Here is a 123,416-nt window from a genome sequence, read left to right as displayed (position 1 = left end):
TATTAAATCCACCAAATATACACCTCTCCTAGCCATACCGATAGTCGACGTCCTGGTGGGTCATTGGTTGCCTTTGCTAGTGGATGGTTTGGGTTATATCTTGTTATGTCGGGTTGGGATATTCTCATTTTATGGGGGTAGTTTGATTTCGTCATGGTTCGTGGATAAAGTCTAGATTGTTCATCTTAGCATTATATTAAATGATTTCTCACTATTTCTTCATTATGTAAGAGAATACCAATTAGTCAGAGTAAAAGTAGCTCACAAAAAAAAATGAATAAAAAGAATAAAAGAATTGAAAAACAGAAAAAATGAAAAGAATGAGCTTGGGCTGTCAGTTGGTATTTCTCCTTTTTGTCAAATCATTTGGTGAAAGTTGGTTCGTCATTATAACCAACTTAGTGTGCTGAAGTTTAATATATATATATGGTTAGAGTGTTTGGAGTTGGCAAGTTTGTTTGAAGTCAACATTGGTTAGATATGGTTGATAAGTTGTTTGATTGTCATACACCACTATGGTGTCGGTTTTTGGATCGTTCTATTGAGGTTGTGGTCGGGAGAACTTCTTGGGATTTGGACCGTTGGCAACTAATGACATGGGATTGTTTGGACTAGACTATATGTGAAAAATTTGTTAAATGTTGTGTTAGTTCTTTGTTAACACTAATTGTTCACCCCAAATTTCCTATCCTGTTTAAATACCCTGTTTAGCCTAATTTTAAAACCCTTAAAGTCCTCTTTTGATAGATGTTATTGGGCGCTAGCGCCTTGGCGATGAAGGAACGAACCTAGTACAAGTCTATGGTTAAAATATTATGCATCACGACTTGGCCATTGAGTGATTATTCAAATATTCGACCCCAAAAGTAAGTTAGTTGGAGTAGGATAGGCGAGATATCACTTATTAGTTTCATTTGTGCTTAGTCGTGTTATTAAGGCTTGTATATCAGTCAATTATTGTTAAACATTCCGGTTTTCATTTAAGATTAAAACTGCCTAACCATTTATTCTCATTCTTGATTATGGTTGAGCTTCTTTTTGATTACTGAAATGTGGTTCCTTAATGTACCAAGGTTTGATCTGTTTTCAGCTTGGATTTGCTTGAGGACAAGCAAAGCTTAAGTGTGGGGGGATTTGATATGTCGTATTTTAGACCCATTTCCCACAATGAATATAGTTGTTTTAGCATGGTTTATAAGTCGTTTTTGTATACATTTGGTGCGTTTATGGTATTTGTTAGTGTTTCAGGCTACTGACAGGTATTTAAGCGTAAATCTGGATAGAAAACGACATTATTTAGGCGAAATAAGTGCTAACGGATGATTCATGGAGTGTTTGGATGAAGATAGCAGAAAGTCAAAGAAAGTCAAAGCTGAAAAATGGGGAGTTGCCCCGCAACTGGAAAACATAGGAGAATCATTGCCCCGCAACTTATGTAGTTGCCCCGCAACACCTTCAGCTTTAAATGATTGGACTTCAACAAGTCAACGTGAAGCTAGAACTAGTTGCCCTGCAACTAGGTCCGAATCTGGGCAAATTTTTTGGAAACATATAAATAGCTTGCTTAATCATTCCAAAACCCTATTCCATCTTTTCCAGCCGTTTTTGAGGATCAAAAAGGAGACTTTTCATCAGTTCTTCTACCTTTGAAGATCAAGATTACGATTGGATTTATTTTGTTCATTGTTTTCATTTATCATCATTCGGTAACGATGAATTCTCTCTATTTGATTTGTTATCTCATATTTAATATGAGTGGCTAATCGCCTTTTCATCCATCTTGATGGAGTAGGACATTATGTAGGGATTGCACAATATTTATTAATTCAAGTGATTTGATTTAACGTTTTGTCGTGATCTTAATCTATTAATTCTTTGTCATTCAATCATTGATTGCGGATAATTTGTATTCATTGCTTAGTGACGACTAGGATTTGGGTATAAGTTATTTTGATTGCTTGGTTAGAAGCAATTGGCTCTATGACGGGTACGGTAGAGGGTAATCAATATTTGATAAGAATTAACGGGTTGACGGTTGGGTACAATCGATAGGCAAAATTGTTATCTGAAATGATCAAAACCATTGTTAAACTAGGGAAATTATAAAAAGGCGTCTCGGGGTACCGGTCTTAATAATGAAACTAGTTTATACAAGAGAGTCGAATAAGTTGTTAACTTGACGGGTACGGGGTTGGCGATTAATTTGAGTCTCGGTCATTTAATCACTAAATTGAATTTGAACTTCATCAAACGTGCAATCTTAACATTTTGTCGAGCGAAATCAAGATGGGTGACTTTTAAATTATTGTTTTCAACAACAAACTTCTCTTTCGATTAATTCTTTGGGATTACTAACTTTTCAAACTAATTGCTCACAACGTGGCAACTCGGCCACAAAACCCCCATTTTTACTTGAATCATTTAACGTTTTACAATTGCTTATTTAAGTCCTTGCGAACAATCTCGGCTTACCAGTTTTAACTATACTGCATGCGATCAGGTACACTGCCTGTGAGTGTGTAGTAGTCAGTATTTTCGGTAAATCATGTTTATAAATTTAAAGCTAGATTTTGCACATCAATCAACACACGACGATGTATTTAAACGATACATGTCTTTTTAATATATTAAGTAAAAATCCATTTAAATAATAATAAGTTTAATAAATCCTATTGTTAACTAGGACGGTACTCACGTAATGCGGCAGTGGTCATGACGGAAACGGTGTGGTGGTGGGGGCGACTATTGTTGGTGAAGTCAGCGTCGAGTGGTGTAAAACTGTAGATTATTGATGTAAAATTAAATGATGTCAAAGATTAATAGAAATATTTTAAAAGATAAAGAATTGATATTGTAATTGAATTATTAATATTAAGGGGATAGTAAAGGTGAAAATATTTTAATGGGTGCTTCGTGAAGTATTAAACAACTTTTCAACACTTCAAAAAATAAGAGGTTGTTTTTTTATTAAATGGTCTAGATTAGACGTAAAAGTTTCGGGGTTATTCTTCACATGTAACTTGATTAAACTCGTACGATGTACGGATCAACCTATAGTTATTACAATAAAAGCAATAAAAGTAAGTTTTGAATAAAATTCAAAATGATTAATGAATAAGATTTAATGAATTTAGGTAGAATTACACATGATATACAAATATGGTACCCGCGCAATGCGACCATGTTGGTGACGGGTGTTGATGACATCGACAATTGGTGTCAATGCTGTAACTGAGTAAGTTGATGTAATGATGATAGTGATAATATTTTAGAAAATAAAAACTTAAAGTGTAATTTAACATAATATGAGTTTAAAGTGTAGATTAATTCATTAAAGGTAAAATTTGGTAATCTCTAATAACCTTTTCTATACGGGATGTTTATTAAAGGTAATTTAGTACTTTTGTATCTAACTATTTTCTAACACTTTTAAAAAATAAAAGGGTTATAATTATTATAAAGGATTACTAGCATTGTACCCGTGCAATGCGGCGGCGGCGACGACGACGGTGACGGTGGTTTAATGGTGTCGGTGACGGGTGGTGATCGATGACATCGACAATTGGTGTCGAGTGGTCTAACCGTGTAAGTTAATACAATGATGATAATGATATTTTAGAAGATAAGAGTTTAAAGTGTATATTAATTCATTAAGGGTAATTTTGGTAATATCTAATAACTCTTTCCTTAAGAGTTCTTTATTAAGACCAGTCTAGTAATTTCCCATCTAACTATTTTTTCTAACCCTTTCCTAAAATAAGGGGTGAATAATCATTATAAAGGAGTAGTAGATAAAAGTATAGATATAGATTTAGATATAGATAATATCTGTTATATAAATAAAGAAAATTTGTGATGACATAAGATTTTTCAAAATTCTATTATGTGATACTTCCACACATCATTTGAATTTAATAATGACATCATCATATTTTATTAATTTTAAAATTTAAAATACTTTTTCCTTTTCTATAAATTTTTATTGAATACTCACATTGTTATGTAAGATTTTTAATCACCTTAATTTTTCGTTATAATAAGCCAAAAACTATAATGTCTTTTCGGATAACGGTTTTACTTTTTGCTTTTACAACCGTATGTGTTTCGACGTGTGTCCACAAATGCACAACTATTGTTTATGCTTACTTTTGTTTTTTACATATTTTGTCACAACTTTTCAACTTATTTAACGTTATTATTATACATTCTAACATGACAACATATTTTAAAGCTACCCGGATATTATTCGGTTTATTACAAAGCGTTTATAAGTTAGCCCGGGTTGAAGCCGGGTTGAATAACTAGTAGAAGACTATATAAAAGTTTGCTTACCTTTACCGTTAAGACAGTGGATATCTATTTCCACCATGTGTAATAAAAATTTATAACCTATTGTACATTGAGAGATGTATTTCGGAGAAAAAAAATTATAATAAGAGCCCTATTAATAAAAAATGATGTTGACTATAACTATTTTGAATGACATTGATTATTTACTGTTAATAATTAACTTGGTATATTATTATTATTTATTTCAAACGACATTACATTTTATTTTTAGTTTTAAACTATATGTTGTGATAAAATCACTAATGTTAAAAAAATTCTTACTAATTCATCTTTACAAATGTAAAAGATGATAGTCAAATTTATGTGGATTCTCTTAGACTAAAGGGAGTGAGCGACTAAAGGGGCGAACCCACCCCTTTTTCGCCCAAAGTTGCCCCCAACACCGGCCCTGATGGGTGAACTTTGTTTTAGGCGAACTGTGAGATTCGCTCCTCCTCTTTTAATGAGCCCAAAATTCAAAACAAAACCCCCCTTCACCAATTAAAAAAAAAAAGAACTCACCACTCCCCCTGTCGCATGGCGCAAGTCGCTCATTCTCCAAAATTTATCTATTTTCATCTTTTTCGAAAGGTAACTCTTTTGACTCCACAAGTTACATGACATTAGTCGTCTTACTCTCTCTCCATCACCACTCCTATCAGTCTTAAGGTCAAAAAGTTTACTAATAAGAGATTCATATATACTGAGAGTGAGCTGAATAAGTTTTTTTTTTATTTATAAAAATAAAAGTCGGTGATAGTTTGTTAATATGTATGGCGGATTGGCGGTAATGCTTGTTTGGACAATTTACTAATCTACATAGTTGTACTTAAATATAAAAGAATCGTTAAAGCTTTGTTGTACAATATGCATATGCAGTTGTGAATAATATTAAGTTAGTTTTAGTAGATAACAAGTATTTCTACCCGGGTGTTGTCCCAGAAAAAAAACAAAACTCTCATAGCAAAAGTTAAAAAACATTAAGCCGAAAAACAAATTTGGCGTGACAAAAGTTAAGAAAATAAAAGTTGTAGTCAAAAGTAAAGAAAATAAAATTTTATTAACAAAATCTAGAACAAAAAAATGTGCATAAGCTAGTTAAGAAACTTAAACGTGAAAATAAACTTTGTCTGGCGAAATTTAAAAACCATAAGTTATGTGGCAAAGGATAAAAGGGGAAATGTAAAAAAAAAAAAGTTATGTGGCAAAAAGTAACTAAAGCAAAACTTTTAAACTTGAAAACAAATTGCGTTAAACATCCTTTTGTAACTACCGTTAGTTATCCAAGCAACACCTTACGGTCATTAAGGCTGTTAATTTGGTTGGTTGTGCAGTAGCAACTTGTACCTCATGCATAGTTTAAAAAGTAAAAGTTATGTGGTAAAAATAAGAAATAAAAAAACTCTTGATGAGAAAAGCTTAAAAAGTAAAAGTTATGTGGTTGAGCACCAATCTTTACATGCTGGAAGTCACAAGTTCGAGACATGAAAAAGACGTTTCTAGGAATTTCACAAATAAAGTCCTCAAGTGAAGCAGTTTTGAGTCTTGCAGAGGGGCATAGTTTTATCCCAATTAAATGTCGTGTCTTTGGGCAGTTTCATTGGGAGTTTCTCCTACTCCTACTAGGTATTAAGAGTGAAGGGACTCTCTACCGCGGACCTGATTAAAACAATATATATTAGATCTCTTGTTACGAACAAATGATCCATACTTAAAAAAAAATATGAGTAACATAGATACAAAAATTACAATTGTTATTTTATTCTTAGTTATTTGAGATATACAATATAGACTATGTATATATACTAGATGTAAAACCCGTGTGAAAACACGGGTATTACTTGGAAATGTAAGCTTAATGATTCGCTTAAACCAAAACATAAAAAATACATGTTGGCGGTAAGAAAATTATTAAAGAAGTCTTGTTAAGTCGTTAATCAAATATACATCATCTCATGCCATTAGCCATGAGATAAGTCTTGTTTAAATTTTACACCCCTGGCTAACGATAATATTATATTAATACTAATATGTTTGAATTAGTTCTCAGGTTTATATAATTATATGATATATCACAACCCATGATTAATGCTGTGAAAGTCATTACAGCAAAGCCAGTGTCGTTTGGACACCACCGTAGTAAACACCATGTTGGTTACAAAGTGACCCACTGCATATGGAAAACAGGATTTGCGTGTCAAAATTGTGATTTAATATAGAAAACCTTCATTTACAAACATTTTTGCCTTTCAAAACATAGGGAACATAAACTTTTTTCTACTGGTTATGCATACATGTTTAAGCAATTAGTTTTATTTTCTCTTCTTAGCTGGTGGTGGTTTTGCTTCATCGTCGTCGTCTTCGTCCTCTTTTTTTTCTTCCTCGTCCTCATCGTCATTGTCTTCCCTGTCGTTGTCATCAAGTCATCATTATCTTCCTCGTCATTACTTCCTTCATTGCCATTTGTTGCAGGATCCTCCGCGTCATCATCATCATTGTCATCATCTTCCTTTTCGTCACCTGAGAAATCTTCATTTTTGGCATCATATTCTGGCTCTTCTACCTCCTTCTCATCCTCGCCATCATCCTATGTGTCACTTCCATCTTTGACTTCAGGTCCAGCCATGCCCTTCTTGTGAAGCTTTGCAAATGGGAACCTGAAAAATTATGTGTGAAGATGTATCAAAGTTACGCACTGACTTAAAATTACCAACAATGTAGACTGTTACATATACGGTATAACGATAATGTCATAGGGAATAAAATAAATTCTACTATATCAAGATGTTTTTAGTTTCTCATTTAGACTTTTAGTTTCTTTACCTTTAAGCTTTCTTTTGCTAGGTGATACCCCCTAAAGATAATTAAAGAGTTTAACCCAAATTAAGTAACAACATAAACAACACAAGTAATAATTATAAATACAATTGTTATATATATATATATACACACACACATACATACGTTTCAAGATTCAAAAATAGAGGAACACAAAACTAAAGATTTACATACAACCCAACCCAACCCACCTGTGTTTTGTTCAGTTTTTAGCACATAACCACTTTGTAAACTTCCATGGTGGGATCATGAGACATTTCCTTCTAGCCGAAAATATTATGTCAAAATTCACATTAAGATCAAATGTAACATACTTAAAATCAAATAGCCACATATTGTTCAAAATTCAAATTAATCAATCAACTTCAAGTCTACACCACCCACATATCTCCCAATATTCGCAATAACAATGCCTTTCCCAAATGAATGTTTGCTAATGGATTCATCCTGCTATTTTGCAAATCAAACACTTATACTAAATGGATATAAAAGAGACTAATCAAATCAAACACTTAACTAAATGGATATAAAATGTCAACCCCCCTCAACCCATGATTCTAACCCACCAGATTGTATTAACTGTAAGTTCTATCTTCTAAATGATACATTTCATCATTTAGTTCAATCCACCAAATATATACTGTCAAAGCCATGTAGCATGTTGTTATATAAATGTAGATATAATACTTTCAACTATCTAAATGAGACCATGTAGCAAGTTGTTCCTTATTTCTATATACATAACCTTAAACTTTCTTTAAATCTAAACACATCATTATAGCCTACAAAAGGGACAACCATCATATTAAGCTATTCTACAATTCTACAAACCCAAGCAAAAAGAGAGAGAAACATAAGGTACCTTACCAAAAAAAAACATTTCTCATCTTAATTGACTTGTCAGAACCCAAGCCTATTTTGTCCCACTACCCAACCCACTCGAGTCTCGTATCTTGCCACTTCCACGGTTCTACTTTAAAAGAATAGTTTTAATTCATTAAACACTGCATTATAATCAAAGAATACCTTGGCTACTTAAAAATAACGCATAAATAGTTCATTTGGCAGATCTTTAGGGTAGATAAAGTTGTGTTTTCACCAAGATTCTTGTTCAAGAACAGCATGCCATAAGTAACCTACTCTGCCATACAATAGTTCATTTGGCAGATCTTTAGGAAGCTTCATCTGCAAAGGAAATAACAACCCAATTAAAAAGAACGCATTGATAGAATGAAAATAATGAAACATGAGAAACAAATAAAATACTTTTCTAAATTTTCTTAGAGAGTGATCACATAAACTATCATCATTGCTTTGTTTAGCCACAACAACAAGAGCAGGGACACCAGCCGCCTACATATGAATGTCACAAAGATGAAATGCATCCATACACTCAGTAGACATGTAGTTTAATTGAACAAAGGGAAACCTTTTAAGATTTCATTTATATTATCAACCTTCTTCTGCAATTTTGGACCCATTTACTTATAAATGGATCAGTTTGAGTCGTAATAAGACTAAACCAACACTGCCCGATTCAAATTTTGGACCCATTTACTATAATTGTAATATGGCTAAACCAACACTGCCGGATTCAAATTATTAACAAAAAACCGTTTAAACCTTAATCGTTTTGACAATTATTCCAGCCTGACATGCTCATCTTGCCACATCCAAATACATATCCTTAAAGCATAAAACGCGAGATGCACTAAATAATCTAAGCAAACATAAGGTACCTCTTTTCCATCATGTCCAAGTTCTTTAACTTCACGTGTTAGTGAATTAAGAATGGCACCGGATCATTAACAATTAGTTTAAATGCCTGCAAATAAGATGATATATTTAAATCATTCATTTTAATGTCCTGTTCATTTGAAATCACACCATTTTTATCATGTATTCGGAGTTAAAGCTTCTCACTTTGATTTGCAAACAAAAGCTTATGTTGTGGCATACCATTTAGATCAAACTTTAAATTATATTCTTCGGTTTCCATGACAAATTTAAACAAAAGTTTGATCTAAAATTAATATAACACAAAAAAAGAAAACAATCTGAGTTCCAAGAATCTGCACTTTAAACTAAAAAAAAAAAGAATTTGTTATCTCAAAATTTTATCAAATTCTGGGTTTTGCCTCTTTGATTGGCGATTTGGCGCGAAATTTTCAAACGCTAACCGTTTTTCCACCATTAAATCCTTCATTTCTTCATCAATTCCTCATCATTTTTCTTCGTTCTTCATGTTTTTTCAATCTATTTCACATTCCGCACAACCCTATCAGTTCAATTTTGCGAATTTTTGCAGTATCTAAAACCCTAGATTTTGGGGTTTTTTCGCAAAATGCCTAAAAAAAGAACTTCTCGTAGGAGTACGAGAACTCCAATTAATTTGGGTGACTGTGCTGAATAATAAGAATAATAGCCATAATAAACAATATAGTGAAGATAATAGTAATAAAAATGATGATGACGTCAGTATAATGAAGGAAAAGGCTGAATTGGAGGTTGGAAGTGGTAATAAAGATGATGGCAAAAAGGAATTAGATACTGACAAGGAAGAGGGAGAGGTTATGGTTGAGCTTGATAAGGAGAATGAGGCATTTCCTTCTGTAAGTCATTCTGGTAGCCCTATTACTGATGTTAATATAGATAGATTTCCCAATACTAGTATGGATAAAATTTCTTTTGCAAATTTTGTTAAGAATAAGAGTGGTGAGATTGAGAAAACTTTGTTCTATGTTCCTACTGAGAGGAATGAAAAAGGAGAAGAGGTGGTTATTTTTGAAGAAGAATTGGTTTTGGAAGGATGTGAAAAATGGAAACAAACTGCTTGTGGTTTTTTCTTGGGTTGTAGTATGCCTTTGAATGAAATGAGATATAACTTGAGAAGAATGTGGGGAAAATTTGGTTTGGGAGATATTCTGAAGGATAACAAAGACATTTGTTATTTCAAGTTCAAGAATAAGGAGGGAATGAATTTTGTTGTTGAGCAGAGCCCATGGATGGTGAATGGAAAGCCTTTAATAGTTCAGGAATGGAATCCTGAGGTGAGTATTGAGAAAACTGAACCTAATAGATTGCCTATTTGGGTGAAACTTAGCAATATTCCTTTGGAAGCTTGGAGTGTGAGAGGTATTAGTACCTTAGCTAGCAGACTTGGAAAACCTTTAATGATGGATAGGATGACTGCTTCTGTGTGTCATTCTGGGACTGGGAGGATAGGGTTTGCTAGTGTCTTAATTGAAATAGAAGCAGGAAAAGGTGTGTTGGATAATATTGAAGTGATTTATAAGGATGCTCTTAATAGCATTAGAAGAACTAAAACGGTTTCTGTTGAGTATGCCTGGAAGCCATTTGTGTGCAAACATTGCAATGTGTTTGGGCATAATGAGCAAAAATGTAGTAAAATAGTGATGGATAAGGAGGACAGTAAAACTCAAGAAAACAAGGAGGTTGGAAATGGAAATGAGAGAGTTGAAAGTGAATGGTTTAAGAGTAAGAAAGGTGGTCATAACAATAGGAATGTGTTGCAACAGTATGGAGGGAAAGTCAATGGAGGAAAAGCAAATGTTGTCTTTAGGAAAGTGCCAAAAATCAATGAATTTAGCAAGGCGGATAAGAATGCAAAGAGTATCAATACTGCTAATAAATTTGGTGTTTTGGGGAAGGAGCAAGAGGGAAACAGTGAAGAAGATGAATTGGATTTTTTTGATAAATCTAAAGTGGACTGGGATGTGAAGTGTGGAAAGGAACCTAATGAAGATGCTTTAAAGGTCTGGTCAATTCCTATGCAGCACTATTATAAAAAGAAATGGTAGGAAACAGTTCAAGGTAAACTTAAAGAGAATATAGGAAATGATATTGATGGTGATATTATTGAGGATGGAGATGAGGCTGCCAGTGATTTGGTAGCTGATGAGATGATAGGAGGTGATCCAAATATTCTTAATTAAGCATGGATTTCAGAATAATGACATGGAACATCAGAGGTATGAATACTGTATTAAAGCAGAATGAAGCTTTAAGAAATATTAAGGATGAAAAAATCCAGGTTTGTGCCTTAATTGAAACTCACCTTAAGGTGCATACTGTTAATAAGGTGTGTAATAGAATTTTTAAAAATTGGGAGTGGACATCAAATGTGCATCATAGTCCTAATAGCTGCAGAATTACTTTAGGGTGGAATGCTGATTTGGTCAAGGTAATGGTGTTAGATATGACTAACCAATGTTTGTTTTGTGCTATTGAAACCATTACCAAGGGTGATAGATTTTTTTGCAGTATTGTTTATGCTAGTAATAGCAGTTTTGAGAGGAGAAGTTTATGGAAAGAGTTGAAGAAACAAAGTCAATTTGTTGACATTCATTCTTGGGTGTTATTAGGAGATTTTAATGTCATTAAGGATGTGAATGAGCAGTCTATTGGGGGTTCCTGCAGAACTGCTGATATGCAGGAATTTGGGGATGTTATCAATAGCATTAAAGTTGATGATATTAACAGTAGTGGCTTTAATTTTACCTGGACAAAATCTTTGATGAATATTAGGTGTACTGTCCTTAAGAAGCTTGATAGAATCTTGGTGAATGATGCTTTTCTGGCCAATTTTAGTACTGCTCATGGGAATTTTCTACCATTTTCAACTTCTGATCATAGTCCTGCTATTCTAACTATTAAAGCTGGTTTTCCCAAGAAGAAAGCTGCATTTAGATTCTCCAATTTTGTCACTGAGAAAGAGAATTTTATGGAAACTATTAAGAATGAATGGGATGATACAATTCAGGGCTGTTATATGTATAGATTGGTGAAAAATTTAAAGAAGCTGAAGCAGCCTTTAAAGAGGTTGAGTTGGGAAAATGGCAACATTTTTGATCAAGTTAAGTATGCTAAAGAGGAGTTGGTGAGGAATCAAGTGGATATGAATAATAACCCTCATGATGAAAGTGTCAGAAAAAAGGCCAGTGAGTCCCTAGATGCATATATGAAAGCTGCAAATGATGAAATGTTGTTATTAAGACAAAAAATGAATATCCAATGGCTAAGAGAGGGGGACAAAAACACTGCATTCTTCCATAGTATGCTGAGATCTAGGAGAAACAAGAATAGAGTAGAAAGTATTAAAGATGAGGATGGAAATTATTTTGAAGGGGAAGAAGTGGCTAAGCAGTTTGTGAAGCACTTTAATGATTTTCTTAGGAAAGTTGACAAGGATGAGCCTGTGATGGATGGGTTATTCAATAAGAACATTAAAGAAGATGAAGCTGTGAATATGATCAGACCTGTGACTGAAGAGGAAATTAAGAAGACTATCTTTGAAATGGATGGTAATAAAGCCCTTGGCCCTGATGGTTATACAGCTGAATTCTTCAAGAAATCTTGGGACTTTATTGGGCCTAAAGTGTGTTTGGCAGTTCAAGAATTCTTCAAGACTGGTAAACTACTTGGAGAGATCAATGCTACAATTATTGCCCTTATTCCTAAGGTGGGAACCCCAAGCAAAGTGTCTGAATTCAGACCTATAGCCTGCTGCAATGTCATTTACAAATGCATTAGTAAAATCCTGACAAATAGGATTCAAAATGGTTTGGCTACGGTGGTGAATATCAATCAAAGTGCCTTTGTTCCTGGAAGGCATATTCAGGATAATATTTTGATTGCTCAAGAATTACTTAAGGGGTATAATAGACAGAACGGTCCTAAAAGGTGTGCTATGCAAATTGATATCCAAAAAGCTTATGCTATTGTGAGCTGGGATTTTTTGGAGAGCATTTTAACCAAATTTGGGTTTCATAGAGTTATGATTGGTTGGATTATGACTTGTGTTAGGTCTACTAAATTTTCTCTATGTTTAAATGGTGAATTACATGGGTATTTTAAGGGTGGCAAAGGTCTTAGACAAGGAGATCCCATCTCACCATATCTTTTTACATTGGTTATGGAAGTGTTCAGTCTCATTATGAGTAAGAACATTCAGGAGTCTTGTGATTTTGGCTTCCATTTTGGGTGTAAAGAACTCAAGCTTTCTCACATATGCTTTGTTGATGATCTGTTGGTCTTCTGTAAAGGTAATGTGGGTTCCATTAAAGTGGTTAAGAATACCTTAGAGGAGTTTGCCAAGGTGTCTGGTCTTTCTCCTAATTTGGGGAAAAGTGTTATTTTCTTTGGAAGCATTAAGGAAAGAGATAAACTGGAAATGTTGCAGATTCTACCTTTTAAATGTGGGAGATTACCTGTGAGGTACTTAGGGGTACCATTACTGGCAAAAAAGCTGGGGGTGGCAGATTGCAAGGTTCTTATTGATAAAGTCAAGGATAAAATTGGTTGTTGGAAGAACAAAATGCTTTCTTATGCTGGTAGGATTCAATTAATTGCTTCTGTGCTTTCCTCAATGCAAGTATATTGGGCATCTGTATATATGTTACCTAATAGTGTTATAAAGGAGCTTGAGAGGTTACTTAAAGGTTTTTTGTGGAATTCTAGAGGTTCTGCTGTTGGGAAAGCTAAGGTAGCTTGGAAAATTGTTTGTAGAACTAAGAAACAGGGAGGGTTAGGAATTAAGGATATGAAGAGATGGAATGAGGTTTTGCTGGTGAGACAGTTTTGGAAGATTTTAGATAATAACAATTCTTTATGGGCAAGATGGGTTAACACTGTCAAGTTAAAAGCAGTGAGTATTTGGGAGGTGGTTGAGGATAAGAGTGATAGTTGGGGTTGGAAAACTATGCTGAGAATTAGGGATATGGTAAAACAATATGTTTTATACAAAGTTAGTAATGGCAAATCTATCTCTATTTGGTATGACAATTGGTGTGATGCAGGACCATTGAGCAATTTTATTACTAGAAGAAACTTGTATGATGCTAGATTGGATGCTGGTGCTAGATTAGAATCCATGATTAATGAGGGGGAGTGGTTGTGGCCTGATGGTTGGGGTGACAAGTTTAGTATTTTGCAGAGAATAATTCCTCCTATATTACAAAATGATAAGGAAGATAAGGTTGTTTGGATTACTAGAAATAATCTGCAAGTGGAGTTTTCTACTAAGCAGGCTTGGCAGGACCTGAAATTGAACTGGCCAGATGTTGATTGGAAGGATGTGGTTTGGTTTAAGCAATTCAATCCTAAGCATGCTTTTGTGCTTTGGCTATGTGTTCAAGGAAAATTGCAGACTGGAGATAGAGTTGCTAAGTGGAGTAATACTAATGGGAAATGTGTATTTTGCTAAACTGAAAATGAAAGTCATGAGCACCTATTTTTTAAGTGCAAGTTCTCTGCAGGCATTTGGCATAGCTTAAGGAGATTCAGATGGAATATGAGTGATTATAGTGCCATGCAGGATATAATACAGGAGATTATCAAGCTAAAAGGGCAGAATAATATTGGAATTGTTGTCAACAAAATAATGCTTGTTGCTGCTGTATATTATATTTGGCAGGAAAGAAACTTTAGAATTTTTCAAGAGAAGGAAAAGAATGAGGAGAATGTGGCCAATATCATCAAGGATAGTATTAGAAACCAACTCCTGTCCATCAAAGTAAGGAAGACTAAAAATGTGGACAGAATTGGAGCACAGTGGAGGTTGAAATGGAGAAATTGCAGGCTTGTTGCAGACTAATCTTGGTGTTCTGCTGTCAATGTTTGAAATATGTGTGCGAATGGGAATAGTGAGCTGTGAAAGATGAAGCTACTTGGTCCCATTCTAGCATATTTTGAATTCGTATAGTATTGTTTTGTAAATTTGAGTCTGGTATACATGTGATTTAGTTAATAAGGTTGTTGCTGCTTAAGTACTGACTTACAGCATTTTGCATTGTTGTAGTATGAGTTTTTGGGCCTGTCCAAAACTCTTTTGTTATTATTGTACATAATTGATTAGTAATACAATTCACAGTCCTAATTAAAAAAAAAAAGAATTTAGCTATAATGATATACATAACATCGTCCAACTATCAACAAAAGTCTTAAGACTTAAACCTCGTTCTGTTTACTTCTATAAATCACAACATATTTCAGATTTAAGCAAACAAAACCCCCAAAAAAGGAACAAAAATCAAAACAGAAAAGGAGTTCAGTCTCACCTAATGGCAAAGTACGTCAATTTGGATGTCTTCTTTCTTGAAGGGAGAAAGCGGTCTGGTAGTACATAATCTAGGCTTCTACATAAATAAACAAATAAAAACATGAACTAATATAACACAGAATTTAAATGTAAAAAGATTAACAAAATACATACATAATTTAACCCCAGCAACGATTTGGGATTCAAATGATGAAAACTATACCTGTTAATAAAATTGGGATTATCATTTGTCAGTGTCATCTTCGTGTTCTTGTGGGGGAAAATCCCTAATATTTAGAGTGTTTCAAAACCACTACTTAGATTTTGTATATATATATATATAGATTAAGATGAACAACAATAGATTTTGTTTATATAAAAAGAATACCTTGAAAAGATCAGAAGCCTCTTTTTGTCTAGGTCGAAAGCAAAATCTTCATAGTGTTCTTCATCAATATTAAATTAAATTAATAAAGAGTTTGAAAGAAGCTTAATATCCAAAAACATATCCTTACATATAATTACCAGCAATTACCTGGATCTGAAACCTCGTTAGAAATAAGAAAAAAAAAAAAAACAACAGAAGATATACATAAAAATATACTAACCTTGAAGAACACTAAATCTATTTTTTTTTATTTCTTCATCAAGATTGAAATTGATATGTAGAAGTAGAAAAAAAAAGAAAGTGAAGAAGGCTTTGGATGAAACTTTGAAGGGAAGAGAAAATATTTGATGAATTAAAATTTTGAATTAATTTGTAAATCTATAAAAGAGAGAGACAGTAAGAGGAGATATGCAAAAAATTAAAAAACCCGCCCATTTTAAGTTTTCTCTATCCCGCTCATTTTCTTTTCTATCTTCTGCTATATTCTCTGCCTTCTGGACAGATATATAGTACATATAGTACACACATATATATAATATATAATATAATATATATCTATATATACATAGATTTATACACACATACGGTATATACATACATTAAACACCTAGTGACATAATCAACTATGTGTATAATCTCTTGAGATTAGCTTAAGCTTTTGACACATCAGATTTTGTGAGATCATCTCCTAAACTCCTTTAGTAGGAAAGGGAGATACATGTTTGTATTTGTAATTTGAAATAATTTTCAAATTCAATTTAAAAGTTGACAAGTTCACGATTGTTATGTATGAGTTTTGATATGCATAGTGTATAAGCATAGGGTTGGAAAGTTTGATTGAAAAATTGGTCAATTCAATAGAAAAATGGTCAAACAGATAGAAATAGGGTCAATTTATCATATGATATGCACTGTTAAATGAAATGATGAGACTACTAGGAGTAGCTCATTGTGGCATTCCCCCATTCCCTTGGGGTGGAGGAATGCCTCAAAGGGCATTCCCTATTTTTTTGTTATTATTTTTTTGATTTAAAACAAAATTATATAAAACATACTAAATTTTATTTAAAAAAAACATCACACTAAAAAACATTACATAAAAAATATATAAAACTAATCAGAGTCGTCATCGTCGGTGCTAACATAATCTCGAAGATCGGCGAAGGGATCGGCTGGAGGCTCGAAGTCATGTGGTGTGTTCGCCCAAATATGGTCAACCAAATCTGCCGTTAGCATGTTGTGGGTTTCTCGGTTTTTAACGGTACGCAGATTTTGGATCCGAACTTCCATTGGAGTTTGTTGACTCCAATATGCGGGATTTAGGCTCGGTTCTTGAGCGTTGTAGTCTTGGCACACGGCTTTCCCTTCGTCTTCCAGAATCATATTATGTCATATGATACAAGCATAACAAACATCCTGAATTGATTTTTTCTCCCAATATAGCGCCGGATGTTTTAGAACCTTCCATCGTTTTTTAAGCACACCGAAAGCCCGCTCAATACCCTTTCGTGCCGACTCTTGTTTTTTCTTAAAAAGTCTTCTTTTTTCATCAATCGAGTCGGAAAACGTCTTCACAAACGTAGCATATTCAGGATAGATGTCGTCGCCTAAATAGTAGCCCTTCTCATAATGGTTACCATATGCCGAAAACGGAACTGCAAATACAATTAAAACATACATAAATTGACTCAATAATAAATTAATATTTACAATTACACATTTTAATTAAACTTTTATAATTAAACTTTTACCACTAGGTGCCAAGCCATTAATAATCTCCTCAAGAATAGACGATGCTTCAAACACATTGATATCATTGTGCGAACCTTGCCGTCCAAAATAAGCATTCCAAATCCATAGATCGTTGGATGCTACAGCCTGCAATATCAATGACGGTCTACCCACATGACCGCCCGTGTAAGTAGCTCGCCAAGTCGCTGGACACAACTCCCATGGCCAATGCATACAATCAATACTACCAATCATACTGGGAAAACCAAGAAGTTGTTCATGGACATAGTACATACGATGCAGATCGGTCGGAGTTGGTCTCCGTAGGTATGTTGGCCCATAAATTTCCCGTATACCTTTGAATGATATATATAAAAGTATAAATACTCTGTAAATAATATATATATATATAATATAAATAATTATATATATACACTGTAAAAAATATTACCGATACAAAATTTTAGACACGCTTCCCTTGAAGTTCGCTCAGACATCTGCAAATACTAGTCAAGGAAATCACTATTCACGCCGTATGCCAATTGGCGAATTGCAGATGTACACTTCTGTACCCCGGCGAACCCTTTTCTCCCAGCCCGGTCATATCTTGTCTGAAAATATGGGTACCTAGCCTCCAAATCACCGACTATCCGCATAAATAAAGGTTTTGTCATACGAAACCTTTTTCTGAAAAGTCTCACGTTGTATCGCGGTTGATCATTGAAGTAGTCATGCATCAAACGCGCATGTGCTTCAATACGATTACGGTCAACTGGAACCCTTCGGTGAATGACTGTGTCAGGTTGGTCAGCAAGACGCCTTTGAACTACTTGGGCAGCTCGTTGTAGTATAGCCTGGAAACGATCTGCGTAATCGTCGTGACCGTTAGAAGATCCAAATGAAGATCCAGATGAATCATCGGAATCCATATGGTGATTTTATAAGAAAATATGTGTATGTATTTTTTTAAAGAAAATTTGAAGAAAGAATGAAGATAGATAGGTAGATGGTTGTGTAGTTATGTAAGAATATGTGTGTGTATATATATATAAGGTGAAATGTTATAAAAAAAATTAAAAAAAAATAAAATATTTTGTTTATTCCAAGGGAGAAACGGCTATATGCCCACTAGCAAACACCATTTCGGACGTGTTACAAAACCAAAGGGGCACGCTTTTTCAGTAAGTGGAACGCCCCCCGGGGCCGAGAAGAGACGTTCCGGGGGCGTTCCCGGGCGTTCCAAACGGTTTCCAAGAGAGGGAATGGGCTATTCTGGATAGTCTGAGATGCTAGCTACAAATTTGTAGCTAAACAGCCCCCTAGCTATATTACATCACTTCTTTTAAGACAGACTCTAGTTAAGATTATATATAGGGCGGCTGGTATTCCGACCAGATTTTTGGTAATTAAACCAGACTATTTGCAGCGATTATTGCTACAAATAGTGGTGTTTTTGTCCATATTCAACTATTTGCAGCGATTACTGACAGAAGACCGTTATTTTTTGTCAGATTTGCCATTACAAACAGGGGGCCCACACTATTTGCAGCGACAGCGACTATCGCTGCAAATAGTAAGTGTGGTCGAGATACCAAAAAAATTTGGTTGGGATAAGTTGGGCGATATATAGTCTTTTGTACTCGTAGTATTTTAATTTTATTTAATTCAATACACTTAAACCGATTCAGGTATGATCATAAAAACATTTGTTATATATGAACAAGAAGGTATCAACATAATTAAAACGTCCGTCGAACAATTTATTATCTTTTTGTCTTATATGAGGGGAGAAATAGTAGTACGATATACAAACATTGAAATTGAAACGCAACACTATCAAATCAAAAAGTACTAACTATATACTCGTACTAATGTATTAAGTGGCCGTGCAGTTAAGCGAACCATTTTAGTGTTTTTTTTTTTCTTTTTTCTTTCTTTATTTCAGTCTTGTAACATTTAAAAAATATATATATTTGGCAACATCATCTTGTATAGAGCAAAATCGCAAATCTTATGGAAATAATAGACATAACAAGCAAAGCAATAGTTGGTAGACCTTAATTCAACTTGCATTTCACGGTCAAAGTTTTTATCTCTAAGTAGTTGTCCAATGCTTTCGTACGGGTGCTCAGCCGCCATGGACGGACGAGTCCACACCATTGGGTGGGACTCATTCGGTAGACTCGTCTGTGCAGTTCGTTCCTAGAGGGATGAGTTGTTACGCTTGTTTCTTTTTTTATTTTTAATCTCAACGACTAACAGGGGAAGAAGAAAAAAAATCAAAGTTTCAAAACTTGGCAAAACAGGTCCCTGTAATGACCTTTTTGACCAAAAGGAGTTAAAAAAAATGACACTTTTAATCTTTTAGCGGCCATTTTTTCTAAAATCCTATATATACACTTCCATTCAATTAAAATTCATAATAGTCTTTCATATATTTATAAATTCTTCCCTTTCTTCTATACACAAACACATTTTAGATGACAAAGATGACTGTCCATGATGCAAAAATGGGCATGTAGAGTCACATGCTTGACGATGACAGACACAAGACTGAAGTTAGCATTGTGATTCAGAACATCACATCCAACAAGGCGGCTTACACAGTTGATATCAGACGACTTGAAGGTCGGATTCGCAACGTGTCGAAGATGAGTATCTTATTTATCTTCGACAAAAAATCGATTGGCTGAATCAAACCATTTTCCAACTTATCGGTACATTCATCGCAACGACGACGAAACTACAGTGGACTCAGATTATTTCGAGTGTTAGTATTATGTTTTTATTGTCTTTATGTAATGTTGTACTATGTGTTTTATTATTATTAAGTGTGTCTGTTAGTCTTTAATAATATTATAGTATGTATGTTTTAGTTGGTAAAATAAAGTGAAGTATGTGTTTTTAATGAACTTTGTTATAATTTTCTTTTGAAAGGCAGTAACGGATAAATGGCTAACATCCCCCACGCGGATGTACCCACGCCGGTTCGTCTCCTGGCAATGCCAATAACTCTTAATTAAAAATAGTTGTACTGGCCGGTATTTCCGGTAATACCAATAATACCATAAATTTTTCCACACTAGTATGATTAAAATACCAGTTTTTAAGACATTGGCTTAAAGCGGAATTCACCTTTCAAAACAAAAAAAGAATAAAAAGTAAAAAAATAATAATAACTAAGCATTAGGTACCATTTAAGTAATTAAGAAATATTAGGTATGAAACCAGCAATATCGTGCAAATGTTAGGTACCATTTAAGTAATTAAGAAATGCGATATTACATATTTACCCCTCACGTGCAAGTCACGTGGAGGGGTTTTTAACGGCTACGTGACAGTGTTAGCCTCCAGTATGGTCTGAGTGGAGATTCGCATACGTTGGGTATGATCAGCGTAATTTCGAAAGAAAAGGTATGAAACCAGTAATATGGCGCAAACGTTATGTACCATTTCAGTAATTAACTCTAGAATTAATTCAATTCAATTTCTACTTCCTTATAAAGTAAAAAGCTCATAATAATAATAATAAATGAGGTTTGTTAAATACAACCCTTAGGGCTGTGTTTAAGGTGTATAAATTGTTTGTACATTTACCATGAAAATCAGGGGACAGACTTTTAATATGGAAGGTACAAGTTTTTTTTATGCACGTTAAAATACAACCCTTAAGGCTGTATTTAGCATTTCCCATAATAAATTTGATATAGATGGTATCTGTAATGGAAAAATTATGTAAAGCAATTGTTTTTAATTAATAAATAAATTAGTAATGATACGGAGTAATAAATTTGATAATAATGATACTATATTCAGATATCAATTAAATACACAAAGTTTAATTATGTGAAGTAGAAAATTAATGTTGTATTTACTTAGGGGGAAGTGAGTACGGGGTTGTCCCCATCTAAGCTTAGATAAGGAATCCCTCACAATTTGGTTTTTTAAAACATAAATATCATGAGGGCCCCATTATTTGTTTAAAATATAAATATTATTAAAATATTTGTGTGTGAGGGGTTCCTCATTTAAGCTTAGATGGGGGACAACTCCATACTCACTTTTCCCATTTCCTTAATACTCGTAATAAACTTGGTAATGATACCAATATTTTGATCAAAGGTAATAATTAAAAGTTGAACACATCAAACGGTTTTTGTTTTTTGATAAAATAATTTAGTAATGTTAATTATTGTAGATTAAGATTATATATATATATATTTTTATAATGTATGGTTATTTTTGTTATCTATTAAAAGAGGTTTTTATTTGGGCTCGAGCCTGGAGGTATTAGTGTTCAAAATTACCCAAAATCACGTAGCCTTCCCTATTAAACTATTTTAACTGCTTTTTGTCTTCAATACTCTACTCTTTTATCTCAGCAAATCACCCCACACAAGCAGAGGATTATTTGGTGTTCTTCTCTTACGTACGGTATGTGAATAAACCTTGTTTTTTTTTTTTTATTACTTTTGTTGGTTGTTTTTTACAAATTTGGGCATATTTGTTGCTTAGATTTTGATATGTTATGGTATTTGATTATGACGATGAGGATGATAATCATGTAATTGTGGGGTTTTTTAGTTTGTATGTTAGGATTCTATAATGATTTATTTAAATTGTGCCTTGGTCTAAGAAGTAGCTAGTTGTTTCTTTAGTACAGTTTGTGTCGTCTAATGCTCTTATATATGTATATTTGATTTTTGATGGGCATTATTTAAGTTTGAAACATTACCGTGACAGCAACCCGATTTCAGGTTATCAGCATTATAAGTTCGACATATAAAGAAACCATTTTTAATACGATGGAAAGGAAGAATCAGGAGATTTGTTGTGGTTCATTACGCGATCGGTTGCCTGATCAAGTATCCAAGATGTATCCTTGTTTTGTTGCTCAGAATTTCGAAACCCAAAACCAGAGTTTCTACACTATACATGACCCGTTGTCTCATAATAGCTATGGGTGCCAAATCCCTGAGTTGGTCGGGAAACAAATTCGAGGCTGTTTCCATGGCTGGATGATTCTCTCTAACCATCCACACAACGTCATGTGGTCTCTTTGGAACCCATCCACTTCTAAGATCATTCGTCTCCCCCCCTTGACTTTGAAAGCTAGAGGAGGTTTAGATGATGATGGATTTGACTGTTGCTGTTTATCGTCCCCTGCTGACGATCCCAATTCAGTTCTCTTGTTAATGAAAACAGGAAAACCAAACATAGTGTTTTGTAGGCTAGACGGTAAAAGAAAGAAGTTAAGATGGACCAATATGATATACGCCAAAAAGCTCAAGAACCTAACTGGTGTTGATGGTTTCCTAAATTGTCTAACTTGTTGCAATGGAAAAGTGTATGCTTTTTATCGTGGCCCTGGTAAGCAAATACTCATACAAGTTGACATTGTTGTTAAGGCTAGAGAAGTTGTGATAAGTTTTTTGCCTATCTTGAAACTCCCATGGCCTCACATCGGGCGTGGTGTTTCCACCATGATTGCTTTCCTAAAAGGATCTTGCACAGAACTTTTCTGTATTTTGATGGCTTTTAAAGACAAAGAATGGAAAGCAATCAGTGCTATTTATTTGTTTAAACTGGATATGACTAGTATGATGTGGGAAGAATTGCAAGACCTCAAAGACGCTATGTTTGTAGTAGATCTTGTCGATATACTTTACTACCCTGCAGTTGCCTCAGAGGCGGGGGGTTGTATACATATCATTGGGGAAAGAGGCAGTATAGTACACTCTTACCATGTCAAAGATAAAACCGTCCTTGTATCTTCTTTGCCTTTTGTAGCACTAGCAAGCCACGTGTCAGTATGGGCAATGCTCGAATGCAGGTATATTGTATTGCTTTCGCTTATTTATTGCCTATTATATGCATGTATTATGTTAGCAGATCACAATGAATCCTTCAAACCATGTTTTGTGTAGGTTAAAAAGTGATTATAAACAACCGGAGGAGGAAAAGGACCACGAAATAATACTAAGATCAGTACTCAAGGACGGCAATGCTCAATTTAATGGCACGGTGAAGGAATCACACCTGCTTAATCTTCCACTTGATGTCTTGGAGACCATTATGGAGTTTTGTACGGGTTTCGAATACCTAAAGTTTCGTGCTACATGCAGATATTGCTATGTAGCAGCACCTCTAATACGATGGGGGAACAAAACAGCATCAAAGAGATTGCGTACACCTACATTATCTTCACCTTTGCTAATGGTGTTTGACAAGCATCAAGGCATCATCACTTTTACAGATCCAATATTCGGAGGCACTTATTTTCTGAAAACACCTCGAGAATTGATTCATGATTTCCAAATAGTGCATTCAAAGGACGGCTGGTTACTGATTCTTGAACTTAGTGGAACCTTGGTGTTCTTTAACCCCTTTACAGGTTATATTCACAAGCTCCCAAAGATTGGTTATCTAGAAAGCTATTGTTTCTCATCTCCACCTACTTCTCCGGATTGTATAGTTGTTGGTTTTACAACTATAATGCAATCGCCTATATACATTCACTATGTATCTCGAGCACCATCTTGGATTGGACTTCATCTAAAATTTGGAATGAAAGATCCCTTTTCCTTTAATTTCCCGACATTCCATGGCCCTGATCTTTTTGCTTTGTGTAACAACGGAGAACTTGATGTTTTTAAAGACATAGGTGATCATGAAAATTACTCATGGGAAGCTGTTGTAATTGAATACCCAACAAGTTGTTGCAATTCGTTGGGACATCGCTTCCTAGTGACACGTGATCAACATCGTTTTTTAGTCATCGTGGGCGAGAATGGAGCCTCCGTTGAGGTATACAAGTCGAACGATGATGAAGGAAAATGGGAGAAAATAGATAGTTTAGGAAAGCACACGATTTATATTGGCGATGCAACATGTTTGTGTATTGAAGCTAAAACTCCAAAGATGGAGAACAAGATCTTCTTCCCTCGATTACATTCAAAGAATGGGAATATATTGTTCTATTCACTCGACACACGCAGATATCACACATTTAATATCCAAGAAAATTCCGAGGATTTCTACCAAACGAAACAACCTCTCCTTCCTCACGCATGGATTGAACCAAGATGGTCTTAGTTAACTTCTATAATATGTTATATGTTATATGTTTTTAGTTTGTCTATCTAAAAATAAGAGTGTGATTAAAAATTGGTTAGTTGTGAAGACAATGATAAAGGTAGTACACTAATGTAAGATTCAATGAGTTAAAGAGTGGAAAGCTGAGCTTGTAGGTAATGAAAATTTCTAAGAAGTTGACGTGTACCATCGACATGATAAAATTCATATAGCATAGTATATTGGATCAAGGCATTAAGCTTGATAAAAGTATCATGTATGCAATCAAGGTGGAGTTCGACATCTTCCACGTATCCCTCAGCGGGACTAGGTCACCACACCGTCATTTTTGGGAAGCAAATACATACCAAACCACCAAAGTGAGGATCATTCAAACCAATCGACTTATCCATTTAACAGACTCAACATATTACACCTTTTTCCAACCTATAACTGTGGCAAATATGTATGCATCATATGAACAAAGCAAAATTGTGTTCTTCATAGATTATGATCAGGGTTCTTATTCTTTACATGTTATAAAACATGCAACATCTTGAAGTTCACTTGTAATATGTATATTTCTACTTTTTTCTTTTTTTTTTTCTTTTCTCTCTTTCGTTTTTTTATCAAGAACGGAGAGAACATGCAGCTGCTGGGTGCCCACGTGCATACTTGACCGTCCTAATCTGATTTCTTCAATATACTCAACAGAACCCCAGCACTAAGGGTAGTTGCCACACAGCCGAGGGAAACTTCAGTCGATACGTGGTACCCTACACAGAAATTAAGCGAGATTCAGGAATTCTCATCAGTTGCTAAATAGGAATGGAAAATGGGCAGGTTGGATAAGAGGTCCAAATGAGTTCGTGTTGGAATGGGTCATTTCATAGTACACAAACTTTGGTTATAATTAGACCCATTATCTAGATATGACTTTGGACGACTTTAAACCCATTTGACCCATTCGATTGTAGCTTATTTTCTTTGTTTCGCCTGACTGAGATAAATTTAAGCCAAATCGACCTGTTTGGAAGTAAAAAGGTCAATATCGCAACCTCTGGGTATTTTCTTTGAGTATACACAACCAAGTGAATCTGAAAGAAACGGTACTCACCGAAGAAATCCAGGATCATCTTGCTTCCAATAAAGCCGAGAACTATGCCAATGGAAGGCTGGTAGCAAAGGTTTGTAACAGGTTATTTAATGAACACAAATTCCATAGAATAGTGTGCAGAATTGAGTTGACAGATGGTTTTTAAAGAAATTATTAATTAAGCGTCAACAACTCAACATATTTAGAATAGCCTTTGACAAAGCAGCAGAATCTTGTCAACACATATATCAATAGTATATCAATAATTGGTAAGTTGGTAACTTGCACCTGAAAATTTACAGTAATACTATATATTTGTAATGTTGACAAAAGGAAAATATGTCAAACAAAAACATGGACACCCTTAAGAAGAAAATGGTGACATAAACCGATGAAATTAACTTATTGGTAATGTCTAGGGTGAATACTAACATGTAACATTTATCAAACAAAATTATCCAAATTATTCATACCATTGATAAGGTAAACAGGTCATTTAAACATGAAATCTTACCTGTAGATATTCCAACTCTGTCATACTTTCTGAAATCAGTGTATATAGAGACCTTAAACCTACATTACACACAACCTACATTATATATTTTTCATTATCAGTTAACAGAAAGTCAACACCATATTTACCTAAAATGGCAAAGAGGTTAGATGAGAAGACAATGAAGGGGTCTCTTGTAACACCAAATACTGCTGGTATAGAGTCAACCTAGAAAAGATGGGCAATCAACATGAGTGATTGGAAGTTGAAAATAATAAAATTATATTTGACTTTGAAGAGAGAAAAAATTAAACGTACTGCAAATGCAATATCACTTAGTTCAATGACTGCAACAGTCAGAAGCAAAGGTGTAGCCTGCTCAAAACGTTTGATGCCTGTTAGAAACCACGTAAACGAACAATTCAACATGACACTTTCGAGTCAGAGTATGAATCGACAGAAGAATCATAATTATTATAATAGTGATATGTTTTTGACCTGGAACACTTGTTAGTAGAGGTGACAAAACGGGAAGGGCAGGCAGTTCCGATAATGGGTCAAAATGAATTCAGGTCAAAAAGGGTCGGATTGGACCAGGCTGGGTCGACCAGTTAAGTTTGACCCGAAACACTGATTGGTCTACTTATTTAAGACTTCTTACAATAAATGTGTCACATTTGATTAGAAATACATACTATTATAATTATAAATAAAGAATTTTCAAATAAAGTAGATTATTGTTGTAACCTTCGAATATACACTTTGGGTGAAATTTACTTATAAAGTATATTAGTAAGTATATTAGTAAGTTGTAACATTTGGAAAATACAATTTGGGTGAAATTGACCCATTTGACCCATCCAACCCATGTCGGTATTACCTATTTAACTATTAAGAAACACATGTACCCATATCTATGACTTACTTTCCAAACTCCATCAACAACTGTAAAAAACCTATTGCCATCATATGCAGCTGCCAAAACATGAAAAAGGAACAAGTAAGATCAACACCAGAACCCTTCTCGTAACAAGTTAATGTGTAAAGTTAACCTTTTACCAATTTTTTAAAAAAAAGAACAAAAACAAAAAACAACTCATACAAGCATTAGAGAATAGATAATATTACATGTTACAGGAATGATCCTTTGGCATGTCTTCACAATAAAATTTTCTGATAGATCATCATCATCATCTTCAGATGCAAAAAACAACTACAGAAGAAGATATATACATATGTAATCATGGTCTAGATTGAAAAGAAATAAGAGTTCGCTAGTTCCTTTTTTCTTTTTAAGCCAAGAACTCATAAGTTTTATAATAAAAATCTCAGCATTGGCTGTGAAGATGCAGATTGCTAAATCAAGTAAATCTAATCGCTTTTTTACTGACTGATTTGTGATCTCAGGGATTATGTGATGATAATAACTTATTGGTAGAATCCTTAGTAAAGGTAACTTAGAAAGAAACGGTACCTTAAAAGACGAGTACAGAAGTATTGACGCCAGTAGCAAGTTCACTGCCTCGAACCTCTTAAATATTTACATGAAAAGTTTCAGAACATATTTAGCATATCATCCCACTGTTAGAGGTGGAAAAATGGGGAGTGAGGTACGTTGGGTAACAGGCTCTGGTGAAAATGGTAATTTTTGCACAAGGATGGAACACACAGTTAGAGTTTGGCCTGAAACATTTATTGTCAAAAATATAACATTTTTGAAATATCATTAGCACGTCAAATATTACAGTGTTGTTTTATTTTTAAAACAAACAATCTAAAGTTTGGGGGGTGAATACATTAAGTACATATTCGTCTTGCATGAATGCATTATTATACAGTTTTGGCAACTTTCAACCTTTAGAACAGTTTGAAATGTTTCCTTACATATTATCAGTTTATGTGACTCATGTGACCTGTTAGAGATAAAACATGGCCCACATCACTTTGCCGTTCAAAAAAAAAAAAAATGACCTACATCAGCTCTTTCATAAGCAGATAGGTTAAAACTGTCAAGTCTACCCTCTATTATAGAGAAACACAGTGTGAGTAATTGAAAGAATGACAACATATATTGCACAGAATACAATGATAACAAAAAGTCAAAAACACATTCATGTTAAATGATATATGAAAATTACGTTACAAGACTTTAGTCCTGGTCCTTCTGGAATCCTTTTACATTCCACCCTTGTCAAAAACATAAACAGATAGCATAATTTCCTTATGTAGCTTTGTTTAATATTACCTTTTACAACCCTTGTCCTTTTACATACACGATGCTATTAATTTGGGTCACTAAGACTATCTAGTATTGTAATTGTTGACGGGATTTACCATAATTATTGGACTATATGTAGAGTCAAACATTGAATATTCATGAGAAAAATATTTAATGTAAATAATGACCTGAAGGGTTGCAGTTCCAAGAAGTATCAATGATAAGCGGAACACTATTGCACCAGCAATACCGTATGAAAGTACCCGATTCTGTGATCACAACATGACAAAATGAGGCATATAGAATCTGAAACTTACATAAATATAGATAACTGCTTATATTATTTAAAACATGATTTAACTGGATTAGAAAGTTTTATACTGCACCTGATAAGCAGGTGGCACCTTGAAGTATTTGAATACCAAGATAAAGACAAAAAGATTATCCACAGACAAGCTTTGTTCAAGCAAGTACCTTTAGAAATTCCAATGACAAAAATATAATAAAAAAATGAGGATATGATGGTAGGATTATAAGCAAAATATGTAAACCCTCCGTCACATAAAAACTGCAACTTCCAGTCGGACGTCTGCCAGGTACCATAACAACAGTTCAAAGGGGCAAAATTTCAAAACTAGCTAAAAGGGTGAAAGGTCAAACAAGTCAAATGGTTAAAATTCAACTCAAAGTTTATTAATGTGTTTACAACCTCGAACCTCCTAAATTGCTTTATTCCTAAATTTGGATCACCAATTTATCAGTGTTTTTCTAAATTTAAGATGTTAACTGATTATACCTATGTATTCAATTTATTAAAGTTGCTCCTCAATCAAGAGGTTAAAAGGTGTAAGTCTGAACTTGTACAAAGATGTCGAGTGGGTGGTGTAGAATGTGAGTTTGACACTGATATATATACATATATTATCCAAGATGTTTTTAAGTTACATCCGCATAAACTGAAAAAACTGTTGACAGGTGAACAAACCCAACTCCAAATTGACCCGATCCAGATATTTGCCCACTTTGACTCATTACTCAACCCGTCCATTTTGCCTTATAAGGATGCCCCTTGACCCATTACTCACTACTGAAAGGTTTTCTATGCATTTGAATAATAATCAAACACTGAAACACTTTCGTCAAACAATAACCATGTCATGCCAAATTCATGTCATTGTTCATGGCCGTATATTATTTATCTAAAATGATTAAAAGACCTATGAACTCATACCCAGCAAAGAACTCTGATGCCTTGCCAATCCCCTCTTTTAATCCCACGCCAACTCCAAATGCCACAGCTGAGAACACCTAATACAATGAAGAGACTATATTAACCCTAGCAAAAGGGGTAACCAGAACTTAACGAATTTATACTTATCGCCAAGTTATACTTACACACAAGGCTACAGTTGTAACCGAGGTCTTGTAACTTTCAAGATCCTTGGTCTTCTCATCTAAATCATTATTGACACTGAGATGGCCTTTGGATTTAGCATTACCATATGAATTGGACGAGGATGTCTCCTTATCTGCCAGCAAGATCACATTGTTGAACAAATAGTGAGTACCATTGGTAAAAAGTATAATACAATAGAGTTATTTCTTCCATCCAAATACAAATGCAACATTAACCATAATGACAAAGTACTAATAGAGTAGGTTCTTGTCACCAACATTCCACCATTCTTGTTATTATTAAGGGCTAGTTTAATATTTGATTCTTAGTCGCAATGTTATAGCATACTTGTATAAAAATTGGTCGTTACCATTTTAGATTTTACAATATCAAGAGCAACAAAAGTGGTTAGATCTCAATAAACCCGTACCTGTCCATCCCACCCCTTTCTAACCCAATAGTTTTACCTTGGCCAAGCCCTTCACTTTATTTCATATGAAAAAACCTTGAAGAAACTATCAAAGATTTGTTCATCCCATACTTGACAGAAAACTTCTCTCGTTAGTGGTAACATTTGTTTTAACTGCGAATTTATATCAGGTAAGCATGTCTATTTTGATGGGGGTCCACTTGAGTTACCTTGGCTCTTCATAGGATCGTGGTATGATGTGAGATGACACTAAACTCCCACCTAACAATGTGGAAAAATGCTTATATACTTATAAATACCAGTACATCTGGCAATGATGACTTGTTTACTTATGCTGGTTAATCTGGGTTGTGTTTTACCTTAAATGGGTCCTTCCAACGTCTATCTGATGCAACCCTTCCTATTCAATGATTTGGATTATTATGATTGTGCCTTCGCACACATGCATAATAGATAGAATGTTGACTAAAAAGTATTTACAGGTCAACCCAAACTGGCCATTCCCAGCCAGTTGGGAGTCAGACCCATATCATCATATGAACCATTTCAGCTTTGAAAAAGTTTTGATCCACTATACAAACTGATCTAACCGCCATCCTGCCACCTCTATATACAAATTTGGCAAACATGTTGTTAACCTATGGAAGAATCTTAGTTGACTATACTTTCCATGCAGAATCTCTAGCCTCATTGTTATGGATGCTAGTAAGAATCTTATAGAATCAGAAATGTCAGGGTTGTAAGTGAACACAAGAGATAAACTTGGCAAATTAATCAATGGGACAAGCGATTATTCCTAATTCCTAAACTAAGACACCTCATACTTTTAGATTCCTAAAACCATCCTTAAAAATATAATTAACATGAAGGAATTAGTAGTAAATTAAATAAATAAAAAAAGAAAGAAAGTGACTGATTTTATTTAAGATTTTATAAGTCTAAAGTTTAAACTAAGTGACATGGCTACTTTTTGCTCGAATAATCGAACATTTTGATGTGCACATAGTCTTGTATATTGCATTCCTAATAATCAATTATAGTTTTTTAAGTAGAATTATCATTCAACTTAATAACAGCATAACATCAATATAGTCAATATTATGCAGTAATAAAAAGCATCTCTTATAGCCTCCGACGTGTAGCCTAGATGGTTCCAAAGATGGGATTCTAAGGGCGACTAGAAAGTATAACTCCAAATTCCAAACCACACAAGAAGAAACCAAACTCATCGGAACAAATTCATCGGTGAAGCTGGATCAGTTTGTTTAGGCATCATTGTCATCTAAGTTGGGCGTTAAACGTTTATGTTGGGTCTGGCCCGGCAAATATATCTTTTAAAATCTAACTGAAAGAACCAACAGATAAAATAACTGCAAGCATTTACCAATCTCTTCCTACCTCAAATCTACTAATTAACTTCTAACCGAAATCTACGATACCAAAAAACAAACAAAGAAACATAAAGATTGAAACTTTGACCTGAAGAAGCAAATTCTTGCTCTTCTTGTTCAACCCCTTTTGCACATACAACCTGTAACTTCCGGGCCCACCTATTCCTACTGCAAACACCTGCCAATCAAAAAAAAAAAACATTTTAGAAAAATTACACAAAAATCTTCTTATAAAATTCAAAAAATTAGCATGAAAACCTGAAAGATTGTTGGAATTAATGATTTGAAGATTGACCCATTTCGTAGAACAAGGATATTTAAGAAAACCCACATCAATTTGATGATGAATTGAGGGTTGCATTCCATTTTGTATTATTGAAGCTAATTTCATTGCTATCAACTTGGTAACAATTCAATATATACAGGGTTTTATTATATGTACATATGTATGTATATAGAAGTGCAGAAATGAATGTGAGATGCAGAGTGATTCTAGGTTCAGAGTGTGTGTGATTTTAGATTTTTAGTGGTGTGTGATTGTGTGAAAATTGATCCATCAAAGACTTGGAAAATGGTCACTTTGGTCCCCCTTATTTGTTAAGTTGTTTTTTGGTTACTTTTATCTAATTAAACACCTTAACTTTGAAATTTTGTTGTTTTGGACTAGAAATATGTTGCTCACAGAAGTAGAAGAAAAGTGATGTTTAAACCAGTCAGTTTAACCATAATCGGTACCCAAATGGTTTGCCGGTTTAATTAGAGTCCGATTTTTAGTTAAAGTGATTAAAATATGGGTAGCATATTTTATGAGGGTGTACTATATCATACAAAAATTCAAGGGTGATTTTTTTATGTATAAAGTACTACTGTATTTTTTAAGCATGTAATAAGATATTAATGACAATCATTAGGGTTGTAATTATCTTTTTTTCCTAAATACTCCGTATAGATAGACTTAAAATTCCGGTTTTATCGATATAATTATAGGAAAAAATTTAGGTGAAAAAAAATAATACCTAAGGTCATAAGCATATCCAAATTAGATGTTGCTGACAACATCTATGATATCCCCATATTTATAATTTTAATAAAAAAAATATGGGTTTTACAGTCCGGTCCGACCGGTTGAACTGTCAATCGACCATCGATACTTTTTGATGTCCGGACTGGTTTGGTTTACACTTATGCTACTAACCATCATTCATAGGCAGAATCCAGTTAAATGGATTGCACTATGCCCAAAAGCAAATTTATCATTTATATATAACGGGAGCCCAGCCCATGATACAATAGCCCTCTAATCAAAGCATATAGTTTAATTTTCTTTAGAGTTCTATCATTTCAATTCTTCCATTATTTTGTTCAAATTTGATACTAGCCATCACAAGTAGCAGACATCGGGAAGCTTCTTGGGTTGTTTCAAGACCTGTAAACTTGTTGGGCTGTTCTTCGAATTGTAAACTAACTGGGCATTCTTATTGATAATATTATTGTTACTATCTTCATCTAAAGATAAGTTAAATGGGCAAGTGATGAAATAAACATTTATTGAGATTTAGAGATGTGTTCCACTGAATGTAAACTGCTTGGAGCAAATGTTTTTCTCCAAAGTCATCATCATAAATGAAATGGTTGTATTTTTGTATCAAGGAAAAGTGTGTGCCTCAATCGTTTAAGGGATTAGAAATTTATAAAGCACCAACTCTTTTCTTGTTAGCTTCACATGTTGGTGACTTTCGAGACTAGTCGGAATTTGGTACCGATATCCTGTCTTGGTACGATACTGGTTTAATGAGATCGCGATCGTTATTTTTCTCATTTTCAGGATTGGTTTTCTCAATGTCAAGACTGATATGGTATCGTACCAGTCTCATGCCCATCCTTATCCGAAGTGTTCATGACCATTGAAAATTGCATATTGAAAGATAAATTTATATATTTATATACTATATTATAAAGCAGATTTCTTTTAGATATTCAACATTGAAATTTAAATTTTAATATTAATTTTAAGTTTCAACATTTATTTCCCCAAATTGTCCCTCCTATTTATTATATATTTATCTAAATAACTATAATACCCTTTTTCTCTCCTCAAATCTTAACCAATCATTTTTTTTCTCTTTCCTCCATAAGTCATTTTATTCTTCTAATTCATTCAAAATCTTTTATCATAAAAACCGCACATTGATAAATTATAAAAATTATATGGGTGTTCTTAAAATTGCATGTTCTTTCATTAAAGTGATCATTCGATATACTTTTGACGAATTTTTAAATCCGAGGGCGGAGCCCATACGGCTAAGGGCGGAGCCCGTCAAGTAGATCACCCCATCACCGCCACCGTCGCCGCCGCCATTACATCACCACCCCGCCATCACCTCCATCGCTGCCGCAACGTGCGTGTACCATTCTCATATTATTTAATTTAATTAATGAATTAAGGATAAGAATACTTATCTCCAAATCTAGCTAGCTACTATGAACATAGTGTCATAATCATAATGTTTTAATCATAAACATTCGTGCAGTGTAATTCAAAACCGCGGTAATTACTTTACAGAAAATGAAAACATCCCTTGATTAGTTGATTATACCGAAGATCTCATAGTCGCTGATCGAATTTAATAGATTACATATTCAAGTCAAATGTAACATATATAATTTTTTTAAATATAAATGGATTGAAATTGCCTATTTAAAAGGAAAGGCATTCAGAAACTTACATAAATTTGTCAACAAATTAAACTGAAATTAAATGGGGTCAAATTCCATACTAATTAAACACACTTATATATAGAGCACAATAACTCTTGGGTGTATGGTCTCTTCGGATTTACATAACCTTCAATTCAGTCATGTTTGATCAGCATACCGATGACTAAATACAGTAGTACGATCGAGTATTTGTTAGCTAGCTAGGTACGTCGTGTGGCTAGCCCTACGCCTCCTTTTATCGAGAAACTGGAATTTATGCTTCTCAAGTTAGAAGGGTCGTCGAGAAAAACGACTACAACTGTAATGTCGTCATGGAAATGTCTCCTAACACCTCTTTCGATTTTCTTCAAGTCCGAGTATCTCATTTCTCGTTTCCTTGCTGCTACATGAAGTGCCGCCTTCACTAGTCTCCTCGCAATTCCCTGTAAATAACGTACAAAGATTATAAACTAAAGCATTTCGTAGTACTCATTGACAATATATATGACAATTATTTAACGTAAAATCAATTAACGTACGATAGATTATAAACTTGTTTGTTAAGAGATAATTAATTATAAACTTACACTACGGGAGTTATTATGAACAATGTCAACGGCTTCTTGGTTGCTAAGATGTTCCCATAAACCATCCGATGCAAATATGAGAAACTCGTCCCTTGGGTTAACTTCATGTATGGAGATCGAAGGCTCGGGGCTAAGGATTTGCTTTGAAAATGGTTTTGGGAGCCTAAACTTTGGCAAAAGTGGTTCCCTATTGAACTCGGGATTCTTCAGGTAAGCATCACCTATCGTTTTGGAAACCTGAATAAATACTTATGAATAAATTACTATGAACCAAATCATTTAATTTTTCGTTAATTTCAAACAACAATAATAATTTGAATCACTCAATGTTCAAGAAGAAATAGGTACTTGAATAAGCCCTTTAACACGCCAGACGTTATGTTTCATACTGACGATCTTTGGGTCGTCAGGATGTAACAAACGAAGCTCATCTCGTATGGGCTCGTGGTTTACGTTGTGTTCTTCAGATAATTGAATTGCTGAGACTCCTCTACCATTTCTTTCTCCCCTCCCCAAAACAACACGTGAATCACCCGCGTTTGCAATGTAGATTAACCCGTTACAAATAACTCCTACCAAGCAACACGTGCCAACTGATGCAATTTGTGGGCACGTACTCCATTGATCTCTAACATGAGATATAAATTCCTCCTCGGTCGCCAAGAAAGACTTCCTTATTGCATCTGCTGACATTTCTTCATCTTTGGATGCAAACTCTTAACCAAGAAAACGAATATATAGAAGTCAATACCCCAACATATATAGAAATTAATTAAACATAATTTTTGGTGTATAAAATACATTTCGTTGTGCATGCATGACAATGTAAAAATGATAAGCATCAACACACGTTAGTTTGTAATTTGAACAAGAATTAAAATATTATACTCTTTAGATTGGAGAACAATCTTTCGTTCACAAAGCATGATGTTTCCGGTCCACCATGTCCATCGTAGACCCCAATAAACGTTCCATGAAGCCCTAACGAATTCAATGGCCCCGACTCAACTTGGCTTTGATCCTCCAACAAACTATTTGCTTGAACAACCGCCATTGAAAACTCTCCGCTTACATGAGACCCCAAATCTTTGTACCACAACGGCCCGTTCGTTTTCCCATTTTGTACCCCTCCGAGTCTCCAATAACAAGGCTTCACCATATCCAAATAACTATAACTTAACCACATGAATTTCACATACAACTCTCAAAACATGCACCAATCTACATACATTATACATATAACTATAATTCTAGATAAGACACACATCAAATTAATAGTACATTATTCATGAAGGAAAGCTAGGTCAAGAAACAAACCTAATTAAAGTCAACCTCAATTCTATTTTATGTTTATGTTTGTGTTTAGACCAACAACAAAGATTCTTGGATTTATATAATACCCCCACAAGATGTAATAGTCCTAGACACCATTAAATTTTGATGATATATAAGATATAAAATAAAGGGGCCAAATGAGTATGGGCCAAAATGGCTAAAAAACGAACCTAATGTTATTCAAAGGACAAGAAAACAATAATCTTTAATGGACTTAAGAGAATATGGAGATGTGTCCTTGAAGTACATACCGTGAACCTATTTTTTAGTTATATAAAGACCTATATCTATCATATCATGTCCATTTATTTTGTCTCCTTTCACTAACATTCTTAGCTGTAAAACTCATTTCAATGTGTTGGTTTTGTGACAGAGTTTGTTCTTGGATCAGATGAAGGAAACAATTGTTTGGATTTTTGTCAGAAGATCTTATTTGTAGATTGAGATTTTTAAGATGAGGTTTTTAAAGATATACTCCGTATATATTTATTTTTAATTATAAAAATTTGTAGAAATTGATGTCCTGCATTTAGAGTTTTAATTAGTTATCTTTCTGTATATATGAACTGAATTTGATGTAATTTCATGATTACATTGAGGTTAAGTTTTGTGGGTTAATTTGTATTTTGCATTTTCATTGACTTTGTTTTGGACAGTTATGCATGATTTTAGCCATTTTTGTTCATAATTTGTTTTGTATGTACAGTTTTGATTGGTCAAATATGCTTTATGATAAAATGGATAAACACTGAGTAACACGTGTTTATATCATTTGCATATGATATATTTAGTTTTTACGGACCTAAAACCGCCGCTCTACTTGGCATGGTATCATCCACAGACCACAATAATATTTTGATGCCAAGATCTACATATTAGTATAATTTTTAAATGTCTTGCTTACTTTAGAGTTTGAATATTAAATTATTACTTCTTCATCCTACTAAACTTATTCACTTTAAAATTTTTAAAGTTAAATTTTGACCATAAATATTTTTGTTAGTTATATAATATTTGATGAAATTTATATGAATTGATTGTATATTAGATGTGTGTTTCATTGGTATAATTTTTATCAAATATTAAATATATATAGTCAAAGTTCGTACGATTTAACTTTAAAAATTTAAAAGTGGACAAGTGGGACGGAGAGAGTACTAATTATCAATGAAGTCCATACAATATTTTAAAAGTTGACATGTCCAATTTAACTATTTAGGGCAATCAATCATATCTATAATATAATTAAAAGAGGGGGTTGGGGGTACACCACCCTTAATCCCCTCCTTAGTCCTAATACTCAATTCTAATTTCTCCTCAAATTATACGTGCCCTCTCCTATTATTTATATATTTTTTTAGTATTATATATTGTTTTTTTATCCTTTAATTACTTATTTAATTAATTAAAACTTCTCTCGCACACTTTAACCCTCACCTTAACTTCCGACTTATGTTTATTCTATAAACTCCAATTAATCATGCACAACGATTTAACTAGGTTTGTGTCTTCCTATATGTACATTATTAAATATTAGATTCCTATCTCATGTATGTCTAATAAGAAATTTAATTGAATTAAGGTTACACTATGTTTAGAATTTAATAGATAACAAGGCAACATAACGTGAGTTATGGTGCTTTCACTAGATATTTTTTTCCCGCATGTATGAACAATTTTGGAGTGGAACAACCCGAAGAAAATCAAACATCCGAGATGATCTTTGTTGATAAATTGATATGTATTTTTTTCCAAATTATATACTATACACTTTTTGTTTCTCTTTTTGTTGAGTTTAACTCTAAATCGTTTAGTCTAAAAGTGTTGGTTGTGTTTATAGGAAGTTTAGATATAACAAACTGCAAATTTTTTATTTAACCAAAGTTGGAAAAAAAGGGTAAACTGGAATCAATATTTATATGGGTTATTTTTCAAATGTTTCTTTTTTGGCTTTCGCATTGATTAAGTTATGATATTGATCATATTGATGGTTGCTCGAATCATAACGTTACTACTGTGTAAATGTTCAAATCGTCTAAGTTATGCATCTTTTTTTATTATTAAGCAACTGCTTTCTATGAATGTTTATTGTGTGTCAGAAATATGTGATAACTAAATTGTTTTATGTCAGAACATATCATTATTCATTACTTGATTTCCTTGAAGAGTTAGAGAAGTTGGCTGGCCATAAAGCTTTGTTTGATTACAAAGTAACAAAATTCTGGAACCTTGATAAAGGAAAAAATGAGTACACCGTGTCCAAACTATTGATGCCTTAATATCTCTGATACAAATGTTTATCTTTTTTAGAACATTTTACTTACTTTTATATAATATGGTGTGAAGAGTTTAAAATTTTAAATTTCTATTTGAAGTAAAATGTTAGTAAAGATGATCCAACGACTCCATTGCTTAAATCCGATGATTATGATAATCATTGTTTTACGTTATACATATTCTTGGTTATGTTTTATTTTTAGGTATTTTAATTTTATTTAGTATCTATTGAATATACTTGAATTCTAATTTTTTAACTTTGATTAATATATTTTGAGACTACCCGTCCATTGAATGGGCCTGAGCACTCGTGTATATATATATATATATATAATATATATATATATATATGGTGCATTATTGTTAGATATGATTCGGCGGCATATATAATATATATTCTTTCGTTAATTTTAAATCAATTCTTTATGTTTTTCATTTCTCCAAACCAAAGAGGAGGCATAATATAATCATGCAAAAACGAAGTTGATACAATGCGATGGAGAGCACTGTCCGGTTGATATAATCATAGATATAGATATATGTATATGTATCATGCATGTACGTTCAGCACTGTCCGGTTTGATATAGATGGAGAGCAGACAATTAGTTCTATCATCGACATATGATCATGAAACATCGATAACCTTTGGACCTACACAACCATGCATGCATATATATATATTTGCCCATAACGCATAACGCATAACTCCACAACTCCTTCATTCTTCTTCTTCTAATCCATAACGTACAGCTAGCTAGCCAATAAGTGCACACTAGCAACCAAATATGGACCATTATATTTTTTTTGGCAAAACGGGTTCCAAAAATGAATATACAAAACTTAATTCAAACTACAGATATATCTGACTTAGTTTAATTTACTAAAGATTATGAATTTTATATATGTCAATCATGCGTCTTAATTTGTCTAGCGATCACGATATATATATTTAATACATACAAATACTTTTGATCTATTCAGCCATGTTATCCAATTAGGACTAAATGGAATAATGGATGGTATGTACGCTTACATTTCTTAATTAACTATGTAATATTTTTGCAACAAAAACATATAAATCACGGTAAATATGCTTGCAAACATTTTAGTTATATATATATGAAAAAAGTTCATGCTCGCATCTAATTTGTTTATTCTAACACAATACTCACACAATGTGATGAAGGATGACGTTGTCGAGTGGTGTAGGTTGATTTAAATGTCATTAAGCTAAATTGAAAATGGTGATATTTTAAAAGATAAAGAGTTAGAGTGTAAATTTTTTTTTTTTCAAAACCATAAAAGAACTTTGAATATGTATAAAAATTTAGTGAACGTGTACAACCGTACAACATGATATGGGCTTTATATTGGGTGATTTGTGAACCGAGTGAGAGACCATCTTGTATGTTGGGTTCAGAATTAGTCTCCTTGTCTGCCAGATTTATGGCAAAAGATTTTAAAACATTATACTTTTTTACTACATTTAATAATTTAAGTTTTTTAATATAAATTAGTAAAAAAAAAAAAAAATGAAACGAATGAATCTTTTTTTATATAATAAGTTTTTTTTTTGTTTTTTTTTTCCGAAGAGCGAGTTAGTAGTTAGCATTCGAGACACCACATCATGTCTGGGATAAAACTCAGGACTCTCAAAACCCCCCATGATAATCAACTTCTACAAATGTTGGAACTGAGATTCGAACCCTGATGGTCTTTCCTAAAATCAAAGACTTTACCAATGGGTCACCAACTAATTGGCATATTCTTTATTTTTTTTAGAAAAATAATGCAATTTATCTCTCATTGTTTAACATTTTTGTTGCAATAAACACGCATGTTATTGACGAAAACTTGCACACCTAAAAAGTAAACATTAAAGAATCTTGATTTGTGTCCCTAAATCAACTGGGTAACGATATGCACTTAATCATTTTTAGTTAAATAACACCAATATATGCTTTATATATAGAGACAAATGCCCAAACGTGACTTGTAATGATTCATTTCAGGCTTCCGATCCAGTTTCATATGTTTGTCTCCGACCCTTCCACACACACCAATTTTACTCGTCTTGTACACCATGTACGATCTCAAACCACTTTCGGGAAGGAAACATACACTCGAACACACTCTACCTCGGTGTGCATTTAATTTGCTTCCCAAAAATAGCGGTGTGGTAACCCCGTCCCACCCTGAGGGCCACATGATAGATGCCGAACTCTTTTTTTTTTTTTGAACATAGATGCCGAACTCCTACCTTCGATTGCATACATGATACATTTATAATGTTACAGATCATCCAAATATCCAATAATATATTAGGAAGTTTATCATATTTATGCACACATTAACTTCTTAAAAAATTACCATTGCCTGTAAGCTCAACTTTTGCACTACTCATATAAACTTGTATATCTCGTATTGAATCTTACACTGGCACACTACTTTTATCAATTTTTCGCAACTAATTAACCAATTTATATCATATTTTTTTTTAAATGGCAAACTATTTTTTATATATATATATAATCTACACGAATGTTTAAGGAGTGCTTTTAAAAAATACCCTTTGACCTTTTTTTCTGGGCTGATCCACCATAGAACAGAGGGCAACCCAGGGCTCTTTTGTTTTGGCCCAAAAAGTATTTGAATTTTGAAGTTAACTAATTTATCTATATCTATACTATCTATACTTCTATATAAAAACTATCACACCCCCTACTTTTAGAAAGCGTTACATAATATTTACATACGAAATTACTAAACTGTCTTTAATAAATACCCACTATAGAAAGAGATTTATAAATTACCAAATTTGTCCGTAATGAATTAAATTATACTCTAAACCCTTATTTTAATAATTAACACTTTGAGTTTTTATCTTTTAAAATATTCCACTATCATCTTTACATCAACCTACACCATTTGACACCGACACCACAAGACCGTTGTCCCCGCCACCGTCGCCGCATTGCGCGGGTACCATGCTCGTTATATATAAAACAAACTACCCCTTTAAGCAATTAAGACTTTGAAATGACCATATTACCCCTTTTATTTATTCACAAAATTAAACATCTCCACCTATATACTTATAATACTCTTAATGAAATAACTCACAACTTAGGTCCTCCAACCCTTAAATATCCATCTTAACCCCTCTTACATCAAATAATTTTACATTCAACGCCACCTCCTACATCGCCGCCACCACTGTTGTTGTCCCCACACCGTCGTCGTTACCACCATCGCCTCTGCATCGTGCGGACATACGTCTAGTATATATATATATACATAATAAAATAATAGTTATCCTGACTTTTTAAAGCCATCCACCTCAAATTAAAATTATCTCTAAACATGCCACATAGGATTTATCCTACGTGGCACCTCCATATTTTTTTCACACTAATAGATTTTCATTAAATAATATAATATAATTATACATATATTTTATATATAGCATATAGAAAAAGCATATATATATATATATATAAAATTTATATTTATATAAATGAAACATATATAAAAAATCACGACTAACCTTACATGACATTTTTTAACTTTTTTATTTTAATTATAAACACTTCATAATTCATGACTCATAATCCATAATATTTTATTACTTTTTCTAATATTATTAGGTTATACACGACCAAACAATTTTTTTGTTTCTCCTTTGTTCTCTTGGCCGAAATCTTAACCAAAATTGGTTATTCTATCCATAAAAAATGTCTATTTTATAATGATAATAGTAGTTATTTTGAGTTTTACGAATGAATTTCTTGATTGGTGGAGATAAAATACTTTATTTCCTAATTGTGTTTAGGATTATTTTTTTTCGTCACTACATAAGGTTTTTTCTCCATCTTTCCAGCATTACTGAAAGCAAAAACTATAATGTTTTTCTCTTATTAGTTTTTTACTTATTCGTATTGTATTTATGTGTATTTTATATAACTAAATTTTTGTCATGCTTAGTTTTTTTACTTTGTATATATTATTTCGTTTGATGAATATATAGATATTATGCTACATTATCGATTTACGTTTGATTTGTTGATGATATCAAAATATCTTAGGTTAAATGTTGGTGTGTAATCACTATAGTAGGTTTAGTGACTGTGATATCGACATGTCAGAAAAGACAAAAGATGACCAGAGTAATCCAGAAATTAACCATTAAGTATAACATAATCAATTTCAACATAATAAGTCTATAGAATAGCTATTTATTAATGTATAAAATAACTTTTTTAACTAGCCGCGCATCGCGCGGGGTAAAATATCTAGTGTATATATATATATAAACAATCTCACAGTCAAACGGAGCCAATTCTTGGCAGTGAAATGAACGGACGGTCAAACTAAAAAATCTAACTCCCGTACAAGATTTAGTCATAGCTCATTTTTCTAATAATATAACCCGTAAAAGATGGTATCATGTAGGTGTTACTTTACGGAGTATAAGCTCATTGACGATGCCCTGTTGTACGTATTAGTAAAACATAATAACGAAGTATTAATTATCTAGGCACAACTCGGTTCAATCCATGCGTGAGGAAGGAGAGGTTGTTTCGTTTGATAGAAATCCCCCAAATTTTCTTGGATATCATTGCCATTAAATGTGTGATATCTGCGTGTGTCGAGTGAATAGAACAATATATTCCCATTCTTTGAATGTAATCGAGGGAAGAAGATCTTGTTCTCCATCTTTGGAGTTTTAGCTTCAATACACAAACATGTTGCATCGCCCATATAAATCGTGTGCTTTCCTAAACTATCTATTTTCTCTCATTTTCCTTCATCATCGTTCGACTTGTATACCTCAATGGAGTCTCCATTCTCGCCCACGATGACTAAAAAACGATGTTGATCACGTGTCACTAGGAAGCGATGTCCCAAAGAATTGCAACAACTTGTTGGGGATTCATTTACAACCATTTCCCATGAGTAATTTTCATGATCACCTATGTCTTTAAAAACATCAAGCTCTCCGTTGTTACACAAAGCAAAAAGATCAGGGCCATGGAATGTCGGGAAATTAAAGGAAAAAGGATCCTTCATTCCAAAATTTAGATGAAGTCCAATCCAAGATGGTGCTCGAGATACAAAGTGAATGTAAATAGGCGATTCCGTTATAGTTGTAAAACCAACAACCATACAATCCGGAGAAGTAGGTGGAGATGAGAAACAATAGCTTTCTAGATAACCAATCTTTGGGAGCTTGTGAATATAACCTGTAAAGGGGTTAAAGAACACCAAGGTTCCACTAAGTTCAAGAATCAGTAACCAGCCATCCTTTGAATGCACTATTTGGAAATCATGAATCAATTCTCGAGGTGTTTTCAGAAAATAATTGTCTCCGAATATTGGATCCGTAAAAGTGATGATGCCTTGATGCTTGTCAAACACCATTAGCCAGGGTGAAAATGTACTATGCGATCTCATTGATGCTGTTTCGTTGTTCCTCCATCGTATTAGAGGTGATGCCAAATGGCAATATTTGCATGTAGCACGAAACTTGAGGTATTTGACACCAACACATAACTCCGTAATGGCCCCCAAAACATCAAGCGGAAGTTTGAGCAGGTGTGATTCGTTCAACGTGCTACTAACTAGAGCATCGTCGACATCCTGCAGCTTAACTGATCTTACACTACAAAATAAGTGACATTTAGTGACTGAAAAAAAGTGTCACTAAATTTGTATAATCAGTCACTAAATCCAATTTGGTCTTCTCCTTCTGAAAAAGAAAGTGTCACTAAAGGAACGGTAGCTAAAAGTCTATTATTACACTAAATTTCAGTCACAAAAGGTCAAATACTATAGTGTCTAAGTCTTTCAGTCACTAAATGTAGTTAAAACTCCTTCAATCAAAAGGCATTTAGTGACAGTTACTTCAGTCACTAAAAGTCTTCTTCTACCCATTTCAAATTTCACTCTTCAATATTATATAGCCTCCAACTAGAAAGAAATGAAAAGGAAACTGTTCACTCATAGTTAACAGCAAATCAAGCTATATATATTGAATCTCCAACTAGATATACAATATGTTTGTAAAACATAAATTTCAGAAACATAGAATGACATCAAATCTAAGTTTGAAAACATAGAAATACAATATGAAGTTATTTTTTTGCTCTAGATATCTAACTGGAGTTAAGACCTTATTTTCCAATCCAACTCAATAGCAGCAAGTGCAAAATCCTGTTCCCGTTACATCAGCTCAATATGTCTCCCCATTGATCCTTTTAAAATTCTGCAATTCTGCATAAACAACCATAAGCACTTAATATGAACTGCTTCATTTGCTTAGAAACATAACTCAATTATGTATCCACATTACATTGTAAGAATTTAGACCTAATAGACTTATAAAAAATCGTCGAGGCTTAACAGAGTTACACATACAAAATTTGGGAAAAGAATTACTTTCATATCTTATAAAAAATAGCCCAGACTACATCCTGTTGCACCTCCTCATTATATAACCATTATAACCAAAAAAAAGTAACCCAATTCCGATATGGTTTTATCTACCCTGCCTACAAACTACAACAGTCCACACTATCAGAGCCTCAACCATATACACTAAGATCATACATTTAGAGTAACACGTGACATACCTCATTAATTAATGACCATAAACAGAAAATTAAAGCCAACACATAAAGGTTGCATGAGATCAACAATTTACAAACCTTGTGGATCAACCTCATGAGAAATTTTGATAGCAACATATGTAGCAAGATCCTAGTTGGCAGAAGAAACTGCTAGAATAATGCAGTTAGGCTACAAGGCAAGTGACCTATATGGTATTAGTATAAGAAACCAAAGTAATACGCTTGGTTAGACTGGTTAAAATATAAGTAAGATAACATACCGTTTCTATGTTTATGAGTTCATTTCCTAACATTGCTTAGAACGGTGTGAATGGAGCATCGCTTTACAAGAAGTTAGAAGTACTAACAATTCATTTTCTGAAACAAATTACAAAAACTAACAATGAGTATTTAAGACATCAATATATAAGAATAACAATTATGATCAATGATTTAATAGCCATATAGATATATAAACCGAAACCATACCTTGGAGCATAGGGTATTTTACATCCAGAATTCGCCATAGTTGCCTTCTGTTTGGTGCAGCCTTGCATCAATTTTATCACTTTCTTCCATTTCAAGCTGGAACTGAACATAATATATGTTAGCGCTTAAGGTGGCAACGTCATCCCAAATACACATAAACAGATCAGTATGGGTAGTGTTGTAGTGGTAATGGCAAAAGACTCTCATTTTGTATTAAGGCCATTAATTCACACACACTTTGTCCATAGTCGAACTACATTCACACCTTTGCCCCTACCTCATGACCTCTTGGTTGGTTCCTACATCGATGCAATTGCAACTAGGCTAAAGGCATGTCTAACTAGTTCTACACACATGGTTAAAGCCAGTCATGTAGGCCAGACAGCTGAGAAAAACAATCAATTTACGCAATTAAATCGATTAGAGAGAACAACTTACACAATTAAACCTAAGTACAATTAGATTAAATAATATGCATACTAGTAATTAATTTCAAACCACAAATAAGTAAACCTCAAAATTAAGAAAGCAATCCACGCCATTAAACTTAATTACAATAAAAATATGCATAAATGAGATTAATAATAAAAATCAAAAAACCTAATCGCAATAAAGAATTGCAATCAAGAATCATAAACCTAAATACAAAGCAATTGAAATTAGGATTGAAAACAAAAAGAGTATAGCAAAACCTCGGTAGCTAACAGAATCGCATTGGAGAAGACTGAGGCGGATCTCCGATGACGGTGATGTAAATGCAAACAGATTCACGGAGAAGGCAGAAGCGGTGACGGTGACCGAATTACAGAGGAGACGGAGGCGGAGGTGCCGGCGATGTCTGGTTGCCGGAAATGTCTGGTCGCCGTAAGAAGGTAGGAGCGGTTAGGGTTTATTAAAAGATGCGAGAAGTATGAAGTGATCCGTTTTCTAATTTTATGGTTTTAACTTTTAACCTTCTGAAATGATTTATTAGATTTTACGAGTATTACTTTTCTTATAAAAATGATATAAATATTGTTTTAGTTACTGAAGATATTTCAGTCAGGAAAAGTCTCAGTCACAAAATGTATGTCATTTGTGTTGTAGTGTTAGTATTATTTCACGGTCCTTGTCCTCCTCTTTTTGTTTAGAATCACCTTTTAACCTACACAAAACATGGTTTTATGGATTCACTGTGCTCTGCTCACATAGAACATGCATAATAGGCAATAAATAAGCGAAAACAATACAATACGTACCTGTATTCGAGCATTGCCCATTCTGACACGTAGCTTGCCTGTACTACAAAAGGCAAAGAAGATAGAGAGACGGTTTTATCTTTGACGTGGTAGGAGTATACGATGCTGCCTGTTTCCCCAATAATACGTATATAACCCCCTAACTCCGAGGCAATTGCAGGGTAGTAAAGTAAACGTAGATTACCAGCAAGATCTACTACAAACATTGCGTCTTTGAGATCATGGAATTCTTCCCACCTCGTACTAGTCATATCCAGTTTAAACAAATACATAGCCCTGATTACTTTATACTCGCTGTCATTAAAAGCTATGAGTATACAGAAAAGTTCATTACAAGATCCTTTTAGGCAAAGATACATGCCGAAACACGACGACCGATATTGTGAGGCCAAGGGAGTTCCAAAACAGGCAGCAAACTTATCACAACTTCTCTTTCCTTAACCACAATGTCAACCTGTATGAGTAAATGGTCTCCCGGCCCACCATTAAAGGCATACACTTTTCCATTGCAACAAGTTAGGGAATGTAGGACACCATCTTCACCGGTTACGTTCTTGAGCTGTTTGGCGTATGTCATTTCGGTCCATCTTAATTTCTTTCTTTTACGGTCTAGCCTGCAAAACACAATGTTTGGTTTTTCGATTCCCATCAATAAGAGAACTGAATTGGGATTGTCAGCAGGGGCCGACAGACAGCAATATTCGAAATCATCATCATCATCAATATCTCCTTTAGCTTTCAAAATCAAGGGGGGAAGACGAATGATCTTAGAAGTGGATGGGTTCCAAAGAGACCACATGACGTTGTGTGGATGGTTGGCGAGAATCATCCAGCCATGGAAACAGCCTCGAATTTGTTTCCCGACCAACTCGGGGATTTGGCACCCATAACTATTATGAGACAACGGGTCATGTATAGTGTAGAATGTCTGGTTTGGGGTTTCGAAGTTCTTAGCAACAAAACAAGGATACTTTTCGGATACTTGATCAGGCAATCGTTCGTGTAACGAGGTGCAACAACTCTGCTCATTCTTCCTTTCCATTGTAAATATATCAAAGATGGTTTCTTGATTTGTCGAACTAATTAATATACGTACGCTTTGAAACTGAAAGTTGTGTGAACAACGAATCAGGACATACATGATGACAACATAGAATTCAAAATTTAATATATAAAAATAGATATAATTAGCAAGTAAATAAATACTCTATAAGATCGATGATGATGGAATTCATACCTTAGACTTGTACCTTCAAACCCTTAACGAATTTCCTGTTTCGACAGAAAAAGTAAATAAAAATCTCGAGGCCGGTTTGTTTTATATAAGGAACTAGAACTATATTATATTCACATGAAGCAATCCGACGCCGAAACTAAATATAATACGAGTAACTTTCTATATATTAAGTTGTACATAAACGCCCCTCTAATTTTTAATCGTTCATCTTTGAACATGCTTAACATATATATTTACTAGTTTTGAGATGGTTTAAAATATCTTTTGTAGATATCTTTTCAATATGTTTAGCATATGATTATAAATTAGTAATAGAATTTATGTTTAAGTAACACTATGTTCTTAAGTTTTTTCAATGAAAGAAAAGAAAGGAATACAATGGATTATAAAATTAGTTGTGTTCTTGAGTTTATTTTTAGGATAGAAAAGAAGTGAAATGATATGATTTGAAGGGATAATTTAGTTGTTTTTGTATAAAAAAAATTTCTCCCCACATTTCGGGTGATTAGAAAGGATCCAAGTTTATCTTCCAATCTCTTCTTTTCTTTTATAAATTGATCTCAAGAACACAGTGTAAATGAACTGATAAACTATCACGTATTGCGTAATACATTAAATTTGTTTTAGTAGACATATAAAAAAAAATAAAGTGTTTTTATGGATAAAAAGAGAGAAATTCATATGATAGAGATAAACTTTTTGTATTGTTATAGATTTGGTTACAAGTTTTATAATTTTTTTAAGGAGACTGTCATCGTTTAATAATCTGAATTTTCAAAATTTTTGTCTAACACCGTTTAAAAATGCGTAAAGGAAACATTTACAACATAACCAATATAAATATTTGTGTTACTAAATCCATATAATTACAATTTTGCAACAATATAATATAAAAGAAATTGTCACATATCATCCATGTGGTTTGCTTTTTTTTCTTTTTTTTTTCATTAGGTGTCTTATTCATTTTCATTAATTGTCATTGTTGAGGGAACATATAGTTCAAGCCCCAAAACGTTCTCCCTTATCTTCAATTCCAATGAGAAAAAAATGGACCGACTGAGGAACAAATCCAAACGTATCAAAAGAATTTTTGCGGTCAGTAATTAGAGTTTTCCTAGTAGTGTTTTAAGCTGGATATCGATCCACACAACAGGTTTCAAGGTCACCTCAAACAATCAGCGAGTTGGCTTTTAAAGATCAATTAATCATATATATGAATAATAATGAAGCAACGACTAAAAACGTCAACAAGCTAATTCTAACCAACTTCAGAGATTAACAGCTAATGATAAATTGCTACTACGTAGACTAACTAGTTGCAATGGTAAAATATGTGCCTTGACTACCTTCCACCGTTATACCCCAAATTTAATCATAGAGGTTTGAAGGAAAAACAAAAGACTGATAACAAATTGCAGAAAATTAAAGATCAAGCACCAACAGTGATACGTAAATAAGTAGCTATATTAATAATGAGGAAAAAGCTTATATACAATACACAAATATGATGGTAGTAAATCAGATTGTGAAAGAAAAACAAAAGAGTAAACGATCTACATTGTGCTAGATTTTCTGGAATATGATAAGTGATTTTCTTGGATGAAAGCTATCTACTGATGCTGAAGATAAAATCATATGTATATACTAGTAAGTAGATCTATCGACCAGGATATTACCGTTACCACTCCTCATCTGTGTATTGTAATTATATATCCCATACGTCTTTGGCCCTTCATCTTCAAGAAGAATACACTTCAGCCCTCCAACTAACTTGCACACTTTTAAATAGAACTAATGCTAAGATTGGAGAAACATAGTCACTTTTCGACACCCCCAACAATCTTAGCGGCATGCACTTCAAGAAAAAAAAATTTGAACAAAGTAAAGGTTCTCCTCATACATAGAATGCCACACTAACAAACCTTGACCCAAATGAACAAGTAAAATGGGTCAAAAAACGAACTGAATAAAGAGAGCAACTAAGCAGCAAGATCTCGAACAACAAAGGAAGGTTTTTTTTTTGAAGCCGGAACACTTAGTCACACCGAAGGTATTTCACCCCAAGTGCACTAAGTGTGGGCAGCCGGAATGTTAGTCACACCGAAGGTCCTTAACCCCAAGTGCACTAACACAGGCTATATCGGATAACTTTAAAGCCCTGGTCTCTTAAAACACGAGAACCACAAGAGGAACCAGAATGCAAACAGATACCTAGAGGGATAGCAAAAGTGCAAAGTATACTTGGTGAGAGCAGAAGTGAAGTGAAGGGGCTCAAGGTAATAAACAAATTGCTAGTATAATCGACTAGAAGTGGAGAAGAGACTATCAACAAACAACTCCATCATGAACCAGAATAGCTGGTCTGCAACAACCACCAGGCTCATACTTGTAGGGCTTAAAACTTTAGTTCATTGTTTTTTATTGAAGCCCAAAACAATGGGCCTTAAACTTTATGCGGTTATGCCGAATAGAATCTGTTCAAATAATCGTATGTATGAGTGTATATGACAGTATGCTCCGTATAAAGTTAATAGCCAACGATTCCTATTGGAGCAAATGGGAAATAATTATGTTTTCATCTACATTATTTGGTACATATCAATATCAATTCTATATGTTTATTAGCTCATGTGATTACTTTTATAATTACCTTTGGCATCTACATTACTTATCTGGTAATAAAATTAATGGGAAAATTAATAAAGGGCCTATATCGCTCTTATAACACAAGCCCGTAAAAATTCATGCGACGACCCTGAATTCTTGAAAAACGATATTAGGAGTTGCTTTATTTTTATATCTAAATTATGTAGTGTATCGCGTACATTAATTCTATTATCATCTTTTTGCAATAATATGATACTTTACTGACAGCTTTGGTCAAAAAGAACTATAAGAAAGTGATAATTATTAACACAATGGACTAAAAACCATATACTATAATTAAAAGAAAGCGATGGAGAGGATCCATCCATATAAAATCATGAACTAAGCACCTAAAAGAAAGTGCTTGTGCCCTCGCCCCTTTATCGGATATGTTTATAATTCCATAAACTTGTGCATTTTTAAAACTTTATAGCATCAATTAGAAATGGACAATACATGATTAAACAAAACATATAAGGAAACATCATATACAATGATAGAAAATATGATTCTGACTAGCTTATAACACCACCTCGGCTAGACTAACGTTGCAACACTATCTCTGACCTCCTTGGTCGCCAGTTCGCACTATGGCAATCTCTTATTGGGATGCCAGTTTTGTCGTGTTTTTTTTTTTTTAATTTCAATTTGTTATTTGACTTTATACAAAATACGATATTTGTTTTTCCTTTTTAAAATTTAATCACGACTAATTTTGGATCGGATAATGGTTTTTATTAAAATTAAGTATATAGGTTTTAAGCTCTAAATTAGATGTTCTCCATGTTTTGTTTAATGAACTTACAAATAAATATCAATATAGGTAACGTATGCTCATATGTTTTTATCTTATGTATGTAGATACGACGGCTACACGCCAAAAAGTATATCAATGTTAGATACATTTAAAACTTAATCCATTTATATATTTTACATCAAATATCGTATAACACAAAAAAAATTAGATGGTCAAAGCTAAATAAGAAATATCCAAAATGTCAAATTAAGATATTTAAATTGAGACGGAGAAAGTATGTAATGTTGATATCTTTTATAAAAATTCATAAATTATATTTCTATACTACTATATAAAAATTATAAGCCCATATTGAAAGCTTACAAAAATGAGACATGCGAATTGACCAAAATACCATTAATGAGTTAAATTACTATCAAATTAAATTACACCATTAATCCATTATATTATAAAATATCTCTACTAACCCCATTTAAATCAAATAACTTTACCTACACCAATTAATTTCGCCACCACCATCACCATCTGTCGCCGTCATCATACCAATTAATGCTCGTTTATATTGAAATAAATGAAAAAATGACAAAACTTATTTACAGCTATATTCATATTGATATTGATTCTAGAAATGATCTATTTGGATCAGAAAACAAATGGGGTTTTAGAATGTAGATATTTCTTTTAAGTGTATATTTTTATTCAAATGACACCAAAACATTTCATAATTTAAAAATAAAAAAACTACTCTACAATAATCCACTCCGTGTTGCAAAGCGAAGGACCACAAACTTCGTTAACAAAGCCGTAATAAATGATAATGACATCATCATATATCGAGAACAACTTGTGAACATAAAAGCGAACATGCAACATTAAAAGCAATAAGGATGGTAAATGTTTCATCACTGAAAGACCTGACCGGCTTCATTCGTTGAATTTGTACTCATCTTGTCATGAACCATATTTCTTGATCGGCTTTCAAGCAATTATGTATTTATGTTTGTTCATATTCATTTTAAGTTAATACTTTTATTCTAACTTAATTTTTAAAAGTTTCAATCTTTTTAATAACATTTAGAAAAGGAAAATACGCTATATATTATAAAAATACATATTTATTGTATACGTGTTTAAAATTGGGGTGAGAGGGTTACCAATAAATTCGAAGTGGACGAAACCAAGATTTTGGTGTAAGGTTAGACCAAAAATTCTATTAAACATAAACAAATTACAAACAAGTATGTTTTGGTGGGTTAAATTTACCTAAATTACTTTTTTTTTCCCCTACTAATTTAAATATCTTTATTTAATTTACGTATAATATCATTAATGAAAGTCAACCCTTAGAATAACTACACTACTAATTTATATCAATTATGTAAGTGTAATCTAGAGGGGGGTGAATAGATTATACCAATTATTTAATTTCTTTTTGAAAATTAATTTGTAAAACAATTATTCAATTCTTAGTTTGTGCAAGATACAATCACAACAATAATTATATAACAAATAAGATTGATATGAAAAGATAGAGTAAGAAAATATCACCAAATCAAGAGACACCACGATATATAGTGGTTCGGGCGAATGTTAACGAATTCGCCGTAATCCACTCCCCGATTCACTAATCGAGAGTTTGTAGCACTAATCTCTCCAAACCCAGTGGAGAATCCGAAATTACACCAAATATTTTAACCACTAGAATACACCAAACTCTTGACAATTCAAGAGATGAACACACAATCTCTAACCACTAGAGATGTCAATGAAGATGAAGTCTTAACCACTAGAACTTCAACCCTCTATCACACTCACTAGTATGAATACAACACAATTTGTAGGCTAATCAATATAACACATATATTTCCTCACTACAATTGTATTACTCTTGCTAGATTGAAGTTTGATATAAGATATGAGATATGAATATGTATTTTCCAAGAGATGTAGATGCAAGAGGTGAAGTCCAAATATGCCCAAGTCTTCAATTTATAGTCAAAAAGTGTTTTATTACCGTTTGACTCGGACGGCTCCAAACAGAGGTCGTGCTTCATGGAACAAGAGCCGTGCTCCAAACAAGAGTCGTGCTATACTTGGAAAACTACAAAAAGCCTTTGCAACCTCCCATGAAATCCCACTCACAACAACAACTTTCCTAAACCAATATTGACAACAAAGGATAAAGAAAGAAAGTTGAGAAGATGCTTACCAAGAGAGGGAGATTTGGAGAATGAGATAGTCACAAGATGAGTTATGAAAATGAATCAAAATCCCACTATCTTTTCAAATATAAATCTGAATTTATTCATTTGTTGACCAATTTTGACCACTTAACCAATTTTAACTTTTGTTGACTTTCAACACTTAGAAAAAATTTGGCCTCCAAATTTTGGTGAAAAATCAAGTTGTTTAGATTTGTAATTTGACATTTTCAGACACCTTAGAATGATACTATAAGCCTTAGGAACAAGTTTCGGGTCAATAACATAAGTAACGAGCGCTTGGTAAAATTCTTTGATTTGGACAGAGAGAGGACGACCTCTAATCCTGCAAGAGTCGTGCTCCATGAAACTTAGAAAATATTTCGACCTCAAATTTGATGAAAAACGAAAGTTATTATTTTTAAGATTTGCCAAATACAAACATCTTAGAATATCAAAATAAGGTTATGGTACAAGTTTGGAGTCACGGAAGCGAGTAACAAAAGCCGGAGAAACAAAGTGTAAATTGGACAGAGAAGGACGGCCGTTGCAGGGCACAAAGGTCGTGCCTAAGAGCCGTGCTACCAAAGTGGAGTCGTGCTCCAGGATTTTCGACGAAGTGCTACACCAAACTCAAACTTGACGTTTTCATTGTTTTAGGTTCGGAAATAGCGTATGTATGTCTAAATTAGCTTTTATATCATTTTGCAAACATTAAATGTATTGTCACTCATTATCAAAACAACGGAGACGTTTGAATTAACCGTAATGCCTAAAATACACCAACAAATTACTTTTAAATAAGTAACCACGTCGCCGCCGCCACCACCATCACCTTCATCGCCGCCACATGTCATCACCGTCAGGGAGACAGTATGGGGGCAGTCGGGTCAGCTGCCCCCATGCCAATTTTTGACAATGTAATTTTTTAAACTTTAAATGGTATATTTGAAAAAATACATAGGAAATAAATACAAATGTTATCTTTGCTTTCTTAACTTTTTCTTTAGAAGTCATTGGTCATTGAAACATTAATTTTGAGATAGATCTCTTTATTGAGAAAATAAAATACTTGAGTTGTTTTGATTTTTAATAGAAAAAATGAAGAAAAGTTTAAGAAGATATGCATGTAACTATATCTTCATCCAAGTAGCCTAGATTTATATGCTTCTATTATTTATTTGTGTGTGCTGGTTATGAACATATGCATGTAACCATATCTTCATCCAAGTAGCAGTAAGGTCTGAATTAAAGCATGGACTACTTTATACAATATTGGTAAAAACATAAAACTAAATAATGTATAAACCAAACAACTAATAATATAGACCAAGTTCTAGCTTTACCACTCCGTCATGACAACCAGCCAGAATAAGATCATGAGGAGCTGATGTTGACCACTCCAATGTTAGCGGAATACTGCATAAGAGAACAAAAAATCAACAAAAGAAAGGTGCAAGTCAAAATAAGAATCTCAATGAATATTGGAGCATCAACAATAATGATAAGAGCAAGATTACACATCAACATATCCGGCCAAAAATGTAACAACTTCTATCATCATACGTTGTAACCAAACAGAAGATAAAACAGAACTTGGAAGACCGATAAAATAATATACAACTAAAGTTCGTTAATACTGTGATAAGGAGAAAAAAAAATTATACAGTAAGTATTAGTTATTGGTCATTAACATACTTGAAATCTAATTTTTTTAGCTTTGATTAATATATTTTGAAACTACCCGTCCATTAGACGGGTCTGAGCACTAGTTTTCTCGTATAGTCGTATGTAGTATGTAGTGTATATATGTTTAACTTAACTTTTTCTTTTTATTTATGGAGTTCAAGAGTTAAGGGTCAAAAACGTAAATATGGAAAGATAGCGATAAAATATGAAAACTTTTGAAAACCACAGGGACAAGAATCTGGGTAAAACTTCTAATTTTTAATACAGGTTTTTTGTTTTTAAAATCACATAAATATGATGGAGCCGAATAAGCAGGAGGGAGTTTGTACTGTAAATTCTGGTACGAATTCGATCTTTAAACTTTTAAATTCATTGATTTATTCCGTAATTATTCATCGATAAAGTTAATAAGCATAATTGTCTTTTTTTTTTTCTATGATTTTATTATTTTTTTTAAGTTGTTATTTGATATAAATTGAGTCTTTAAGTTGTTTGTTTGATCAAAATTTGAGTCTTTCTTAGTTGTTTATTTTAGGTAAAGTTTTGTGTCGTTTGGGGTTGAAAGTGAAGTTTAATTGAGGATTGGACAAGACATCCTTTTTAGATTCGATGATAATGATGGAGCACGAGGAGGTCTCTAGTGACAATAAGAAATTGGGCCCTTTATGTGCAAAATTACTGGTTTCCTCCACCTTACACAACCCGTGTGTCAAATTCCCGAGTTGTCAGGCAAGCGTATCCGAGGGTGTTTTCATGGGTGGATAATTCCATCTAACCATCCACACAATAATATTTGGTCTTTTTGGAACCCCTCATCCACTTCTAGCATCATATCTCTTCCTCCCTTGCTTTTGAAAGACGGAGATTATGATTCCATCCGAGAATGTTGTTTGTCTGCCCCTCCTGATAATCCAAATTCAGTTTTCCTGTTAACAAGAACCAATAACCCTACCTTCGTATTTTGTCAACTATCTCCTAAAAAAACAAAAAAGCCTAGATGGACCGAAATGTCATATGCTTATCAACTTAAGAGAATAACCTTGAATGGACGTTTACTACATAGCCTGACTTTTTGCAACGGTCATATATATACTTTATCTGACGACAATTGTATTCATCCGTTTGTCATACGGGTTGAAATTGTAGTCAAGGATAGAGAAGTTGTAGTACAACTATTACCGTTTGGGACTCTCCCTTATTTTCCTTCCGAACGTTGTCCCAAACGCCTTAATTTTCTGATAGGATCTCATACAGAGCTGTTTCACATTGCAGTTGGTTTTCGTAGGGAAACCGACAAAATCCCCGGTGATGTGTATTTGTTTAAATGTGACATGACAAGTATAAACTGGAAGGAATTGGAATGCCTCAAAAACTGGGACATGACTGCTGTGGTAAGCTTAGATAAAATATTTTCAGGTTACTTGGGAGACTTGAGTGTTATTGCTGAACATATGTGGGAAGAAGTGGAAGATCTTAAAGAAGGCATATTTGTTGTGGATCTTGCTTGTGATAACTCTGGATTTTACAACCCTGCAATTGGCTCGAGGCTAGGGGGTTATATTCATATCCGTGACAATATGGACAAACTAATATATTCGTATCACATCAACAGTAAAACCATTCTTCCATCTCCCTTGCCCTTCTCAGTGCTGCCAACAAGCCACATGTTAATGTGGGAATGCTGGTATTGCTTCTTTTCTCTTTTGTTTCTATATGTCATCATGTATATGTGTTCTATTGCAGGAAAAATGTTTCTTAAATCATCATCTGTGTAGGTTAGAAATAAGGATGCCAAATTCACAGTTGATTCTAAACAACAAGAGGCTGAGATGGTGATTACCTTAATTACAAACAATGAGGTTGAAGTTAGTGAGTCTTGCTTGCTAGATGTTCCATTTGATATGCTGGAGATGATTATGAAGTTTTGTGTCGGAGTAGAATACATGAACTTTCGTGCTACATGCAAACGTTGTCATCTAGCAGCTCCTTTCATACAATGGCGCCACCAAACAGAATTAGGGAGATTGAAGAATTATTCACCAGCTTCACCTTGGCTGATGGTTGTAGACCAAATTCGAGGTGTTATTACTTTCACAGACCCACTGTTGGGTGACATCTACTTTATGAGAATTTCACAATTACCGATTGCTGATGAAACAATATGCTGTTCCAGGTTTGGTTGGTTGGTGTTTAAAACCAGTAATTGTTGCCCAGTGTTTTTTAACCCCTTCACAATTGATCTCCGCAAACTTCCAGACATGAACTATATGGTAGAGAACTTTTGGTTCTCAGCTCCGCCTACTTCCCCTGATTGTATGGTTGTTGGATTTTATCCTACGAGATTTGGGATCCATTATGTATCTGGAGAACCAACCTCGGATTGGTATGAGGTGAAACCATATCAACAAAGGTCCCCTGTTTGTTTTCCAACATCTCATGACGGACATTTATATTACTTGTATGAGACGGGGGAACTAAGGCTTTTTAAACACTTGGGGGAAGATGATTTTCTTTTGAAGTTTTTGTATCCGAAGCCCCAAGACATTGTAGCGGATCTCCAGCACAATATTTTTTGGTGAAATGTGACCAACATCTTCTACTAGTCGTCATGGGCAGGTTTGGAGAACCCATTGAGGTGTTCATGTTGAATGGGTCTAAAAGAGAATGGGATAAAGTAAATGGTCTAGGAAAGCACACGATTTATATTTGTGATACAACATGTTTGTGTATTGAAGCCAAAACACCAGAAATGGAGAACAAGATCTACCTTGCACAATTGAGTTCTAGAAACAAGAAGGTAGTGTTTTATTCACTCGAAACAAGCACATATCACACGTTCAATGGTAAAAGCGTCCAACAAAATTTAGGGGATGTTTTCTTGACTACACATCTTTCTGCTCATACTTGGATTGAACCAAGTTGGTTGGATTCACTTGTTTGAAAAGAGCCCATAAGTCTAGACCAGTGGGATAAAACTGGCTGACTTCATTATTCATTGTTATTTTTATGTTTGTAACTTTAGGGGGAATGTTTGTAACTTTAAGGGGAATGTTAAACACGTTGCCTCTGATAAATCTATTCAGAGGAGATGTCGAAGAGGAGAACAGCAGAACTAAGGTCTGTTTACAAATCTTAAGAAAATTTAATTTTCGCTTATATTTGCCATCTCTTTTGTTAACACCAAATGAGTCCTGCCAGAACAAGACCTTTTTAGTATTGATTCAAAATGGGCCGCTTGATCCAAACCACCTTTTAAAGATACAACACCACCTCAATCAACCTATACATAGTGATATAGGTCGAAATTGTTGCAAGTTTTTACTAGTCATTTTCTTTTTTGGTAGCCATTGTCTATGACTCACAAATATGACCTAGTATTTTTGTTACAGACTGATGTGTTTTTCAAAACTAGTGTTGATATGGCGACATTGCTACTTTCCCCAAAATAATGTACGGGGACAGTAGAAGAGTTGAACATGTCAGACCATTCCCGTAAATCTGCAGAACAAGTTGTCAAGGTATTTTTCATAAATCATAATAACTTATGCTATCATTACAAGAAATGATGCTGTGTACTTGTGTTGATGTCATTTTAAAACCTATAGCATGGCCACAACCTTATGGGCTATGGCCCTTTCATATTTCCCAACATTAGCCTTAAACGAGTATTATTTTTTCTACTGACACACAGGCCATTTTGCTAGCAAGCAAGAAAATGAGATCCAGGCTTATGAATATCTTATATTCTTCTACTCGCGATCCTTTGACTTATCGTGGCAATTCTATGGAGACAATGCTGGTGACGCTGTTGTTTTTGGCAACCATGATCCAACATATGAAAAGCCCAAGTTTGGGACATACTCGATTAAAGATGGTAAAGTAGTGGGTGCATTTTTAGAAGGCAGAACAACTAAAGAGGATAATGCCATAAGTAGTGTTGCCAGCGAGGGAATTATAATCAAGCGTTAATTGAATAACTTTTACCACGCCAAGTTGTACAGAGCTTCCTGATTTTCTATTTTCTATAGTACGTTGAAAATCAGGGTTGACATTTGAGACTCAATATCTTGAATAATTTTCTAAACATTGACTTCCTTATTCTAAAACCTTTATTCATTCCGAGATTTTCAAACAAAAAAAGCAATTATCATAATACCTTTGCAAACTCCTTTGAACCAATTGGTTTGTGAACTCGGTTGACTAACCTCCTATATAGCTAAGATATTTTTTTTGAAACGGACGTATTTGGAGGGTGTTTTGTTAAACAAGTTTTGCTAAAAAAAAATTTTTGGAAGTAAGTAAACCGGTAGTGGCATTACCTTTATTTTGATTAATCGAATATGGAAGCATAAAAGTATAAATGTAAAGTTGTATATGGAATATCCATTAAAATTTGTATTTCATGTTTCATATAATTGGCAATGTTATAATTATAAAATAAATTATAAATTTCGTGCATCGCACACTGATATTAAAACTAGTACTAGACATATAAAGTCTATCTCCTACCACAATAAAATATTTGCCTTAAATGACTTGCCCATGGAGTAAATCAAATTTAACGGGCCTATCCGAAAACAATTTGCAATTTATTTCTCCAGATAGTCTTTGTATCTAATCAAGAGTTGAATTTTGTAATATATTGTCGTTCAACAAAAAGAGCTGAATTTTGTCATTTGTTTATCTAACTTTTTAAAGATAGGTTAAACTGGCGTGATGCAAAAATGACACATACAACCCTGAGGTCATTTTGTTATCGTTGCAGGTTACACTTCGTATAAAATCGCTTTAACATTTATGGCTCGTACGGAAAAGATATTAAAATGAACTGATAAATAATTGGTGGAATTTTCATTCTCAATAAACTAAATACCAAGTTATATACACATACTTACCTAGGGAAAAAACACTTTGGCATATAAATTAACAAAATATTTACTAAACCTATTTAAAAATTTTGTTCGCAGATATACATTATTATCCCACCTGATCTAAAAAACCATCAAATTAACTCTAAGGTTGTGGGTTAAGAAATTTTTTGACATCGTACAATACCAGCAGCGCCTCCATAGCACAACAATCTCTCACTACCTTTGTTCATATTCCATCTAACACAGTGCATTGCAACAATCTTGGGAGGAAGGACCTCTCTTTCCTTCTCGTTGTCCATATGTTTTCCAACAGTCTCTCCTTCACTCTTATTGTCATTGTCTGCGCACACTAATGCTTGACTGGTTTCAGTTGTCTGAGAGGTATCGCCGCTCTTTTGGTATATCCCTGACTTGGCTTCTGAGACCAGGTAATGACCTGGAGCATTAACATAGCAAACCCAACCTCAGATGATGAATTATATAAATCTAATTATAATGTATTACGTTTTAGGGTGGGTGCTTGAATGTGCATTAAATAAGCTTGATCAGATAAACAGTAATAACAGAGCCAGCTGTAGCCCAAAGAACAAAGTGTTTGAATGCTCTCATTTATTGACGTAGTAATAATCAGATAATCTTAGCAAAGGGAGAGCGACTAAGCACCTTGCCATAGAGAGGGTCCTAGAAAGGTTAAGAGTTCTAACTTTATACGTGATTAGAATTCAAGTAACTAATGTAATAATGTCCAAAAAGGTCCAAAAGGATACACTTTCATATAAGACAGCATAAAACTTAAATGTATATCCAAACACTGAAGACTACTGTAACTATGTCCAAAGTAACATGATCAGATAAACATGTTTAGAAAATGGATGACGTTTTCTCTGTGGAGGTTATGCGGAAATTTTTTGACCTAGATGTACGCAGCTTAACAAGGGTATCCCTATGACTATTTTTATTTTTATTTTCCTCGGGAGCTTTGAGCCCGAGACCTCTTGCAAGGACATCAGGACCCCTAACCACACATTGGTGGTAATTTTAAACAATTTCGCATCATATCATTTCATAATATTATACATAGAGAGACGAACCTAGTTGTTTTTCTGGGGTTTGGGACTTTAAGATTTGGTCCTTGGCTCTCTTCTCTTGATTTGATTTCGATATAAAACCACGTTTGGATCTTGGGATATCACCCAATTTATTGGGTACAGGAGAGAATATACTAAGGGTCGATTCTTCCCAGGTTATGGAACCACTCAGATAATGACTCTTGCGGTTTCTGATATCATCTTTCTCCACCTCTTTGGTAGTAAGCTGATCAAGTTCATAAACAAGGCGAGTTAGGTAATTGGTTAATATCTAGAACAATTGCTGTTTAACAGAATTAATGTGTATACTACGAGTAATATATACGCATCACAATTAAAAAGGTAACAATACATTATCAAATAATTACTTAATAAGCTAACCTGGAAATGAAGAACTTTCCCATCTGAACAACAATATGCAACCATGCCTGGGATTAATGTCAAACTAGTTAGAATACTATTGCAGTTATCATCAATAAGTTGTAGATAAAGTTACCTGTTGTTGACACTTGAGTACTCCAAACTGAAGATAATGAAGAGTAATAACTATGTAATCCATGCTGTGGTGTCTTAATACAGGGCATACCCGTAACAGGAATGTCACAAGCAGCCTTCAGTAAGCTGATTGTTCTTATTTCTCCATCGTCAAAGGATAAAACAACACAACTGCAAGCAGAGACTAGTACAAAATTAAAACAAAAGGCGGAGGATAAAGAATATAGCCACAGACCAACAGTAACATGGAGAGATATACGTAATTACAGTACCTTGGATTTGAGAGCCAATCCATACTATTTATGTTCTGCTGAGCAGGAATATCCCAAAGAGGGTGAAACGGATCACTACAGTGAAAAATGTGGAGATATTATAGTTAGATAGCGTAAGAAAATTAGAATGATAATAGTTGGATCCTTACCGTATGTCCCAAAACTTAAGACCTTTATGCCCACCAGTAGCAATTATATTTGCACTCTCGGCATCACTGCAGTGATTAACAAGAGTTTCTAAGTATCTTAATACAACATCTGATAAATGAGTAATGACCCAGCTGGATTATATTTTTTATCCCACAACTTAACACATATTAAATTATCCAAAGCATATGGGATTGGAATTGTGCATGTTACTGGATGAAGATGTCAAGCAAAAAAGGGTTAGACAATGGATCTGTACATCATCAGTAAAATGCCTAAGTTATTCTAATGAGTTTTACATCTAGGACCACTGACCTAGCCAATGGAGCCCACTTTAATGCCCTTATAGGAGCTGTATCCGCGCTGAAGCAAAGCAAGGGTCTAGTATCTGTAAACAAAAAGCATAAAATCGAAGATCAATACTATAAATCATAGATGGGAATCCCAATACTTAGATATGAAACACAAGCCGAAGTTCACAAAATAGAAAATAAAAACATGAAATGTACCTTTAGATGGATCGTTATCAGAGAACTTCCACAGGGCCACCTGAGCAAATACAGATATTTTAGTTTCATAATTTTCCTACAATCAAATCTTTGAAAATAATGTTTGCAGTAGCCTAGATTTATATGCTTCTATTATTTATTTGTGTGCGCTGGTTATGAACATATGCATGTAACCGTATCTTCATCCAAGTAGCAGTAAGGTCTGAATTAAAGCATGGACTACTTTATACAATATTGGTAAAAACATAAAACTAAATAATGTATAAACCAAACAACTAAAAATATAGACCAAGTTCTAGCTTTACCACTCCGTCATGACAACCAGCCAGAATAAGATCATGAGGAGCTGATGTTGACCACTCCAATGTTAGCGGAATACTGCATAAGAGAACAAAAAATCAACAAAAGAAAGGTGCAAGTCAAAATAAGAGTCTCAATGAATATTGGAGCATCAACAATAATGATAAGAGCAAGATTACACATCAACATATCCGGCCAAAAATGTAACAACTTCTATCATCATACGTTGTAACCAAACAGAAGATAAAACAGAACTTGGAAGACCGATAAAATAATATACCACTAAAGTTCGTTAATACTGTGATAAGGAGAAAAAAAAATTATACAGTAAGTATTAGTTATTACCTCTGTCTATCACCACACTTCAAGTTCGTACACATGAAAACTGGCTTCAACTTAATGAAGCGAGGATCACTACCTTCCTTCTGAGCAGAGGAAAACATTTCTTTAGTTATATAGGGAAGAGGTACTTCAAACCTACATTCAAAATACTCTGATGAAGAAAAAGTGAAGTATATATTTCATAATAACATAACGATCCAAGTATACAAAAACTTACACTTCAAGAGCACCATTTCCAAGCAAGACAGCAAGGTAGCCCATTAGGTGCTTGGAAATAATACGAGAATTAGAGGGCCGCCATTTCAGATCCCATGCAACTTTTCCACCGTGTGCCAAGCCCATTACAAGTCTAGGTAAAGAAGCATCCTCAGAAACGAAACCACTATCGTGAGCAGGTTCAGAAAGGATGGGATCTTGCTGTATAGGACTTCCACAACTTTGTGTTGGAAGAGGTAAATCACTACCAGTTACTTGACTTTTTATTCCTGGCTGGCATTTTGTTAAGCTAGACTTTGAAGATGTCCGCATTGACTTTGTTGGGAATTCTTTATTGTCACATTTCCGCTTTCGGGTATAGACATCTTCAGGGAACTCCACAGCAAGAGGTTGCACACTTGCTTTTGGTGAACTATCAGGACATTCAGGAAATGAGCACATTTGTTTGTCGATGCCATTAGAATTATTTAGTGATTCCTTCGCTTGTTTCTTTCTGGGTTTTAACTTTGTTTTTTGTCGCTTGCATGATTTCAAATATGCATCAGTTTCTTCTATGGCAACTACTTGAAGTAAATGGTCTGAATCTTCCGGAGATTCCACAAACAGGCCTTGCGGAAATTGACCACCGCTTACAGATTCACTTGCAGGATTATTTCTTGGTTTCTTTCTAGGATTTTGCCTCTTACTAGATTTGGAACTTTTACTCGTTTCTTCTTTGTGGAGTAGCTTAAGTAATGTGCTTGAGCTTTCAGGAGGCTGATCAGCCAGATTTTGTATATATTGATCCCTGCCATCCACATTACTCACAAATTCACTTACAGGTTTCTTTCTGGATCTTCCTTTCGGCCCTTTCAGCTTAACTGAGCTGAAACTTTTATCGGTATCTTCTGTGGCCACTAGTTGAAGTAAGTTTGGATTTACAGGATCTTGTAAAGCCTGATTTTGTATATATTGATCCCTGCCATCCACGTTACTCACAGATTCACTAACAGTATTCTTTCTGGGTCTTCCTTTCGACTTTTCCGGCTTAACTGAGCTGAAACTTTTATCAATTTCTTCCATGGTCACTAATTGAAGTAAGTTTGGATTTTGAGGATCTTGTACAGGCAGACTCTGAATTAACTGATTGCTGCCATCTATAGTACTCACAAATTCACTTGCAGGTTTCTTTCTGGGCCTTCCTTTAGGCTTTTTGGGCTTAACTGAGCCAAAACTTTTATCATTTTCTTCCGTGGCCACTAGCTGAAATAACTTTGGATTTTCAGGTTCTTGTACAGCCAGACTTTGGATTGACTGATTGCTGCCATCTAAATTACTCACAGATTCACTAACAAGATTCTTTCTTGGTCTTCCTCTAGGCTTTTGTGGTTTACAAGATTTGGAACTTTTACCCGTTTCTTCTGTGCCATCCATGTCACTCATAGATTCGCCTACAGGATTCTTTCTTGGTCTCCCTCTTGGTCTCTTTGGTTGATTGTCATTATTTTTGGAAGTGAATTTTAACTTTCCTTTGCCGGAAGGGATCACATCTTGGTCTTTCACACCAATATTCAATATGCACCATATCTGGATGAGACCTCTTCCAGTAAGTGGAGCACCGATCTTGTGATAAGCAGAGTTCGGAGGATGAGCAGAAACGGCAATGAACTAAAAAATAATTACGAAGTAAGGATACATATGTCTCAAACAGTTACAACTTGTAGGATGTTGCAAGTGCTATATTCACTTCATAGTATAATAGAATACTGGTTCGAACTTTTACGTTTTAGATCACGTGCCAAACAGATAAACATTTCTAAGGCAAACTGAATAAGATGTTAACCCCTCAAGCTTCTAATTTACATTGTGAAAACATGGATGAAGAACAACTACAAACCCGCATGAAAGAAAGTGAGCACAAGAAAGGTATGTAAATAACTGTACCTCCACATTAGTGTCAGAGTTAGAACTCGGATGAGCTCTGGGACACCAATCCAATGCCCAAACATGGCCCCCAACGTACATTACAAAATCTTTGCTGCAAAAGCATCTATATAAGATAACATTTATAGAACGTCTGAAGGATATATTGACAAGTAGATGAAATTTCCATTAAAATTGAACCCTAAATATTGACCTCCATATCGAATGGATATCTAATATATATGTGTATATATATATATAGGTGTAAATTATGCATTGATCACATCATACAATTAGAAAGTTAAGCTGAAAGAATACTGAAAATCAAAGAAAGTAGTCACATCAATCCAAAGGGAACAAACTACTTTGCATGTGCACAAATAAACGAGATACCTTTCTAATATACTCGAGAACTAAAACAAAAAACAGTTTATATTCTACACATCACGTACAGATAAGTTCCAAGGTTAACTGTTAACATCTTTATCAGCCTAAAGCTACAATACACGCACAAAATTACCCAAATATCAAAATAACCAGAAAATGAACATCGGACAACAAACACGCATATACTTATCAGCAGAGATTGAGGAGGTAATGCAAGGAACGCCATATATATTCTTGTACGTTTTACACCTTCAATTTTGACTGGCAAGCAGTATAAAGTGTCCAAGCCAGACAGAGAAACATAACTTGTGAGTTTTTTGAAAGTACTATAGCTATAAAAAAAAAAAAAAAAAACCAAAGAAGTAGCCACGTAGAGATACAGATTGATAACGAACCTCAGTGGTGAAGACATTCTGTTTCCATCTGACATATCCTGCATCCGTATTAGACCCAATCTATTCAACATTCTTCGAATAAAACATTATAGGGAAACACCTTCCCGTTGTGTAAATAAAAACAGAGATATATTAGCAGAGCCACTTGACAACATAGATTCGTACCTTGGGAACAGCTGCTGAAGAAAATTGAGGCAAGTTTAACCCAGCTGTGACATCCTTCTCCTGGGAAGTCTCGTTTTCAAAAGCAAACCTAATAGTTCGAGGTTGATAACAGAAATCTCTCCATTTCCTGCGAATACCAAAATCTTTAGTTACGGAACCAAGAATAAACAATGGAAAATGCATAAGTTTTCTACACGCATTCTTAAAGTTCAAACTTCCAGAAATATACTTAACAAAGGCGCATAACCAATAGTTAGACTCTTAATTCAATTAAAATCATTATACATTATCAAAACGTAAACTTTCCTAGAATGATTCATGATATTAACTTAAGTCTAACTGAAAAGTTTTAATAAATCATAATCAGTTTAACGTATTCCGGTATGTATCTAGCGACCGATATTCTACTTACATATTTGCTTCACACTAAAAAGGCGACACGTCATTGGTTTACTAAGCATAGCACTCATTAGATTAGATACATACAATAACAATATCCGAAAGTCTAATACATATATAATACATACAAACTATATATATATATATATAACAAATAAAAACTCGGAAAAAACGGAACCTTAAGAAAGTAACAGAGGAATTCAAGCGTTGTAATTCGGTTTCTTGATACTGCATTTCTGATTCGCCAGAAAGAATTGAAATTTGATCAATGTATTTGAAGTGATTATCAATTGAATAATCGAATTTTGAAACCCTAATTTCTTCTGGCGGAACAGCTGGTTCATTATTGAAATTATTATTATTATTATAATTGTCGGTAACTGTAACTAGTTGTAAATTACTGGATGATTCTTGTTGTTGATGTTCCATGTTATTTTGTTATTGATTATCGATTATCGATTAATTTTTTACAGCCAATTTTGATTTTATAGTATTTGGCTGGTTTTGGGTCCTTTTCTGGGTTCTTGTTTACGGTTTATTTGATTAAAAATTACAGTATGCACTAATTCGGAAACATGCAGGTTTTGAGGCGTTCTGCAATTGAGCTGTTCGATATCATCGACTTAAAAAGTGTTTAAAAATCGAATTTTTTTTAAGTCGAGCTCTAACTAAGGTTCTATATCTTTTTTAACTGCTTGATTGCTCAATAATATAACCGAGCTTAGCTTATTGTATAACTAAGCCGAGTGAGTCAGGTGAAGCTAGTATTAACACTTCAACGAGTTCGAGCTCGAACCTGATTTGGCGCTTAGAATTCTCGAGTCATATCGAGAGCTTAACATTGTGTCAGTTTAATCGACTTGATTACACCTTATGTTAACGAATTCTGTTAATATTTTTACTTATTTGTTTATAGGATTGTCGATACTCGAACACGAAAGCTAAATTGAAACCAATATTAAAAAATTTAGATTGGTTTGGGATAGTTTCCTGGGTTGTGAAGTCAATACACGAACTCAAATACCTTTTTAATTATTTTTTTTTAACTTTTGATATTTTTTATAATAAACAGAATAATTTTATTAAAATATTTTTATACAACCTTTAAGATTTTTGTTTTAACACCCAAAAGATTTATTGATAACAAATTGTTTACAACGTTAGATACTTTGGTCATCATCTATTTTATACAATTTGATTTTCTCTAATACATTTTATAAGCAAATGTTATCTATTTAGTGTTTTTAAATGGTTAAATTCATGGTATATATTATACTTCAGAGAAATACAGAAAAAAAAAAAAGAAGCACCTAGATGGTCTTACAACTTTTACCACCTAGCACAATTTTTTAAAAAATAACATCAACCAATCAAAGAATTTTAATTCGCAAGTATGTAATATGTATTTAATGGGCAAGACAATAAATAAAATTCTGTTGCTAGAGGTCGTTTGGTTTATTGCTTGAAAGTCGTCTTTTGTTCGACTCTGGTCCGTATAATTTGACATCAGCAAATATTTATGGCTGGCTCTTTTAATTTTATTTTTATTCATTTTGGGCATTAACGAGCTGGACTATTCATTTCTAAACGTGGGCCTAGCCACAAAAAATTTAATTTGGGCCTAATATAGACGTAGGAAATTAAAGCCAGGAATTTATGAGCTCATCATTTGTTTTCAAGTTTATAGATAGATTTAGCATAGTTTATATATAGACGGGATTTAGATTCCCTAAAGTGAATTATTCACTTTAGGTAAAGTTGTCTCAATTTTAGCCATTGAATTAAATCCAATAGTTAAGATTTAAAAATAGTACTTTAATTTTGACCACTGGATTTAATCTAATGGCCAAAGTTGATCCAACTTTACCTAAAATTGATGATTAACTTTAGGGAATCCTAATCCATATAGACGTAGGAAATTAAAGCCAGCAATTTATGAGCTTATCATTTGTTTTCAAGTTTATATAGATTTAGCATAGTTTATATCTTTTTATTCTTTAATGTATCTTTTTACTAGCTAATAACAAAAATTAAGTTACGTTGATGTTTAAAAATTATGGGATAGTTCCATAACCTCAAAATAGTATACCTTTTATTACGAATAAATATAATTGTCTTATTAACCCAAAATTGGCAAATAGTCATTTCAAGAAAAAAAAATTTAGACAATTACATTTTACTTTACATGAAACTTAACCTAGAAAAGAAATAAATCATAAATTAATTAAAAAATAATTTAAACTTTAAATAGGATGATGTCATAAATCAAGACAATAAAAAAGAAATGATTAATATAAAGAACTCTAATAATGACAAGTAAACATTGTTTAGAAACTAATGATGTCATAACAATTTTGTTGTATTTATATAAGAGATTCTTTTAACGTATATTGAATTTTTTATTCAAGAGACCAACCTCAAAAAAAAATTTGTTATATAATGTCTTTCGGGGCAACACCCGGGTGACATATCCCGTATTTAATAAAAATGGAAGATCGTAACTACAAAATTATAAATAGGTTAAAGGTCCAATCTACATGTATCCAAAACCTATATATCACACAAGGTCTTGTTTCAACCTCAAACATTCCCAAAGCCACAATCGTTGAGTTAGTTATGCACTCATAGATTCTCAAAAAAAAGAAATAAAAAGTGAGCCACAGTGCCACACTAATAAACAATTTGTCCCAGATATGATATATCATAACTAACATCCAAACGAAGTTTCCACTCTCTTGGTTTGGTTTTCTCATCAATGCTTTTTTTAGGTTTTTTATTTTTTAATAACAATTAATTTATTGACTATATTTATCTCGAATTTTCGATAGTTACAAATTTACAAGTCATAATAATTGATGTTAAAAGAGTTAGTGTAGCTATTTTAACGGTTAAGAAATTTATGTTGTAATTATTTCATTAGATATATCAGGTGGAGATGTTAAAATTAATGAATAAAAATGATGGATTTTTTTAGGTAGTTCAATTCTTTAATTAAGATTTTTAAAAATAAGTTACTCTTTTATAAGGTATTATGAATGGACCATTTTTAAAACGTCAAATTTCTAATCACTTTCAACTAAGAACTAGCACGGTATTCGCGCAATATAACGGTGTTTGTGACGACGACAGTGGTGGTGGCGAACGATTGTTGGTGTTAGAGACGGCGTCGAGTGGTGTAAATAATTGATATAAAGGTAATTGATGATATAAAGGGTTAATTGATATATTTTTTAAAGATAAAAGACTGGTAGTGTATAATCATTAAGAATATTTTAGATATTTTCTTCCATGTAACTTTTAACATAAAGACTATTTTTTTTAGAGTAAATTACATTTTTCATCCCTAAACTTAGCGCGTCTTTCACTTTTCATCCCTAAAGTGAAAAAATTACAATTTTGACCCTAAACTTGGCAGATTTTTGCAATCGACTTCCCTCGCCAAACGGTGTTAAGTTTCAAAAAGTAACAAGTTCAGGGACGAAAAATAAAATTTAATTTTCTGTTGTCATCATCTTCATCTTCTCCGGCTAATTTTCATCGAAAAATTCGCCGAAAAACTTAAAATGCTGATATCTCACTCGTTTCTTCGAATTAGACCAGGAAACCACACCAAACTTCTCAAAATTAATTTCCACACGAATCCAAACAAAAAAATTCAGATTCAACACTTGCCAGAAAACTCAAAATCTTGCCGGAAAACGAACTACCGATTAAACTCAACGAAATGAAGAAATAATCACATCAACATGCTCAGAATTCTATCGCAAATAAAACCTTGTGATTTCCAGATCGATTTGAGAAGATATGAACAATTTTTGTTGATTTTTTTTCTTTTTCAAAACCATTGCCAATTAGCTTCAATAAATGTCCAACGTGCACTTCATTTAAGACGTTAAGCAGAAACCTTTTGCCACCATATTTATTACGTGTCGTAGCTTCATATTCATGCACATACTATATAAATTCATACATACGTACTCACGTTTTCACTTCACAACCATCTCTAAAAACATGAGACCACCTCGTAGTACCACTCTATGTAGTATTTTTTTTTTTAATGTAATGTTAAGCTTTTCAACATATTTGAGTTTTTCGGAAAGTGTTGAATCTGAAATCTTTTGGTTAGGATTTGTGCAGAAATTAATTTTGAGAAGTTTGGTGGTAGTTTCGTGATCTAATTCGAAGAAACGAGTGAGATATCGACATTTTAAGTAATCCGGCGAATTTTCCGACGAAAGTTAGTCGGAAAAGATGAAGATGATGACAACAGAAAATTAAATTTCATTTTTCGTCTCTGAACTTGTCATTTTTTGCACTTTCAGTCCCTCACGTGTTTTGCACGTGTGGGACTTAACGGCTGAAACTTAACACCATTTGGCGAGGGACGTCGATTGCAAAAATCTGCCAAGTTTAGGGTCAAAATTGTAATTTTTTTACTTTAGGAATGAAAAGTGAAAATTGCGCTAAGTTTAGAGACGAAAAATGTAATTTTCTCTTTTTTTATAATCGAGTATAATTAGGACCACTCAAAATAACAAAATAAATTAAAATAATAAAAAGCTTTTTCAAAAAACGTCAATTAAAACTTGAACTTGCACCTGGGGTGAAAACCCCCATGACTTAACCAATTAACTTCCTAGACTAAAATCATCGTAGCTTTAATGCACCGTTTAAATAAGTACTTGAAAGCCACATATTGGACTTTGATTCTTTGATTTAGCTATAGCTTGTTAATGAGAGTCATCGGTTACATTATGTAATTTCCAAAGTTTATTGTTTGCTAGAACTTAGAAAGTTTCTTAAACTTTGAGTCCTGTACGGGTATGAACATTAAGCAAAAAGTTTATCGCTATTTTTTAATATTTGATTTACCATATATATTGATACTATATAAAGTTATGTGATTGATAACTTTAATCAAAGTCAATATTTAGTGGTCTTCTTGTCACATTCCCAGTTAAAAGTTTAAACAGTGACTTGTTACTTTTAGATAATTATCAATCTTTAATAAAAGAGACTAATAACAAACGCTTTCATCAACATCTATTTGTCATTTTACTAACCCATCAATTTTATATAAAAAAGAAATTTTAGAATGACTCAGTATGACTCATACTTAATTTACATCTTATCTTAAAAGCTAGTAAATAAATCGAGTTTATATAATGCTTTTGACGTTTGTTTGTGGTCATCATCTAGAAAGATGTGACGTTTCCATCTATTCTCGGTCGACTTCTTTTTTATGGGATGATGCCATGCCCAACCCCTTTTAAATTATTATATACAACACTAATACATAAATATGATAAATGTATATTAGCCACGAACTCATAAAGATCAATACAAAAGAGTAAAGTGATTTTTGGCTCTATATTAGAAACACGAAAAGGTCGAGAGTAATTTTAATTTGGGAACAAGTTGTTGGAATAAACATGGTTTGATTCAAGGTAAATACTCACCAGATGATCCTGTGGAACTTGTAAAGACATTAAACATGTTTGCCAATGATTTCGAGTTCTCAAAACAAGGTGATTGATTAATAATGGGATGATAGAATTCGGCTGGAGGTTATGCACGAATTGGAGAGGAGAAGCACACGAATTTAGGGATTTGTGTGTGTAGAGATTAACCTTAACTTAGGGTTAATTACCCTCTATTTATAATGAGAGTAATTACACATTCAACCCCTTTGGTGTTCAATGTTGCACCATTAGTCCTCTCAGTTACAATCACCTAATGGGAAACCCTATACTACGTCTCTTATAGTAAATACGTCCATCATATATTTACTTAGACATAGAGATTTCATTATCGTCGATTATCATATCAGGAATAATAAACGATCAGTGACGGTCACACTAACGTGGTTCCAACACAAGTTATCTTTTATGCTTTGTGATAGCAAAACGAAGGTTTTCATACATAACAAGTGTGTTATTATAACTAATAATGAGCATGATACCCGCGTAATGCGACCTGGTGGTGGGAAAGACAGTCTAGTGGTGTCGGTGATAGTACTATTGGTGGTGATGGTATTAAGTGGTGTAGGTTGATGTAATTGTGATAGTGAAAATTTTTAGAAGATAAGAGCAAAAAGTGTTAATTGATAAAATAAATGTTTAGAGTATAAACCAATTCATTAAAGACAAATTTTGGTATTTTATAAAAACTCTTTCAATAATGGGTGTTTATTAAGGGTAATTTAGTAATTTCGTATGTAACTATTGTGTAACTATTTTTAAAGCGAGCGGTGCGATATTTTTTATAAAGGAGTATATATAGATAAAAGGACTGCGTGCAATATTTTTTGTATTTTTTCCGAATTTTGAAAGAACAAGTTAAAAGAAATTACCAACCAAAAGTATCCTTTTTAATAGTGGTTAAGCCGCTTGCCTACCACAGCTCACGTTCCTGGTTCGAATCCTGGAATCTTTTTTAATCGCAACATTTCATTCGTCTTCTGGTAATGGGCTTCTTTTTTGCTAACGGGCCTTATCTTAGCTCAAATTAGCTGAGCAAGTCAAGCTGTCCATAGTTCGAACTGAGCTTTATCCTGTCCATAGTTCGAACTGAGCTTTATCTTTTTTTTTTTTCTTCTTTTTTTAATTAACTTTGTTTTTCAGTTTTTCCAACTTTTTTTTTTTTAATCTTTTATTTAAAGCTATTTAGACACATATGTTATATGAGATTTTAGACCATATGACCTTATTTAATGTACAACTTTTTTTTATTCTAAAGTCCAAACATTTAGAATATTTAAAGCTTATTTAGACACATATATTATACGAGGTTTTAGACCATATGACCTTATTTAATTAACAACTTTTTTTGGATTATTTTTTTTACTCAAAATGTATTTTGTATTTTGTTATCATTACCCGGTTGTGGTGATAGTTTTTCTAATGTTTTATTGTATGTTATTGTGGTGATAGTTTTTCTAATGTTTTATTGTATGTTATGACATAATATAGTTACGTGGGAGACGGGAGTATGCTTTATGTTTGTAACTTTTTACTTTCATATTTGTTAACTTTAGAGTTTATATGATATTTTAATGCGTTATGATGTCAATTTATTTTTAAATTTCTTTACTATGCTTTTTCACTGCAAATATCAATTAAAGTTAGTTTTTTCAAATGTCTTTTTGTTTCTGAAAACATGTTATGCATTTTATATATTATCACAATTCACACACAATAACTATAATGTTTCCCAGAGCAACGCCCCGAGTGACAAATCTCGTTTCAATCATAGAAGGTAAAGTTGTAAGCTATTGATAATCTCTATAATGAACCAGCTAAAGTTGTAAGCTATTAATAATCTTTATAATAACCCAACTCAAGTAGAAATTTAAGTTGAGATGTGTAGATTTATATATCGATTTGAACTACAAAGCGTTTATCCGTAAACATAGTAGTTTCGGATGGGTTTTTAGTTTGGGAATTTTGGACCCCATCAACACACAAGAATTGATCCACATGACACCAAACGCGTCATAATAAAAGCAAAAATAGAAATAAAACCAAATTCAACGAAATATATAAGTATGTAGATAAACTCATAAACATGCTGTTAAAATAATAAATAAATAAACATGCATGTAATAATTAATAAAGAATCTCAAACACTCCTTAAATTGTTGTTTGAAGTTAGTAGCTAGTCTAGTATGTTATTTTAGGCTTGAGTTTTGTTACACTATTTGGGATGTCTCGGCCTCATTTTCAGGAGCCCTATTTTTTTAGTGATTAATATATATGATGTTAATAAATCTATACATTTGGGTTGGATGCTTTATGACGTTAGAAACAGACAATATTGGTTTTAAAGTCGTCTGGTTAAATTCGTTACACCTTGGCTCGTCCTGAACCCGTAAGTGTTTGAAGTGGTCCCTGGTTATATAATAAGTTTAAAAATGTTTAACCATGACATTCTTTTGTACTTGACATTCCCTGGTTATATGGTTCCTAAAGTCATCAAAATTCTGCATTTCAACAAATAAACTATCTAAGATAATGAATCAACTTACTAATTTTGATGGCTACCTATTGTAATAGAAGCGATTTCTATGGACAGTACTAAAAAGGTGTTCACCTTGCATTTCCTACCAAGTTGACATTACTTGACTAATTTTGATTTGATTTTAAATCTAGAAAACTGATAAGCTTAACTGTTTTAGAATTCTAGCCGGGATTACCATCTCAAACAAACCACAATTGAATTCGAATCTAATAATCCTAATGAATATGGACATGGCCCATGGGTATATTTGCATATATGCCATGAAACGACAATGTAATCTTTCTTTATAGCAAATCATGTGTTCAAACTCGATTCTTCGATACTCAAAATAAAAGATCCATGTGTTTATATGATTCAATCACCTTTGTCTTCAACATTTTCATCTATTCATCATCATCATCATCAACCTAATGGCAAGTGAACGGAACACAATAACATATATTCATCATTTTCACCTCCACCACCCCCACCCCAAATCACTTCCTCTATAGCATCACAATAACTAATATCCAATTCTTTGAGATTGACAAGCCCTTTTGATGGGTTTTTAGTTTTGGAATTTTGGACCCCATCAACACACAAGAATTGACCCACGTGACACCAAAACACGTCATAATAAAAGCAAAAACAATAAAGATTATGGTGCAACGTTGATGATCGTGTCCGATCACTTAAAAAAAAACTTAATTCAACGAAATATATAAGTACCTAGATAAAATAATAAATAAACAAGTACGTGTTTTATGCTTGATTTTTGTTACACTCCTTATTCAGGAGCCCATTTTTAAGTTATTATATATATAACGTTAATAACTTTATACATTTGGGTCGGATGGTTTAAGACGTTAGGAAGAGACGTATATTGGTTTTAAAATCATCTGGTTAAGTTCATTACGCCTCAGCTCGTCCTGCATCCATAAATGTTAGAAGTCGTCCATGTTTGTAATTAGTTTAAAAATGATATTTAACTATGAAATCATATATACTTCTAGTTTTGAACTTGATTTGAACTTATGTTCATTATTGTCTATTATATTAAAGTGTGAAATCTGAGCCATGAGCCCATGATGCCTTACCTCAATTGGATTGTTGTGAACCTATACAAAATCTGTATACACACTGTGATAACTACACAATTGGGATTATATTTATTTAAATATGCACCATAAAAACACAAAAATCAAAAGAATAATATATAATGGGGTCAAATCAAAAAACTCATTTGACATGAAAATCAATATACAATACTAATTAAGGTTTAAAAACCTTTGGTACACCACGGAACGGATGGAGATCCCCTCAAGTTACTTTCAATTTGAAGGGTTAAGTTAAGAGTTTTTTAGCCCTTAAATGAAATTCAAGGGTTAAGATGTAAAGATGATCTTTTAATCTTAACCCTTGATTTTCATTCAATGGTCAAGATCTCTCAATTTGACTCAAGTTGAAATTTCAATTTGAAGGAATCCTCGTCTGGTCCACCACACATATATATCACCTTATTTTTTCAGAATACAATATATCTTTGTATCCACTTTTCACGTACCGTCCAAATATCATCAACGTTGCACCATAAACAATGCGACATAAAGATTATAATCCGACACGATCTTTGAACAAAATCGAACCACATAAATCGGACCCAATTTAGTAAAGACAGTCACAATATATATTCCATTTCCATCATTGTATGGATAATAACAACAATGTGGTCCATATGGACTAGATGCACTTGTGATAATTAACGTGTGGTGTAGTTTGGGCTACGTCTTACTTGTCCTTCCCCTAAACCGAACAGGTAGCCCACCCGTGAAGGTCATGGTCAGCCCAGGCGAAAATCGAGGGGTTCGAGCCGGCATGGCTAATTCGATGTCGAAATGTTGCAAAAGAGAATGTATGACACTTTTTATCTCCACAAGTGCCATTTCTTTACCCAAACACGTTCTATACCCGGCTTGAAATATTGGATACTTAAATGGGCATTCTTGAAAGAACACACTATCTTTTAACCATCTTTCAGGTTTAAAATCTAAAAAATCGGAGCCCCAAATTGTCTCCATTCGGCCCATTGCGTATGAGTGGTACATAACTCGTGTGCCTTTCTTTATGAACGTACCGTCAGGAAAAGTATCATCTTCTTGGCAAAATTTGGAGTTAAATTGGATTGGTGGGAATATTCTCATTCCTTCGTAAACTGCTGCTTGTAAATATTGGAGTTCGCGTAATTGTTCAAAACTTGTTAGTGATTTGTCTTGTGTCACCACTAGAGCTGAAGCTTCAGCTCTAATGGCGTTCACGACTTCAGGATGTTGGGCCAATAGCCAGAATAAACCTGTTAGACCGGACGCGACAGTGTCACGTCCAGCTAACAAAAAACTTACAACAATGTCACGAAGGTAAGTAGCATCTTTTGTTGTATCCATGAATCTTGAAAGAAGATCTTCATGGTTAGAACAAGATCCTAATTTGTTTCTTTGTCTAATAACTTTTTGTGCAAACATATTCACTATCTTGATAGATTCTTTAAGTCTCTTTTCACTTCCAATATTCAACATCCTTTTGATTTGCCACACCATTGGTGACGGATTCATTGCTCTTTGAGCAGACAATTGCGATGACAAATCAAATGCAATAGCCAAATCCGACATGGGTTGTGACACATCCAAACATTTTGGATCGTACCCAAATGAAAACTTACATATAACATCAAACGAAAACCTCCTAAAAATATCTTGCAAATCCAAAACATCATGCTCTTTTTGCAAATATGAGGATACAAGAGGTATAAGCCTATGATCAATCTCATGCTTCACAACTTTAAAAGCATGTGATCTCATTGACATCTTTCCAAGTTCAAGACATGCCATTTTTTTTTGAAACCTCCATAAATCGCCATCGACATTGAAGATACCTCGACCCAAAAAATCACCTAAGATTAAGGAAAATGGTTTCCCTTTTGGGTAGTTTTCGAATCGGGTTTTGAGCATGTATTCTACGTTTTCATGGTTCGATGTTATGGTGTTACGAAGAACATGTATGTGTATGGTGTTTGTAGGTGAGTTTTTGAGAAGATGTGTGTACCAATCACAAAGATTATCGAATTCTTTCGACCAACTTGAGGTAATGTAAGCTTGACATATTTGACACTTGCAATGCTTAATCCTAGTTTTAAAATAGATTAAGGTACACAAAAGAGATAGAAAGGCTATTAAAATGGATAGATATTCGATGGCCATTGATGACCGACTAATAAAGCTTTAAGGAGGAAAATTTAAAGCTTTCAAGTGTTCGAAGCTAGTATATATGGGGAGACATTTTGAGGTTCACAGGGATGGTCTTATATATATCTACTTATATATAAACGTCAACGTACATATATTAATTAGGAATATGAATTATATACTTCAATTCAAAAAGGTATCAACAAAGTAGAATTGTTTATTTAATTTGTTCAACTTTTTTTTTTTTAACTTGGAAGATATAATTATGCCTTTATGGCATTCATTTTTAGTCTATATTTTGATCAACTATCCTCACTAAAGCTCATGTGTCTATTTTTTTGATATTAAAATAAATGCCATTAACCTTTGTGGTAGTTTTTATAGAGGAAACAATGTGTACAATAGATGTGTTCTCACAATCTCACATCCATCTACACGTGATTAAATAAATAAAGAAAAAGAATTCTGTTAGAGCAAAGTACAAATTTTTTTATTGGTTGTGAATTTAATACCGTCGAAGACGGCAAATGAGCAAAAGATTGCACTGTCAACTATCACAAGTGCACCACTCAGATTGCACTTACATGGATTGATTGCGGCAAAATCATAATGTAAGATGATTTTGGAAAGATGAAGAATGATTAATTAGTAATCTTAGTGTTTGAAGTTAGAGCCCTCAAGCTGCTAGTGGGGATTGTTTCTTTGTCTAAGTTAATGTGAACTGTCTCTGTAATTATAGGACTTCAATCCATGATATAATTTATTTATTTATTTTTTAAATATTTGGGCATAAGCCAAGAAACATCATAGTACGAATCTTCCTAAATCTATCAAATGTAAACATGAGCAACACAACCACGTGCGATTATTCTTAAATTAATATCTCCGCTTTTCAAGACAGATAACGTAGTGTTAAATGGACCAAACTATAAAGGTCAACTAAATTATATTTTTACTAATATTTTATTTGTGACAGAAGTTAATTTTACTTTTTCAAAATGTTCATTAAGCTTTGGTTAATTTTTTCTATTAGACGATGTGACATGACTAAACATTCAAATTCCGGCTTAATAATCCATGCATCCAATATATATCAACTCAATTGTATGGCAGTGTAAGGTGAACACACACTACTTTTTTGTAATTTTGAGTGATTGCCTAATTTTCTTGTAAGTAGCAAATTTCACCCAAATAATAAAAAAAAATGATGTTATCTAATATCGATAGACAAATTATCATTCTCAAAAAAGTTTTGTTACTCTATTGGGTTAAAAATCAAATAATTTAAGGTTTTTTTCGTTGATTTACATCATTAATTTATAAAAAAAACACCACCTGTTAAAAGTTTCATGAGGAAAAATATCTAAATTGTCTTCCCTAATCTATACAATATAATATTTTCACCTAACACCCTATAAAATATTTCACATACACTATGTTTTAAATTAAATTACACTATCAATCCTTTATCTTTTTGAATATATTTATTAACTCTTTAAACCAATTACTTATATATATATATATATATATATATCAATTATATTATCTACACTACTCGACGTCGTATTTATCATAACAATTGCCCCCACCATCATACTATTACCGTTATGACTATCGCCGTGTTATACGGGTACGATGATAGTTTGTTAAAATAGAATAAATATCAGTTTTGGTGTAAACCATGTGTTATTTCACAATTCACATTTCACACGTGGTTTTAGTCTTTTTCACATATTTGGTGTTGTGGCCTGTGGGAAACGAATAATTTTAAGATATTTATTTTACAAAGTCATTGACAAATGGGCCGTAAACTGGAATTTGGCAATTGTTAATTGGTTGGACCTCAATGAATTTAAGAAAATATATGCCAAGAGTCTTAGGAAGAAGGTCCAATGACGGACACATGTTTTATTTTAAAGACTTTTGGGACTTTTAGGATAAAAGCTCGTAGGAAGAGAGTTGGAAAAAAAGCTCCAGTCCCTAGCCTCAACGTTAAGCTCCAGCCCCAAGCCCTTAACTACAGCCTCAGCTCCAAGCTTTTGTACCAAACATACTCTTAGTGTCCCCACAACAACCACATAGGCGAAAAGCCTAAAACCACGTGCGATATGTGAATTGTGGAATAACACATGGTTTACACCATTACTGTATCTATTCTTATTTTAGCAAATGACGTAAATTGACGGAAAAAATCCTAAATTATTTGATTTTTAACCTAACAGAGTAACGGACTCTTCTCTAAGAATAAACATTTGTTTGTAGATATTATATAACATCATCTATTCTATTATGTGGGTGAAATTTGCTATTATTTTCAAGAACATAAGGCAATTACTGATCAGTATTAAAAAAAAAGTAGTGTATATAAAACTTGGGTGTTCACTTGACACGTACCTATCATACAATTGAGTTGATAGATATTGGATGCATGGATTACTAAGCCTCGGTTAGTCGGGTTTGTTCAATTTGAATGTTTAGTCATGTCACATTGTATTTAACCAAAGTTTAAAGTAGAATTTATTTTAAAAACATTTCAAAAAAGTAAAATTAACTTTCTGTTAAAAAAAATATATATTCAAAATAAAATTTAGTTGACCTTTTAATTTGGTCCATTATTCCATTTAACACTGGAGCTATATATTCACAACAGTACAACACACATTTTTCATCTATAACAATTTTGATTTCTTATGTATTGTCAAAAAGGGCTATAATTTTCAAATGAGTTTATTTTTATAAGCCCCTAAAAATCCCTTGTCAAACAGTCCCTAATACTTTCTAGATACTTACTGTATTTTACAAAGACGTGGACAAGCGGCGGTCGTAAATTGGAATTTGGAAATTGTTAACCGATAGGACCTAAATGAATTTCTAAAAATACATTATTATTATTATTACGTATTATATGTCGAGTCTTAGGAAGAAGGACCAATGACGGACACATGACATGTTTGATTATCAAGTAGACTTCGCCTTTAAAAATCATTTTCTAAGGGTGGGGGGAGGGCTTCTCCACTCCTCCCCTCCCCTCCCCTCCCCGATTGCTAGGAGCACTTCGCCACCTCTCCCCTCCCCACCATTTTTCTATTTAATTTCATTTCTATTTATTTTTAAAACTAAAATATTTTATTTAATAAATTAAAACTAATACAAATATTAAATATAAAACAAACAACAAAATAAAACATCAAACTACAATATTAAACGAAACGACAACACAATACATAAATAAACTAGCGATCGATGCCCGGGATGAATGTGCAATGAATATGGTCAATGAGATCCATCTTAAGATCCTCGTGAACGTTTGGGTTCTGTATCTCAAACAGTCGTTCATCTGATGGTTGTGGCGCAACCGGGGGATCTGGAATGTAATCAGGACTTATAGCGTGGTCCTCGTCTTTTAAAATCATGTTGTGAAGAATACAACACGCATACATAATCTTACGGATGGGGGTTTCTTCCATTTGTCATGCCGGTTCTCTAAGTATTTTCCATTTTTTTTTATAATACCAAAAGCTCGCTCCACATCCTTCCTTGCAGCCTCCTGTGCCTTAGCATATCGAATCCTTTTCTCACCGGTTGGATGGGAAATCGTTTTCACAAACATCGCATATCTTGGGTAGATCCCATCCACGAGAAATACGGGTACTGATATTCGGTTCCATTTACAGTGAAAGGAACCAACGGTGTTGTGCCGTCTTCAAAAGGATTGAACAAAGGAGATTGGTTAAACACATTAATGTCGTTGTTTGAACCGGCAACAACAAAGTATGCATGCCAAATCCAACAATCCTGTGATGCAACTGCTTCAAGCGATATTGTCGGCCCGTGATGATCACCTCGCGTGTACTGGCCACGCCAAGCTACCGGACAATTATCCCAAGCCCAGTGTGTACAATCAAGACTCCTTATAAACACATTTATTAAACCGAAAATATTAACTAAGCTACGTAATATATATATATATATACATATATACATTATTAACTAAACTACGTAATATATATATATATACATATATACATTATTAACTAAACTACGTAATATTTATATACATATATACATTAAGTAAATATATATATATATATATATATATATATATTAAGTAAAGATATACCTAACATGCCGGAGAAACCATGATAAGACGCATGATGATCAAGAATGCGTTGCGTATCAGTACGCGTTGGCCTACGCAAATATTCATGCCGATATAACTTAATGACTCCATCACAAAAAGCATTAAGGGTGTCACGTGACGATCTTTCCGACATATTTAGGTAATCATCTAAACTGTCGGGATTACTACCGTATCCTAACTGGCGAACTGCAGATGTGCATCTCTGTAAAGCCGAAAACCCCCATTTACCACGAGCGTCGATCTTCCTTTGAAAAAAACTAAAATTGTTTTCCAAATCTGAAGCTATTTTCACAAACAACCGTCTACTCATACGAAACCGTTGTCTAAAAAAAGTCTCATTAAATTTCGGTTCCTCGGCAAAATAATCTCTAAAAAGACGGTTGTGAGACTCACCACGATCGTCGCGTCTTGTATACGTTCTTGAAGAGGAGGCAGTATCACGGACATCTTGTTGAATCGCATAATGCGCCATTGTGAATAAATTACTATACCGTTCCGTCTCGTCGGATGAACTCGAGTCTGATTGGAAATTTGGGGGTGTTGGGCCGTGATTGTCAAGAAATAGAGGATTGTTGAAGAAAGGGTTCATGATTTCGAAAATATAGATATATGTGTGTGTTATTTGTGTGTTGAAAGAAAAAAAAAAACAACGAAGTGCAGAAACAAGAAAGAAAGAAGAAGGAAAGAATAAGGAAGAGAGAGAGAGAAAGACGTTGTGATGTGGGCCCCATGTTTTTTTTTTTGTTGTTGTTGTAACGGTCGAATTTAAAGGCACGGGATCCGGCACCACGCTCCCCACTACGCTCCCCTCCCCACCGGTACCGGAGGGTCGGAGCGGTGTTCCATTTGGTACCGACCCGGTACTGGTCCCCTCCCCGTACGACTCCGTCCACCCTAACTAGTGACCACAAATCCACAATCCCACATTGCTATTTTTCGAACAATGCGATCATATAATGTGTTTCTGAATATTTAGATTATGTTTTACAATATAAACGTGAACATTACTACAAATAAAACGATCTTGTACATTTAAGAATTGACAAATAAATATAATGTTTAAGGTCTTTTTTTTCTTTTTTTGCATTAAATGTTTATGTAACACTAAGATATTCTATGATAAAAAAAAATACATTAATTACATTTTAAAATGAGGTTTACTTTGTTTTTTGAATGGCAAGTTTGGGCTTACCAACGTATTTCGTTCACATATCAAATTTTAATTTTAGAGCATCTTTATTTTGAGTACATTTTGTTTATATCAACATCTAAATTTAAGACATTAAGGTCTAGATTAAGTATCTCCAAATACCAATCATTTAATTGATGGTTATTTTGTTTTCAGCTTTTTGCATATGCTGTTTGTATACGAGGAACTAGATTATTGTCCCGCGTAATACGCGAGTAAATATAGTTTTATACTTACATACATCAAAAATATAATTTTTTTAAAGTAATAATTAACAAATTAAAATATTTAATTTCACTTTATTAACATTTGATTTTTTGATCTTGAAAATTTCACAAACATTTATTGTATTGTTCATTAAGTCTTACTGATTCAATAAATTATTCAATGCTAAAAGTTATTGCTTATCCATGTCATCACAAATATCTCGATGTCATTCGGATTTTCATGTCATGTTATGAAAAATGTGACACATGACACATTCTTTCGATAGTGCCAAGACATACAACCTTCTAAATTGAGTTGTAAGGTTGCCACCATTAAGCCAATGATCATTCCAGAATGTTTTCTTATTTTCACTCCTTCTTTAATAACATCTTAAGGGGTTAGCAATCGAGTGTGCCTCAAGGAATGAGGAACATATATTTGTCCATGTATTATTACCATTTGTTTTACATAGGAACGCAAACTCAGAAACATGAATCACATGGATGATTTTAAACCTTATGGCATCCAAGTTTTGAACCATATGTCATATTCATGATATATAAGCATGGATGGAGTCCGACTCCAATTTGGTACAATGTAATCTTTTTTAATGGTATATTTGTATTTTTTTTCCTACAAAATATTAATAAATAAAAAATACATACAAACGTTGACTTTCTTGTCATAAGTCTCTTATTTGAAAGTACATCACTTGGTTGGAAACATTAGTCTTGAGATAAACCTCTCTATTGGTAGATCGAGTAAAATTTTTGAAAGTTTTGATTTTTAATAGAATAGGGAAAAAAATGTTTTTTTTTTGTTTGGGTAAATGTACATTACATTGATAATATAGTTGTATGTAAAAACGTTATATTTTTTTCAAATTCTTTTATAACAGTAATCACAATAGTCATGCATATTTACAAGCTAAATCATACATCATTAATTTCGATAATTTATTTTACTTTGCTAAAAAGAGCGCAACTTCTCCGTCACCACATGCTCCAAAATTGCTGATCAATGTTAAAAATTGATGTTCCCAAAGTTTTCACTCACCTAAGCTAAAATTGGTCTTCTCAACACTGTCGTTGATAATTTGACTAACCTGGACATTAGATATCAGGTGTTACGACATTATTAATATTCAATTTTACTTTATTATGGTTTGAATTATAGCTTACTATTTTTATTAGTAGAAAATTAATCTGTATATTTTAAATGAAACATATCTTAGATATTTCAATTAAAATATGCTTTGTTATATATATAATATTAACTATTATTCTATTAGATAAAATATAAGATAAAGAGTATTATTTTATTATTATCTTTAAAAATATATTAAAGAAAAACCTTAATTCATTTTTGAAGAAGTATGGACCATTATATGAATTTTAACTTTTTATTTACATCTATTAGATCAAATGATGATGATGATGTATACCTTATTTAACCCTTTGATTTAATTTTATTTTATTAAATTTAAGTTGTTATTACTTCATTATATAAGTTGTAGACATTAATAATTAATGTTTTTAATGATATAATTATGAGAACTAATATTTTTGTATTTTACATCATTTTTTTATCTTTAAAATTAATTTTTAATGTTATTTCAATTAAAAAAATGTTTTTTTTAAATGTAATACGTTTCTGTTAAGTTATATATTTTGTATAGGATTTTTATCATATAACGAATAAAATTTGGTTATAAGGATTTTTGTATAAGATTTTTATCATATAACGTTTTTATTAAATCAATGTTTTAAAAAGTGGACCGGAGTCAAACCGGCCTTCTTAATAAAAAAAACTAAAAAACAAATATGGATTCTATAGTAAGCTATCACAATTATATATCAGGAAAATAGTTTTATGAAAATTGCAATGATACTATGAATAATTTTAAGTTTGATTAACACAACATGCGATATATAAATTGATAATTAATTTGCTAAGTAATTTTAGTGTATAACTAAATTATCCGGATGAATGAAAGATATTCAAAGAAACGAAAACCTTATTTAGCGAGACCTCTAATAAATGTTGTATCTAATTTTCAAAACTGTGGTTAAATAACGCACAAATATATATGAGAAACAATGACTAAGGTTTGTTACAAAAGCGAACTTTATGCCTAAAAACGAACTGTCTGATAACTGTTAACCAGAATTTAATCGAAGACTAAAATAACTTCATGTTTTCTAGTTGTTTAATTCTTACCTGGTTAAATATTTGTCAACTTATGATATTTTCAAATTTTAACATGTCATTTATTATATATGTGTCCCGTGTATTATTCGAGTATTAATCTAGTTCAGATATATATTAGCTATTAATATATTGAATATATAATAATTAAAATTATTGGGTAAAAAATGTAAATTTGTGATGGAAAACCAAAAAGTATAAAGTTAAATTTAAAGGGGTATTTTTTGTATAATCATAAAAAGTATAAGTATTAATATTATCATTTAAGAAAGATAAAATAATTAAATTTGATCTAATAGTTCTAAATCAAAGATGGAATTCATCAAAGGATTCTTGTTTGTTTAGGAATGAATTTATCTCCTTGTTATATATATATATATATATATATATATTGGTAGAAGTGCATGTATTGGTTAAAATAAGATTGCTATGTGTTATCAACGGCTCATTTTATATGTATATTTCTCATATTTTAAGAAAATAATTAAGTTAACAAGTGTAACATACTACATAATACATCAAGATAAATTAATATAATTATAAATGTAACCACAAACTAATATATATATAAATTAAAATCGATAATTATAAGGTAACTAAAACTTTAAATATAATTAATCTTGATTAAAGTGGACATGTGTTCGAAAAAAGTATCACGTGTCAATCAATATATATTGTTTTCCTAAGAACGGTAAATATGACTCAACAATATTACTTCTTCATACATTAAAATGTAAATTTAGAGATATCTAGTTATTTTGATAAAATACTTGTTTCTATGCCATTGTTTGCTTTATACTCAGAATTTGAATCTAAAACTTTATAATCTCAGATGTCGAAATATTAATCCTACCTATTGCTATGGTTGCATGGTTGGTAAAATCAAAATATGTACCAATTCTGTCATTTATATCCGCCGAACAGTTATTTTAGGATTCTTGTACTAATATAACGCTTTTATGCCCACCGGCCATCACATGCTATTTATAAATTTTAGATCAGGAGGTTTTTTTTTTATATCAAAAGTTGAGGCTTATTCTAGAAAACTTTTCATATTCTAGAACACCAAAAACATGTTAAATTAAAATTTATCTAAAAACTTTTCGTTTTTAGAGGAAAAATGCTTTGCTTATTATTAATTATATTATTTTTAAAAAAGATTAAAAAATAATTGATAGATATAAAATGCGTTACCTAAAAGGCTAAGTGCACGTTTGATAGGAAGAAATTTAAGGAAATGAAATGAAGCAAAGAAATGAAATATAGAGAAATGAAATTGGTTTGAGAAATATAATAAATTCCTTTGTTTGGTATTACCAAAGAAATTGTCGTGAGAAATAAACAATATCAATTATTGTGTTTGGTCGGGAGAAATTCCAAGAAATGAAAACATATTTTAACTGTACTAGAGGAGCATTGTAGTTGTTTTTTATAACCATTCTATATGTTTAACTTAACTTTAACAAATGAAAGTGGAAACAAAAACAAAGTCTCGAAAATAGATAAACACAAATGGATTACCAAAAAAAAAAAATACACAGATCCTAAAACGCTTGATGATAGCCGAGTTTGAATTCATTATCCGTGGAATACTTTCCTGTTATGTGTAACTCGTTTAATGCATCCATTATCTTTTCATCTTATCTGGTAACCAAATTCTGTTGCTTCTCAACTGACCTTTAACTGTGGTTGCATCTGACATTCATGGATAGAAGCTCACAAGTGAAGATCCAAACTAGAAAGCAAATCTAATCAAGTAGCATCGTATTAGCATATGTAAAATTATCAAGTTTCCTTGTGAATGAATACGGAAAGTAAAGAACAACATACACCACAAAAAAAAAACAAAATCAATAATAGCATTAATAAATGAACAAATCAAACAATAGTTTGATTTCGTTGGTTAGTGCTTACAAGATACAATTTGATATGCATAAATCAAACGACAATAGGATTGATATCAGCTACGAATTTAAATATATGTGGTTTCTTTTAATTTGGTTTTTGGAAAGTTTCAACATTATAAACCAAAATATTAAATATATATATATATAAACCCTAATTTTAAAATAAATATAAATATGGGTCAGTTGGAAAAAGGAAAACAAATCTCAACATAAAAAATTGTAGTAATGTAGCAGAAATAAGGATAATACCTTTACTTGATGGCCGATTAAAGCAAGAGAGTGGAAAGGGCACTTTTTGCCAAAAATCGCCAGAGAAAAAGAAAAGAAAAAAGAGAGGTAGAGTTTGTTCTTTTCTCACAAGGAATGTGACTTGCACGTGCTTGCATATTTATATCTTCAATTTTCAATTATTGACACATTTCTTAGATATGGACACGGAGAAATGTTTGTATTGAACTTCCATTTCTTTACAAATTGGGTGGAAATGAAGTCACGAACAAACTCATTTCCTGAGAAATCTGATTTCTCCGTGTTTCCTATTTCTTTGGCTTACCAAACGTCGGAAATGGCTTCCAATTCATTTCTCTTGGCTTATTTCCCCCAACCAAACATGAGGTATTTAGAGAAAAATGAGTTATGTAAAATTGAGCCGAACACATAAATGGGCCTTGGCCCCAAACAAAAATGAGACACTTAGTAGTTACTAGTTAGACACACATAGATGGGCCTTGCCCCCAAACAAAAATATAGATTTATACGTTATAAGTTTAGGAGTTAATTACATTTTTCGTCCCTGTGGTTTGTACCAACTTTTATGTGCCCGTTATCTTATCCATGTCGTATTTTGCTACAAGGTTGTGTTGGAATTACTGTTATAGTTTACTTCTTTTAAACAATGGTCATGTGAATATTTTCAGACTATGATGATCTTTTAAATTTTGAGATTTCATGTTTTTACTATATTGCTCTGGTTTGGTTTTCTTTTTCTGATTTTAATCTTTGGTTTGTTAATTTTAGTCCTTAATGCCAAGGTTAGCATATCGTTTTAAGCAGCTAGACAAATCTCTGCTGCCGGCAGAATTTAAGTTATAGCCACTTGATCACAGTGTTGCAGGTTATAGTTTAAATTTTATGAAACTTGCACGCTTCTGTACATATACGTTGTACATATATTGTGTTGCTGATAATTTTTATCAGCACGTGATAACTATGTTGCAGGTTAAAGTTTTAAATTTGATAGTATTAGATGAATATTACTATGTTTGAGTTGATGAATATTTTATAACTTGTATGCTTTGCTTTTTCAACCTACACTAACATCTTTGGTACACAGTTGTTTTATATTAGGAAGTTCAATTGCACTTTCTTAAAACATTTCAATTGGGATTTGTCTGTGAACTAGAATATCAGTTTTGCCTGAAAAGACAAATGGTCTTGCCGTATAAACTTGTAGTGTACAATTTTATGATTGAGTTGTCATGTAATTATGTCTCATTTCATAGTAGAGCACTAGAGCCAATGGATTTTAATTAGGTATTTATTTACCTTCAAATAATGAGCCATGTTTATCTTGTTAATCTGATACAATCCAAACTTGTCTCTATAGAGTGAGACACACATGAACTCTTCTTAGCTATATGATGATAATACTCACATTGATTCTGGCAATAAGTGAATACATTAATATGATTGGAAGCTCTTTGTCCGTTTGCCTTTGCTCCCTGAAAGGACACTAATTGCATTTTAATTTTGGAGGTTCATGCTTAAATAATGTCGTTTCAGGGATTCGACACCGAAACGACCGTTTGCATAAGGGGGAGCAAAACTGGTGACAAAAATCTTCAAGGTTTCGAAGATGCAATTGATTATCCTCACTACAAACGTCCTCGTGCTTATACTGCTCCATCATCAACAAATCTAAGAAAAGATAACAAAATTGGATTCTGACTCATCTTTACAAAACAAGCTACTGTAAAGATTCAATGTTTTTAATTTAACAAGCAATCGATTTTACCAACTAAAGAATACTCGATTCTTATCAACTAAAAAGATTTCAAAATTTATCAAATAGGCAGCTAAAAGGCTCAAATTATATCAATTACAAGTATGCAGTTGAAGAAGACCCCAATTTTTATCAAACAAACAACCAAAAGACTCAACTTTAATCAAATAAGCAACTAAAAACTCAAAATATATCAGATGTACAACTGAAAAAGACTCGAACGTTTATCAAACAACTAAATAACTCAATTTCAATCAGATAAGCAGCTAAAAAGCTCAAATTATATCAAATTAAAAACTAAAAAAAACCCCAAAATTTTATCAAACAACCACAAGGTCAAAATTATTTTTAATCATATAAGCAACAAAGAACTCATATTATATCAAATGAACAACAAAAAAGACTCCAAGTTTTATCTAACAATCAGCTAAAAGACTCGATTTTTATCAAATGGGCAACTAAGAAACTCATATTATGTCAACTACACAAGTGAAAGAAAAAAACTCAAATTATTATCAAACAAACAACTAAAAGATTCAACTTTCCAGATAAGCAACTATAAGGAAAAAATGAAACTATATGAAATATACACCTAAAAAAGACTCAATTTTTTTTTTAACAAACAAACAACTAAAAGAGTCATTTTTATCAAATAAACAACTAAAAAAGATAATTTATCTTCATCAAATGAACGCTAAAAAAATCCTCAACTTTTTAAAATAAAATAATAACATATCATAGAAAAAAATTTAACTGATGGTGTTCGAAATCAGTAGTTGCTTTATCGAAGGACAATTACAGATCAAATCAATGAATTTAATAAGAGCTTAAAGATCGAATTCGTACCTGAGATTACACTCCCAAATCCCAATTGATACGAGTAATTTATTGTTACACATTGTTATTACCTTTTTACCCTTAGTGACAAATTTCACTAAAGGGATTAAAAATGAAAAATGGTATCAACTTCAGGGATGAAAAAAGTAATTTACTCAATTAAGATTCCACTTGACCATCAAAAGTCAAAACACTGGTTCAAAATTTTGAAAAGATTTTAGAATTCCATATGCTAACTTAACATATTGACAAATACATATATGCAACATAGTTTAACAGATACATATATGTCCCTGATCACAACAAGTTAAAGATATGCATCTATATAAAATTGTATTAACTAGTTATAATGATCAAAAACCTTCAACTTATAAACTGATCATAACTAGGACTCAATGACAAGTAATATCATCTCATCAAAGATTTATTGATCAAAATCAATCCACATACTTTCGTTCTGCCTGCAGTCTGTACGTACGTACTGTATATCCAAAGAATCAAGAATATTATTGTTCATATAGAAGAAACCACCACTACAACCTATAGCTATAGATAGCTATTTGCTGCAAAAACTTGTTAACTACGCAGTAACAGATTCAAAACGAACGCTGGAATTTCATAGATCTGATCACCCGCTTCGAATTTCCCCTCCCAACATCCTGAGCTCGGATGGTGTGCTCTCATTCGCCATCGCTTTTACTGAAACTTCTTGCTCCAGGTCAGCTCTTGGTCTCCCATTGTCAAGGAAAAGCACAGCCACGGTGATATCATCATGAATAAGACGTCTGTCTCCAGGCTGCTGATACCTATTTGGCAGGTTATCATACTTCAGACCTTTCTGGATAGCTGCTTCTCTCATTGCTACTGCAACCAGTGTTTTTGCAATCCCCTGATATTTATTTATATATAAAAACAAGTCAGTGAACATGCATATATGATAAATATAATTTGACATTTAAATGAAGGACAGACAGAGAAGCTAATTAACTAATTAAAAGAATAACTACTTACTGCTAATAATTAAGATGAAAACACGTCAGTGAGCATGCATATATGATAATTCTAAATTGACACTTAAATGAAGGACAGACAAAAGCTAATAATTAGGTCAAAGATGAAAAGAAAAAAAAAAAAAAAAAGCTACTATACTTACTGCTCTGGGATGTTTGTTAACAATGTCAACTGCCTCTTGACTAGTCATGTTTTCCCATAGTCCATCTGAGGCAAACACGACAAACCTCGTATCACGTCCTAAAATTCTTGTCGTTAAGAATGGTTCATCACTCAAAGCGGGTCGTATCATATGCATTGGTTGGTTAGCATTAACAAATTCTTGCATCTTCAAGTGAAGGTCTCCTATACTTCTGGAAATCTGACACAGAAAGTATATATGTTATTTGAATAGCTAGATTATGGTATATGCATATATTTAGATACCTCTTATGCTATGTGCTCTTAAAAATAAAATAGGAGCTTGCCTTCATAAGAATGTAGATTGCCAACAAAAACAGAACTATTTTGTTTCAAAATTAGAGCAATCTCATTCTAAGGCTATATGTCTGCAGAACTTAATCTTAATAATGACATGATTGAGTTCATGTTTTATTGAAAGTAGCAACTTAAAAAGAGAATGAAACCTGAATTAGCCCTTTAACCCGCCACACTCCATTTACTTTAACAACAATTTCTGGGTCATCTTTGTTCTGTTTCTTGAGTTCTTCTCTGACCTCATCCAAGTTGGCATTATGATCTTCGGTGATCTGATCAGCAATAACTTTGTTACCATTACCTGTCAGCCTCCCTATAACTGCTCTAGAATCACCCAGATTACCAACATACAACATCCCATTCCATATAAGCCCAACCAGACAACACGAACCAACTCTAGTTACATCAGGTCTCTGCGCACGTGCGTCTCGCGCCAAGTCAATCCATGCATCTTCAGTGTCAGAAATAGCACCCTTAAGTATCCGCTCAGATACAGATCTCTGTGCTTGAATGCGACCTGCCAACATAGAATTATTGTTAATTGTACGTTAGTGTTAATCATATTGGGCACACAAAATATTAGACCAAAATAACTTCACCACCAGTTAGTCTTGTAGGCATATATGTCAACTGATATGGACAAGTGTGAGATAACAAATCATAACTAGCATACGGGGACTGGCAGTGGAAGCATTCAAATGTTATTAGTTTATCATTGACACAATAAGAAAACTAGCTAAAACCACGAGACTGTCTTCAGGGGCTAACACAATTGAGAAAGCAAGATAACACATACAGATATTGCACCCAAGTTACCACCTATACAGTCTGATATACATTTTATGATGTGGGGGACGTCATTATGATCATTCTATAGTTATATATTTCTTAACTACCGTTTTAATTTTAGAATAAGGTCTACTCAAACGACGCTTCAGTAGAAACCATAGTTTTTGAATACATGTACAATTGACTCAACAAAGCTACCAAAAAAGTCAACCCAATCTGACTAAACCCAATGGACCCCATACCAGTTGCAACCCATTACCCAACAACCACCCATTTTGCCACCTTTGAATACATACATACCATAAAATACAGTCAAATGACCAATCCGATGGACAAAACAAAGCCAACAAATCAGTAACTTAAGAAAACAAAATAAATAAACAATCATTTCATGTAAGCGACAGTTGACATTTCTTGATTTTGATAAGATATAGTTCTATCAGGATTCAAGAAGTAACAAGTAGCATTGACACAATAAGAAAACTAAATAAAACCATGAGATAACAAGATAATATATACACATATAACACACAATTATACAGTAAATGATAATACAAAGTTCAATCAAAACTGACACAACATACAATAACTCAATCAAATCACAAGATACAAACCATCCAATCTTTTGTAATAGGATATGAGGGCTTACATTTTCATCATTCTACAGTCATCTGTTTTAGGATATAGGGACCAAAACTTTGATCATTCTATAGCTGTCACTTTCTTGACTATCGTCTTAGTTTTCAAATAAGGTGTTTATTCAAACAATGATTTAGTAGAAGCCATAACTTTTGGTTCACAACTTTTACTAATTTTTAGAAAACGTATGGTTTTGGCTCAACGAAAACTAACAAAGAAGAACATAATGACATAAAACACCCACAGATGAAACTATCTGCCAATACCTATTTAGAAGCGCGACTTGACCCAAACCAATGGACCCATTTTGCACACTGACCTGTTTCGATCTTAACCCTTTCAAGTTTCAACCCATTACCTAACCTAACCACCCATTTCCCACCATTGATTTTTAACATAACAAATCCATCAAAGAAATAACTCAAAGAACATCAAACAAATCAACAAATAACTCTTGATCCAAGAAAATGTAAGGAAACAAGAAAAGAAGAATACTCACGAACAAAATGACCGAGAAGAGTATCACGAACGTGGTTTGCAGCTGCATCACCACTATGTCCATCATAAACACCAACGAACGTAGCCCTTCGACCTACATCAACCTGGCTATAATCCTCCATACGCGTATTGGCTTGGACAGCAGCAAAAGAGTATTCTCCAAAGGCATGTGGTTCAAGATCTTTACTCCATATCACATCATTTCCAATCCTGTTAGCCACATTCGAAAAATTCTTGCCCATACGCCTTTTGTGTGCCACAGACGATGTCTCCACAATCTTCTTTACCGATTTATACGCTTCCATTTTTTGTTACAATATTCCTATATATAGAAATCACAATCAAGAACATAATCAGAATGTTTATAAAAATTATATATACATACATACACGCACACATATATATAAATATATATATCAAGAACTTAATCAGAACTTATACAAATTATATACATATATATATATATATCAAGAACATAATCAGAATTTATACAAATTATATATATATATATATATATATATCAAGAAAGAAAGAAAGCCAGAAATATTACAGAGAAATTAAGTTGAATTCAGTAAAGAAACTGAAATTGAGTTCGTTCTAGAAGCTTCTTCTTCTTCTTCTTCTTCTTGGCTGCTATTATTATTATTATTATTATTTTCTGATTGATTTCTGTGTTATTTCGGAATGAATGCAAAATTTGGTGTTAAATGTGTGTATATATATGAGTGATGGAAATAGAATGTATAGATATAGATTTGTGTAAGTAATTGTAATAGCATGTGAAGATTGAGACGTAAATGTAACCGTTTCCAGAAGTTTGTTAGGAAAAACGGTGGGGGTGGAGGGAGGGAACCAACAGAATTTATATTGAGTTTTAAATTTAGATTTTTTATTTTTAAATGGGATTTTATTACCAAATGGGTCCTGTTTTTATTCACGACTTAATTACGACTTACGAGTACTTTATTATTATGGGAGTTTATAAATTGAATATTTTATATAATCTTTTAATAAGTTTATGGATCATCATACATTCATACGATCACTGAAAGTGTTTATTGTCGTTTGGGCCATCTAGAATTCGCAACCAGCCTGTAATGCTTCATAGTTTGGAACTTCGGATCATGATGATCATATGCAATGATCTCTTTCCATTCATTCTGCGAATGAATTGCACTAGAAGAACTGGTTCCTTTCAAACAAACGACATATTGTACATAAATCATTAACGATGCAGCAGTGCATTTTTTTTCTGTCTTGTATTCTTTTTTAATATAAGTAAAAGATATTTAACTTAATAATAGATTGGATCTTGGTGGAATGGTTACATGATTAAAGGTTAAAAATTAAATCAAGCTTCAAGATCATAAAGTTCAAGTAATGTGATGAAGGAAGAAGTAGCTTGAAAACAAGAGTTGTAACGACTTATACCGAATCAATGCATTCGTTAACAAAGCTGTATTTACCTCACGGTTGACCAGGTGCTCAAACATTCATAAAAACTAGGAGTAGAAGTCAAAACCTTCATCACAAATATAAATTAGCCATCAACCATAAAAAGCTGCTTTTGGGGGCATTTTCCCTCTCAAAATTAAGCAAATATATCTTCAGGCATCAACACAAAAAGATTGACATCTTTAACAATCAAACTTAAGTAGCTGCTTTTCAACAAGCCCAAAATCATGCAAAGGTTTAAAATCCAAAACAAATTATCCACAGTAAAAGTTGAATCATTCGGGATGAGAGACTTTTTAAAGATATGGAACTAATGGCCTCCCTTTATTTTGAAGTTATCAGAAAAGTAAAAGCATAAACAAAACTGCCAGGCCAATTGGCAAAGAGGTGGCACAACTTAACGTAAGCTCTTGGTGAAGAAGAGCCATATCCGTCATCCGTGAAGGTCACTGTATTTTAAAGAGGATTTTCAGTTTGACCAATAGATTCCATAGTTCATTGGACATTTCATCCTGCATAATTGAAAATATGCATTGCGGTTAGCTACCATCTGTAATCTTATTGGTCAACTAGTGAGATCAACATGAATTTCACAATTTCAACTTTTGAGTTACCTTGTAATATTCTTTCAAAACATCGATTGACTTCCTGGAGATGTGACTCACTAGTTCATCACTCACATTAAAATGCCTTCCGAACATTTTTTGTCTCTCCTCAGCGTTCCTTCCCTCTATCTGCAAAACGTAAATACGATACATAATCTGCACTGGGTTTCTACGGGGTGTATTATAGACTAAACTAATCCTGCCGGTTCCTAGGTGGTTTTTGTAATTTTATGAAAGTGATTCGTAAATTTAGAATCATATAATCAATTTGTAATTAAACAGTCTTGTAAAAGACAGTGTTTGGATCTGAGTCAATCGACCACCAATACCAAAAAACTAAACATTCTCACCATAAAGCTTTGACCTCACCCAACCCATCCATTTTGCCACCTCTACATAAGAGTTAAGATTGCTAAGGCAAATAAAAGATATATGTAATATAGTAGACTGACCAAAGTGACAGTTCATACCTTGATAGACACCCCTTGTCCTATTCTTGCAGAGTTGACAGGCCTGTTGTTCATTCTGATGAAAGATACATGGCCAATGTCAATGAAGTCTTTCTTAGGCATGCAAATGGGAGTTCCAATCTGCACAAAACAAAAAACATTTTGAATGCGTCAAAATTTAAATGAATAATCAAAAGGTGTGCTTAAGGATGTATAACTATTTCATTCCCTCAACCTAGAAAAAGATCTAATGGACAGTTTTAGTATCTTCAGGTAAAATTCAAAAAAAACGATTACCTTAAGAACGCCCTCAAGAACTTCCACACCCAATATGATTGGATCTTTCTTTCTGATCACGTCGTTTGGCATGATTTGAAGACGACAAGGAAATACAACCTCTTCAGCGGTTTGTCTCCTCTTTTCTTCCTTGAAAGTTTCAATATGAGCCTTCAACTGATCAACTAGGGGGTAAATTACGTTACCTACGAATATCTTCACACCATTCGCATCTGCATGCAAACGGGCTTCTGGGAGCACGTCAACATCATAAGCCAACATTGTCGCAAACTCTTGTCTCTTCTTTAGCATGAGGCTAGCCTTGATTGTATCCTTCTTATGTATCGGTCCTATACCGATACCACCAACAGGTATGTCTACATCTGGCTTCTTTAGATAGTCTAGTAATGCCTCTAGTGATCCCAGAGATGATGCTTGAACGTAAACTCCACCGCTTTTATCAGTGCGACTCATCACATTACTCATATCATTCATGACTGAAACTTTGAGATCTTCAACGTCATCATCAGGCCTTGCGACAAATAGGGAGGTCCCAGCCACTGCATTCTCAAGATTCTTCTCAAGGGAAAACATATATTCAAATCAGTCATTAAAGACCCATAGGGAAGTGATAATATTCAGTACTGCTGATTATAGATTAAAACTACGCATTGCAAGATGGGTATGGGGCAGGTCGGGTCATGGGCCATAATTCGCACAGTTCAACACTTTGTGGTGGGTTGACCTAACAATTTTCTGTTCGTTCAAAATAATTATAGGTTACTAGGTTCTATTCAATAAGATAAAGCTTTTGGCTAGTTTCAACACATACTCCGTTGGACCTATTTGACCCATTCCACTTAGATAGATTGTATGAATTAACTCATTTAAGATTAGACACAACTAAAATGCTCATCCATAAGTGAATGAGCTGAAAAAACCAGGCACTAATTAATGGTCTGCGAGAAAAAATATATAGTTATTCCTTTTCTCATGACATATGGCTCTCACCTGTGCAGTAATTTTGACCGCTTGTGCAGCTTTGATTTCTTTGTGATGAATGTAGGTTCCCTGAATTAACAAAAAGGGACTCATTAATACAGAAGATAACTAAATGATATGTCATATAACAGTTCGCCTAGTATTCACTTATATAACGACTAAATCTCTTCATTATATGTTCGAGCCAGATTCCTATATATTTTCAAAGGCACCGATGGAATATCCAGATATGTAATACATAAAAGCTTATACGGTCAACAAGAACAGTTTGAATTATTGTTACTACCTATAACATACTGTTTTTACGGTATGAATTGAAAACATCCTCACCTTGACACGAAGTTCCTTCATTGGACAGGGAGTCAATAATGACCGGATTGTAGTATGAATTGGATCCTGTAAAGAAATCCGTTATTAAACAAAAGCTACCATCATAATAGCTTGAAAGTAATATCAAAGTACATGCACTTGCCTGAGAGCCACAAACAACAATCTCATCTCCTTCGTGAAGCACACCATTGACCAATATCACATCGATGGTTGTTCCAAGTCCTTCAATGACGTTAACTTCCAAAACCGTACACTGACAAGATTCCGGTTCCACAAAAGAAGCAATTAGAAACTCATACCTCTCACTAAAAAAATAAGATGAAAAGGAAGATTATATACCTGAACTTCACTGCGATATGTAAGTTTTACAACCATTGTCTTCTGAGCCCACTGGAGCAGTAGCAATAACAATTCTGGTATTCCTTCACCACTGCGCATTCATATTATAAAAGTTTTAAGTACAATCCAATATTCAAAGTAAAAAAATGTAGATCACTTATGGTTAACAAATTCCTCGGTATTCCAATGTTTCTAACCCAAACAAAATTACTTTTCCACCAGACCTAACCGAAATATCAAACCTAAAACTGGAGATCCATAGTCCCCAAATATGCAACTACTACTGCACAAATTACATCAATTTCCTTTTTAAGCTGCCCTGGGATGTCTTATTATCCTAATTTTAATATAAAATCAATAAGATACATATACAAAGAGACACACCTTCAGACACAAAATTATCATATATAGGTTGTTTGGTTGGATCTGGTTCACTCAAACCGAAAACTAACTTGGAGTGCAACTCATACCGTAATAAAAAAAAAAAGACCCAAAACAATATTTGAGTAACAAACTCAGGGTCAGTTTGGTTAACAACGGATAAGAAAATAAATTTACCTGATAGAGCTAGTCGGTACAATACTATAGGTTTCTCCCGTCTTTGTTTTTGTAGTATATTTCCGTATTCAAACCTTGCTCCATAAATTGTGTTTTTATCTGAAGTTGCAAAATAAATTATAAAAAAAAATCATGACAAGGCCAATAATTGAAAAAAGAAAACTCAGATTTAAGGTGGTGCATCCAAGTTCAGCAGAGAAAAACAAAGATACGAGGGCTGTATTGACCTGAGTGAGCCTATAATTGAATTGAGCTTGAACATCCTGGCACTGTCGCTTCAATGCGTCCCTCATTGGTATGTTCGGATAAGTTTTCCACCCGTATATAGTGTCAACCTACAAATCAAACAATAAAATGTAGATAAATTAGGCAGCAGAATAATAATTCTAATAAAGTTCATAGAATATAGAGTCTCATATCACCTTATTTAGGGCCACAATGAAGTATGTGTTCCTCATTCTCAATAAATTGAGAGATTCAATGGTTTGCGGTTCTAAACCTTTCATGATACTGACAACCAAAATGGCAGTATCACATAAGCCAGAACCACGAGACCTTAAGTTCTTGAACGAATCGTGTCCAGGTGTATCAATAACCAACAGACCAGGGACGTCGAGCTTTGCATCAGCTTTCAACTTATAAGTTCTCTCACGAATGTTGTCAGCTGGAATATAAGTGGCACCAATCTGTTGGGTGATTCCTCCGGCCTCACCTTTTTGGATATTAGTCTTGCGAATGAAATCAAGCAACTTCGTTTTCCCAGCATCAACATGACCCATAATGCAGAGCAAATAGGGGACCTAAGTGTCATCTCGGCGACTTCTTCTTTCACAATCTGTTTATCATGCTTATTAACATGTTGTTTGGGCTTGTCGTCCAGATTATGATTAAACCCTAGATTATTAGGTTGAAGCTCATCCATGACTTGGTCCTCATCAGCAAACGGCCGGGGTACACCTGGAAACTTGAGATCTTCATCATCCCAGTTCTTTGCATCCCACTCATCATCATCATCTTCAGCCTTGTCTGCATCCGCAACACCGTCCTCCAGCTGATTGGAGGAATAAGAATCTTTGCTAGTATTTGCATACTGACGTGGCTTCGGCTTCTTGTCTTTTTCTCGTTCTTTTTTCAGCCGTTCTCCCTCCTCTGCTGCAATTCTTCTATCATCATGCTGTTCCCAGTGAACATCATCACCATCATCCAATACGTCGACATAACTACCCTTCTTCTTACCAAGAGAAACCTGGAAGGCCATATGGCCTTTTTCCTGAACGTCTGATTTCTCCAAAGATAATAATTCCAACTGGACCTTAATACCATACTGTTTATTTCAACAACTAAAGTACGCGTATGTACTCCAATATATATAACCAGCACAAACTCAATCAAAACTGTTAACCTTTTTCTTCAACTAATCTGAAACAATAAGATAACAAAATCTTAGAAAAAAAAAAAAGTGATACACGGGACTAAGCGGTTCCGTGCCTTTATATCCCAAACAGAAATTGCTTCATAATTTGGCTGTTTAAAGAAAATGATATAACCAATAATATAATCCCTGGTTTTCTATACAACTAACTCATAAAGATTTAATTTATGTTATAAGCTCAACATATAGTATATATAATGACAATGATGAACTACTTTTAAGCCATCAAACTCCTTGGGTTCACAGTACATGACATAATTTTTACAGAGTTATGTCTAAAGTTACTCAATAAACTATTCTCACAATATTAAAGTTACTCAATAAATAAAAAAATATAAGGGAACAAAACATCTATCAATAGACTTGTACTCTTTTTACAAAATAAAAACACAGCATCAACTTAGTCTAATTCATACATAAAAGTCCAATTTAGTAAAAGAAGTAATTAACAAACATATAATTACATGGATGATATATATATATATACATAATTAGTAAACGGCGGAACTATATCTACAAATCGATCGTGTATCTTTCATATTAATTAGCATAAACTTTTACTTTAAAAGGAAAAAAATAATCTATAAAAGTGTTACCTCAATGGCTGATAACGGCAGTGAATTCAAGGTTTTCGTAAGCTTCGTAGAAACAATGAAGTCGAGGACAGAAACCTAATATTTGGGAGAACACGGGTATTTATATTTAATTTTCTAGGTTTAATAAATCGTGATCTCCAAGTAATTACGCCGTATTAATTAGTTAATTACTCCGTAGATTAGAATGAAAATATATATTCATAAATGCCCCTCATATTACTAAATAGTTTCCCATATACCCCCTAATAATATTATAAAGCAGATTTTTCCTGTTTACATTTTAAGTTTCAACATATACTTTCCCAAAATGCCCATATATCGATTTTATATTTACATAACACTCTTTCTCTCTCCTCAAATATCAACCAATCATTTTTGTTAAAATGACCGGGTACGCGTTAGAGAGCTTCCATAAGTAGAAATGCTTATTTAAAATACCTAATGGGGACTATTAATAGGGTTAAAATCTGCCCCTCAAACTTAAAGTTAGGTATCTCAAAATTGATAGATTGGAGATTCGAACTTGAGACCTGTAGGTCACTAGAGAAACTCTAAACCACTACACCAACATCATTCATTTTAATGTCACATGTCTAATTCATGATTTCGAGTTATTTAGGCACAAGGTATGCAAAAGTAAAAATAAAAGCTTGATGTGAGGTTTTAGTGTATTTTCCTTTCACCTGTTGTTACTCATTTTGTTTTGATTATTTATTTTTGAATGATAAATTTAGATAGATCATACAGAGAAGGAATTCAAATCTAGAACCTTATAATTTTAAGTCTTATTATACCATCAAGATATTATTAGGTTATTCAACACTTAATGGCTACATTGACACTTTATATATTCCATCTATTACTTTTGTCACATTAATGAAAATTATAAACTTTAATCTATTTATTACAGGATTGAGAATGATTGTTGTTGTAAAGTTATGATTACATTATAGGTGCAACATATTATATTTATTTATTTTGCGTAATATACTATGAATGTTGAAAGTTACATCATCATTTAAATCTCTAAAAAGTTTTATAAATTTAAATTCATCCGGGTGCAATGCCTTTTGGAAGAGGAGTGATATATCTACAACATCTTTTAGCGATGTACAACAAAAATACATATTTTATTACACAGTGTACAACTATGTAAAGCACGCATTGTTGTAAATAACCAAAATTTGTTGTAGATATATCACTCCCCCTCTTGGAATAACTGAAAATGGTTATGGGAGTGCTAGTTAGGCTGCACTCCGTTAACTTTTCTTTTTTCATTTCAACAGCAGAAAGTCGGTTGTCTAAACCAATTCCGCTATCACGAGCTGAGCAACAATGCCGAAAGAAAAACCCACTACTCCACTAGGCTCCCTGACAACTGCCGTTTACCTTTTTCATAATCACTGACCTAAGGTCACAACACACTTATAATAATTAAGCTATGTAGAGTAGTTAGATAATCCTTGACATAGCATAATCTTAAACTTGTATGCATTGAGAACAAATTCTTTACCTTTGGGTATATCGTATTGAGGAATCACGGATACAATTAATGCTACGCTAGGTATACATCATGTAATATTTGCATGCTTAGTTGATGTGAAAATTCAAATGACACAATTCTCATGCTGAGTTTCCGAAGTCAGCAATACATGTATCCGTGTCAATGTACGTGAAATGAGCACATTGTACTGTTTTATCCTATGTTTGCAGAAACTAGAAGAACAAAGTCGATTCAGTTGACTGAGCACATTGTACTGCTTTATCTGTATTTCTTATCGCTGTAAGCCTTAAACCTGTCAATCTTCAACCCCCGTTAATAATTCCAAAAGGAAATGCATTTAAATCTCCATTTTCTTGCTTCCCAGTTTGAGCTTTTCGATATGAATCTAGCAACACCTCAAATGGTGGAGTCTTGAGTTCTTCGGTGTTGGTTTTGCTTAATAATTTACAGACATTTGGTGTCAAGTACAAAGAATTGTCAACCTGCTTGTTTAAAACACGAAACTTAGGAGTATTTTTCCATAAGTTATAAAGTATTTGATTTTGTTATTACCGTGTATTCATTTATCAAGCACTTTTCAGCATCTTTCGAGATATCAATTATTTTGGCAGAGTGAGCCGCTTCCATATCATTCATGGTTTCATGAGGATGTGCGGTTAGTAAACTGATCCCCTCTTTTTCTTCATGGTTAAGTCTCATAAGATCTGCAGAAGGTAATATATGGTAAGGTTCAATAAGGATTCCAAAAGAGTACAAAAAACTTTTGATAAGATGATAAAACTTACAGTTGTCAGGATCCGTAACGGGTTAAAACTTAGTTTAGGTTGCCACAGTCATTTTTAGTTGGGTTCAGACAGGGCCAGGTCAGGTTGACCGACTAGTAATGAATAACAATATCAGTAGAACTATAATCTAAATTGTTGAATACAATTAGTTTGCATGGATATATATAGACTTAACTTTCAAGTCCCTTAAACCACTCCGTTATCAGTAGTGAATAGAACGAAATTTAAAAATTTAAAGTTCGTCAAGTCAGACTAAAGACCATATGAAAGATATGTAACAGAATAAATGATACTGTATGAGTAGTGTTTACTATGGGTAAATCATAAACTTGAGATCAAACTTTCCAAAAGCAAAACATAGCAGTGACCATCAGGCAACCGCAAAATGGGAATATTTGGTACTTTTTGTGGAACGAAAAAACTATATGTGGAACATAAACATGACTTACATTCAATGGATGTGAGAGAACTACTGTGGGCATGATTTACATCTTCAAGTGTTGATGAGGCAGTGGATGACAGCCGAGTGTAGACTGCTTTGTTCTTTTCAAGGGCATCCCTACAATAGGAAATCATGTAAAAAACAGAAGGAAACCATTATCGGATGTAAAAAAGGTCAGTCAGTTCAAACAAGGTCAAAACTTGGATATATTTGCAAGACTTTATTTTGAAAACCATAATAGGTTTTTCTACCAGATATAGAAATACAAAGACCCTGATGTTGAAATCATCCATATTAATTTATCTAGTATATATTCAGAGTTTTAAACAGTAATATTTGACTTCAAAAGTCAAACGAGTAACCTTTTGTAACTTACTTGCTTGTGGCATCCACAGATTCAGTATGCCTTTTCTGTAGGTTGCTTAGGGATTCTTGAACTTGCCTCCACCTTTCATCACCCGTTTTTGCCATAGTCATCCTTTTCAATTTGATGCAATAGGTTATAAATTTAAATATGCATACATATATTTACTTGAGTTTGTAACATGGGCGGGTCATGTAATGAGTCAAAATGGCGCTTTACAGGTGCTATTCAAAAAGACCCAGAAACACATTTCTTGACCTTACATTTTTACTTTTATAAATGAACAATGTGCTAAATACATCTCGATGACTTTCAACCACTTTGAAATGTTCGCCCTTTTGAGTATCTGACCCATTTCCTTTTTCATTAAATACTTGACCCTTTTGACCCACAAAATATAGATCATAACCAAAACGGGTCAAACTAAGACCTCTAATATCTCTAATAGATTTAGTTATGATGCATGAACTTCTTTACCAGTTTTGGAGTATGGCTGTCAACTCATCTTTCCCATTTTGGGTCGCCTTTTTATCCTCGATGTAATTACTCTCTTGTCTTCCCAAGAAGTTTGTGTATTCATCATGTGTGGAGGAAGTAAGAACATTCATGTTTGACACTTTGCGATCAATCATGTAAGTTTTGTTGCCAATATCACTTCGAATAGCATCTACTTCTGCTTGAATCTATCATACATTGCAGCAGTTTTTACGAAAGCAAAAAGATTAACATTTCATCCAACTATAGCAGCCTATTAGAACCTAAGGGGGTGTTCAGATTTGACTTTTGGAAGTGATTATGTAATACAGAATAATGAGAACCTGAGAGTGGGCTGCTTTTCGATGTATTTTCGTTATTTGAACAAATCACTAGATAGAATGACTATAAGATCTTTCAGTAAAAAATTGGATATGCATCTTGTGTAAAGGGAGTTAACATAGTCATTCTCACAGATATGGTTAATAGAAGCAATAAATAGGTAAATCTGTTTTAGAAACTTAGATAATCAGTGTTTTTCTGCTGCTATGATGCTAATTATCTGAAACAAAGCACTTGACCCCTATAATCAAATCAGTTTCAATAGGTAAATACAAAACCGTCAAAAAAAAAGTTACATACCAGTTGCTTCTTCTTAGCATTTGAACTTGTTAAAAGCTCTGCCATTTTATCTAATAGTTGTTTGTCTTCATCTTTGGCATAGTCCTGCAAAGCAATGTAAGACAGATAAATATTGCTTGTAATAAACAGATGAAAAAGGAAAACTTTTAGATGTGATAGACTAATAGAGAGTAAAGAAGACCTCAAATTTTTCCGTAAATTCACTTAATTTCTCGTCATATATCAATCGTGCATCTTCCACCATTTCCTTTACAATGAAAATGTCATTGCTCATCGTCTTGAAGAAATTCACTGTACAACTAGATGCAGATTGAGTTGTCTGATATGCTCTCAACTGGCACTGGTTACCAAACAAATAGCGAGTATTAATGTGAGGTGACGGGTGTTTTGGAACCCAATGTTAATATCCCCTCTGTGAACATGATTGCAATAATCCATTTTTGAATATCACATTTTATTGCAACACATCCTTTTTTGGCAAATATTCAGAATAAAATTACCTAACAATTTTCATCAGCAGAAACTAGAGATGGCAAAATAGGCAGGTTGGGTAACTCAGGTATCGTGGGCAAAATGGTTTTCGGCCAAAGTTAAAATGAGGAGCTCTTTTAATCACGGCTCAAAATGAATTAAATACTAAAGTAAATTCTGTGATCAGAATGATGATCTATATTTATAAAAGAGATAATTTGTTTTCATGTTCAATAACAAACTACCGATTGCATTAACTTTATCGAAAAATCTTCCAATTTAGTAACAGTCAAACATATTTAGATATTTGACAAATAGTTATTTATGTACCTCGTGCTGCTGTTTCCAAAACGCGGCAATACTTTGTTCCTGGTCCTTGAGGTTACTATGCAAATCATGAAATATGTCACCAACCTTGACTGAAGCTCCTCTTATAAGCTGCATAACGCATATAATAATCATCAATTAAATTCATTTGAAAGCATAAGCAATCAAGTCTTTAATCTGCTAATGAATTAAGCAAAATTAGCTTACTCACTTCTGCAAGGGCAGAGGAATGCTCGTTAACTTCAGTATTTATGTCACCAAGTGCTGTCTCAGAGTTTCCAGTGAGTTCGGTAGCTAGTTGAACCAGAGAGTTGATACCACCAGACAAAACATCCTTCATCTTTTTTACAGAAGTTTGAAGTCCTTCAGTAGCCTATACATATAATAATAAAAAAATCGAGTTCATACATGCCATTTTAATAGTTTACTTGATGATTTCTATAGTTACTTTAATCAATTGAACTATATATATAGAAAGTTTTTTTAAAAAAGGTAATTGCAGTGCACGCATGAAATAAAGTACCGGTAGTGTATGCCATAGTCCGAAATCCTAGCCCGTGATAGTGCATAAGTTAGATATAAAAGTTATATACTTTACCTTATCTTGTTCCGGCACAAATAATTGCATATGTTCCTCCATTGCATTTCGTAGTAGCTCCTGTTGTGTTACAGAAGAAACAATAATCTTGTGAAGAGCTTCAAGATGTTGAGCTAATAGCATCTGAAAGCTTTGGATTAGCATTCTATTTCCATCTTCTAGGTGGTTCTTGTGCTCTATCACACAAAAAGTTAAATTTTATTATACTTCAGAGGAAATTCTTATGTCAAACCCATATAGAGAACTTAAGTTTATTAAAAAAATAGTTACAAACCAATTTTCGCGAACAAGCTGGATACCTCTGATGTTGCATTCTCAACCTCACTATGAAGCTCAGCCGCTCTTTTAGTGAGTTTTTGTTCTAGACAATAGAGAAACTGTCAGAAAATAGAAGCTACTTGTCCGTAGAAGTGGCAATATGGGCAAGTTGGATAACAGGTCAATGCATGTTTGGACAAAAACATATTATTTTTAGTAGGCCCAGTTCAGTTGACCTGTACACACATTAGTGTGTTTTTTTATATTTAAATTACTATTAGTCAATGCATTTAATATGATCATACATAATATATTATGATAATGATAATTAAGAGTTTGTATGTATTGAATAATGAATATACACTTCCGGTGTCACCCCGTTTGACCCGTTCAGTCCGTTTGACCTGGTTAAGGTTGAAACTGATGTATAACATTTTTAAGTATATGGGTCGAAAATTCCACCTCTACCTGGTCATATATACTACAATAACTTAACTCACCTGATCCAAGAAGATTGAGTATAAGATATTCCTTCTCTTTTGTCGTCTCATTTGCCTGTCTAAGTTTATCTTGTAGATTGGAGACATCTTTCTTACTATCTTGGAGAATTCTCTGAAGTGAAAAGATCATATATATCATATAAAACTTTTGAGACTTATAGTAAAATAGATACAGTAGGTAGCTATGTGGTCTAAAAGGGAGAGAACCTAAATCATTTAACAACGATCTAACCTCAGTGTTCACAAGTTTTTGATTTAGCTCTGAAGTCAACTCTTGCTGATGATACAAGAGTTCTTGAAGATTCGTTAGTTCCTAAATAGAACAATCTATTTTCAGTGTTTGGAAGTATGATGAGAATGAATAATATATACCATTATTAAAGAAATAAGTTGTTTACCTTACATTGTAACTCTAACTTTTCGGTCAATTCCTACAAGACAATGACGAAAAGGTTAGCTTTATACACAAATGGAGTTCATGTTACCCCATCCATGAAAATCGCAGACCCCCCCCCCCCCCCCCCCCCCATGTCACACAGAGAGATTTTCTGAGATAGAATTTAAGAAAACTAATATGAAGGTAAACCTTCTTGGCAGCTTCTTCAGTGAGGTATCGATCACTTGGTACATATATCCCATTTTTCTGTCTCGTAGCATGCAATTCTGGTGAGAGGAAGTACAAAGAATTATTCCACTATTCATTCTCAGCAACACTCAAAGAGAAAATTGTTTTACCTTGTTTAAGGCTGTCAATTTCAGAGTAGAGTTCTTTGACGATTACTGATTTTGTCACCTTATGATTAACCTGAAGTATTTAAGTGATGGAAAATTATATGGTGTTGAAACGGGCCAAATTTCGTATATTTAGCAAGGAAAATTACCTCTGGTCTATTTTTAATGCTTTTAGCTCTGTAAGCATAATCAAGTGTGCTTTGTGTTTCTTCTGAAGAATGGATTGAAGGTGTCACGGTAGCTATAATGCATGTCTTTGTTTTCCCTCCTAATGAGTCTCGTAATAGCCTTGTTAGCTTGCTGTCCCTGATGTATTTTACTATTAAGTTTAGGGTTAAATCCATAAAAAGGTAACCTATTTACACGAATTTCCTATTAAAGGTAACCTATTTTGTTTTCGTCTATTTAAAGGATCCTATTTTCAAAAAATTCCTAATAAAGGGTATCTCGTTAGTTTTTGACAGATGAAACTCGTGAAGTGCCACATCATTGATGCTACGTCATCAGTTTTGCTGACTTGGCACTTGACTTTGACCGGTCAAAGTCAAGTCAAGTGCCACGTCAGCAAAAGTGATGACGTGGCATCGATGACATGGCACTTAACGAGCTCAGTCTGTCAAAAACTAACGAGATACCCTTTATTAGGAATTTTTTGAAAATATGATCTAGACGAAAACAAAATGGATTACCTTTAATAGAAAAATTCATATAAATAGGTTACCTTTTTATGAATTTTTCCCTTAAGTTTACCATATATAATACCACATATTTGCATTTAACACAGTAATCTTTGTTAAAGAGAAGTGTTACCTATATGGGACGTGTCCTGAGTGGTCAACAAGTGCATTTATAACACGACCGAGTGTAAGCAGGCTCTTGTTTATCTCACCAGCTTCCCTTGCTCTTCCCTGCCATGAACATACAGTCAAACAGTTGACCTCAAAAGTCAAAGTTCAATTTTTTGGCATATAACTATCAAGGAACTATATTATACCTCCCTTGCACCAGAACGTAAGATGTTTTCTGAACCAGCAAGATCCACAAGATTTAGCTTTCCACATTTCACTACCTCCACCCCATCTAAAGTGTGTTCCTTAACTTGTATTGTGATGGTAAATAATGAGTGAGATCGGTTACTTTGTGTGTTAATAAGTGTCTCGGCTGTGTGCTTTCTGGCAGACCCCTTTTGCAAGATGTGGTAAATTTCATCTGCACTACATACATGTTCCTCTTCCAAACCTCTCATGAAAACCGCGCCTTTCCCATCATCCATTAAAGATATGGGCTTTTTGGATTTGTCATCTGGAACCAAAAGATCTGTGATTTCCTCGTTATAGAGCTCTATATATGTCACTTTCATGCTATATTCTACTCTTTGAGCTTCAAGAGTGTCAAAAATTTGCTCAATTGCTCTTGGAATAACTCCAACATCTTCATGAAACTCTCCACTCTGCATAACATGGGATCCATAAGCTACAGTCCGACTTTTGAGGCCAATGGGACTATATATTAACCTTAAACTTTGATATCGATTCTTTAAACATGAAAATGAAAAACTGGTTATGACATTAGTCTTTACAATAAAATACTGCACGTAAAATGATTCTGCTAATTCTTATTAAGATAGTATAATTAAGTTCAAACTTCAATGCACAAAATTTGACCTTTGTTTTTCCACCTTCACCTTCCATTGTATAAGTTTTCCCTGTGCCGGTTTGCCCATATGCGAATATGGTCCAATGATATCCTTCAAGAGCTTCTTTAACAATCGGAGCAACAACTTGGTCATAAAAGTCCTTTTGTTTTGAGCCTGGACCAAACACCTATACAAATAACTATATTATTGGTTAGGGATTAAAATGACAATCTACTACTCTAGATATCAAACTAAGAGATGGCAATATCGACCCACTTACTTAGTAATAGGTCAATTTGGCTTATTTTCACCTCTAATGGGTCAGAATGCCAGATGGGTATAACAAGAAAAGTTAGCTATAAAGGAAATGAGTCAAATATATCAAATGTCGCCCGAAGACCATTATTATTGCATCCAGCCTTCTAAACCATTTATCTGGATTGATACTTATATTGCGAGATTTCGTAATCTGAAACACTAGTATGCATAAAAAGTAAGAATCCAAAAAAATGTACTTTGGGTCACCCAAACCGAACCCGTATTCCCTCCCCATTTGCAACTCTACTAACAGGCATCAATTAAGAACCATACCTTGTCAAAACTAAAAGCTTTATCTATGTGCTTATTACCCATATTTTGAGTAACAATAACTTCTTGTTTATCCTCATTACATGTAACCACAGAAGCTGTTTTCGCCTTCACATCATCATCACTAAATGGCCTGAAAACCACACATTCGTATTAAAATTGACATTGATAACAATGATATGCTAGATGCTGTACAAAAATATCCAAATTTTCGACCAAAGTTATAGGATGCATACAAAACCTTAGATTAGACCCGAGATTCTCATTTATGTCGTTAGCGTATAATAAAAAGCTACTCGAAACATACCTACAACGCAATACAACCTGCACATTGACACCTTTATCTTTATCATCTTTAGTGGTGCCATAATTTTCACTTGACCATAACGTTTGTGTTGGTGACAAAGGGACGAGACTCATTGATCGTTTCATTTGATACGATTTCGTATTATCCATAAACGAAACCCGACTAAACACCCTTTGCCTGAAAATTCATTAACATGATCAAAACATATGAGCATATCATATCATAAAACTTACAAACATAAATATAACAAGTATATATAAAACAGATATATGCATACATAATAAGTGGTGTACTTAATGATTGAAAAGAGTTAAAAAACAAACTATAGAGATAATAATGATCAAATTTTCAACGTAAAAACAGTAAAATAGTGATGAATAAAAGTTGTTAAACAACCATGGGCCGGCTTAGTGTATAATAAGTCAAAGTTTCAATAGCCAAATGGCGATGAAAACTAGTGCGCGCTACCTTTTCTTTCTATAAAACAAAATACTTTTTTTTTCCCTTTTGTATTACTGTTTGAGTGTGTGTTAATTAGAGGACGACAAAGATTGAAAACAGTGAAGGTTTTGACGTTACAAATATAAATTAAGGAACATACAAATCTTGAGCGTTTTATTTTCTTTAGCAAGTTTGACACTTAGAAATGGACACATTCAAATTTTTTTATATCGTCGACCTAAAATCAACTTGATAATTAATCTAAAATTTTTATCACATAACAAATATAACTTAATTATACTCTTTTTCAATTTCTTCTTATAACTATGTCATATGTCATTATTCTATTTTTAGATTGATTAATATTTTTTTAAGAAGAGTTTTACCAATATATTATTACTTTTAACTATTTAAAAAATTTCAAATTGTTTTTCCCAAAAGTCAAATACCAAATAAGTTAAAAGTAAATTACATTTTTCGTCCCTAAAGTTGGCAAGTTTTGCACTTTTCAACCCTTAAGTGAAAAATTACAATTTTGATCTTAAACTTGACAGAATTTTGCAATCGACGTCCCTTGGCCATACAGCGTTAAGTTTTAGCCGTTAAGTCCCACACGTGCAAAACACGTGAGGGACTAAAAGTGCAAAAGGTGACAAGTTCAGGGACAAAAAATGAAATTTACATTATATATTGTCATCATCTTCATTTTTTCCGGCTGAGTGGCCAGAAAATTCACCGAAAAACTTAAAATACCGATACACTCGTTTCTTCGAATTAGACCACGAAACCACCACCAAACTTCTCAAAATTAATTTTTGCACGAATCTTAACCAAAAGATTTCAAATTTAACACTTGCCGGAAAACTCAAAAGTGTAATTTACTCATAACTAAGGTAATTATGATTAATCATGAATAGAAGTCCTTCAATTTAATAAAAAATATTTAGTACTGAGTATAAAATATGCCATAAACTTTGGCGTTTGATATGAGAATAAAAGGGAGTTATATGTAACAATTAGAATAAACTAAACAAAGTGAAAAGAAAAAAAAAATTACTACAAATATCACATAATATCAAATCTTACTATTCTTTTTTCCCGCTTGGGTTAAGCTCATTTTTTAAGAATTTAGGATGGACTTGTGTGTGTATATTTATTTTTTTTGTAATGATTAAACACCAAAAAAAATATACTCGTAGTTTATTTAGATTTTTAATGTGTTATCTATACTATATATCATAAAGCAGATTTTTCCAAGATTTTCAATATTAAACTTTGAAATTTTCAATATTGATTTTAAGTATTTCCCCAAAATGTCCCTCCTATCTATTCTATATTTATCTAAAATAACTATAATACCCTTTCTCTCTTTTCAAATCTCAACCAATCATCTTTTTTCTCTCTCCTCCATAAATCATTTATTCCTCCAATTCATTCAAAAAATTTTATCTCAAAAATCATACATCGATAAATTATAAAAATTGTATGGGTGTTCTTAAAATTTCATGCTCTTTCATTAGAGATGGCATTCGATATACTTTCGACAAATTTTAAATCCGAGGGCGGAGCCCGTACGGCTAAGGCATTTGACTATCATACTCTATAACATATATGACTTAGGTATCACCCCACCATCTCACCGCTGCAACGCGCGGATACTTGCTCTCGTTACTAATAGTAGATAACCTCTTTATCCAGTTAAGTATTGGATAATTACACGTAAACAAACAAACAAATTGAAAGGAAAAGATAAATGGTTAGACACAAATTGTAAATAGGTCGGGCACTTGAACATTCTGGCCCAAAAACTTGTAAGGGCTCTATGTTATTAACTTATTATCCTCATCATCCATGAGGCTTATATCTATTGAACCACCATAAAAGCCCAATCCATAAACGTTTTATGTATTTTCCACTTTTGCCGAAGAGTAAAATACTCCCTAAGAAAATTGGTTACTTATTTTAATTTAAAGTTTGCAAAACACAACTTTACGCGGATGTAAAATATCGTAACTGCTTATTGAAAAATTAGTTTGTGAAAACATCTAATATTTTTTTTAGCAATAAACTTAGCGGCATTGCTTCTTCATCGTCCGGTAGATATCTACTACTACCATTCTGGAGTAAACCAGCTAAATGCTAAAGAAAACCCCATTCCCTACCTCATTGGCAAGGACTTCCCAATACGTCTTTCAAAGGTTAAAGCCAAACTTACAAGGAAGTAAATTAGGAAGTATATTCTATTTCATGACAACCAAATGTGTTACCGATTCAAATTTTATTTCTTTAGATTTATTATTTTTTTTTTTTGTAATTCCATTCCTTGTAAAAACGTCTTGTGAATTAAACTTGTGTTAACGTTGATTAAACTGTTATGTAATGAATTGAGTTTTGTGTTGATATATCTAAATTTATATCTATATCTATACTACTTTATAAATTAAACTACTCATTTCCTTTAAGTAATTAAAATTTTGAAATTACCATATTATTTCTCTTCTTTATTCATTAATTTAAACATGTTCACCTATTTACCTATAATACCCTTAATGAAATAAATTACAACATGAATCCTCAAACCCTTAAAGAACCATATTAACCCTTCTTACATCAACTAATTTACATTCACCAACACACCACGCCGCCACCACCGTCACCGCCGCACGTAGCCACACCTTCGTGTCTACAACCATCACCGCCGCATCACGCGGACATCCGTCTAGTGTAGATTAATAATTTTGTCAATAGTGGATTGTTTAGTAACATTAAATAAAGTTGATAAAATAGTAAGTTTTGTATTTTATTTATGTCTATTAAATATATTTCTCTTCATTTAATGTTACTAAACACGTGTTAGAAAAATCCATTAAATATGAAAATATTAAATAATGCCTTAAAAAAATGAAAATGAATGTGCATAAAAAATATTATATTTTTTCATATCAAAAGTCAAACCACTAAATTTTATCGTTAATGTTCTAGCTCTTTTTAATTAACAAACAAAAAAAGTCAAAGATGTTTTAGTTATTGTAACTTTAAGATATAGGAAGTCCTTTTATGAGGACTTGGATTGGGTATACTTAGGTTTAAGTCTGAGAGACATGGTTTACCCCTATTAATCGTCGTGCATTCGGGCGGATTAGTAGGGAGTTTTCCTCCCATCGGGTATTTGAAATAGACATTTCTACTTCGAGGGAGCTCTCTAACGCGAACCCGGTTAAGACAACGTATGATAGACCTCTCGTTGTCGTATTGAGACACAAAGTTTCCAGCAAAATTTACCTTTAAAAAAAAAAGTTACTACAAACAAACAATTTAATCTATCTTACTTATAGCTCTTAGAGTTTCATTTAAGAAAACCCTTTAATCAATATAGATTAACATTTATTAAAAGTTTAAAGCTAAATGGGAAATGCTAGGCATAAAAAGTTTACAACCTGCATAAGTGCATACCCAAGCCAAAAACTTAATATTACCACTTCCAGGCATTTTCCATTTTCATAATCATAAAATTCTATTATTCTTATACAACCCACGTGTATCACGGAAAGTAAGCTAGTAGTATTAGAATACCGCGCGAATCTCTTGCCGGGAAAACAACACGCCACCGTCACACCACCACCTGAATCCAATTTCATTTCATATTTTCCGACCAAACCCTCCCTCATTTATAAATCCTAAAACTAAAATTAAATTTATTTATTTTTACATCCAATGACCGATTAAATCGCTACATGATCACATTAATGGCAAGGAATCGTTGGATTTCTTTTAGGGTTTGCATTATTATTATTCTATTTTGTTTTCCAGGTTAAAATTTAATTTTAAATATTCATGATATTCTAAATTCAATTCCTTTTTTAATCATTATTGACTGTTTTATATATATGTGTGTAATGAAATGAAATATATATCGATTTAAATTCGTTAGGTTTTTATATGTTTTATCACGGTATTGTTATTTTGTGTATCATACTTTCAAACTGTCATTTTTTAAGTGTGTAGCAAAATTTTTTTAAATTTATCGTTATCGTATGTATCTGTTATAACCTGTAGTCTGTGTAGACGGTGACATGGCTTGCCATGTCATTCTAATGGACACAGGTTATAACAGATACATACGATAACAATAAATATAAAAGCTTGTTATACACCGAAATAAAAGACTGTTTGGAAGTATGATTCACACCATAACGATACCGTGATAACTTACAGCCAATAGATTACAGTGCTTTTTTAGCTTATAATCGAGATATATATGAAATAGATGCGTATCGCTAAGTTGTTTCTTGGTGTTTTGCAATTTGTGGCGTCTTGCCAGTTGTTAAATACTTATATATATTTGCCGTAAAACATGGAACTACAGAAATAGCTTGTGCCTTTTTAGCTATGCAATTGCCTTAAAAATTCCACTAGATTTCAGTCTGTTGGTGGTTTCATTTGATACAAAGGTCTGTTAGGTTGAACATTGAAGAACGTCGGCTTTCATGAGTCTCTATGAATGTTATTACCTTTTTAGTTTGAGAAATGATGACTATTGATAGAATTTCAATGTACGTCAATGTATGCTTAAGTAGGTCGAGTTTTTTTTTTTGCTTACTTGTGTTGATTTTCATGTGTTTGTTTGTTGGTTTCGTGATTTCTGCAGAAATTCTACTGTCAGCAGTTGTTACACTTGAGTCTCTTGAAATTTATACAACCCATGAGTGGATTGCATCAACTCCCACAGTTTACTTTCTATGCGGTGGGGAGAATAAGACGGTTCTGCCTGATGTGAAGAAGATCTATACTGTATATAATTTCAAGGGTGAAGAATCTTTTCAGGTATTAAATAGTTGAATCTTATGCTTTTGCTTAATAGATTTCATATATATTTTGGCCAGAAGTTTATCTACAATCGTTGTAAAATAATGCTCATAATTGGATCGCGTGTAATTTAAACTGACCTTTGATAAGTTTTTTATATCAAATTACATAAAGTTATTATACCCTTTTGTCGTCGTTTACATTAGTCGAGGATTAAGAAAGTTTAATTACATTGTACGTGTCACTGAAGGATGTGAGTGTTATGATTTATGATCAAAGTTTTGGTAAGCAATGATGTATAGTAACATCGTATAGCATCTACCATTATAACCTCAGTTTGTTGATGTCTCGGTTTGTATTTTGTGATAATTCTGTATATCAGTTTACATATTGAAACTGACTCTAGGTTGCTGCTTGATATATGCAGCCTCTTACAGAATTTAAAACTATAAAGTGCAAGCGGTGTGGGTTTTACGAGGAGGATCGTCTTAAGTCCGATGATGTGTTTGATGAGTGGGAGTTCTGTCCCTCTGATTTTAAAATCTCTGATGGTCGATATGTTCGCACCAAAGACAAGGAATTTAATGCCACGTTCTTGTGTCATGACTGCATGAAAAAAGGTATGCTCTTTGTACATCTGATAAGCCTATTGCGTATGTGGTTGGTTTCATGTAAAGGTGGCAAAATGGGCAATGCCTAATAACTCATATGGGCCTGTTTTGGTTTGACTGAAAAACTCTGTCTTAAAATTTCAAATATTCTAAATTAATTAGTAAGTCAATACATATAATTGTAAAAGTTATATTCCGTTAACTTTCAAGTATAAGGCTATAGGTCGTCTACTTTACAAATTTTGACCCATTTGACCCATTTTTCCTACGTATCTTTTTTATTTTACCCATTGGTCCCCAATATGACTCATTAAGAAGTAAATGGGTCGAATTATGCTTCTGTTTGGTGATGACTTGTTTCAAACGTAAACCATTGTGCTTTGTGGACTTGTGGGTAGAGGCTCTACCGTAGAGTGCAGGGGTTGCTAGTGGTTGCACATCTAGAATAATCTAATGTGTACAATAATGCTAATTTGTTTAGAATGTGCACTTTTGATGCCTTTTCATATAAAAGTTAATAAGAACACTTCTGCTATTAAACTTTATAATTTTCTATATTTATTTCTCCATAGAGAACTCATATTTATACATCTTAAGGACTTCTGCCTATCATAAGAATGAGAATCATTCATACATCACCCCCTCCAAGTCCCACAAGTGAGGATATATGCCTTTTCTCCTGTTGGGGCTCAATTTAGTTCTGATTAGCCGATAACTTTGCATTAAACCTGATTTCAAACAGCACAAACTGTGTGGTTCAGTCCATTCTTTGATATTAAATCAATCTGATCCTAACCTCTGTTAAGCGATTCATGCTAAATTTAGTTTAGATCAATAATCAGATTATTATAAAAGTAAAAGAAAGTCAATAATAGTTGTGATAAAGGAAAATAAGTTATAGGGACTTGAGTTTTGAATTCATTACCATGTATCTGATCATTTACTCGCCCTAATAAGTTATCTTTATCTGTAAAATAAAATATATTATCAAGCCATGGAACCTATCGCTGTTGATTTATACTATTGGCTTTAAAGATTTGTTATTCGGTTTGCTGTTCTTAACATAACCGAGTTCTTTACACTTTTACCTGTAAGGGAAATTAATGAGTATAATCCAATGAGTTTTCCCATTCATTGTTAAGATCTTCTTTCTTGTGTATCCTTTTTGTTGAGCCTGCTTGTTTCTATAGACTATTATAGATGGTATTAATTAATGTTACCTCACCACTTTAATAGAATGATAAGCTTCATAAAAATGTAAAACATGCATGTAACCGAAAGGAGGGAAGAATCTATATTCAAATACCTATACCCCATGAACATGGACTAAAGCCTTCACACCCACGTGATTATACCATACAAGTGCTTTAGAACATACTTTTGTACTTGGTGCCCTTAGATTCAGATTTAGGTCAGACTTGAAACAACTCTTCTATTTTGGTCGCTGAATCATGAAAAAAACAAACCTTTGATGCTAAATTCTGTTTTCAAGCGTCTTCGGGTTTTAGTAATAAAAAATAGAGGTGGCAAATTACGCGGATTGGATAACAGGTCAAGACATGTGAGTTTTGTGTACGAGTTGGGTTGTTCTGAAACACTTTTCTGTGTGCATGTGTTTTGTGTTGTGAGGTCTGGAATCCTCCAGATGAGCACAAAATCAGCAGACTGTCCAGATTCCTTGCTGAACAATATTCTGATTATCAAAATTTGTTGCAACACTAACCAAAAAATATACTGATGCGCAGACTTGGGCTCAGATAATGTCTCACCTGATAATAATGGAGATGGAATGCAATGGTCCATAATAATCATTGGTATAAGTGTCGTGATTTCAACTATACTATTTATCATGGGATTATTTGTTGCATACAAATATTGGCAAAAGAGAAAAAGGCAGCAAGATCAGGCTCGGTTTTTGAAACTGTTTGAAGATACTGATGACATAGAAGACGAGTTAGGTATCGGTCCTCTTAGTGACTCAATTTAACGAGTATTTTCCTGGTTCTCCATTTTTTCGTATATATGAAAGCAGTTGAGCGTCTTTATAAGGGTGATCTTATGGTGTGATATGGTAACCATGTTTTCTTTTGGATGTTGACTAGCATTCAGTGATATGAGATGTAAACAAAGCTTCGAGGTTTTTTAACCTTATAGTGGATTCGAGATTTTTTTTATATAAAAATTTGCATCAATTCATTTTCCCATTACTGTTACAATTTACAACCACAAAAGAGGAAAAAGTAGTTTAAGTGCATTTGAAGGCTGCGTCAGTTGTATCCTTTGGGTTTCCTGGTTTATGTCTCAAGAAGTAGTTGAGAAATAATCAACACTTATAGCACTTAACAACACATGTTGAGGTCGTTTTGCTACTGGTGATGATAATTAAACCATCTGTTTTGCGCATCGGTTCAAGAAAACAAGCCATTTGGCTTTTGTTTTTGTTATTACTAGCGATAGATGGATAGAGCTTCGACAGTTGCCATTCAAATTCGAGCTCTACAGTGAATAGTAGTGATACTGAAAAGTATCAAGTATACAAGCTCCGTCTTTAGGCTACTTCCCTTCTCCTAATTTGCTTTCTTTTGTTTGATTATACTATATACTATTTTCTAGCATTTACTAGATGTTCAAATTATACTATCGATTACTTGAAAGCATAAATCAATTGTATGTGTCAACTATTAGGGCTCACAATACTTGACCTGATAAGGTTAGGTTAGGATTCTAACTCGTTGACTTGCAAACCTGATCGTTTTGCGTCGAGTTCGGATTGATCACTGACATACTACTAGACCGTCCATCCGATCATTTCCCTTATCTGAGTGAAGGAACCGAAAACCATCCACAGGAAAACAAAAAACCACCATATTCAGAAAACATCCCAGATCCAACATGAAACCACAAACAAACCATATAGTAAGGTTTTGAATAACTTATTATAAAAATTAAAAACAAATTACTTCTAATTAAGTGCCTGGTAATATAGATAAAATGATATAATGAAGTACTAAATACTAATAATTAACGACATGCATTAGCTAGCTAAGACCAACTTGGTTCAATCCAAGCATGAGGGTTTGTATGATATTCAGTATCAAAGAAATCTCCATAGCTTTCTTCAACATTTTTGCCATCAAATGTATGAAATCTACACGTTTCGAGTGAATAGAACACTATCTTCTTGGAATGCAATATCGGAAAGTAGATCTTGTTTCCCATTTCCGGTGTTCTCGCTTCAACACAAAGACATGTTGTCCCGCAAATATAAACCGAGTGATTTCCTAAACCATCCATTTTCGCCCATTCCCTAGTATCGTCGACATAATTAAATACCTCGATGGACTCTCCAAACACACCCATGACGACTTGAATAAGATGTTGATCACATTCCACTAGGAAGCGTACGTTTAACTGGAGTACTTGTGGAACAACTTTCAGGGGCTTCGGCAATAAGGACCTCCCAAGATGGTTCATCTTGACTTACCAAATTTTTAAGGACATGGATTCCTCCTGCGTCACTCAAGGCATAACAATCTCCATCGTGGAATGTGGGAAAACGAAAATATTGTGGATTAGCATGTAGATTTTCTCTAGAAAGTTCAGACCAATATTTTTCTTCCTTCCAGTACCAACCTGCAGGGTGGATGTAGACATCATCATATTGGCCTGATTTCAAAAAGCCAAGAACATAGCAATCGACGGAAGTAGGTGGCGCTGAGAAACAGTAGCTGTCTAAACGCAACTCTGGACGTGGAAGCTCACGGACCTCATTCGGGTAAACTCTTGTCAAACTCGACCGATTTGGCCTCCTCATTCAAGACTCGTGTCAAAACTCGGGTAAACTCTGGTCAATTTTATTTTTTTCTTTGCAAAAATTTTAATAAAATCCTAAATTGATTGAAATATATATTTTTTAATAATTAAGTTTAAACTTTAAAGTATTATGTTGAGATTTTTACATAATTATATTTAATTTTGAAGTTCATTATAGATAAATTCAAAATTTATTACGAGTAAGTTCTCCAACTTTGATATTACATATATATATATATATATATATATGTAAAAGTTATATTGAGAACCTTTAAAATAGCAAGAACCTTTTAGAACCTTTTATTATTAATTGAATGCAAGAGTATTATTGTATTTTCGTTATTACCAATTAAATTAATTAGACTATTATAAAAACAAATCCCATATTTCCTCCATGTATTTATGCTAGCAGTTACAAAACTTTTTATTACAATTTTTTTTCTCTACGTGTGATCAACATTATTATCATCTCCTTCATATTGTTCTATCTATTATCTATTGTTTGAGTTTTATTATAAACAGATTTTAATATACAATCTTCATTCTTGATTACTATTTTTTAAAAATAGATACAAATTCTTTATCTTGCATTTTATAAGTATTATATTAACAACTTGATAATATATACACTGTTACTTCTAAAGAAAGTGAAAAAGGTGTGATGTTTGACCCGTTGGTAATCTAAGTTGAATAATAGCATATTTTTGTTTTAGAAATATTTTCTCATATATTTCCAGTAGATGCTTTATATGACATGTGTTTTGATACAGATTGTTCTTCTATTCAATTTTATAAATGAATGTTTTATAAGTTTAATTAGTTGGTGATTATATGGGTATGAACAATTATATGAGCACATGTATGTGAATGCTTTATAAATAATATTCTATGTGATTTTTGGTGCATATATACTACCAATTACGTGTGTGTAAACATATTGTTTCTCCTAATGTCAATGCATTAATCTATATGTGCATGAATGAATAGTACTGTTATGAGCATATGTACTTAGCAATTATATAAATGAATGTTTCATGAGATTAGTTGATGATCACATGCGAACATAATGTTTGATGATCACATGCGAACAATCATATGAGCACATATATGCAAGTATTTTAATACCAATCATATAATGAATGTTTTATAAGTTTAGTTGATTATCACATATGCATGAACAATCATATGAGCACATGTATTAGCAATTATATAAATGATTGTTTCGTGAAATAGTTGATGATCACATGTGAACAATCATATGAGCACAGTATGCAAGTATTTTATACCAATCATATAATGAATGTTTTATAAGTTTAGTTGATTATCACATGTGTATGAACAATCATATGAGCACATGTATGCAAATATTTTATAAATAAAGTTTTATGGATTTTTTGATGCATATAAATTACCAATTACGTTTATATAAACATATTTTTCTCGTAATATCAGTGAGTTCTATATGTGCATGAGTGATGTTATGACCATATGTATGTAGAATAGTTGGTGATCACATGTGGACATTCATATGAACACATGAACATACGTATACAAATAAATACTAATATTTTATTAGATCTTTTAGTGCTTATATATTATCAATTACATGTGTGAACATATCATTTCTACTAATGTTGGTGCATAATCTATATTATTTCTCAAATGTAAACAAGTGATATAAAAAAATATAAGATGAAAACTAAAATTCAAAATTCCTTGTTTTCCTCTAAGAAGATCCATTTTTATGGATACAAAGTCAAAGTCAATTTCAAATTTGCCCTTTTAGCAAGAAAGCATACGTTTTCTTTAAATAAGTTGTTAGTTTAATTACATATATGTCATTATAATTATTAGCCTTTGATTAGTTCTATTTAATGGTTAGAATTGATTGAAAAGGTTCTTAAAAGTTCTTATATTTTTAAAAGTTCTCAAAATAACATTTCTCTATATATATATATATATATTAGCCTTGTGTCCACGTGTTGCTGCGACTTGGGGGAAAACGATCGCCTGAGAAAGCTAGTTTTTTTTTGTGTGATAGAGATAGATTTGGAAGATAGAATTGCGGGTGTAAAGTTTTAGTAAAAATAGTTTAGTTCCCTTTACAAGGGAGTATAGATATAGATATTGTATATAAATAGGGGGATATGAATATAAGGCTCTTAGGTACCTAAGCTTAGATGTCGGACACTCACATATTAATTTTTTAAATCATAAAGATCATGGGGGCCCAGACATTTATTCATTAAACAATAAATAATAAAATATTAGTATGTGAGGAGTTACAAACCTAAGCTTAGGTATCGGACAATCTTATATTCTTTTTCCATATAAATATATTTAAAAGTTTCTATAATTTATATTTTGATTGTTTAGCAGCTCAATTGTTCAAGTATATTATTGGTTACCATATTACTGGCATTAAAACAGATTTTGAAAGTTGATTATATATTTATTGATACTAGCTATATAACCCGGATTCAACCCGGGCATTTTAATACAATTTTTGCTAGTCAATATTCAATAATGCTTAGTAAAAGAATAATTGCATATTTGTTTAATTTTTATATATGAAATATACTTAATCAAATAATGCAATAATAATTGAATACGGTGCAATAAAGTAGTTTCGCATTGATATATTTCACATATATGAGAGAAACTGATAAAATAATACACAAGAATGGGAAAAAAAAATTATAAACATATTAATGTATTTAAAGCTTTTAATAGATATCATACAATCAACTTTTCATTTGTTCAACACCTTCAAATTCAAGAAATAATAAAAAAAAATTATGAAAATTATTACAATACTGTTTAAGAAGAAAAATCATTATTAAAGATAAAAATCTTATAAAATACACACGAATTCATAATTATATTCCTTTAGTTAAGCTACAATTAAAAAATAATAATAATTAAACTACAAAAAAAAATAAACTATAACTTTATATTACTAATAATAATATTAGCATAATAATAATAGTTAATAACTATAAGTGAATATCTTGGCATGAAATTTGTAGGAGGAAGATTTGGTTTTTAAATTAAATCAAATTCTACAAAAATCTAAAGAAAAGAAAAATCAAAATGATTTATGATTTATGATGTCATAATTTTTTAAAACCCTTATAAGAAATAATATGAACTTGACACATAACATTTTTGTGATTTTGAAAGTTGATTATATATTTATTGATATTTACAAAGTGTATAAATATGTTATTTACATCGGTT

At 33.1% G+C, this 123,416-nt stretch overlaps 12 protein-coding genes and 2 long non-coding RNA genes across 17 annotated transcripts; 3 read left to right on the top strand and 11 right to left on the bottom strand.

Moving 5' to 3' along the window:
* Window positions 1–16,727: 16,727 nt before the first annotated feature.
* Window positions 16,728–18,274, bottom strand: LOC122583624. The gene is made up of 4 exons (XM_043756009.1): window positions 17,853–18,274; window positions 17,366–17,601; window positions 17,099–17,269; window positions 16,728–16,984 (listed from the first exon to the last, which is right to left on the bottom strand). Exons 1-4 carry the CDS (start codon window positions 18,272–18,274, stop codon window positions 16,728–16,730), a joined length of 1,086 nt encoding a protein of 361 aa, XP_043611944.1.
* Window positions 18,275–22,143: 3,869 nt separating this feature from the next.
* On the top strand, window positions 22,144–24,666 carry LOC122581272. Its single transcript, XM_043753467.1, has 2 exons — window positions 22,144–23,178; window positions 23,273–24,666. The coding sequence occupies exons 1-2, from the start codon at window positions 22,151–22,153 to the stop codon at window positions 24,438–24,440; spliced, it is 2,196 nt and encodes a 731-aa protein (XP_043609402.1). The 5' UTR covers window positions 22,144–22,150; the 3' UTR covers window positions 24,441–24,666.
* A 231-nt stretch (window positions 24,667–24,897) lies between these two features.
* On the bottom strand, window positions 24,898–31,973 carry LOC122581273 (thylakoid membrane protein TERC, chloroplastic). The gene is made up of 14 exons (XM_043753468.1): window positions 31,702–31,973; window positions 31,532–31,621; window positions 29,622–29,755; window positions 29,458–29,534; window positions 28,613–28,700; window positions 28,415–28,495; window positions 27,483–27,539; window positions 27,137–27,221; window positions 26,934–26,983; window positions 26,327–26,383; window positions 26,158–26,236; window positions 26,030–26,088; window positions 25,537–25,594; window positions 24,898–25,195 (listed from the first exon to the last, which is right to left on the bottom strand). Exons 1-14 carry the CDS (start codon window positions 31,832–31,834, stop codon window positions 25,104–25,106), a joined length of 1,140 nt encoding a protein of 379 aa, XP_043609403.1. The 5' UTR covers window positions 31,835–31,973; the 3' UTR covers window positions 24,898–25,103.
* Window positions 31,974–34,142: 2,169 nt separating this feature from the next.
* Window positions 34,143–36,048, bottom strand: LOC122582534 (probable protein phosphatase 2C 38). The gene is made up of 4 exons (XM_043754937.1): window positions 35,616–36,048; window positions 35,076–35,443; window positions 34,728–34,964; window positions 34,143–34,583 (listed from the first exon to the last, which is right to left on the bottom strand). The coding sequence occupies exons 1-4, from the start codon at window positions 35,911–35,913 to the stop codon at window positions 34,362–34,364; spliced, it is 1,125 nt and encodes a 374-aa protein (XP_043610872.1). The 5' UTR covers window positions 35,914–36,048; the 3' UTR covers window positions 34,143–34,361.
* Window positions 36,049–45,312: 9,264 nt separating this feature from the next.
* Window positions 45,313–46,195, bottom strand: LOC122580824. The gene is made up of 3 exons (XR_006320889.1): window positions 46,130–46,195; window positions 45,438–45,539; window positions 45,313–45,326 (listed from the first exon to the last, which is right to left on the bottom strand). It is a non-coding gene; the product is annotated as an uncharacterized LOC122580824 (long non-coding RNA).
* A 9,312-nt stretch (window positions 46,196–55,507) lies between these two features.
* Window positions 55,508–59,311, top strand: LOC122582387. Of its 4 annotated transcripts, none has more exons than XR_006321175.1 (5): window positions 55,508–55,545; window positions 56,478–56,889; window positions 56,981–58,322; window positions 58,595–58,723; window positions 58,897–59,311. XR_006321175.1 is itself a non-coding variant. In XM_043754772.1 (5 exons), the coding sequence occupies exons 1-2, from the start codon at window positions 55,871–55,873 to the stop codon at window positions 57,039–57,041; spliced, it is 1,080 nt and encodes a 359-aa protein (XP_043610707.1). In that variant the 5' UTR covers window positions 55,752–55,870; the 3' UTR covers window positions 57,042–57,064; window positions 57,144–58,322; window positions 58,595–58,723; window positions 58,897–59,311. The 4 variants fall into 4 exon arrangements, 3 of the variants coding, with proteins under 3 accessions (XP_043610707.1, XP_043610706.1, XP_043610708.1); XM_043754772.1 differs by lacking the exon at window positions 55,508–55,545 and having other exon boundaries at window positions 55,752–56,889; window positions 56,981–57,064; window positions 57,144–58,322; XM_043754771.1 differs by lacking the exon at window positions 55,508–55,545 and having other exon boundaries at window positions 55,752–56,889.
* Window positions 59,312–60,044: 733 nt separating this feature from the next.
* On the bottom strand, window positions 60,045–67,142 carry LOC122581903. The gene is made up of 15 exons (XM_043754220.1): window positions 66,872–67,142; window positions 66,295–66,421; window positions 66,130–66,167; window positions 65,369–65,462; window positions 63,447–65,092; window positions 63,233–63,364; window positions 62,893–62,965; window positions 62,588–62,627; window positions 62,394–62,466; window positions 62,081–62,146; window positions 61,932–62,006; window positions 61,661–61,830; window positions 61,546–61,592; window positions 61,168–61,390; window positions 60,045–60,512 (listed from the first exon to the last, which is right to left on the bottom strand). The coding sequence occupies exons 1-15, from the start codon at window positions 67,120–67,122 to the stop codon at window positions 60,232–60,234; spliced, it is 3,336 nt and encodes a 1,111-aa protein (XP_043610155.1). The 5' UTR covers window positions 67,123–67,142; the 3' UTR covers window positions 60,045–60,231.
* A 9,026-nt stretch (window positions 67,143–76,168) lies between these two features.
* Window positions 76,169–78,004, bottom strand: LOC122582771 (cytochrome P450 94C1-like). Its single transcript, XM_043755205.1, has one exon. The coding sequence runs from the start codon at window positions 77,943–77,945 to the stop codon at window positions 76,473–76,475; it is 1,473 nt and encodes a 490-aa protein (XP_043611140.1). The 5' UTR covers window positions 77,946–78,004; the 3' UTR covers window positions 76,169–76,472.
* A 3,159-nt stretch (window positions 78,005–81,163) lies between these two features.
* LOC122583623 lies at window positions 81,164–82,660 on the bottom strand. Its single transcript, XM_043756007.1, has 3 exons — window positions 82,114–82,660; window positions 81,444–81,581; window positions 81,164–81,330 (listed from the first exon to the last, which is right to left on the bottom strand). The coding sequence occupies exons 1-3, from the start codon at window positions 82,658–82,660 to the stop codon at window positions 81,164–81,166; spliced, it is 852 nt and encodes a 283-aa protein (XP_043611942.1).
* Window positions 82,661–87,097: 4,437 nt separating this feature from the next.
* On the bottom strand, window positions 87,098–88,150 carry LOC122583872. Its single transcript, XR_006321340.1, has 2 exons — window positions 87,832–88,150; window positions 87,098–87,423 (listed from the first exon to the last, which is right to left on the bottom strand). It is a non-coding gene; the product is annotated as an uncharacterized LOC122583872 (long non-coding RNA).
* A 2,894-nt stretch (window positions 88,151–91,044) lies between these two features.
* Window positions 91,045–94,140, bottom strand: LOC122583622 (probable protein phosphatase 2C 43). Its single transcript, XM_043756006.1, has 4 exons — window positions 93,837–94,140; window positions 92,059–92,426; window positions 91,575–91,793; window positions 91,045–91,310 (listed from the first exon to the last, which is right to left on the bottom strand). Exons 1-4 carry the CDS (start codon window positions 94,138–94,140, stop codon window positions 91,050–91,052), a joined length of 1,152 nt encoding a protein of 383 aa, XP_043611941.1. The 3' UTR covers window positions 91,045–91,049.
* A 1,323-nt stretch (window positions 94,141–95,463) lies between these two features.
* On the bottom strand, window positions 95,464–100,952 carry LOC122582829 (eukaryotic translation initiation factor 5B-like). The gene is given in 14 exon segments (XM_043755265.1): window positions 95,464–95,802; window positions 95,905–96,024; window positions 96,366–96,485; window positions 96,642–97,196; window positions 97,632–97,691; window positions 97,953–98,018; window positions 98,095–98,205; window positions 98,292–98,382; window positions 98,850–98,888; window positions 98,890–98,948; window positions 99,077–99,184; window positions 99,272–99,634; window positions 99,637–100,268; window positions 100,878–100,952. Coding segments are annotated over 13 exon segments (2,229 nt in total). The 5' UTR covers window positions 100,108–100,268; window positions 100,878–100,952; the 3' UTR covers window positions 95,464–95,736.
* A 1,422-nt stretch (window positions 100,953–102,374) lies between these two features.
* LOC122582811 (kinesin-like protein KIN-5D) lies at window positions 102,375–110,654 on the bottom strand. Its single transcript, XM_043755246.1, has 22 exons — window positions 110,506–110,654; window positions 110,202–110,331; window positions 109,639–109,797; window positions 108,969–109,424; window positions 108,785–108,882; window positions 108,124–108,280; window positions 107,978–108,047; window positions 107,829–107,905; window positions 107,641–107,673; window positions 107,475–107,555; window positions 107,243–107,354; window positions 106,759–106,845; window positions 106,485–106,660; window positions 106,098–106,259; window positions 105,890–105,997; window positions 105,270–105,428; window positions 105,089–105,172; window positions 104,450–104,655; window positions 103,985–104,086; window positions 103,616–103,725; window positions 102,934–103,085; window positions 102,375–102,863 (listed from the first exon to the last, which is right to left on the bottom strand). Exons 1-22 carry the CDS (start codon window positions 110,652–110,654, stop codon window positions 102,684–102,686), a joined length of 3,048 nt encoding a protein of 1,015 aa, XP_043611181.1. The 3' UTR covers window positions 102,375–102,683.
* A 3,783-nt stretch (window positions 110,655–114,437) lies between these two features.
* On the top strand, window positions 114,438–118,565 carry LOC122582516. The gene is made up of 4 exons (XM_043754921.1): window positions 114,438–114,756; window positions 115,595–115,770; window positions 116,180–116,372; window positions 118,109–118,565. The coding sequence occupies exons 1-4, from the start codon at window positions 114,681–114,683 to the stop codon at window positions 118,348–118,350; spliced, it is 687 nt and encodes a 228-aa protein (XP_043610856.1). The 5' UTR covers window positions 114,438–114,680; the 3' UTR covers window positions 118,351–118,565.
* The last annotated feature ends 4,851 nt before the right edge of the window (window positions 118,566–123,416 follow it).

The sequence above is a fragment of the Erigeron canadensis genome, chromosome 9 (assembly GCF_010389155.1).
Source record: "Erigeron canadensis isolate Cc75 chromosome 9, C_canadensis_v1, whole genome shotgun sequence".
Lineage (NCBI taxonomy): Eukaryota > Viridiplantae > Streptophyta > Magnoliopsida > Asterales > Asteraceae > Erigeron > Erigeron canadensis.
The sequence above is the reverse complement of the archived record's forward strand: the minus strand, read 5'-3'. Positions and strand labels throughout refer to the sequence as shown.

Coding starts and splice junctions, on each gene's coding strand:
- LOC122581272 (XM_043753467.1), top strand. CDS start 22,151: ATGGAAAGGAAGAATCAGGAGATTTGTTGTGGTTCATTACGCGATCGG. Junction 23,179..23,272: donor TGGGCAATGCTCGAATGCAG/GTATATTGTATT, acceptor TGTTTTGTGTAG/GTTAAAAAGTGATTATAAAC.
- LOC122581273 (XM_043753468.1), bottom strand. CDS start 31,834: ATGAAATTAGCTTCAATAATACAAAATGGAATGCAACCCTCAATTCAT. Junction 29,535..29,621: donor TTACAACTGTAGCCTTGTGT/GTAAGTATAACT, acceptor TCATTGTATTAG/GTGTTCTCAGCTGTGGCATT. Junction 28,496..28,612: donor AGGTGCCACCTGCTTATCAG/GTGCAGTATAAA, acceptor TTGTGATCACAG/AATCGGGTACTTTCATACGG.
- LOC122582811 (XM_043755246.1), bottom strand. CDS start 110,654: ATGGATAATACGAAATCGTATCAAATGAAACGATCAATGAGTCTCGTC. Junction 110,332..110,505: donor CAGGTTGTATTGCGTTGTAG/GTATGTTTCGAG, acceptor TGTGGTTTTCAG/GCCATTTAGTGATGATGATG. Junction 106,846..107,242: donor ACTCAATCTTCTTGGATCAG/GTGAGTTAAGTT, acceptor TCTATTGTCTAG/AACAAAAACTCACTAAAAGA.
- LOC122583623 (XM_043756007.1), bottom strand. CDS start 82,660: ATGAACCCTTTCTTCAACAATCCTCTATTTCTTGACAATCACGGCCCA. Junction 81,582..82,113: donor ATATTTGCGTAGGCCAACGC/GTACTGATACGC, acceptor ACCGAATATCAG/TACCCGTATTTCTCGTGGAT. Junction 81,331..81,443: donor GGATGTGGAGCGAGCTTTTG/GTATTATAAAAA, acceptor TGATTTTAAAAG/ACGAGGACCACGCTATAAGT.
- LOC122582771 (XM_043755205.1), bottom strand. CDS start 77,945: ATGGCCATCGAATATCTATCCATTTTAATAGCCTTTCTATCTCTTTTG.
- LOC122583624 (XM_043756009.1), bottom strand. CDS start 18,274: ATGGATTCCGATGATTCATCTGGATCTTCATTTGGATCTTCTAACGGT. Junction 17,270..17,365: donor TAATGGCTTGGCACCTAGTG/GTAAAAGTTTAA, acceptor TTGTATTTGCAG/TTCCGTTTTCGGCATATGGT. Junction 16,985..17,098: donor GGGTATTGAGCGGGCTTTCG/GTGTGCTTAAAA, acceptor TGATTCTGGAAG/ACGAAGGGAAAGCCGTGTGC.
- LOC122583622 (XM_043756006.1), bottom strand. CDS start 94,140: ATGGAAGCGTATAAATCGGTAAAGAAGATTGTGGAGACATCGTCTGTG. Junction 91,794..92,058: donor GGGTTAAAGGGCTAATTCAG/GTTTCATTCTCT, acceptor TTTCTGTGTCAG/ATTTCCAGAAGTATAGGAGA. Junction 91,311..91,574: donor TTAACAAACATCCCAGAGCA/GTAAGTATAGTA, acceptor AATAAATATCAG/GGGATTGCAAAAACACTGGT.
- LOC122582387 (XM_043754772.1), top strand. CDS start 55,871: ATGTGCAAAATTACTGGTTTCCTCCACCTTACACAACCCGTGTGTCAA. Junction 56,890..56,980: donor ATGTTAATGTGGGAATGCTG/GTATTGCTTCTT, acceptor TCATCTGTGTAG/GTTAGAAATAAGGATGCCAA.
- LOC122581903 (XM_043754220.1), bottom strand. CDS start 67,122: ATGGAACATCAACAACAAGAATCATCCAGTAATTTACAACTAGTTACA. Junction 62,966..63,232: donor AAGTGTGGTGATAGACAGAG/GTAATAACTAAT, acceptor TCTCTTATGCAG/TATTCCGCTAACATTGGAGT. Junction 62,007..62,080: donor CTTAAGTTTTGGGACATACG/GTAAGGATCCAA, acceptor TTTTCACTGTAG/TGATCCGTTTCACCCTCTTT.
- LOC122582516 (XM_043754921.1), top strand. CDS start 114,681: ATGATCACATTAATGGCAAGGAATCGTTGGATTTCTTTTAGGGTTTGC. Junction 115,771..116,179: donor AGGGTGAAGAATCTTTTCAG/GTATTAAATAGT, acceptor TGATATATGCAG/CCTCTTACAGAATTTAAAAC. Junction 116,373..118,108: donor TCATGACTGCATGAAAAAAG/GTATGCTCTTTG, acceptor ACTGATGCGCAG/ACTTGGGCTCAGATAATGTC.
- LOC122582534 (XM_043754937.1), bottom strand. CDS start 35,913: ATGTGGTTAAGTTATAGTTATTTGGATATGGTGAAGCCTTGTTATTGG. Junction 35,444..35,615: donor ATTGTTCTCCAATCTAAAGA/GTATAATATTTT, acceptor TTCTTGGTTAAG/AGTTTGCATCCAAAGATGAA. Junction 34,584..34,727: donor TTCATAATAACTCCCGTAGT/GTAAGTTTATAA, acceptor CGTTATTTACAG/GGAATTGCGAGGAGACTAGT.